This window comes from Podarcis filfolensis (genome assembly GCF_964270895.1).
Source record: "Podarcis filfolensis genome assembly, chromosome: 12".
Classification (NCBI taxonomy): Eukaryota; Metazoa; Chordata; class Lepidosauria; order Squamata; family Lacertidae; genus Podarcis; species Podarcis filfolensis.
Window position 1 is genome coordinate 13,811,597 of NC_139614.1, and position 144,179 is coordinate 13,955,775.

The 144,179-nt window shown below is 44.6% G+C and overlaps 2 protein-coding genes and 1 long non-coding RNA gene across 10 annotated transcripts in view; 2 read left to right on the forward strand and 1 right to left on the reverse strand.

Moving 5' to 3' along the window:
- The first annotated feature begins 42,427 nt into the window (after positions 1-42,427).
- Positions 42,428-98,756, forward strand: ZNRF2 (zinc and ring finger 2). 3 transcript variants are annotated; one of them, XM_083578296.1, is made up of 5 exons: positions 42,446-43,311; positions 71,331-71,426; positions 90,077-90,182; positions 90,786-90,868; positions 93,998-98,756. In XM_083578296.1, exons 1-4 carry the CDS (start codon positions 42,861-42,863, stop codon positions 90,841-90,843), a joined length of 711 nt encoding a protein of 236 aa, XP_083434422.1. In that variant the 5' UTR covers positions 42,446-42,860; the 3' UTR covers positions 90,844-90,868; positions 93,998-98,756. The 3 variants fall into 3 exon arrangements, with proteins under 3 accessions (XP_083434423.1, XP_083434422.1, XP_083434421.1); XM_083578295.1 differs by having other exon boundaries at positions 42,448-43,311; positions 90,786-90,864; XM_083578297.1 differs by lacking the exons at positions 90,077-90,182; positions 90,786-90,868; positions 93,998-98,756 and adding an exon at positions 85,324-85,942 and having other exon boundaries at positions 42,428-43,311.
- A 17,431-nt stretch (positions 98,757-116,187) lies between these two features.
- LOC310745674 overlaps positions 116,188-144,179 on the forward strand; it is a 34,706-nt gene continuing 6,714 nt past the window's right edge. The window contains exon 1 of the long non-coding RNA XR_014540303.1: positions 116,188-116,566. This is a non-coding gene — a long non-coding RNA (uncharacterized lncRNA). The remainder of the gene's footprint in view (positions 116,567-144,179) is intronic.
- The window catches only part of NOD1 (nucleotide binding oligomerization domain containing 1), a 46,271-nt gene continuing 30,238 nt past the window's right edge, over positions 128,147-144,179 (reverse strand). For all 6 annotated transcript variants that reach the window (XM_083577707.1, XM_083577708.1, XM_083577709.1 and 3 more), the window contains 3 exons: positions 133,155-133,238; positions 131,435-131,518; positions 128,147-128,389 (listed from right to left, as the gene is read on the reverse strand). In XM_083577707.1, the coding sequence (XP_083433833.1) occupies positions 128,317-128,389; positions 131,435-131,518; positions 133,155-133,238 (241 nt within the window). In that variant the 3' untranslated portion in view covers positions 128,147-128,316. The remainder of the gene's footprint in view (positions 128,390-131,434; positions 131,519-133,154; positions 133,239-144,179) is intronic.

Genomic DNA, 144,179 nt, shown 5'->3' on the forward strand with positions numbered 1-144,179 from the left:
GACATTACACATACTTCTGTAAAACAAGAAAATCTTTAATAATAATAATTTAAAAAAACACCCCACAGGGTTCCTTCTCAAACTGGGAGGGGGAAAGTGGGTTACCTGGTGTCATTGTGATGTCAGGTGACTGACAGGTGGGTGGCCCCCACTCACCTATCCAATTTGGCTAACAGGGATGCGGGGAGATAAGGATCTGGCCCGCTGGCAGGATCCAGTTCTATAAGCATGGTGTAGACAAGACTGGGCTTATAGGACCAATTGGTGTTTCCCAAATTTGGGTCTCCAGGTGTTTTTGGACTACAACTCCCATCAGCCCTGACCACTGGTCCTTCTAGCTAGGGATGATGGGAGTTGTAGTCCAAAAACAGCTGGAGACCCAAAGTTGGGAAACCTGGAATGCAATACAAATGAACTCTCTCCTGTTTCTACACTGAATATATCATACATGGAGATCTGTAATCAAGAGGCCAAAAAGCCAAAAGATTCAACAGGGTGACGTTAGATGCATTTCCAAATCTTATTTCATAATAAGGCAGCCGGTTTGTAAGGTCATTGCTGTTTCTGCAGCAACTGAACGGAGACCTCCACCAGACTGGCATTTACGGAAATGTTGTGTGCCAACATTTCTTGCCGACCTCTAGAGGTCAGTATAAGCTATGTTTTGGGTGGCTTACTCCATGGAAGTGCATTGAATTTTCGCCCCAGCTATTTGATGCCACAATATTCTTTGTTAACTGGGGTCACTGTCTGTTGCAATTCACATCAAGCTTCCTAGGACCTCCCTGTGCTTGTTTACACTCGGCATGGGCCACATTCAACCGCAGGGGAATCAATGCCAGTCGCTTAGCGATTGATCGAGCGCTGGATTTTACCTGGCCGAGGGGTAACAACTGTCCGACGCATTTTCGCCACTGGATTCAGACACTATTGTCGCTGTATTGAAGAAAGCAGGAAAGACGGAAGGTTTGCAGTGGAGGAACCAAATCACAGAATCGTGGCAGTAGAGTTGGAAGGGACCCAAAGGTCATCTAGCCCAACCCCCTGCAATGCAGGAATCTTTTGCCCAATGTGGGGCTCAAACCCACAACCCCAAGATTAAGAGTCTCATGTGCTACCAACTGATCTGTGAGGGAGCCTAAGAGCACACCGGAGGAAGCCATCGCAAGCCAAAATGAAGCAGTACAAACGAAATACCGTATTTTTTGCTCTATAAGACTCACTTTTTCCCTCCTAAAAAGTAAGGGGAAATGTGTGTGCTTCTTATGGAGCGAATGCAGGCTGTGCAGCTATCCCAGAAGCCAGAACAGCAAGAGGGATTGCTGCTTTCACTGTGCAGCGATCCCTCTTGCTGTTCTGGCTTCTGAGAGTCAGAATATTTTTTTTCTTGTTTTCCTCCTCCAAAAACTAGGTGCGTCTTGTGGTCTGGTGCATCTTATAGAGCGAAAAATACGGTATATGCCAACAGCATTGAAAATAAGTTCAATAAATTTGGGCAGGGGGCACACAAGAGCTTGTCAATCATTTATTTACTTGCCAGACAGAATCCTGGAAGGTAGGAGCAGTGAGGTGCAGTGGTTAAAGTGCTGGATTAGAATCAAGGTCTCTGGTTAGACAAGGAAAACCATCTGATCATTTAATCACAAAAAGCGGCAGCACCAGAATAATAATAAAAATAATGGGAGAGGAGGCACAGAAGGGGCAAAGTATATTTCTCTGTGGTTGAGAAAGAAAAATAACAGCATGTGTTAGTGACAGTTCAGAAAGTGGGGGGCAAGTGGGACCAGCTGCTTCTTTTGAGGGGATGCTGGCCTCTCCTCCCCACCCCTGTGATCTCAGTTTTCTGGGGAGCAGAAGCGAAGGTAAACCCGAAGGATTTCCAATTAGCGGTGCCTGAAGCTTCCAGCGCAGCCCAAATCAAGACACTGGCTCTTCTTCGCGTTTCAGAAACAATACAGGACTTGACAGTCCAATGACAGGGTATTTGAGTTCCTGTTCCCCAGGGCTGGGTCTCTGACAAGGAGGGCAAACGCAGGGTCCCTGGGAGAGCTGATCAGAATGGATGATAGGAGGCAAGGGAAGCGGAGAAATGCATGGCAGGAGGGCGAAGGGAATGACACTTGCTAAGCCCTCTCCCTGCAATATCTGTCTCTTCCTGCTGTGACTTCGCCTTAACACCTGTCAATTATACCACTCAGGAGGGCTGCAAACTCTGTTTCCCAGCAGCTCAAGATGATAGCCTTCAGGACTGCTGTTCAGTAATATATAATCCTTCCCCCAGATGCACCTACTGCTGCTGCCCTACTTTCTTTGTATAGAGAGAGGGGGAAAAAACATTTTTTTTAAAGATCACAGAATCATAGAATTGTAACCAACCAAGCTTGGGACCCCCTAATCTCTATCTATATCTATATCTACACACACACACACACACACACACACACACAGAGGACATATCCACGGGTAAAGGTAAAGGTAAAGGGACCCCTGACCATTAGGTCCAGTTGTGACTGACTCTGGGGTTGTGGCGCTCATCTCGTTTTATTGGCCGAGGGAGCCGGCGTACAGCTTCCGGGTCATGTGGCCAGCATGACTAAGCCGCTTCTGGCAAACCAGAGCAGCGCACGGAAACGCCGTTTACCTTCCTGCCGGTGCGGTACCTATTTATCTACTTGCACTTTGACGTGCTTTTGAACTGCTAGGTTGGCAGGAGTTGGGACCGAGCAACGGGAGCTCACCCCGTTGCGGGGATTCGAACCGCTGACCTTCTGATCAGCAAGTCCTAGGCTCTGTGGTTTAACCCACAGCGCCACCTGCAATAATTATTAGGCAACAGAATGAAAGAACAATACCCCCATCTCTCTCCCCCCAACTGCAAGATGTCTATGACAAAACTGTTTCTCACTAAATGTAAATAAACTGTGAAAAAGATTATGAATTGAAAGTGGAGAGGATAAATACCTTCCCTTGTTTATCTGTTTGTTTCATAACACAAAGATCTTTAACCAGAAGAGCTGGACCATAAAGAAGGCTGATCGCCGAAGAATTGATGCTTTTGAATTATGGTGCTGGAGGAGACTCTTGAGAGTCCCATGGACTGCAAGAAGATCAAACCTATCCATTCTGAAGGAAATCAGCCCTGAGTGCTCACTGGAAGGACAGATCCTGAAGCTGAGGCTCCAATACTTTGGCCACCTCATGAGAAGAGAAGACTCCCTGGAAAAGACCCTGATGTTGGGAAAGATGGAGGGCACAAGGAGAAGGGGACGACAGAGGACGAGATGGTTGGACAGTGATCTCGAAGCTACCAGCATGAGTTTGACCAAACTGTGGGAGGCAGTGAAAGACAGGCGTGCCTGGCGTGCTCTGGTCCATGGGATCACGAAGAGTCGGACACGACTAAACAACAACAACAACAAAGTATCCTCCACTGCAAGGACTGCCACACACACCTCAATTGTGGCACACACCATCATTCAAACCACAGCGGCACACGCCTTGGACAAATGTCCTGCTGCGTTGCTTTTGCTGAAGCGAGACGTCTTTGGCACAGCCTCTGCTGCTTCCTTATGCTAAGTCGTCCTGCGGGTGTAATTGAAGACACTTCAAACGCCAGATCCATTCCGCTTTGATGCTTGACCTCCGACTGGCTGAATGAGCAAAACGCTTTTAATATGATCTGATCGTAATTGGGAATTAAGAATAATGGAAGAGGGGTTGGCATGTATTCGGTAGCTAATATCAAGCAGAAGACCCTTGGGCAATTTGGACATCTGAAAAAAAAAAGAGCCAATTAAAAAAAATATCAAAAAGCCAAGATTGCTCTCAAAAGTCCCCACAGGAGGATAAAAGCTGGCAGTGGGGGGTTGGAATAACGAGGGTTTGATGGAATTACTGCTGGGTTTAATATACAACATAGTTTTTTTCCCTCCTGGTACTTTATGAAGTTATTTATCGGCGTTACGAATTTATTTCTTGAAAGGGACTTATTGCTGGCTTATGTTGCTCTTACTATTATTTTGTGCAACATCTGAGTTTACATAAAAGGAAACAGAGTATGGAAAATGTTGTTATGAGTTTGTGGGTGCCGGACACCCCTTAAACTCCCGAATCCAGCAAGTGTTGATAGCTAATCAAGTCAGGCTAGCTTTCTGAACCCCTGGATGCAGCAAGTGTTAAAATATAAGCCAGCTAGGTTCCTTTTGAGGTCTGGGGAGTGGGCCATTAAGAGAACAAAGGAAAGGGGGCTGTGTGCCAGATGTGAAATGTGTGGAGCCCCTCCTTCAGCTCCTAGATACCGTATTTTTTGCTCCATAAGACGCACTTTTTTCTTCCTAAAAATTAAGGGGAAATGTCTGTGCATCTTATGGAGCGAATGCGTGGTCCCTGGAGATGAATTGCCCAGGGGCAAAAAGCAGATCATGCTTTTTTTTTTTTAAAAAAAGAGGAAAGTGGATGTTGAAACAAAGCTGCTGGTCATTTGCTGATCAGGGAGAGAGATAAGGGACGCTAGAGATAAAGGAGACTGCCTGGGAGGGGGGGAGATAAAGACAGCAAACTTGCAAAGGGGGGAAACAGAAAGACTAAAGCAATGAGGAGAGAAATTAGAAGAAAAGGAGGAGCAAAAAACTGCTCCAGCTAAGGAAAAGACACTAAGGCAAACAAGAGGGAAGGGAGTGTTGAAAGGAAACAGCTGATCGGTGGGATCGGAAGAGAGATAAGGGACGCTAGAGATAAAGGAGGCTGTCTGGGAGGGGGGAGGTAAAAGCCCATGGATCCTCAGGATTTTTACATTAGATCACCCCAGATTCACCATCAGATCACATAGCATGTCCATGGCTACAGCCTGCACCAAAAAAATCACATATCCACTGTTTCCTGGGGCTGCAATGGTGCAAAAATGTGGTTACAAAGCATGGATCCACATGGATCCTCAGGATTTTTGCATTGGGTCACCCCAAATTCACCATCAGATCACATGTCTGTGGCCACAGAATGAACCGCAAAAATCATACATCCACTATTTCGTTCAGAATATTTTTTTTCTTGTTTTCCTCCTCTAAATACTATGGTCTTATGGTCAGGTGCGTCTTATTGAGCGAAAAATACAGTAGTTTGAAAGACAAAGACTGAGCTTTTAGAGCAGAGTTTGCAGGTATGAGACCTAGAAGGAAAGCAGAGCACAATGTTTGAATTCAAGGCTGTGGGAGAATTAAGACCCTTTGGGGTGTTAATGCTGTGAATCCCTCCATCGTAGGCTCGGGTTGTGTATATATGTGTGAATAAACCATATATCATAAGGACACTACAGTCTCCTCTGTGCCTTGTTCCCAAAAGGAAACGTGAACCCTGGGTAAGTACCTGGAACCCCAGGAATTTTGTGCTGCTCAGAGATTGGGGTGGCACGCAACAATATTTCCCCCACTTTTCCATTCTGTGATTTATCTATAAACAGTCAGTCCTATTAATCCTACATTCTAGATCTCAAGCTAGGAGCATAATTTCACTCATGAGATGGAAATGCACAGTATGCAGATATTTAAGATTCATCAGTTAAAAGATTTCTAAAGGACAAACTGGTCTAGACCATTCATTGGAGTGCATGTAACAAAAGTCAAAGCCCCCACCCCCCGGAATATATCACAGCAGTCCCTCTTAATATATCACTTGTAGTATATGCAGTTAATACGTTGTGAATATTTGACAGCTGATATGCAGTAGGAGTTAGTAACTGCTCCAACAAAATAGGCTGGATTGTAAGTATTTGTGGATATTGGTAGAGTCATGCTCCGGCCATGCCATTGCATTGTGCAGGGATGAAATCATGCAGGATTACTTTGTAATTTGCTCATAACGCGAACAGTGAGAAAGGAATAAAGGTAAAGGGACCCCTGACCATTAGGTCCAGTCATCGCCGACTCTGGGGTTGTGGCGCTCATCTCGCTTTATTGGCTGAGGGAGCCGGCCTACAGTTTCCGGGTCATGTGGCCAGCATGACTAAGCCGCTTCTGGCGAACCAGAGCAGCGCACGGAAACGCCGTTTACCTTCCTGCCGGAGCGGTACCTATTTATCTACTTGCACTTTGATGTGCTTTCGAACTGCTAGGTTGGCAGGAGCAGGGACCGAGCAATGGGAGCTCACCCTGTTGCGGGGATTCGAACCGCTGACCTTCTGATCGGCAAGTCCTAGGCTCTGTGGTTTAACCCACAGCGCCACCTGCGTCCCCAAGAAAGGAATAGATCCCCACAATTAGTCGTTGGATTCAACATGAAATTAGAAACCTTTTCAAAACTGCAGAAATGTGTTGTTGTTGTTGTTGCTGCTGCTATTTACATTTATTTTATAAATGTTAAATACTTTTAGGGTCTTAAGCATAAGCTTGTGAATGTGGGGGTATAGAAAAGAAAGCATAGCTCAGCCCCAAATAGCTGTCACAGCACACACCCTGCTAGTGAAACCCATATGTTGCAAGAGAATTAATTTCCTTCATTCCCCCCCTTGACAAACCCTTGTCATCAACACAGCGATGTGTTATGCTTGCTGACATTCATCTCCATGCCTCTTGGTTCCAATGCACCATCTTTAACTCAAGTGGAGATTGACTCAAGTTGACATCCACGCATTCGTTGACTGAAAGCAAGAGAGACACATCGGGGAATGAAATCAATCAGACAGGGAATATGACCAAAAGTGCAGAATACAACGGCAGAAACCCATTTTAAAACCCACATTCCAAAACACGCAGTTCAGCAACACCTTTATGTCATAAGGACCAACCAAAATGTCCACAAAATGTTAAGAAGGCTATTTTTGATCATTTCCTTAAATGATCATTTTCTTAAAACTGCTGACTTGTTTTCTCCTGCTCCGGATGCTCGGACCTGAAGCAATGGATTCAAGTTAGGAGAAAGGAGATTCTGACTGTTATGTACTGAGTTGAAGAGTATCCAAAACGCAGCAGTCTGATTGCTCCTGGAACAATAGGATCCAAGATGCAGCAGTCTGATTGGTCCTAGAACAATGCAGCAGTATGATTGGTCCACAGGAGCCACCCAATCCAGCTCCAGGTAGAAGTGAATCCACAACCTGATTGGCCTACAGGAGAATCCCGGAATTAGCCAATCATGTGGGGCCCATTGTGTAAATAATGTATATAAAGCAGACATCCTGGGAGAACTTGCATTCCTCCTCAACACTATGAGCTGAATAAAGAGCATGAAATCCACTCTTGACTCAGAGTATATTTCATTGACTAAACATCAAGGAAGAATTTTCTGACAGCAAGAGCTGATCAGCAGTGGAACAGACTCCCTCAGGAGGTGGTGGACGGTGGCCATCTGGTATGTATGATCTGGTTGAAGTTCCAGTACTGCAGGGAGTTAGGCTAGATAACCTTTGGTATCCCTTCCAATGCTACAATTCTACGATGTTCCATATGAAAAAGTGTCTCTCAGTTTTGAGTTATTTACAAAGCAGAATAGTCCTCCTAATGACAAAGTGGCCGGGTCTGAGTTCTCCTTTAAGATTAGCAGGCCTTCCGGTAACATAGCTAGATCTGTAACTGATGTTGCTATGTGAGTCGGTTGTCAGAACACATCTCGCCTGGGAGACATGATGTAGATGTCACAAGTTGTGAGGGCAACAGACTGACCCATCCGTGTGCAGATTAGAGCTGAAACTCATTTGCCAAAAATATTCTCCGCAAACCACTACTCCACGTACGCTGATGAATGTTGATGGGAAATGTTCTCTGGGTACCCAAAGATGAACTGATAATATTCATTGAAGATTTATTTGCTATTCAGCATCCACATTTGACTTGCAAAGATCTGGAACTTTTGACAATATCTTAACAGCTGGCATGCCGTAGCAATCACTGCCTGGAAAAATCTGACAACAGCATCCTATCTCAATAGCATATTTTGTGTTTGGACAAATTTACCCATTGACTGAAAGACATTCTTTGCTCATGTGTCAGCAGATAATCCAAAAGTGTGTGCAATTTTAGCTTCAATTTTGCAAAGGCTTCTTTCTAAATAATACACTGTTGAGCAAGTATGTTCCTGCTAACGATTATGGGACAAAGTGCCAATGGTGGTGTATTTAACAAAATCATTGCCCACCTTGAAATATTTCACAGCAAACCCTTTTGATATCTCACCGGTTGCATATAGAATCATAGGTGGAGTTGGAAGGGAACTTGAGGATCATCTAGTCCAACCCCTTGCAATGCAGGAATATGCAGCTGTCCCTTGAGTGGATTGAGCCTGCAACCTTGACCTTATCAGCACCACTCTCTAGCAAATGGTGATATGTTGTAAATATTTGACACCTGATATGCAGTAGGAGTCAGTAACTGACATCTTAAAGTGCAGCAGCCAAGACATGACAGTATCTGAGCACCACCATGTAATAAATAACAGTATCTGTTAGAGGTCTTCACATAAAACTTACAACATTGTCTATTAAATTTATTCGTGCATTTAACCAACCCCAACAGCTTAATTTCAAACTCGTACAGTCATTGTTGCTGTTTAGTCGTTTAGTCGTGTCCAACTCTTTGTGACCCCATGGACCAGAGCACGCCAGGCACTCCTGTCTTCCACTGCCTCCCGCAGTTTGGTCAGACTCATGCTGGTAGCTTCGAGAACACTGTCCAGCCATCTCGTCCTCTGTCGTCCCCTTCTCCTTGTGCCCTCCATCTTTCCCAACATCAGGGTCTTTTCCAGGGAGTCTTCTCTTCTCATGAGGTGGCCAAAGTATTGGAGCCTCAGCTTCACTATCTGTCCTTCCAGTGAGCACTCAGGGTTGATTTCCTTAAGAATGGATAGGTTTGATCTTCTTGCAGTCCATGGGACTCTCAAGAGTCTCTTCCAGCACCAGAATTCGAAAGCATAAATTCTTCGGCGATCAGCCTTCTTTATGGTCCAGCTCTCACTTCCATACATCACTACTGGGAAAACCATGGCTTTAACTATACAGACCTTTGTCGGCAAGGTGATGTCTCTGCTGTTTAAGATGCTGTCTAGGTTTGTCATTGCTTTTCTCCCAAGAAGCAGGCGTCTTTTAATTTTGTGACTGCTGTCACCATCTGCAGTGATCATGGAGCCCAAGAAAGTAAAATCTCTCACTGCCTCCATTTCTTCATACCTCGGGTTGAAGTAGCTTCAGGTTGAGTGTTTTCAGGTTACAGAACGCGTTACTTCCAGGTTTTGCCGCTCGCACATGTGCAGATGCTCAAAATGACGTCACACGCATGTGCGGAAGCGGCGAATCGCGACCCGTGCAGACGCGGGTTGCATTCACTTCAGGATGCGAACGGGGCTCCGGAATGGATCCCGTTCGTATCCGGAGGTACCACTGTATGTCAAATCCTTATTCTAAAATTTCAAATGCTGGATTAAAAGGCCAAACATTGACATCAAAATCTGAATTTTAAACTTTTAAATGTTGTTCGATGTCGAGACTTATTCCGGCTCTCAGGTAGATTTAAAATAACCAGTCACTCCACGGCAACGAGAGAGGAACAGCAGCAAACTGCTACTGGAGCAAAGAAACAAAACTATCTGCTAGTACTGACTCTACAAATACTGCCATTTGAATAACCCTTCTGTGTATTATCAATATTCAGAGCCCAGCGGCTGCTTCCAAATGTATCACTTCCTTGGTGGTTTTACAACCAATTACTACTACCCTGTAGAAATGACTCTGCCAGCCATGTATAGTTTTCACAGTATATTGTTGTCTCTCAATCTATTGGCATTTAACAGCAAAGGAAATACAGTCGGTGTGGTTAGTGACCTGTGAAAGTGAATGTCATCAGCCTGAGGAAAGCTGAGCTTTCAGACTGACAGTGATTTCCCCCAGAGATGGACAGGGAGGGTGGGGGCCAAATTGCCAGCGAAATAAACCAGAAATGTGTACGAATAAGGAAGCAGCATTCCGTCTCGGAGATTCCATCCCAGTAAATCGAAAGGAACTCCCAGCGTTTCCAGCGAAAAGTTGTTCATCCAAATAGCTGCAGGTTTCCTTCCCTCTTTGTACAGTGGTACCTCGGGTTAAGTACTTAATTCGTTCCGGAGGTCCGTACTTAAACTGAAACTGTTCTTAACCTGAAGCACCACTTTAGCTAATGGGGCCTCCTGCTGCTGCGCTGCCGGAGCACAATTTCTGTTCTCATCCTGAAGTAAAGTTCTTAACCTGAAGCACTATTTCTGGGTTAGCGGAGTCTGTAACCTGAAGCGTATGTAACCTGAAGCGTATGTAACCCGAGGCACCAGTGTACCTAGAAATTTATCTATTATAAGCTTCTGTAGCCCGATTCCGCAGATTCTATTTTCCAGAACGTTTGACTGATAGAGAACGATAGCAATGGGGGAGGAGAGGGTGGGGGAAAGAAGCTATGAAAATGTTGGGAATAAAGATGCGATTGTTACTACACACGTTTGGGGAGAGCCAGTGTGGTGTAGTGGTTAAGAGCGGTGGACTCATAATCTGTTGAACCAGGTTTGCGTCCCTGCTCCTCCACATGCAGCTGCTGGGTGATCTTGGGCCAGTCACACTTCTCTGAAGTGTCTCAGCCTCACTCACCTCACAGAGTGTTTGTTGTGGGGGAGGAAGGGAAAGGAGATTGTTAGCCGCTTTGAGACTCCTTAGGGTAGTGATAAAGCGGGATATCAAATCCAAACTCCTCCTCTTCTTCTTCTTCTTCTTTGTTCGCACATTTGTGTCCAACACACCTTTGGTTCCCCTTGGAGATGGCCAATGTGATTTGCTCATTGACTACCCTTGGGATGAAGTCTTTCAATGGTTACTCTCTGGCCGTATGCAGCCACCAGATTCAGAGCCAACGTGCCTCCCCTGATGAGGGCCAAACCTCCCATGGCATGAGACAAAATGCCATGGACTGTCAGGCTTTGGGGAATCAGCTTTCTCCTCCATGGCAGTAAACAAAGGATCAAACAAAACGAACGTCTTACCAGTTCGAATCTTTAATAATCACAGTGAGAGAACAAAGGACTTGTCTCCTAGAATGGCGAAGTTCCCAATTAAGGACCCCACACACCCCTCCGTCCCTATTAATCACCGTCACTCCTACATCTTGTAATCTGAGCTTGTACCCTCTGCACTTTCTGTTCTGAGACTTTCTGAGCTCTTCTTGACCTTGGGGAGAACGGAGGAATGCTGTCCAACGACTGTGAATCTGTTAACCCTCTCTCTTCCAGTGTTTATTCTCCTAGTTGTTCCCCATCCAGGACTTCCCAGCTTCTGCCTTCTGAACTGTGCCCCTCTGCAAACCACCATTCCAAATCTATACTGTCCTCCTGATCCTGGGAAGATTCAGGAGTAGGAGCAGGTGGATGGGCTGGCTCCCACCATTCCTCCTCAGTGCAGCCCTCCTCAGACTGGTCCCTGACACGGACTTTTGGTTTGAGCCAACAGAATGTAAAGGTAAAGGTAAAGGTAAAGGGACCCCTGACCATTAGGTCCAGTCTTGTCTGACTCTGGGGTTGCGGCGCTCATCTCACTTTATTGGCCGAGGGAGCCAGTGTACAGCTTCCGGGTCATGTGGCCAGCATGACTAAACCGCTTCTGGTGAACCAGAGCAGCGCACAGAAGAGCCGTTTACCTTCCCGCCGGAGTGGTACCTATTTATCTACTTGCACTTTGAGGTGCTTTCGAACTGCTAGGTTGGCAGGAGCAGGGACTGAGCAACGGGAGCTCATCCCGTCACGGAGATTCGAACCACTAACCTTCCGATCGGCAAGCCCTAGACTCTGTGGTTTAACCCACAGCGCCACCCACGTCCCTCAACAGAATGTAACAACCCGTTAAAAACATTAGCACCCATCTGCACACGAAAAAAGAGCTGAAGTGAAAGGGCCAAAATGTAAATGATCTGACCTCGTCACTGCTTCCCAGTCATAGCTTTGGGCTGGTGTCCAGTTAGTAAACAGCTTGGCTAAATGGGCAGGCAGACTCAAATCGCTCAGAACGCCATGCGCCATTGAGATCAATGTGGCTGATGTCATGAAGCCTGGAAATCCCTCCCCCCACCTGATCTCATTGGTTGTGTTCTCCTTTTGCCTCATTACATTATTGCAGAGACAAATCTATTAATGTGATCGTTTGCTCCATCTCGCTACATTAGCATGCCATGTATAGAATGGCTCCTGTAGCAGAACACATTCTCCTAATCAGGTTATTTCTCTTGGGGAAGGACAAAGTCTATTTATAATTGCTCTCATCGCGATAGGTATGTCTGCTTTCTTCCAAACAGGTTTTGTTTTTTGGTACAAAGTTTGCGTTCAAATGATTTGGATTTAGGAAGTACTGATCTATCATACATTGACCTTGTTTGTTGGTTTTTTAATATACCGCATTGGAATTAATTGTTCAGCATTGACAATCTGACCATGCAGCCGGGTGGAACAAGAGTACTAAATGATGACAGCTCATAATCATCAATCAACATGTTTATTATTGCCAAAAGAATTGGAGAAAGCTGGCTTTGCTGCCAGGATTAGAATAATGCACTGGAGATTTCAACAGGATGAATGGACTATGGGCAATAATTTATTGAGCAAAGCTTAAATGGTTTGATCAGTAACAATCAATACATTGAAGTCAACAAACAGTCTATGGTACGCAGACTGAAGCATTCATTAATGTAATAGTCCCTGTTATGGAAGGAAATGAGAATTATCTGCGACACTCCTGCTGATTCTAATCAAGTTTTAGACAAAGCTTTCAGAAAGGTTTATGCATGCTGCCAAAGAACACCGTGCTTCCTCCTTCACACAATGTACAAATGGAAAATTGCATGAACACACCTATAGCCAACTAACATTGTAAGTGTTTACATGAGAACAAAGTTTCTTGAAAGCTTATTAGGGCTTATTTAATCAGTAATGGAGGAGAAGCTTCCCTTTGTGTGTTTGATGGACACATTAATAGTCCATCCTTCAATAAAGGGCAACTTGCGTTAATAGATTATAAAAACAAGTTTAAAAATACAACATAGAATGAAAGCAGTAGGCATTATAGATGCACAAAAACAGCATGAAATCAATTGGCAGAGATGAAAGCTGATGTAGGCTGAAACCCTATGGACCTCCTTGGGGTTTACTTGTGACAAGGGACGCTGGTGGCGCTGTGGTCTAAACCACCGAGCCTCTTGGGCTTGCCAATCGGAAGGTCAGCAGTTCGAATCCGCGTGATGGGGTGAGTTCCTGTTGCTCTGTCCCAGCTCCTGCCAACCTAGCGGTTTGAAAGCACGCCAGTGCAAGTAGATAAATAGGTACCACTGTGGCGGGAAGGTAAACAGTGTTTCTGTGTGCTCTGGCTTCCGTCATGGTGTCCCATTGCGCCATAAACAGTTTAGTCATGCTGGCCACATGATCTGGAAAGCTGTCTGCAGACAAATGCCAGCTCCCTCAGCCTGAAAGCGAACTGAGCGTCGCACCCCAAAGTTGCCTTTGACTGGACTTAACCGTCCAGGGGTCCTTTACCTTTTTACCTTTACTTGTGAGTAGATATGTCTAGGACTTAACCATCCAGGGGTCCCAAGCCAGGCACAGGCAAACTCGGCCCTCCAGATGTTTTTGGGACTACAACTCCCATCATCCCTAGCTAACAGGACCAGTGGTCAGGGATGATGGGAGTTGTAGTCCCAAAACATCTGGAGGGCTATGTCTGCCTATGCCTGCCCAAGCCTTTGCAAGTGTGAGATGTACAGGACTTCCTTAGCATACAATTTGGAAGTGGGTCTGAAAACCATTCTTAGTTGCATTCTCTTGCCGTATCTCCGCGTGGCATGGTGATCATCCATTGAAAGACAAATAACTTTATCCATGGAATACCTTTGTGCTTGAAGCAGGAAGCCAGGTTTGCAGAGCACACAGCCTGTGAAAGTAAGAAATTGGTCCTTGCAGCAATTTGTAGGGAACGAGCCAAAGGAATGAAGATACAGTAAAAGTAATGTTTCCTAGTCTTCTTATTTGTGATTATAATGTTCCAAGGCTGTAAGATTACTTCCATAACTTCAACCTGATACTGATAGATGATTTTCCTGATGGTTCCCCTGCTGTTCCACCATAGTTCTCTGACTGTTGCTGAAACAATATTCCAGGTTTCCTGTGTTTTAGGTCTAGCTGGGTAGCCTTTTATCTGCCACCAGCTCCAACATAGTGCTGTCCGGTGCTCTGATGCTGGACTAAAACTGTTGTGTTGCTCTCTTTGCTATTTTCTGTCTGCCAAACTCAGCAACTCATTTATGGCGAGGAGCGTGCTATTCCACAGCTTCGCTGCTTCCCTGGGCACATTGCCTTCTCTGTGGATGCAGGAATTATTAACAGGAGAAATGGAGCAGCTTGCAAGGGGAGGGGACTGAAACTGTTGTTTCTCTGCATGCCTGCATGCTCCCCCATGCTTAACTTGCACATTGGAGGGGTGAGGCCCCCAAAGAACAACCACATGATGGAAATAAGCAATCTGTTCAAATGTAATACTTGCACAGTGCCAGGTAACTAAATACCACAGATCTTCTTTTTTTCTAACAGTTTCTCATCCAGCCTGGAGCAAGTGATATGCGCAAGCATGCTTGGATATCAGAGGCCTGCTTTCCACAGAGAAATTATGCCCTGTTGTCATAGAAACAGCGACGGGAGGATCCAAGAATGTGCTATGAATGTTACACAAAGAAGGCATGAACGTTAATGCATTCCCAGGGAAAGTCGCTTCGTCTCTGTCCCGCTTAACAATTGCCTGGGGAAATCACTCAAATGCTATCTGGCACCAAATAGTATGGGAAACAGCCCTATTAGAAAAAACTAACCAATAAACTGAAACGGACACAGGGACAAATAGAAGAAGACGCCTTCACCCTGGTGTGGTTCCCCTTTGTCACATATACAGCCCAACAAGACAACGACAAGAATCATCCAAACAAACACACACACACACCACTCACACCCCAAAACAAATCTCACTATGGCCAACCAAAGGCAACCAACCACACCTTAGGCCACCCCCAACCTCTCTCACCACCAAGGAAAGACAACAAGCGAATAGTAAGAGAACCCACACAAGTGGCGCTGACACAAAACCCCACACATACACTGTAATAATAATTTATTATTTATACCCCGCCCATCTGGCTGGGTTTCCCCAGCCACTCTGGGCAGCTTCCAACAAAACACTAAAATACAAGAACCTATTAAACATTAAAAGCTTCCCTAAACAGGGCTGCCTTCAGATGTCTTCTAAAAGTTTGGTGGTAGTTGTTCTCTGTGACATCTGGTGGGAGGGCGTTCCACAGGGTGGGCGCCACTACCGAGAAGGCCCTCTGACTGGTTCCCTGTAACCTCACTTCTCGCAGCGAGGGAACCGCCAGAAGGCCCTTGGGGCTGGACCTCAGTGTCCGGGCAGAACGATGGGGGTAGAGACACTCCTTCAGGTATACTGGACCGAGGCCGTTTAGGGCTTTAAAGGTCAGCACCAACACTTTGAATTGTGCTCAGGAACGTACTGGGAGCCAATGTAGGTCTTTCAAGACTAAGAAGAAGAACAGAAACACTAATGTCTCACAAGAAATGAAACCGATCTGTAGAAAATGCAACTTGAAAATTGTGTGTGTGTGTGTGTGTGTGTGTAAGAGAGAGAGAGAGAGAGAGAGAAAGAGAGAGATCTGGCACCTTTAAGTGCTGAATTCAATACAGAGGGCTCTAGGTTTTAAAACAGGGATCAGCAAACTTACCGCGCCTCGGGCTGGTGTCTCCAGCGCCGATTGCATGGCGGGCCGGAGGCCGGGGGAGCGCTCGCCCATACGCATGCGCACACTCTATTTCCGGTGCACTTCTGGGTTGGAGGAGCACCGGAATAGCTTGTGCACATGTGCACGGGCCTCCTCCGACCCGGATGTGCAACCGGAAATAACGCTTGCGCATGTGCACAAGCTATTTCCAGTGCTCCTTCAACCCAGAAGTGGGCAGCCGCGCCGCGCCGGTAAGAGCAGGTGGTGGCAGCGGGCAGCGGGGGTCACCACGGGCCAGATTAATGAGTCCCTTGGGCCTTATCCGGCCTGCGGGCCTTAGTTTGGGGATGCCTGTTTTAAAACAACCATTGTTTTAACAAAGCTGGGTGCAGAGGCACACAATGGTGGACCACAGCCTCTGCAGCCAATGAAAAGAAGAAGAAGAGTTTGGATTTGACATCCCACTTTATCACTACCCGAAGGAGTCTCAAAGCGGCTAACATTCTCCTTTCCCTTCCTCCCCCACAACAAACACTCTGTGAGGTGAGTGGGGCTGAGAGACTTCAGAGAAGTGTGACTGGCCCAAGGTCACCCAGCAGCTGCATGTGGAGGAGCAGAGACGTGAACCCGGTTCACCAGATTACGAGTCTCGCTCTTAACCACTATACCACACTGGCTCTCATGGGCAAAATTCCCCCCTCCACCGAACAATATTTATTAGGGAGATGGCCAGGGAGACCCTGGAATACAGGACACGTTTAATTTCAAAATGGGCATGTGCAAATTCAACAGATGGTTTTCCGACTAGTATGCCAGACAGTTCACAGGAGAGCTTTTCTGTCGCAAGAATTAGTAGTTGGCCTTCTTAGTCAGTCGGGATGATTGCTTTATGGCTGCAGTTCCAAAGAGTGCCAAGCGACAGCTAATGTTTAATACCATACTGAGAATTAAACGGGCAGAATAAAGGCAGGAATAAATATGCAAATAAATCGTGATGGCAGCTCTGCATGCATGAATACTTGGGTGGCGTATGAGTAACTCAACTTTCTGTCTCCGCGCTGTACTTCTTCACAATTCAGAATGTGGCCGTCATTCCGCACATGGGAGGAGAGCAGGGGCTGTGTTTCTAGCTGAGGAGAAAGATGAAATACTAGCCAGAACCAGCCACAGAGTAACTAGTTCCCTCCCTCAGCATGAAAAGGCATGTACAGGCAAGGGGACGGAATGTAATTTACAAAACAGAAACTTTTTGGCGCAGGAGAGAGCCCTTTCATTCAGCAAGCTAACCTATCCAGGGCTTTGCTTGGAAAGAACTGAATAATCAACCCCAAAGCATATATACAAGGTGCACTGTGAATTTTTAAATGGCACCAAGACTTGAAAAATACCCATCTGTGCTGCCCTTCTGCTGCCAGACCACCTCCCTAGGCAAGATAGCCATGCTTCCAAATGCAGTGTTAAAAACTGAGTTATGAAAGCTAGGAGATAAATGGTACCTTAAGCCAGGTTAGGGATGCGGGTGGCACTGTGGGTTAAACCACAGAGCCTAGGACTTGCCGATCAGAAGGTCGCGGTTCGAATCCCCGCAACGGGGTGAGCTCCCATTGCTCGGTCCCTGCTCCTGCCCACCTAGCAGTTCAAAAGTACGTCAAAGTGCAAGTAGACGGGAAGCGGGAAGGTAAACGGCGTTTCCGTGCGCTGCTCTGGTTCACCAGAAGCGGCTTAGTCATGCTGGCCATATGACCCGGAAGCTGTACGCCGGCTCACTCGGCCGATAAAGCGAGATGAGTGCCGCAACCCCAGAGTCGGCCACGACTGGACTTAATGGTCAGGGTTCCTTTTACCTTTACCTTTAAGCCTAGGTTATGGGCGCAACAACAGAATGTCTAGGCGTGCTTTTTTTAATAACAAGAATACAAAGCTGCAGCTTCAAATAAATGAATGGAAAATCAGTTATTTCCTTGTAACTAACAAACATTTCTGTATTTTCATTAGGGTATGATCCACAGGTCTGTTTGTTTGTGTAGCAATGTATTATAAGGGGGAAATGACGCACGGGTCAATTATTGTCATGTAGCTAAGTACCCCAGAGTAGGCGTGTACGCCTGCCTGCCTATTTATTTGCATGCGTGTTCCTTATCTGTTTGTACCTGTCTGGTGAATGCCCTCTGGCTCTGTATTGTTGCCATTTCCAGTTCTTACATCCCTTTACAGTGCATCAACTGTTTATGGGCTTCAAGGATTCACAAAGTGCTTTGGGGAATATGTGCTCTGTTCCCACATCCATCACTCTTTCCCTCTTCAGATTAACGACGGAGGATGAGCCTGAACAAAAAAGCACAAGCCCTGAGATGCCGCAGAACGGAGGAGATGACAGTCCCACGGTCGAGCGTTGCTTGCAGGAACGCTTCAGACATCGGGTTTCTCCATCACTGTCTATCACTCAGTGATTTTGTTGTTGTTGTTTAGTCGTTTAGTGTCCGACTCTTCGTGACCCCATGGACCAGAGCACGCCAGGCACTCCTGTCTTCCACTGCCTCCCGCAGTTTGGTCAAACTCATGCTGGTAGCTTCGAGAACACTGTCCAACCATCTCGTCCTCTGTCGTCCCCTTCTCCTTGTGCCCTCCATCTTTCCCAACATAAGGGTCTTTTCCAGGGAGTCTTCTCTTCTCATGAGGTGGCCAAAGAATTGGAGCCTCAGCTTCAGGATCCGCCCTTCCAGTGAGCACTCAGGGCTGATTTCCTTCCGAATGGAGAGGTTTGATCTTCTTGCAGTCCATGGGACTCTCAAGAGCCTCCTCCAGCACCATAATTCAAAAGCATCAATTCTTCGGCGATCAGCCTTCTTTATGGTCCAGCTCTCACTTCCATACATCAGTTAAAGTGGTACCCCAGGTTAAGAACAGTTTCAGGTTAAGAACAGACTTCCAGAACGAATTAAGTACTTAAGCCGAGGTACCACTGTATTCTAACCACACCACCACACGGGGTCTCTCGTTTTTACAGCTCCTGGCAGCAAACTAGGAAAGGATTCCTTCAGGCTTTCACAAGACTGTTGCAGAAATAGCGCTTTAGAGGGGAAATTGACTCTCAGGGGGCAAATCAGCCTTTGGGGGTCTCCTTCACCACAGCATCATCTCTCAAACTCTCTGCAGTTCATTTCCACTGAGAATTTCAGCCACAGCTGCATTTACGTCTGACCACATCTATTTGTTGACAACTAGTCAATACATAGGGTTCCTAATAATAGCATCGCTTTCCCCATCCATGTTAGCAATTAGATCTTCAAGAGGTTGGCAAGGCTCCCGGATCTCAAAAGACGAGTCAGGTGGGGAAAGAAGCTCCACGCAACTTTCTGAAAAGCTCTTCTGATTGACTTATCTTCTGGAGAACTGCCAAACGACACCTTCATGAGGAGACAAAACCCTTCTTGGGGGTATCTGTCTCACATAAACGAAGGGAGATATCATTTTAAACCATTATGTTGTAACACACTTTAAAAAAAACACAATAACTGTAACTGTGAACAAGACAAAGCCCTCAGTGCCATTTTCCCTTTTCTCTGCCATTCAGGATGCCAATTATAAGTAGGTTGGTTGTGCTCTGTTGACTTTATTGTATTATGTTTTTATACGCTGTAACCCACCCTGCCCTGCCAACCTAGCAGTTCAAAAGCACGTCAAAGTACAAGTAGATAAACAGGTACCACTCCAGCGGGAAGGTAAACGGCGTTTCCATGCGCTGCTCTGATTCGTCAGAAGCAGCTTAGTCATGCTGGCCACATGACCCGGAAGCTGTACGCCGGCTCCCTCGGCCAACAAAGCGAGATGGGCGCCGCAACTCCAGAGTCGGTCACGACTGGACCTAATGGTCGGGGGTCCCTTTACCTTTACCTTTAACCCACCCTGCAACCTTATGTAGAAAGGTGGGCAAGAAACACATCAAATAAGAATAGCAATAACAGTAACGCATCTTGTTGTTAGGCATGGCCCACTCCAGTGGCGTGTGGTCAGTGGACTAGGTCAGGGTCAGCAAGCTTTTTCAGCCATGGGCCAATCCACCGTCCCTCAAACCATGTGGTGGGCTGGACTGGACTATATTTTGAAGGGGGGAAAATGTGTATGAATTCCTATGCCCCACAAATAACCCAGAGATGCACTTTAAAGAAAAGGACACATTCTACTCAGGTAAAAACATGCTGATTCCCGGACCGTCTGAGGGCCAGATTGAGAAGGCGATTGGGCCACATCTGCCCTTGGGCCTTCGGTTGCCTACCCCTGGACTAGGGGGACTAGGCTAGTCCCCTAAACGTTCCCCTGGAGCCTCCTTCCCCAAGCCCAAGAAGCTTCTGTTTGGCTTAGGGAGGGAGGTGCGATGCTCCAAGGGGTCCCAGGACCCTCCTGCCACCCCCTCAAAGCCCGGCAGGCTTTAGGAAGGAGGAAGGAGGGCTCCAGCAGCCTGTCAGAGTGCTGGTTCCTCCTTCCCAAGGAGGAGAGAGAAATGCTTAAAGGAAAATCACCCTGGGGTGCAGACATGGGCGTAGCTAAGATTTATGTTGGGCGGGTAGGATTTATGTTTCGGGGGGTGGCGGCGACAGAACCAAGCTATCTGCGATGCCATTGGCCAGTTAGTTAAGTATCGGGCAGGAGATATAGAAGTATGATAAGCCACACCAACAGGTTAAAGAACAGTTTCTACCCGTGAGGCTGCTGAATGGAAGACAGCAACATTGCAGCTGACGTTCGGGGCTGGTGGTCGTACGACAGCACACAGAGTGTAACAAGGACTGAGAGATTGTGGGGGGGGAGGGGGGCTCGTTTAATCTCACTGTAAACAAGTGGTAAGGTAAAGGTAAAGGGACACTGACCATTAGGTCCAGTCGTGGCCGACTCTGGGGTTGCTGCGCTCATCTCGCTTTATTGGCCGAGGGAGCTGGCGTACAGCTTCTGGGTCACGTGGCCAGCATGACTAAGCTGCTTCTGGTGAACCGGAGCAGCGCACGGAAAGGCCGTTTACCTTCCCGCTGGAGCGGTACCTATTCATCTACTTGCACTTTGACGTGCTTTCGAACTGCTAGGTTGGCAGGAGAAACAAGTGGTACAGTGACAATAAAGTATTTCTACAGTGGTACCTCTGGATGCGAACGGGATCCATTCCAGAGCCCTGTTCACATCCTGAAGTAGATGCAACCTGTGTCTGCGCTTCCGCGGGTCGCGATTCGCCGCTTCCGCGCATGCGCATGATGTCATTTTGAGCGTCTGCACATGCGTGAGCGGAGAAACCCGGAAGTAACGCGCTCCGTTACTTCCGGGTCGCCGGGGAGTGCAACCTGAAAATGCTCAACTCGAAGCTACTTCAACCTGAGGTATGACTGTATTTCTATTTGTATTCTATTCTATTTCTATATTTCCAATCATGAATAACCCGTGGCTACGCCCATGGGTGCAGACTCTTTCCCCAGCAGGGTGGCTAGTTGGAAAAGAGGGCAGGGCTCTTTTAACAGTTGTGTAGAAAAGGGGGTTTCTGTTGGCGTATCTGTAAACGAAGCAGATATTATACAGGCATTCTAAGTCCCTAGTGCTCTTTCATCCAAAGAAACTATACAACTTCTCGTTGCTCAGGGAAACTAGGAGCAAACTCAGGGCATGTAAACTTTGCGGGAATTATTCGTTGACTTGTTGTCTCACTGGGCCCTACCTCATGCGGAATGGACAAAATAAGAAAGGACAGAGTTGCTTCTGGTTGGAAAGTGAAAGCGAATTCTAAGAAGTTGGATTGTCCCACTATCAGCTCGCATTATTCTCAGACAACCTGCTGGAGTGGGAGAACATTAAGTCTTCAAGGGATGGGGAAGCGGTCCTTCATCTAGGCCCAAGGAGGTAGACAACTTCAGTTTCAGATCAAGAATAACTCCCGGCTTGTCAGCTCTCTGATTTCCCTGTAATATGAGCTTCGAGTTGATTTGGTAAAAGATAGCAGCTAATGATTTATAGTGTGTTTTGATGGCATTACTGATTTGCAGAAAAACTGGAGCAACTAATCCCTGTTCTAATTACGTTTGCCAGTTTACACCTGGGGGAGAGCTTTGTGGTTCAACACCACTGAAGCATGGAATGCGATTTTAACGATGACGGGACAAGATACTACATGTACGCACCCCAGCTGAACCAGTTTCACACTGTCAAGTCGTGAAAACAGGCTTAAATTCTTGTGCTATGGTAGGGTATGGTTGAGATACAGCGAAAGCATAGGCTGTAAGTTACTTTTAAAGAATGCTACAATATACAATCTTGCTTTACTGCACAGGCAGGCAAGCAAGTTAGCAAATGTGACCCGACTAATCCGCACAGGTGCCAATTCCCTGGGGCCCTGGGTGCCCCAGCACACACAAAACTCCCCATGAAGGGACCAGGCACCCACAAATTTTGGTGCCAGGGCCATGCACGCTGTATGGCACCCACAGCCCCGGGCGTCCATGGTCGTGGGACCAAGCTGGTACTCCAGCTCATCCATAATAGTTCTGGCTCCATGTACAGATCCAGGAAAGCAGTAATGACATTACAGCGCCAGGCTACACTCGTTTACAGACTTGCTGCTTCTAGGACTTTTAAAAATAAATAAATACAAAGAGGAATTACAAGCTATCCTTATACAGTGGTACCTCGGGTTACATATGCTTCAGGTTACAGACTCCACTAACCCAGAAATAGTGCTTCAGGTTAAGAACTTTGCTTCAGAATGAGAACAGAAATCGGGCTCTGGCGGCGTGGCAGCAGCAGGAGGCCCCATTAGCTAAAGTGGTGCTTCAGGTTAAGAACAGTTTCAGGTTAAGAACAGACCTCCGGAACGAATTAAGTACTTAACCTGAGGTACCACTGTACTGTACAGACAATTTGAATCTGTGTAAAATACGTGTGTATGGAGAAAGGGGATTGTTGTGTACTAAGCTTGGATCCTAGAATAATAGGCAAGTAGGATCCTAGAACATAGCTGTCGACCTTCCCTTTTTGGGGGGGAAATTCCCTTATTCCAGCGCCATTTCCTGCTGCTTCCCACTGCTATCGCGTAGACACACTGCTATCCCGTAGACTGTTCCTGGGACAGGTGAGGCTGCTGATCCCTTATTTTCGAGGCTGCGGATCCCTTATTTTCAAATCTGAAAGTTGACAGCTATGTCCTAGAATGCAGCAACAGATTGGCTTGCAGGAAAAGACCAATCAGGCTCCAGGAGGAAGTTAATCAGCCTATTAGGCTGGTAGGATTGTAGAATGCAACAACTGATTGGCCTTCAGGAAAAGACCAATCAGGCTCCAGGAGGGAAGCAGAATCAGCCAATCAGACGCAACTCAACTACAGGACTCCGAGTATATTTCAGGGATTTCGCCTGCTGGTCCTCTCTCCAGCTGCCACACACGTGTTTGTGCATCTGCATAGAGGAGAAAATCACAGGGAAAGAGCCTTTGCATATATTTGCAATTCGTGCTCATGGAGACTTTAGCCTATGTAGAAGAACTAATCAATGTACAGAGGTCTGAGACCACCGCAATCCCAGTTCTCCTTTCATGCATGAATTGCACATGGATTTCAGTCATCTGCACGAGGCATTTGCAGGGCTGCAAACAAAGGAAATGCGACTTGGCTTTCATTCAGAGGCTTCCAAACTGTCTGCTCTCTTGGAGCCTGTCAAGTGGTGTCGTTCTAAAATCCTAGAAGATCTCAGCTTGTGAAGCAAAGCCTATACATAGCACCAGGGCTTCTGTTCTGCAAACGCGTTATTTCACAGACTTTGAAAAAGGGCAAGGGGGATACTCTACTTTTAGAAACATACACCCACCATTTTAACCTCTGGGGCTACAGTCAATTGCGAACTCTTAGATGGAATCTGTTAAGTTGTGGGTGAACATATCAGACGACACAGCGACTCTTCAAACAGCTCTTGGTTATTCACAGGCCAGAACAAAACTGAACTGAAGGGTTCAGCCAGCCTGCTTATATAGAGCTCCACTACAACGCAACAGTACCCACTTTCTGTAACTATCCAATCACTGGACGTCACTTTCAATCCCTTATTTGCATATGTGAACCTGAGTGAAAACTATCTACAGTATCCCCCTGCTGGCCCAGGGTGAAAACTTCAGTACATAACAGAATCCGCACTGGAATTAATGGAACTGAACCCATTCACACAACTGAGTGTGAGGTGACTAATTTTCCACTTGGACTCACAGCCTGTCTGAAAGCTAGACCAGAGGAGCATTAGGTTTATGTGCTTCTTCACTTCTCTTTTCTTCTTGTGAAGCTCCAAGGAGATCGCTTTGCCTAGCATTGTCCGCAGCAGGACAAATGGTGGCTAATTTAAACTATGGTTTGTTCAAACAAGGGACGCGGGTGGTGCTGTGGGTTAAACCACAGAGCCTAGGGCTTGCTGATCAAAAGGTCGGCGGTTCAAATCCCCGCGATGGGGTGAGCTCCCATTGCTCAGTCCCTGCTCCTGCCAACCTAGCAGTTCAAAAGCATGTCAAAGTGCAAGTAGATAAATAGGTACCGCTCTGGCGGGAAGGTAAACAGCGTTTCTGTGCGATGCTGATAGGTCAGAAGCGGCTTAGTCATTGTTAAGTTGTGGGTGAACATATCAAACGACACAGCGATTCTTCAAACAGCTCTTGTTTATACCGAGGACAGAACCGAACCGAACAGCAGAGCTCAGTCAGCCTGCTTATATAAAGCTCCAGAACAACATAACTGTAGCAACTTTCTAAAACTATCCAATCACTGAACGTCACTTTCGATCCTTCATTTGCATAACTATCTACAGTATCCCCCTGCTGGCCCAGGGTGAGAACTTCAGTACATAACAGTCATGCTGGCCACATGACACGGAAGCTGTATGCCGGCTTCCTCGGCCAATAAAGAGAGATAAGCGCCGCAACCCCAGAGTCGTCAGCCACTGGACCTAATGGTCAGGGGTCTCTTTACCTTTACCTTGTTTAAACAAGCCAAGAACAAGCCACGGTTTAGAATCCTAGCTTGTTTGAACAAACCGTGCTTTAACATCTAAACAAACCACTGTTCCCTGTGCAGAAAATGAAGAAGAAACTGGAGTTAGTTGAAAATGGAAGCAGGTGCTTCTGCTCTCCCCCTCACAACTGCACCAGGGAAGAGGGTATGGAGGAGTAGGCTCATGGCTGTAAAATCCCTGCATGGAGGGCTGGCCCATCCCAGTTTGCTGCCTGAGGTGAGACAGGAAGGTGCTGTATTCCCCCGCTGGGGTTAAGTTGCAGCGGCTTCTGTCGAGACCTTGCTGGAAGCCACTGCTACCCCACAGCCCCAGTGTATAGAATGGGACAAATCAGTCCCAATTAAGTTACATCTAATTGCGTTCAATGAGACAGCTAAAGCATGACTAACTTTCTCGAGATCCACATCCCCTCCGACATTACTCCAATGAAAATAGGGACATATTATTATTATTATTATTATTATTATTATTATTATACGCCACCCATCTGACTGGGTGGCCCAACCACTCTGGGCAAAAACATCATAAAACATTTAACATTCCCTATAAAGGACCACCTTCAGATGGCTCAGGGGTCACATAATATCCAGCCACTTTTGATTGATGGGGTCTGTGTGGAGAGGGTAACAACGTTCAGATTTTTGGGCATTGAATTACAAGAGGATCTGTCCTGGAGTGTCAACGCAAGGGGGCTTGTGAAGAAGGCGCAGCAGAGACTGTACTTTTTGAGAATTCTAAGGAAAAACCATCTTCCGCAGAAACTGCTGCTTGCCTTCTATCACTGTGCCATTGAGAGCGTGCTCACTTATGGCTTATGTGTGTGGTACGGAAGCTGTACTACCCAGGACAGGATGGGGATGTGCAGAGTTGTTAAGGCAGCAGAGAGCATTGTTGGCTGCCCACTCTCCACCTTAGAGCAGATTTATGCCACAAGGTGCCATAGGAAGGCACTGGACATAGTAAAAGATCCATCGCATCCTGGTCACTGTCTCTTCGAGCTCCTGCCGTCGGGACGGAGATACAGGACGATGAAGACAAGAACGAGCCGTCTTAAGAACAGCTTCTTCTCCAGAGCAATCTCGGCCCTGAATGGGAAGCCTGGACTTTGAAAGTCATCTAATCTTCCTTGCTGTACTATACTGTATTGTTTTAATTAGTGTTTTTATGGAGCAGTCAAGTAATTTCGTTGTCCCTGAGAGGGGGCAATGACAATAAAGATATTATTATTATAACTCCATACCCTCCAACATTTCTCTGATGAAAATAGGGACGTCCTAAGGAAAAGCGGGACATTCTGGGATCAAATCAGAAACCGGGATGGCTTCTGTAAATCCAGGACTGTCCCTGGAAAATAGAGGCACTTGGAGGGTCTGGATCTAGCCCAGTGTATTATCCTCCCCAAGCTACATTTTTATTCACTTTACCTGTGAGTGACTCTTAGTGAGCTTAACCTATGTTATATGAAACTGGGACTAAAATAGCAGGTTGACTTTCTCATGTGGTTGAGCTTGAGCTCAAGCTCACTGAATTCTGGTTGTATTTCTGAACAGCATAGCATACAGTTAAACAGAAAGACGCTGCTGTAGCATTCGCTTCCTGTTTTGCTTCCACAAAATATATGTAGAATATATGGTTATTGTGGCCAGAAAAACATATTCAAAGAATCGTCTCATAAACAAGGTTCCTACCATAAAATAATGGGAAACAAACTATTGGATTATGCTATTATGTCTAAACTGAAAAGCTATGTGAGACAGAAAGGAGGAACAAAGAGGAGGCAAATGTAGAAAACTGGTTACCTCTTAATTAATTGTTAGAGGACCAGAGGACAAATTTCAGTGGATGTTACACAGTAAGTCAATGTACTATGATTTATTTTGTAATTCTGCATACGGTCACAAATATTGTAATATTAAATCTTGTATATACGAGTACAGTACTATATATAATAAAAATCCAATTTTAAAAAGAAGGGATACAGGGACAATAACTCAGTGGCTCTGCTTTCGCCACCTTCCCTCTATGTCAATGAGTAAATGAGAACACAGATGAATTAACCCAGCTATTGCCTTTCTCGCCCATGGTGGCTGGGGAGGCAATTTACCAGCTATTCTTTCTCAAATCCGAATGTCTAAGTTGCCAAAACTATTATCACTAGGTGTCAGTGTGGAGTAATTTATTGCTCCCCTTTCTCAAGGGGGAAAAAACCATTTTCTGTATTTGCTAGAACACTAGACTGGTCTAGGTGGTCTGCAGAAATCTCTCTCTCTCTCTCTCTCCCTTCCTAATACCTAATCCATTCTGAAATATACTCGGAGTCGAGTGTGGATTTCATGCTCTTTATTCAGCTCATAGTGGTGAGGAGGAATGAAAGTTCACCCAAAGTATCTGCTTTATATACATTATTTACACAATGGGCTGCATGTAATTGGCTAATTCCGGGATTCTCCTGTAGGCCAATCAGGTCGCGGATTCACTTCCACCTGGAGCTGGATTGGGTGGCTCCTGCGGACCAATCGTACTGCTGCATTGTTATAGGACCAATCTGACTGCTGCATTTGGATCCTATTCAACTCGGTACATAACACATTCTAAACACTTTTCTCTCCTAGGACATCACAACCCATGTTGGAGAGAATAATATGCATGTTGTCAGAGCTGCCCAAGGTCCCAGCTCACAAAGGACCAACGCTGCTTCGTTGTTAAGTACAAAAGTCTTTATTGAAGTTCAGTTTCACTTCCAGAGCCGCAGCGCTCAGCTCTACGTCTCAACTGTCAGACCGCTGATGATCCCTCTGAATCTCCTCCCCCCGTACACCAGTTTAAGACCCTCGCCTTGCTCCACCTTTTCCGTTGCTCTTTCCTCCTCTGGGTCCGCCTGCCCGCCGGGGTCTCTCCCTTTCTAGCCTCTTCTGACGCTGATTCCCCTGAGCCTTCTCCCTCCCTCCAGCGGGCTTTAGGAGCTGGTTCCCCATCCGGGTCTCCTGCTGTCCCCCGCGCCTGCACATTTGAACTTGGCGCGCGCGCCCAGCCAGCAGCTTTCCTCCTGACCGTTTCACTGCTGCTGTCACTGCTTCCCCCTTCGGGGGGGCTAGCTGCAACTGACCTCCCCTCCATTCCCCCACTCTCCGATGGAGGCGTGGTCAGCCCTGACTCACCTCCTCTTCCCGCTGGAGGGGACGCTGGCCCTGACACATGTGACTCTTCCCCCCCACTACGCTCTGGTGGGGAAACTGGTCCCGATCCTCCACTGCTGCTTTGGGGTTCCCCTCTGGCTCCTTGTTTCTGGTGCGTCCCCCCTGGGACCCTCCTTGCTCTGACCATCGGCGCCCCCTTCTGGGAATCTTCTGATTCGCTGGAGAAGCTCATGGAATCTCTCGGGCCACTGTCATACTCCCCTACGCTTCCCTCGGATTCTTCCCCTTCGCTCTCCAATTCCTCTCTCCCCAGTGCTCCTGCTCCTGATTCCCTGACACATGTATTAATGAAAGTTTCCTCAAACACACATTACAGACGTTCACAATTGGAAATAAAAATAATATAAATCCTAAATGGATCCCCTTTTCATATACCTTGGGGGTGGATTAGATTTCTGCTGACCCCCCACTTCATCTGCAGCCCTCTGCAATATACCGAATTTTTTGCTCTATAAGACTTACTTTTTCCCTTCTAAAAAGTAAGGAGAAATGTGTGTGCGTCTTATGGAGCGAATGCAGGATGTGCAGCTATCCCAGAAGCCAGAACAGCAAGAGGGATTGCTGCTTTCACTGTGCAGTGATCCCTCTTGCTGTTCTGGCTTCTGAGATTCAGAATATTTTTTTTCTTGTTTTCCTCCTCCCAAAACTAGGTGCGTCTTGTGGTCTGGTGCGTCTTATAGAGCGAAAAATACGGTACCTCACACCATTCCCAAGGGACCCCCAACCTCTAGGAAGAGATTGGGAGGGAGGGACTTTAGTGGGAAAGGGGACCTGGAAAGCCCCATTCTGTGAACCTCCATAGTCCCTAAAATGACTGGTGTCTGCATAAAGACGTTATGGGAAAGAATGTTCCATTGATTTAAAATGAATTAATGTTCAGACAAGTGCGCTTACTGGCATAGCCACTGCCAGATACACAGCTCTGGCCAGGATGAAAGGCAAGCAAACCCCAGTCTGTGCCACACCGGTTTTGAGCTGGTGCAGTGATCAGGCCTGATCCTGTCAAGTAACAGCACTGGGGCTGGCTCTGGTTCCAGTGGATACTGTAATAAAAAATTTAAGGTCATATAAAATAAATGTTCATAAATGTACCAACCAAGCAGAAACATAGATATGTGGACCACACATCTGGAGCAACACAGGATCCTGTCAGGGGATCAGGAGCAGGAGCAATGGGGAGAGAGGAATTGGAGAGCGAAGGGGAAGAATCCGAGGGCAGCGTAGGGGAGTATGACAGTGGCCCGAGAGATTCCATGAGCTTCTCCAGCGAATCAGAAGATTCCCAGAAGGGGCGCCTATGGTCAGGCAAGGGGGGTCCCAGGGGGGACGCACCAGAAACAAGGAGCCAGAGGGGAACCCCAAAGGAGCAGTGGGGGATCGGGACCAGTTTCCCCACCAGAGCGTAGTGGGGGGGAAGAGTCACATGTGTCAGGGCCAGCGTCTCCTCCAGAGAGGGAGTCAGGGCTGACCACGCCTCCAACGGAGGGGAGGTCAGTTGCAGGTAGCCCCCCCGAAGGGGGAAGCAGTGACAGCAGCAGTGAAACGGTCAGGAGGAAAGCTGCTGGCTGGGCGCGCGCGCCAAGTTCAAATGTGCAGGCGCGCGGAACAGCAGGAGACCCGGATGGGGAACCAGCTCCTAAAGCCCGCCGGAGGGAGGGAGAAGGCTCAGGGGAATCCGCGTCAGAGGAGGCTAGAAAGGGCGAGACCCCGGCGGGCAGGCGGACCCAGAGGAGGAAAGAGCAGCGGAAAAGGTGGAGCAAGGCTAGAATCTTAAATTGGTGTCAAGGGGGAGGAGACTCAGACGGAGCATCAGCGGTCTAACGTTTGAGACGTAGAGCTGCGCGCTGCGGCTTTGGAAGTGAAACTGAACTTCAATAAAGACTTTTGTACTTAACAACGAAGCAGCGTTGGTCCTTTGTGAGCTGGGACCTAGGGTAGCTCTGACAACCGTCTTGAAACCATTTTGACTCCCAAACTGACCAAATGTTTTCTCTGCAAGGAGTGAGGGCAGGAATTGGGTAATAACCATTTCAAAGGAATGGCCAGACTACCAGGAAAGGCGATCAGATAAGGCATTATCAAATAACCTGGCAGACAGGAAAAACAACAACACTCAAATTTCTGTTGTAGACCACCTTTTCTGTGATGCAGGGGTGATGTCTGTGGGGGCTGGTCTTGAGCTCCAGGGCAGGGAATTTAAAATGTCTATATAAGGGCAGGCACACCTTTCTTCTGCGTCCTCCTCCTTTCCCGCATGTGAGGGGAGCACCCTGTTGCAACAGTTCAATAAAGATCAGGCTTGCGAGCTGCTTTGCTTATCAACACAGTGGTACCTCAGGTTACAGACACTTCAGGTTACGGACTCCGCTAACCCAGAAATATTACCTCGGGTTAAGAACTTTGCTTCAGGATGAGAACAGAAATTGTGCAGCAGCGGCACAGCGGCAGCAGGAGGCCCCATTAGCTAAAGTGGTGCTTCAGGTTAAGAACAGTTTCAGGTTAAGAACGGACCTTCAGAACGAATTAAGTTCTAAACCCGAGGTACCACTGTATTCTCTGGCTGGCCTCTGTTATTTTCTCCAACCAATGGAGAACCTACAAAGGACTCTATAAGGGCTCTTGTGTTCCCCATAAGAGAATAAGGGCAGATTTTTGCTTATTACAATACCAGGCAGGTTTCACCCCTCCTTGCGCCATTTTGGAGCTTTCCATGGGCAAAAGATTCCTGCACTGGAGGGGGCTGGACTAGGCGACCCTTGTGGTCCTTTTCAACTCTACGACTCTATGATTCATTGACTCTCACTGGCAATACTTCTGCCTCTGTGGGGCAGATCAGGGGTCTGCACTGAGCCTTAAAGGTTCTGCTATAACAAGTCAATATGCTCAGATTGTGAATGAACTATCCTTAGATGCTGCTTTGCAGAGAATTCTGTTTAACCATAAAGCTCATCTACTGGTTCAGTTTGTCTGTTGCTTGGGTGTTGATTTGAGTTTCATATTTTGAAAAAAGTGACTAAGAAGTGTAATATTGTATAATACATAAGTACAGTGGTACCTCGGGTTACAGATGCTTCAGGTTACAGACGCTTCAGGTTACAGACTCTACTAACCCACAAATAGTACAGTGGTACCTCGGGTTAAGTACTTAATTCGTTCCGGAGGTCCGTTCTTAACCTGAAACTGTTCTTAACCTGAAGCACCACTTTAGCTAATGGGGCCTCCTGCTGCTGCCGCACTGCGGGAGCACGATTTCTGTTCTCATCCTGAAGCAAAGTGCTTAACCTGAAGCACTATTTCTGGGTTAGCGGAGTCTGTAACCTGAAGCGTATGTTACCCGAGGTACCACTGTACCTCGGGTTAAGAACTTTGCTTCAGGATGAGAACAGAAATCGTGCTCCGGTGGCGCCGCGACAGTAGGAGGCCCCATTAGCTAAAGTGGTACCTCAGGTTAAGAACAGTTTCAGATTAAGAACGGACCTCCGGAACGAATTAAGTACTTAACCTGAGGTACCACTGTAAATAGCAAAAAGCGGTGCAGTCAAATATCTCATTTCCCTTACTTTTTGTCTCTCAAGCAGTGTCTTAAGCATAGCTGTCAACTTTTCCCTTTTCTTGCAAGGAATCCTGTTCAGAATAAGGGAATTTCCCTTTAAAAAAGGGGAAAGTTGACAGCTATGGTCTTAAGAGTGATATTTGGTCTCATAGCTTGCCTGAAAGTTTTGTCTATGTCAGTGCTGACAACTAGAAAGCTCACCAGATGGCCTGGGGCAAATTATTAACATAACCCACCTCACCGGATTGCTGTAAAAACAAATAAGATAAGCTTGCATTGTAAACCCACCTTGATCCCTTGGGCATGGGAGCAGGGAAGGGAGGGTACATGTTTTGATCACATTCCTTTCTTGCTCTTACTCTTTCGTTCTCCGTATTTAGAGGGGGGGGGGTGTTGTTGCAGGAAGAGAATAGAAAAGGCACAACTGTTTTGTCCCCGGATACTGGTAATAGCGCTCAATGTTCCTTTTATCAAACAACACATTTCTAAAACCTTACTCAGCAGTGGTGAAAGTTAGGCATTTTACCAAAGCTGAGATTCTCAGGAAGGCAAATTGCTGTGCCCTGTGCTGAATTAATTGTCATAGTCCCCCCATCCCTTTATTTCTCTTTTCCTGGAACCTGCCCTGAAAAGGTCTGTCTGAGGCCACTGCACTTTTTATAGAAGGGGAACTAATCTAGAATGTGCCAGTTAGACTGGTGACTGGGAGTGGCCGCCGGGACCATATAACACCGGTCCTAAAGGATCTACACTGGCACCCAGGACGTTTCTGAGCGCACTTCAAAGTGTTGGCGCCGACCTTTAAAGCCTTGAACGGCTTCGGCCCAGTATACCTGAAGGAGCGTCTCCACGTCCATCAATCAGCCCAGACACTGAGGTCCACCTCTGAGGGCCTTCTGGCGGTTCCCTCAATGCGAGAAGCCAAGTTACAGGGAACCAGGCAGAGGGTCTTCTTGGTAGTGGCGCCCGCCCTGTGGAACGCCCACCCATCAGGTGTCAAGGACTATACAACTTTCAGAAGACATCTGAAGGCAGTTTTTAATATTTGATGTTATATGATGTTTTTATATGTTGGGCGGGGTATAAATAATAACATTACAGTGGTACCTCAGGTTACATACGCTTCAGGTTACATACGCTTCAGGTTACAGACTCTGCTAACCCAGAAATAGTGCTTCAGGTTAAGAACTTTGCTTCAGGATGAGAACAGAAATCGTGTTCCGGCAGGGCGGGAGCAGCAGTAGGCTCCATTAGCTAAAGTGGTGCTTCTGGTTAAGAACAGTTTCAGGTTAAGAACGGACCTCCGGAACGAATTAAGTACTTAACCCAAGGAGCACGATTTCTGTTCTCATCCTGAAGCAAAGTTCTTAACCCAAGGTACTATTTCTGGGTTAGCGGAGTCTGTAACCTGAAGCGTATGTAACCTGAAGAGTATGTAAGAAGAGAAGAAGAAGAAGAGTTTGGATTTGATATCCCGCCTTTCACTCCCCTTCAGGAGTCTCAAAGCGGCTAACAATCTCCTTTCCCTTCCTCCCCCACAACAAACACTCTGTGAGGTGAGTGGGGCTGAGAGACTTCAGAGAAGTGGGACTGGCCCAAGGTCACCCAGCAGCTGCATGTGGAGGAGCGGAGACGCGAACCCGGTTCCCCAGATTACGAGACTACCGCTCTTAACCACTACACCACGCTGGCTCTCTGTAACCTGAGGTACCACTGTATTATTATTACAGTGGTACCTCAGGTTAAGTATTTAATTCGTTCCGGAGGTCCGTTCTTAACCTGAAACTGTTCTTAACCTGAAGCACCACTTTAGCTAATGGGGTCTCCTGCTGCCGCTGTGCCGCCAGAGCACGATTTCTGTTCTCATCCTGAAGCAAAGTTCTTAACCTGAAGCACTATTTCTGTGTATGTAACCCGAGGTACCACTGTACTATTATTATTATTAACAACAATATTTTGGCCCATGCTGCAAAGTAGCCCTTTGATATACTGCAGTGAGGAGCTACCTGCATTGGTTTATGTGCATTTGACAACTCCCAACCACATTCATTTTCTGCACTGAATCAAAGAGCATTTATCAATTGCATCTCCTTCTCTATGAAATGGGTATAGCACTTTGCACTTGGTCTCAAGTGGGACCTTAGTAGTTGTTGGAGAGCCATCGAAGTTGCAGCAGTTGTAATGCAGAACAAAGACCTGAGAGACCAGGGTTCAAAACCCCACTCAGTCATGGGTTACTTTGGTCCAGTCACTGTCTCTCAGATGAACCTACCTCAAAGGATGGTTGTGAATATAAAATGGAGAGTGCGAGAATCGTGAACACCACCTTGATCTCTTTGGAGAAAAAGATGGGGTATAAATGTAATCAAACAACAACAGATGGAGTAGGAAAAGTCGGGAGTGTGGCCTTGTCAGTTTTCAGGGCACAGCACTTAATGCTGAATGTATTAAGAGCCCTTCTTGCAGTTTTGATCTATTATTTTACTTGTCAGGCTGCTATTACCCAATAATTGCATTGCTGTTTTTTACAGAAAAATGTAATATTCCACAAGCTGCTATGCTCAAAGAGCTACATGGACAGCATTCTACAGCTCTTAATGATATGGTTGCAGAAAAGCTTGTCAATGGCAAGGACATGAACAAATTGGCTAAACATACGTTCAAAACTCATGGAACAAGGACCATTCGTTTGGATTTTGAATAACATTTGACAATAATGCTTTGTATTTTTCAATAAGCAACTAGTTATATTTCTTATATAACAAATTATATATGTATGGTTCCTCTAAATTATTTCATTTAATTTTAGAACTTTTAAAACAGCCTACTATGCACTCATATTGCCAATAGCAGATAGTGCACAACCTCCAAGTGTCCCTGTTTTCCAGGGACAGTCCCAGGCTGGTCTTTCTGCAGAGTTTACCATATATACTGATGGTTGTGTGCTGTGCTGTGCTGCTGAGTTACACCATAGACCGTATTGGCTCAAATATAAGCCGCACCCGAATATAAGCCGCACCTTTCAAATTCGGGGGGGGGGGGAGAAAAAGACAATACCCAAATATAATCTGCTCCCTTAAAATTCTGCAGGCACTCACACCCGTTCCGTTTTACTGTATGTCTGTTTCAGCAGCGATATGGTAAAAGCCCATTTTTGTAAGGTCGCGAATTTAAGCTGCACTTTAATTTTTTGGTGAGAATTTGGGGGGGGTGAGTGAGGCTTATATTCAGGCCAATACGGTACTTCGTTCTGTTGTGATGACATGGGTGGGGTGGTCACTGATGAGGGGTGGTAGTTATTTTTGAGTTTGTTTGCATCTCATTAAAGTGCATGGGAGCAGTGGCGTAGCGTGGGGGGTGCAGGGGGGGCCGGCCGCACCGGGCGCAACATCTGGGGTTAGGGCAAATCCATGGGTTAGGGGGCGCAAATCCATGGGTTAGGGGGCGCAAATCCACGGGTTAGGGGGCGCAAATTACTTGCCTTGCCCCGGGTGCTGACAACCCACGCTACGCCACTGCATGGGAGGAACCTTTTCTAATGCCAGATCTGAGTCTGGTGTAAGGTAAAGGTAAAGGGTAAAGGGACCCCTGACTATTAGGTCCACTCGTGGCCGACTCTGGGGTTGCAGCGCTCATCTCGCTTTATTGGCCGAGGGAGCCGGCGTACAGCTTCCGGGTCATGTGGCCAGCCTGACTAAACCGCTTCTGGCGAACCAGAGCAGTGCACGGAAACGCCGTTTACCTTCCCGCCGGAGCGGTACCTATTTATCTACTTGCACTTTGATGTGCTTTCAAACTGCTAGGTTGGCAGGAGCAGGGACCGAGCGACAGGAGCTCACCCCGTCACGGGGATTTGAACCGCCGACCTTCTGATCAGCAAGTCCCAGGCTCTGTGGTTTAACCCACAGCGCCACCCGCGCTGTGAAAGGGAATTGGATCTGTCATGTGTGTCTCTGCTCTTTGCCACCCATGTCCTGCCCATGACTCCACCCTTTCCATCACAGTATCTTCGCCAGTTAAACCACTCTGCCCGCGGACTAATTCTGCAGTCATATCTGGTGTGGTGAGGCTTCCATGGCACCCCAGCTGGTGGATCTTTAGTATAGGATTGGGGCTTAATTATCAAGTAAATGTCTTCTTTTCTAGCATGTGATAAATTCAATTGGAGTTAAAGCAGCCTAGTCCTACCCATTTTATTGAGAATGAAGCGCTTTAAGAACACAGAGAATGTCTTGGGTGGATTTGTGGGTTATCCTGATGATTCAAGATGAAGCATCATGTTCTGTTGCCTTTCGTTTTGACAGAATATAATTGCCTCCTTCCCCAGGAAATTAGGAGAGTCAAAGAATAAAAAAAAGATTTTCCAAAGAACTGTTAATTTTACAAGTAAATCATGAACACATGCTCAAGGAAGAAGAAAGAAGTAGTGAGTGGAAAATGGCTTACACCTACATTTTAGAAGAATTTGTGACTTTAGCTTAATAAAAAATAGTTCTAATTGTGACAAAGCAGTAACCTGGCTCACAGCTTGGGCCTTCTACTTTGTACCAGAAGATACTAAAGGGCACGGCAAGTAAATTATTTATTTATTTATTAATAATTTATTTACAACATAGTCCACAACACTCATACACACAAAGAAACCCACCACCATTGACAATACAATCATCAAAATTAAACTCCTATCCCCTCACACAAAGAGAACACAACACAAAAATAAAAGCCTTTATCCTGTAAATGGCCTCCTTATTTACTTCTTGTATAAAGGTAAAGGTAAAGGTACCCCTGACCAACAGGTCCAGTTGTGACCGACTCTGGGGTTGCGCGCTCATCTCGCTCAAGAGGCCAGGAGCCGGTGCTTGTCCGAAGACAGTTTCCGGGTCACGTGGCCAGCATGACTAAGCCGCAGCTGGCGAGCCAGCACCAGCGCAGCACACGGAAACGCCGTTTACCTTCCCGCTAGAGAGCGGTCCCTATTTATCTACTTGCACTTTGGGGTGCTTTCGAACTGCTAGGTAGGCAGGAGCGGGGACCGAACGACAGGAGCTCACCCCGTCGCGGGGATTTGAACCGCCGACCTTTCGATCAGCAAGTCCTAGGCACTGTGATTTAACCCACAGCGCCACCCGCGGTCCCAGTATACTTCTTGTATACTGTTTCTTTTATATGTGATTATTACAATTTTTCCTAGTTATGATTTAAAAAACCGCAAAGTCTCCTGTAGAAGTTAATCGAAACAAGTCCGGGTATATATTTGGGGGGACTGTTTGGTAAAGAATTCTCTGCATTTCCCCCATTCTTTTTGAAATTCTTGTCTGGATTGTCCCCTAACTGCCTCTGTTAATCTGGCCAGTTCAGTATAATCTAATAATTTATCCTGCCATTCCTTTTTTGTTGGCACAAATTCTTTTTTCCAATTTCTGGCAATTAAGGTCCTTGGGGCGTGGCAAGTAATTGATTTAGTGTTGCAGATGGCAAACTCAAAGGAACATTGCAGGCAAGCTGGTACCTCTTTCATGAAATGGAAACCAAAATCAGGGATATTACCATAACCAAGGACCATATACACAGAATGCAATGGCTGTTCTTTCTTTTGCGATGGGACATATTTTCGGAAATACAGTTTGTTCACATTGCCATAGGAACATAGATAATAACTTACTCAATTACTGTGTCTCAGAGGTCTCCGATAAAGTTTTTATATTCGTCTAAACGCTGCAGGATAAAGCATGAAAGATGCTCAATTTATTTGAAAACCAGACTTGTGTAAAAAGGCAGCTCTACTCTCCTTCATCTTGCTGAAGTTTCCATTTCAGGGGATGTAATTTGGGTTTTGCTATACAGCTAGCTAATATGAAAGTGCAGCCTTTAATTTTTAATTAACTTATGCAATAACTTCCACCATGACTCAAACACCCATTATCAAGCTTTAAAACTGAAATGTCATTCTCCCAATAGGATAACTTTGCAGATCATTTCTTTGCCATGCTTTTGAGACGTCTCACTCGAAGACAAATTTTGTGCAGTGCCGTTCAGCATATACACAGTACTGTACAAAAATGTAAGCAAAAGAAACTACAAAAGAGTTGCAACAGCTGAAGCTAGGATTTCCTAGTAAATGAACAAACTCTGAACCCACAAACAGTGCAATCCTATAGATATTAGCTTAGGTTCATTGAGTTTCCTGTTCCCAGGTAAGCATGCATAGGATGGGAGTCTTGCTAGCGCAAAACTTCTTGCTTATATCACAGGGATAGATCCTAGATTGGTTTTTGGGATTCAGTACACTGGAAAGTCTTTCAGTTTCTCTTAAATTAATTCTCTTAAATTAACACTACCACCCCATTGCAAGTAAGGCCAGTTTGTGCTAATGGTGCACAGTTTTTGCTGCATGCTGTACAGATATTCAGTGTGCTTGGTCTTTTACAGCCACAAGCAGACCTGGTGAGGCTGTTGGGATGCGACCATGCCCAGTGAGTTTAGAGAGACATGGCCAAGTTGTTATGGTTTCCTCCTCATCCTCTTCCCTTGCAAAGGCATTGTGGACACTTAAGCATGACAGTTGCACAGATACTTAAAGGTAAAGGTAAAGGGAACCCTGACTGTTAGGTCCAGTCGCAGACGACTCTGGGGTTGTGGCGCTGATCTCGCTTTACTGGCCAAGGGAGCCGGCGTACAGCTTCCGGGTCATGTGGCCAGCATGACTAAGCCGCTTCTGGTGAACCAGAGCAGCGCACGGAAACGCCGTTTACCTTCCCGCCGGAGCGGTACCTATTTATCTACTTGCACTTTGATGTGCTTTCAAACTGCTAGGTTGGCAGGAGCAGGGACCGAGCAACGGGCGCTCACCCCGTTGTGGGGATTCGAACCGCCAACCTTCTGATTGGCAAGTCCTAGGCTCTGTGGTTTAACCCACAGCGCCACCCGCGTCCCCGCACAGATACTTAGCACCCATCAAAACTGAGAGGCATCTTAGTTCAGAATTGCTTATACGTTGGGAGAAAAGTTGTGTGGCCTTCAACCGTTCAAACGTTGTGTGGCTATCTCTCTAGCCTCCTCCTTTGCAAAGAACGAGTGAACATTTGAACAGTTTTATTAATACTTAATAATTATCCTGTTATTGGTGCGTCTTAGCTTGGTTCACACTGGGTCCCTGTTGTCACAGTTTCCAGTGTAGTTTCATGCCACAACCATATATTAATCAGAGGAAAGAACCATTGAATTCCCTGGGGATCACTCTCAGGTTCAGGCGTACCTTGGTTGTCGAACGCCTTGGTACTCAGACATTTTGGCTCCCGAACGCCGCAAACCCAGAAGTGAGTGTTCCAGTTTGCAAATGTTTTTTGGAAGCCGAACGTCCGACGCGGCTTCTTATTGAGTGCAGGAGGCTCCTGCAGCCAATCAGAAGCTGCGCCTTAGTTTTTGAACCGTTCCTGGAGTCGAATGGACTCCCGGAATGGATTAAGTTTGACAACCAAGGTTCGACTGTATGTCATGATTAGGAATTAGGAGCATCAGAGATAAATGGCACGAGCATGCACAGAGTGCACTTGTCTGACCAAATATGTTTGACGATTCCAGAACATCCATTGCTGGCCAAAAAGAAATGGGTGTCCCAGGATGCCTTTGAGGAAGCGGCTGGGAATCGTGCGAGGGGTACTGCTATTGTACTCATGCCCTGCTTGTGGACTTCCTCATAGGCACCTGGTTGTCCACTGTGAGACGAGACATAGACCTGATAGACATAGACCTGATAGACACAGTCTGATCCAACAGGGCTCTTCCTATGTTTCTGTGTTCAGAAACGTAATTAGGGCATAGCTGTCAACTGTCCCTTATTTGGCGGGAAAGTCCCTTATCCCAGCGCCGTGTCCCGCTACTGTCCCTTATTGATGATGTCCCTTAAATTTCCCGGGTTTCAAAGGAAGCAGCTCCTCTCCCTCCCTTCCTGCTGGCAAGCGAGGAGGGAGGCTCCAACTGTGTTGCTTGGCTGCCCGGTCTGCCCCCCCCTCCAGCCTCCTCTCACCAGCCTCGGCCCCCGGGAGCCCCTCCCTGCCGGGACTGGCGGGAGCCTCAGGCCCTTCCACTGCCATCCTCCTCGCGGCCACCGAACTGAGCATCTCTGCCAGGGGCCTCCCCTCTGCCCGTCACCGCCGCTCCCACTCTTGCTAGGCCGTACTGCGGCTGCGCCGCCGAAGGACCTGGATGAGATGGGCAGCCTGGCATGGTCTATGAATTGATGAGGAGCCTTGAGAGGAGAGTGAGGGTAACCATAGAGAAAGCAGTTCAGAGAGAGGAGGAGGAGGCGCGGGCAAGTGTTCCAAGGGCTACAAGGGAAGGACCGCAAGCACTTCTCCCATAGATTTGTAGTGGTAGACTAGCATAGATGGTCTGATCTGTGGGTTTACTTCAGGTGCTATTCCCCCCCCCCCCGCCTGATGGAACTGAGAGCTGCAGATGGAGCATGAGATACAGAACTGCAGCAGCATCTTCGTAGCTTGGACTTCGTTTTGCGTGAAAAGTGGTTGCTGCTTGTAGTTATTTAATTGCAGTGTTTCATCGGCTGGTGTCTTGAGCAGCAACCTCTGGAAACGAAGGGCTAAAAACCGGCACTGCTGTCCAAAATTATCTGGTCCCTTTTAACTGGTTGACTAAAATCCCTTATTTTGGCTGCTGATCCCTTATTTTCAAGGCTGCTGGTCCCTTATTTTCAAATCTGTAAGTTGACAGCTATGAGTCAGGGTTTCCAGAGCGAGACTCCAAGCAGGCTTGAACTGCAGCCCTCTTCACTTTGAGAAATGCAGCAGCGGTGTGTACCTATCACACCCGGCAACGGTTTGTCACATGCTCAGCCCACCCTTCACCCAACAGCTCAAACCTGTTCGGTGGTTTTGGCGAAGATACAGCAAACCAGCCCAAGGTCACCCTGCGGGCCAACCCAAGCTCTGCAATGCAACCACAACCCCTCCCCTCCCTCATACCAGTAAATACTTAATTACCACTACGTAAACCTGCTGTTTAAGAGTTGTCGCCTTCTTCCCCCCCCACCCCACTTTCTCTACCTTTAACAGTTGCCTGAAAGACAGATACTTTGGCTGTGAGCCCTGGAAGATCTGCTCTCTGCCTTACGGGCTTTTTTCCTTCCTGGCCTGGGAGGGCAGAGCCCTGACTGACTCCAGCCACAAAAAAGAAGGCTACTGAACAGACTCTTGGCCTGTCGTTATGGCTGCTATTGATCTTTTGTAACTTTATTTCAGCTCTTCTTATAAATGATGTGGAAATTGTTCAGTTTGGCTGTGCTCTTTTTGATGTATGTTTCAGTTTGGTTGTGTGCTTTTTGATGTTTCCTTTATTGCTGTGAGATGAGCATAGCTGTCAACCTTCCCTTTTTTTGCGGGAAATTCCCTTATTCCAGCGCCGTTTCCCGCTGCTATCCCAGATTGTTAGATAGACTGTCTCCGGGACAGGTGAGGCTGCTGATCCCTTATTTTCAAATCTGAAAGTTGACAGCTATGGAGATGAGCGCCACAACCCCAGAGTCGTCCGTGATTGGACCTAATGGCCAGGGGTCCCTTTACCTTTACTTTACCTTTGCTTATGTTTGTATTTATGTGATTTCCCCCCCCCCCCCTGCAAGTCTCCTTGAGCATGGGTTGAATTACGGAAAGGCGGCATACAAATAAAATGATGTATGTATGTATGCCAGGGGTGCCAACTTTAATCAGATATTAGGGGAGGGGGACGACAAATAAGCCCTGCCCATAATTGATCACATGACAGGGAACACACCCACAATTTGAATGACAATGTCCATCAACCTGGGGGAGGGCCCTCACATATTTTATTGGGAGGGGAGCAAAGGGACCTCAGCCTCCTAGGAGCTGGCTTTTATGTATACAGTGGTACCTCAGGTTAAGTACTTAATTCATTCCGGAAGTCTGTTCTTAACCTGCAACTGTTCTTAACCTGAAGCACCACTTTAGCTAATGGGGCCTCCGGCTGCCGCCGCGCCCGATTTCTGTTCTCATCCTGAAGCAAAGTTCTTAACCTGAAGCACTATTTCTGGGTTAGCGGAGTCTGTAACCTGAAGCGTATGTAACCTGAAGCGTCTGTAACCTGAGGTACCACCAGTGGCGTAGCGTGGAGGGTGCAGGGGGGGCCGGCCGCACCGGGCGCAACATCTGGGGGTTAGGGTTAGGGGGCGCAAATCCACGGGTTAGGCGGCGCAAATCCACGGGTTAGGGGGTGCAAATTACTTGCCTTGCCCCGGGTGCTGACAACCCACGCTACGCCACTGGGTACCACTATATATTCCAGGGGTGCCAACTTGAACCAAATATTGGGGGGGGGGCAGGTAAGCCCCGCCCTGCATAATTGATCACATGACAGGGAACACACCCACAATTTAAATGACAATGTCCATCAACTTGGTGGGGCAGCCCCCTCAAATTGGGAGCGGAGAGCAAAGGGCCCCTAGGAATTGGCTCCTAGGTAGATATGCTAAGCATCTCCCCCCCCCCCATTTTATTGGGAGTTACTGAGTGGTTTTTGTTTTTATTTCGATTGTGTGTTTTGTGCGTTTGTGTCCAGATTTTATCCTGTGAATCAGCGGGTGTAGGGCGGTATAATAATAATAATAGGGATGATGATGGTGATGAATTCGAGCACACGTCTGTGGCGGGAAAAGGTACGTCGGGAAGAGGACGTCCTCCTCGGCTCCTACAGGCCAACCAGCGGGCCCAGCCGCCCTGGCGGCCCCTCAGAAGCGGGCGGCGCCTGTCACCTCCCGGCGCTGAAGGGAGGCAGGAGGCGGAGAGGGAGGCGGCGCCCCTCGAGCCTCCCTCCCGCACCCTTCCCATGATGGCGGCGCGGCGGCGGCGGCGGCGGCCGGGCCAGCGAGCAAGGGAGGCGCGGCTGCGCAGAGGTGCCGCCCCCCTCGCCTCACACTTGAGCGAGCGCGCGAGCGGCCTCTGAGGCGGGCGACGGGCAGCCGCTGCTTCTGCCTCCGCCGCCTCTTTCCTCACGCGACGACCATGGCGGGAGCGGCGGGGCCGAGGGCTTGGGCAGCGGCTGCGTTCCCCGGCAGAGCGGTACTGGCTTCCCCGTCGTCCTCTCCCTCGCCCGTCGTTCTTCTGAGGGACTCGCCGCGGCGGAGGCAGCGCCGCCTCAGCGCCGGGCCCGCCCGCTGAAAGCCGCGGCGGCTCTTCTCCCTCAGCTGCCGGGTCCGGGGAAAGGAGCGAGGGCGGCGCGCTTTCGCCTACCCCGCCCCGCGCAGGGAAGCAGCCGAGCCTGAGAGGAACCCAAGCCAGACGGCGACGGCGAGGGAAGGCGGGCCATGGGCGCCAAGCAGAGCGGCCCGGCCGCCGCCAATGGCCGGACCCGGGCTTACTCCGGGGGGGACTTGCCTTCCAGTAGCGGCGGCGGCGGCGCGAACGGGCGGCCGGCAGGCGGCGCGGCGAGGTACTCGCACCTGGCCCCGGGAGGGCAGCACCACGCGGGGCCCGGCGCCTCGGGCAGCGGAGCGGCGGCGGCGGCGCCCCGGAGCAGGTCTCTAGGCGGGCCGGGCGCGTCCGGGGCTCGCGCGGCTCATTCTGCCTTCAACATCCCCAACAGCAGCGGCCTCTACGGCTCGCAGGACTCGGTCAGCAGCACCCCCGAGGAAGGGGGCAGGGAACGGGCCGCGGCCGGAGGAGGAGGCGGCGGTGCTGGAGGAGGACACGGCAGCGGCGGGCCCCGGCTCGTCATCGGCTCGCTGCCCGCCCACCTCTCGCCTCACCTGTTCGGAGGTAAGGAGAACGCGGAGGATGGGTGCACACGTGTGGATGGGTGGATGCGTGAAAGAGAGGAGCGAAAAGGGGAGCCGCGGCGGCGGCCGGGGGTCGGTGCAGCGCGAGGCTCTGAAGGAGATCAGCGTCGTGGGTTCGAGCACATAGATGTTTGCATTGCAAAGGGGGTTGGGCTGGATGACCCCCGAGGGCCCTTCCGACTCCTACGATTCTTACAAAATGAGAGTTGACAGGATCGTAGAGTTGGACTGGACCCTGAGGATCAACTAGTCCAGTGCAGGAATATGCAGCTGCTCCTTACCGGGATCGAACCTGCAACCATGGATGTAGCCAGGATTTTTTTTGGGGGGGGCAGACCTTTGTCAGGAGTGCCAGATCCTCAGTTAGTTAAGCATTTTTTTCTTTATTTGGGGGAGCAGCTGCCCCCCCCCCCATGTTTGCAACCTTGGCTTCTCAGCACCATGCTCTAACCAACTGAGCTAGTGCTTAGTCTAGACCAGTGGTTCCCAACCTTTTTTTGGCCATGCCCCACCTAAGCATCTCTAAAATCCTGATGCCCCCCATATAATTCTTATTATTCTAAAAGTGAACTTCTATTCACGTGGAGGAAGCCTAAAAGACCATTCACTGTTAATAACTCATTCTCAAATTGCCCCCCCCCCCAAAATCAAATTGCCATCCCGTAGGGCGTGTGCCCCATGTTGGGAACCAAGATTCTAGAGCGACATTTCTCACCCTCCCATGCCCAAATGTGCTTGATTTTTGAGAGTGGGGGACTGCTAGTTTGGTGACTATTAGTTAGGGCTTCCTGTGACTTTGTGCTTGCTGTTTTGACTGTACATCTTCTCTCTAAACGCCACTGGTGGTAGAGCCACCCTACCCACATGTGTGTTGTAGTGGATAAAGTGCTGAACCATGGACACCCAGGTTGAAATCCTTTATCAGCCATGAAGCTCACTGGCTGACTCACCACCTGACCTACCACGCAGGGTTGTTGTGAGGAGGAAATGGAGAGGGTGAGAACCCCCTTGAGCTCTTGGGAGGAAAGGTGGGGTATAAATGTAGCTGTCATAGGATTGTAGAGTTAGAAGGATCATCTAGTCCAACCACCTGCAATGCAGGAATCTCAACCGAAGCATCCATGGCAGATGGTCACCCAGCCTCTGCTTGGAAACTTCCAAGGAAGGAGAGTTCACCACCTCCTGAGGGAGTCTGTCCCACTGTTGAACAGCTCTTACTGTCAGAAAGGTCTTCCTCGCGTAATCTCCTTTCTTCTAAAGTGAATCCTTGGTTGGAGTTCCCAGCCTCCTAAGCAGAATAAAACAAGCTTACTCCCATCTTCCATGTGACAGCCCTTTAGATACTGGAAGGTGGTCTCCTCCGTCTCCTCCTTACCATGTAAATGTATACAGAGGAGTTGTAAGTCCACTTGACAAACAGTAGCAAGGTTTCTATTGTGGGGGATAAGGCTGCTGCTGGTTCCATATATGATTTGGAATAAAACCCACAGAAGTCAGTAGGGCTTGCTTCCTGTTAAGATTGGCCAGGTTTGCAGACTTAACAGCAGCACAGCTCTATGCATGTCTGCTTTGAAGTTTCACTGAGTTGAGAGAGACTCGCCCCCCAAGTAGGTGTGCCTAGGATTGCAGTTTAAGACAGTAATCCTACGCATACATAGTAGGGAGCAAGGTCCATGGAATTTACTTCTCAGCAGATGTGTGGAGGGTTGTTTGTGTTCTCACCTAATGGCAAGGTGCTTTGCATGGATTTTGCTTGCTAACTTCATCTGAAGAATGCTGCAAAGTTTCACTGTTTCATCGACTGATGTTCTCCTTTTTGTGCTTCACATATAACACAACGTTACAAGGTGGGCAGGGGTGTATCTCACAGATTTTTGCTCCTTCCTGCTTCTTTGAAGTAACTACTGAGAAGTTTTCTCTTAAATTCAGCAGATTAGGAAAATTCTTTTGCTCTCTGATCAGTGTGTTCTTCTGCTTTGTTGGTTTGGATTTTAAAATGCCCTTGAAACAGGAACTGGAAAAACTAACTTTCAGCACTATACAATACCGCAAGTATTTATTTGGCCCACAACTTCAATAGCTGTTAGTAGTTCTATAAATTTTCCTGCCAACCATTTATATAATTAGGACTTAATTGGATAATGTATTTGCACATCCATGCAGTGTATTTAAATCTGACCAAAGTCTCTATTTAGATGCTGATGCAAGAATAGAAGCAGTTTGTTTCTAATTTTATGTTAATGAATTCGGGGGGTGTTTACAATTTTTTATTTTAAAAGGTTTTATTGGAGTTGCAGCAGATTTGAAACAAAGTTTCTGTTCATAGGCAAAAACATTCAGATGGGGCAAGAGCAGTTCTAGTAACAAAAGTTGTACACAGATCTAATTCTGCAGTGTAATTATATAGAAGTGTAAACTATTGAAAAGAGGGTAAAATTGAAGATAGTGAAAGATAAAAACTAATTGTGCCATTTTACAACAAAATCTTATGTGCATATATACGGTACTTGGAATGTAATCCAATTGAGTTCAATAGGAATTCAGCTTAAAAAGAATATTGGTTTTTAAAATCTACAAGGTAGCTTGTTATAATTAATATGACATTAATAAGAATAGGGCAAATTTTGGTTCCGAATTCATGCAGAAAGACTACATTTTCTTGCAGTCCTATCTTTATAACAGTTCACCTAGCCTGGGGATGGGTAACATGTTGAACCAGTGAATCTATTTGGTTGTGTCTCTGGCTTTTAATGGTGCTGACCTGTGTGAGGTCTCTAAAACCATGATTGTGTGTTGAGGAGTCTGTGAGAAGCCTGTATGATAGCAGTCTTGTGTAGGCTTGCATAGGAGAAGCAGCAAGGTGCTTGTTTCATCTTGTGAGCAAATAGGATGATGCAAAATTCATGAGACACCCTTTTCAAAACTGTGGGGTTCCTAGGATGGTAGGTGCAACTGGCCGGGTCAGTGTTGCAGCTATGTTTTAGGAGATACCCCTGATCAACATCCTAATGTCCAGAATGCTTTTTCTTTTTTTAGAAAGAGAAAATATATAACCAGAAAATTAATAATATAATATAATACTTAACCCACCAAAATTGGGCAATCTGTATAGGTAGGCAGTCTTGCTCTGTGCAGTGAGCTGCTTCGTATTGTAGTGCTTTGAGTTTCAAGGTTTCCCTTCTAATAAAACTTTGGAATGTAATTCTGTACATGTATATGCAGAAGTACCATTTAATTCAATAGGACTTACTCTCAGGTAAGAGGTATAGGACTGCAGACCGAGGGTTGCTTATTTTAATGTAGTATATCCTGTGCTTTCCCTGTATGCATAAAATAAACGATCAAAATGTAAGAGTTTCAGACAGCAGCTTTTATGCTTCTTAGCTATAACATAACTGTTTTCTTGTAGTTTTCGGGTGAATTGAACTGCTTCAATGATGTGTAAATAACTGCTTCTTAGGATATCTTGTTACTGGAGATATCCTTATTTTAAAGCTTTTGATAAGTGGAATAGGATTGTTCAAAAGTAGATCGGATGAAAAGCCTTTTCAACATCTGCTGACCACATACATGTGACATAGTTATTCAATAGATAGATTCTAACGTTGGCTGCCTGGCTGTATGAAGACAAGCAATTTAGAATTCCACTTGCGACTGTGGTAGTACATGAAGGCTCCAATCTGATACTTAGGAATAGAATTCAAAGTAGAAGTCTCATTGAACTCGATGGGGCTTCTGAAACAACGTGTTTAGGATCTTACTGTAAGCCTATGTTCGAAGGAGCAGTTTTATACAAACCCTTCTATAATAAAGTGATACGTGTGTAACTCGTATTAGAGTGTTTCTGTCAGATTATTATTTTCTGCATTGAATAAAAGTTCTATAATTTTCCTCAATGTGTGTGGAGCAGCTTTGCCATGGAGGATTCCCCATTTCGAGGGACGAGTGTAAGGGTGTTTGTTTTTAAATTTGAGCTGGGAATGGAAAGGGCAGGGGGCACTACTTCTTACTACTTAGAATCAGCAGTATCCTGTATCAAGGGAAGTTGTAGTGCTTTCCTACATATTCACAGATACAGTATTGTGATTACTGTATGAGTATAATTGTGCAAGTACCACAAGCATATGCTCATGCTTTTTATGGAACTTCACATCTTGCAATTTAGATGTTACTGCACCCATGTGAGCCCTCTGAAAAGCACTTCCTTTTTGTGGAAACAGTCGCATTTTAATGAAACTGGTGCCCTAGTACTAACATTTATACAATAGCATAGCAGTGCCTATTCCCTGCAAGGGAGTAAGAATGAAATAGGCCTTTAGGCCTTCCTTAAAGAGAGCAAATAATTGAAGTTATGCAGGGCTTTTAGAAGAAATAGAATTGGAAAATTTTCTAACGCCCCAAAGAATGATCTAATTTAGCATGCTTATTTTACTTGTATTTTATCAACAAAAGCTACAAAGTTTGAAACTGCTAAGCTTTCCTAAAATTTATTTGCAGTTGGCATCTATTCATTGTTGCTATTGAATATAAGAATCAGAAAATTTTCCACAGAAAAGTAAAGGACTGGAAAAAGATTTCACTCCACGTCACAGAAAAAATGTATTCAGACAAGATAAAACTGCAAGTTTTCCCCCAAATTTTTTAAATTAAGCTCTTCTCAGTCTAAATAATAGTAGGGTTTCAACTTTTTATTCTAATTAAACAGTGCCTTTATTAAACTTTTGTACCCTTGTGTAAAGGAGATGTGAAAGAATCCTAATGGGAATAATGCATTTTACACTTCTCTGAATGGGAGTATTAACCTATGTAATAATTTTCATCAATGTGTAAAATAAATCAGCACCTGTCAGGGAATCAGGAGCAGGAGCACTGGGGAGAGAGGAATTGGAGAGCGAAGGGGAAGAATCCGAGGGCAGCGTAGGGGAGTATGACAGTGGCCCGAGAGATTCCATGAGCTTCTCCAGCGAATCAGAAGATTCCCAGAAGGGGGCTCCGATGGTCAGGGCAAGGGGGGTCCCAGGGGGGACGCACCAGAAACAAGGAGCCAGAGGGGAACCCCAAAGCAGCAGTGGAGGATCGGGACCAGTTTCCCCACCAGAGCGTAGTGGGGGGGAAGAGTCACATGTGTCAGGGCCAGCGTCTCCTCCGGAGGGGAGGGAGAGTGAGTCAGGGCTGACCACGCCTCCATCGGGGAGTGGGGGAATGGAGGGGAGGTCAGTTGCAGCTAGCCCACCCGAAAGGGGAAGCAGTGACAGCAGCAGTGAAACGGTTAGGAGGAAAACTGCTGGCTGGGCGCGCGCGCCAAGTTCAAATGTACAGGCGCGCGGGACAGCAGGAGACCCGGATGGGGAACCAACTCCTAAAGCCCGCCGGAGGGAGGGAGAAGGCTCAGGGGAATCAGCGTCAGAAGAGGCTAGGAAGGGCGAGATCCCGGACCCAGAGGAGGAAGGAGCAGCGGAAAAGGTGGAGCAAGGCGAGGGTTTTAAATTGGTGTACAGGGGGAGGAGATTCAGAAGGGTCATCAGCGGTCTAAAGCTTGAGACGTGGGGCTGCGCGCTGCGGCTCTGGAAGTGAAACTGAACTTCAATAAAGACTTTTGTATTTAACAACAAAGCAGCGTTGGTCCTTTGTGAGCTGGGACCTTGGGCAGCTCTGACAGCACCTTATATCTCTTATTCTTTGGGACCAATATGATAAAAACAGTTTGTACTTTCAGTAAGTCAGAGGGCACAAGAGTGCTCTTTTAGTTAAGGTTCTGTCATCATAAACCTCAAAATTCTATTGCTCATAAAAATGACATCTTGATGTAATAACTTGAAACTTGACATATAGGGAATACCTGGTGAAGTGTACAAATGTGCCAAGGTTAAAACAGACCCAATAAAAATTTCCAGAGGTACAGCAAGTTTAAAGGTGCTGCAAACTGACAACTTACTGTTTACTCCAATTTTCAAACAGGCATATCATTTCTTTCCAATTTTGGTGAAAACTGCTGACATTCAGAGCACTGAGGGAAGCACACTATTTCATTGGTTTGGTCAGGTTATTAAGCTTTTCCTGCTCCATTAAACCTATGGCAGCAACTGCTGGCCAAGTTACAGTGCATGCTGAGATTAATTCTGAAGTGATTCCCCCCACCAGACTTCAGTGTTTGCAAACGGAGTCGTCTAGTGGATGCTATGTGCAATGCCTTTTATTTGTGGAGTGTGGTATGGTGGTGCAGTGGTTAGACTGTAGTACACAAGGGAGAGACCTCCTGACTTGCTGGAGCTGCTGGACATGTTCATGATTCTCTCCCGGTTTTTAGCATATAACTGCAGGGATGGTGACTCTGGCACTGTATCTCTCTGAGATGCATGCCATGCCATTCATTGTGGGTTAAACCACAGAGCCTAGGGCTTGCCAATCAGAAGGTGGGCAGTTCAAATCCCCACGACGGGGTGAGCTCCTGTTGCTCGGTCCCTGCTCCTGCCCACCTAGTAGTTTGAAAGCACGTCAAAGTGCAAGTAGATAAATAGGTACCGCTCCGGCGGGAAGGTAAGCGGCATTTCCGTGCGCTGCTCTGGTTTGCCAGAAGCGGCTTAGTCATGCTGGCCACATGACCCGGAAGCTGTACTCTGGCTCCCTCGGCCAGTAAAGCGAGATGAGCGCCGCAACCTGAGTCATCTGCGACTGGACCTAACGGTCAGGGGTCTCTTTACCTTTAGAGCAGAATGAAGGCAGAAAGGGCAGCACAAAGTTTCAGGTCTCCAGGTTTGCTTTCCAGGTGGTGGGAGAAGGAAGTGGAGGGATCATTGCCTTACACCGTCTTTCTGCAATGTAAGGGCTCTCATTCCCACCCTATGTTTATGTTGGGGTAGGACAAGAAAGTGTGGATTGGGGCCCTCATGCTGCCTTTCTGAAGGCATAAATGCAGTAAGTGCGCCCTGCCCACTGTGGTGGGGAAAACACGTGAAGGTCTTACACTTGGGCCTTACACTGTCAAGCTCTGATGCTCCATAAGGTGATACAGGACGAGGACAATGTGGAGCATCTTTGCTGGTCTCAGGCACTGGATTTCGGCCAGAAACACCAAGAAGTGGTTTGTGCATGGAGACTAAGTTGTAAGCAAGCAAGCACAGTTCCTGACATTGCCCATCATCATTGATGATGAGGGAGCAAGTCTGTTAAAGCATTGGCTTTAGCTTCTGGTTTACCAGCTTTTGGGGGCTTGGCCAGTGTCAGATACACTTAACTCTGGGTTTAAACTGACATATTTTTGAATGACATTAGGGCCTGTATCCTATGCTGTTCAGAAGAGCTTCACCTTTCTCTCGACTTGGCTATACCGCTCTGTGTGCCCCCCAGATTTTTGTGGGGGAGAAGTCTTGCTGAGCAAGCAGATGTCACAACATTGTACATTGGATTCTACCCTGCATCTTTTGCTTTAATAATTGCTTTGGGTTTGTGCTACAGGCTACCGAACAGTAATGTGCTATTCAGCAGAGGACTGCAGCTTTAGAAATTTCATTTTCTTTAAAATGGAAATGCCACTTGACAATTCAGACTTGAGTTTTTCTTATTTTTGTGTCATTCCCTACATTACCTTTGCACTACAATGTAAATAAGCAGTGTTGTAATTTTAATCACAGGATTTTATTGTACTGCTTGTTTTTTACACATGAGCTTGCAGTAATTCATATGGTAATAAAATTTGTCTTGGTGGTGAGTGAGTTGGAGGGCTGCTTGACCCAAGCTTGACTAGGTGGGGCTTCCAGCAGTTGCCTTGCGTACTGTGAACATACTTCTGGTACATACTGTTTTTGCAAGCTGGAGTCTTAAATTAAGTGTTCTTCTTATTTTTTTAAAAAAGGCGTTATGCGACTTGGACTTTGATTCGCATTGCAGCATTAAGTAAAAGGTTCGCTAATTAGACAGTTAACTTAAGTTGCTTACAGGGGTTGGTGCTGAATTAATTGTTTCTGCAGTTAATGTTGAGTTTGACTGCAGTTAATTTGTGGCTTACTTTCTGTAATTACTGTATAAGAAAAAGATTTAAAAACCAATATTTAAGCCTATATGTAACTGAAACTATGATATGAGTAGCTACTTCTGTCATGAGAGTTAATCTGCAATTATTTTCATGATATATATATAGGGTTTTTTAAAAAAATATATAAACTGTACAATTATTCTTTTAACTTTATTTTATTTCTGCCTAAGAAATATTTTATTTCTAAGACTTTAGGAGGATATTTTATTTATTTATTTATTTATTTATTTATTTATTTTATTTCTAAGACTTTAGGAGGATAACTACAGCACTATTTTAAAATGTGACTATTTCAAGTCTCCAAATGATTTGAGTTTTAAGTTTATAAGAAGATATGGATGGAAGACCTGGAGGAATCAAGCAAGATAGTATTCAAATTATAGCAGTGATCCAAAGCATTGCGGGAAGTGTGGTGTGCGCCCCCCCCCCCACTTTTTAAATTGATAGACATGCATGCACTAAGGGAGGAATTATTCTTGTTGACTTGGGGGAAAGTGTGATGTCTTCTTCATCTCCTCCTTGTTCATATAAAGGGCAGCATGGCAACAGTGGCTAGATTCCTACTCAGTCCTAAAACTTGCTGAATGACCCTGGATAATGCTGAACTAGTCCACTATCTTTCAGCTTAATATACCTTTCAGAGCTGTTGGATAAAATAGGGGGCAATATATATGCTGCCTAGAGCTCCTTGGAGGAAAGGAAGGATATAAATTTAATAAGTTTTTTTAAAACAAAATGAGTTAATGTTTTTCTTTTATTAAAATAGTCTTGATTTCATACATTGAGAGTGCTACTGTAGAAAGAGCTCCAGATGGATTTTGTCATATTGACTATCCTGGCTCTCATTCTAAGTGGGTTTGGCAGACTATTATGTGTTAAAAGATCTGTTAAGGTAACACTTTTCTCCTTTCACCAAATTTCCTGTTCTTCTCTTCCCCCTTAAAAAAATATCCATGGATGCTAAAACTGCTTATTTCAAAAACTAAAAATCCTAGGAGGTGGAGACAGAAGCACTCCTAAAATATTTTTAAATTTTATCTAATGGGATTTGAGTTACTTGGCAGTGCAGATATTTCGAGAAGTTAGAAGTGAACTACTTTCATCCCAATCAGATGAAATACAGGTGCCTATCTATGAGTGTGGGAAAAGTCATGGAGATGTTAGATTCTTCCCCAGTGGTTGCTATACAGGTGGTTGGGTTCATGTATGTGTAGGTATTACCTTCTGTGTTGGCCTAGAGTCTAAATTAGAGAAGAGTTCTAACAGAGTGGCAGCTTTGGGGAAATGCAAAAACCTCATAAGCTTGCCCTAGAGCATAAAAAGCACATTTTCAGTTCTGGTGTCCTCTCTGTGGAATCAACCCTGCTCCGCCCTTGTATTAAGGCAAGCAATAACACTGAAATCGCTTCTGTCCTTACCAAAAACTCACTTATTTTTTCAAGCCTTTGCTGGTCATTTAATACTAGTTTGTTAATGTCATGTCTGCCCTGGCCAATTGGCTGCTTTTTTGGTATTGTTTTTTTTTAAACTGTTCACTGCCTTGTGATTTCAAATGAAATGTTGTATATAGAATACACGAACACAAATGGATGTTGACACTATGTGTTTGTCTCTATTCCTGCCTTTTATTATATGAAATGAAAATAATAGAATATATAAATGCTGTTTCAGACAGTAAAATCACAATTTAAGATGGCAGCAAATGCTATCATACATACCTTGATCTAAAGAATGGAAGAATCCCTACCTACTCTCAAAAGCCTACAGAAGTTAGTGTAACAATTTTGCCAGCAGGACTCACACTAATTTAAGAAATAGAGATGCAGGGAGAAAGCATATACCTGTCTTTATGTGTGCCTGTTTGTTCACTGTGAGCGATGAATGAAGGTCCTTGTTGGAGCTAGGAGTGCCACTTCCTTTATACTCAAATTTTAGGCTTCCTTTCTACTCGTTTGGTCAAGTCATGCCAATGGAGAGGGGAAGTGGAGACCTTGTGATAAGCAGCTAGTTGATCTCAGAATTCCCTGCCTGCTTTTCACCTCACCCATCTTGCAAATTAAGTGTTTGAATGAAAGTCATCCTAGTGGGCTGTGGCTGGAGTGGCTATCTTGTGTCTTCTCTCTGCCTGACCATTACCTAGATGGGCCTCCATTTGCAAAACAAGAAATATCATTCAACAAATAAGAACTTTCCATGTGCATACAAAGACTTAAGTTTCGAAATAAGTTGTGTGAGGAAGAGGTTTTGTGCGCCTCCTTGCGAGTTTTCACACCAGTGTACTTGCCTATGTAGGAGACACTAATTCTCAGTTAGACGTTCAAGAAAAATCCTGCAATCTTTTAAAGTTGAAATGTTCCAGGATATTGTTCTGAGAACTCAGGATAGACCAATGAAGAAAAGGAGTGGAGCTGAAATTAAATTATTTAAATAGATAAGCAGATGTGTTAGGAATTCAAATAGATAAGACTATGTGTGCTAGAAAGGAAAGAGACAGGAGCTTAGTTTTTAACTATGTAAGAATGTTATTTTTGCAATTGGCCTGGCTGTTTAAAGGCACAATTACATAAATCCTAATAAGTGAATTTATATTTTGTGAATATGTTATGTTTTAAAAAACATTGTGTATAGGGTGGAGTGGGACTGGAAACATGAAGGCCATGAAACCATTGTTCATTTTTGACATCTGGAATTCCTGATAAATTCTTTAAAATTAGGTTTTTTCCCTATTTAATGTTACTCCTTAAGACATGGTTGAAGACCCAAGCTAAATTCCTTTTAAATACATTTTTTATCTCACTTGACATAAATTAGAATAATTCCCACAAAATTGTAGTTCATGAAAGAGCATTTAGCCTAATTTATGTCCAAAGTGCTTCATATTTTGCCTGTCGCTGCTTTCAGCATATGCTCAATATGCTGTGCAGTTCTGAGTCACTATTTTTACAATACTGTATTTAAAGTTATTTTTTTCCTTCTATGGAAGCTTCTGTTGGAGACAATTAATTGAGTTGCTTTGGGGAACTGTACTCCCAAACCATCAAATAGTAGATTATTGTCTCTGCACAAGAAAAATCTGTTTCTAGTAAAAAATGATGTAATGAAAATATTAATATGGGCATGCTTAGGTTTCTGTGGGCTCCTAAAACCTGTAAGACCTCACACTGGTTTGTCAGAAGCTTTCCTTAAATTAGTAAACGTTTGTGCCATTTACTTAAGCACATCTTTGTATGTTTGAGAAAAGCTAAAGTAAACCTGATTTGTAACCTAAATTGAAACACTGCTGCTGAAACCAGTATTTCTGGAAAAGACAGGAAATGTACTGGAAAATACTCTGGGGTGTGGGAGCTTTGATCCTGGGTTCCTCTTGTGTCAGATAGAAACTATTGCACCATATTTGAGTGCTTCATCTCTCCTGTCATCTTAGAAATGGACTTGCTTGGGAGTGGTTCTCTTCTTTCTTCCATATGCAGCCCAGATACCTATTAAGTCTTGAATAAAGGTAAAGGTACCCCTGCCCGTACGGGCCAGTCGTGTCCGACTCTCACTTAAGAAGCCGGGGGCCAGCGCTGTCCGGAGACACTTCCGGGTCACATGGCCAGCGTGACGAAGCTGCTCTGGCGAGCCAGCACCAGCGCAGCACACGGAAACGCCGTTTACCTTCCCGCTATAAAGCGGTACCTATTTATCTACTTGCACTTAGGGGTGCTTTCGAACTGCTAGGTGGGCAGGAGCTGGGGCCGAAAGACGGGAGCTCACCCCGCCGCAGGGATTCGAACCGCTGACCATACGATCGGCAAGTCCTAGGCACTGAGGTTTTACCCACAGCGCCACCCGCGTCCCTTAGAAGTCTTGAATAGTTCAGTGTAAATAGGCTTTGGAGGGGTAGGAGCTGAACTTCCTTAAGGCCTTATGCGCATGTTGTTTTATAGGGTCCTCAAAACAGTAGTTATTATGATTATAACTGTCGTTAACATCAGTCTCTCTGAAGTTTCCATCAATTTCTCTAAGCTTTAAGATGCTTTTGCAGGGACCACTTTTATCCTTCACTGAGTTGTTAAACTTGTGTTTTAATATTGATCCTTCTGGGCTTTTGTTCTCACACCGGTAAAGAAGTATCAATTAAAAGTACTGTTCTCATACAACTTTCTGCCCTGGTGTGCACTCTTCTTAGACTAGTAAGAAAGAAGGATAGGTGTAGTTTAGGAGCCAAGAACTAATGTACCCATCTTTCTTTGTCCGCTGCTGTGGCTGATGGACTGCCAATGCCCATTTTGTGTTTCTGCTTCTTTCATATCTACTTTCTCCATACATACTGATCCCCATGCTGGAAAAGGGCAATAAAGCAGACTATCTATCCTACTGGGTTGTAGCAAAACTCCATGGATGTTGGAGACAGGGTAAGAGAGTTGGCTTTGGTCTCTTACTATCAGCAATGTTGCTTCCTGTCACTCTGTAGTAAGAAGGAAAAGTTTCTAATTTCAGAACCCAACATTTTTGCTATGTCCTGGCCGAAGGGAATCCTGCACACAGATCCTCCTCTCCCATTCTGGTATCTGCCTTCATCGGGAACTGAAGTAAATATCATAAATAGTGTGTTATAGTGCTATATTTCAAACTGTTTGAATTCCTCCATGTGGATAAGGCAGAACATCACGTGCATACTTTCCGGTTACAACCTCTTTAACTGGTTCTTCACAGTACAGTAGGTCCACATCTTACGCTTCTTTTTCTTACATAATCACAGTTTTAGATGAATCACAAATAAATACATAGTAAAGAGGAGGGAGACCTTAGCTTATCGGGCTCTGGAGGCTCTCGCAAGATATTGCGGGGCCATCTGAAGGGTTTTCATTCACAGAAACAGCTTTTTAAGCCATGCGCCTTGCCTACGGGGCTCTCAAGTGGTAGTACAAGGCCCTCGTGGGGCTGTCCCAAGACGTTGTGAGATCTCAAATGGCCGGGACGGTTCCTGGGTTCATTCTGACTTTGCATGCTTTTGCCTTTGTGGACTCCCGGATATAACCCCAGTGCTCTCCAGGTGTTGTTGGACTGAAGCTCCTGTTAGCTCCACCCAGCATGGTCCAGTGGTTAAGGATGGTGGGAGAAACATAGTCCAACAACATCTGGGGGCCCCCACGATGGGGTGGCTGGTCTGCAGATTGAACTTGCAAGTCTTCTAAGCACCCTTGCAGCTGTATTATGAGGAAGTCACTGTGGGCACTTCCTGGCTGTATGTTTATGCATGGAATGTGGCAGAGGATAAGGATTGTGGAACGCATTCTGCATCTTGGGTTACCAGAGACCTAATGGTAATGAAACAAACTGGATGACAAGTAGAGTGCAGGATGTAGAAGATGTGCTGCAAAACTGACTGAACATGAGTGAGAACACAGAGCTGTGCCTACTGCATAACAGTGAAGATGGTGAAGAATACCCACTTTTCTGCCTTCTTTGCATCCTCAGTGGAATTTTGTTTTTTGTTTTTTTTGTACTCTTTGGGGTCTGCTTATTTCCGATCCAGGCAGTGGAATTCTAGATCCTGTGGGATCCTGCTGTTATTTGTTTGCAAGACAATTTGAGGACTGCCCTTGAGGCTGACCCAGAAACTGCAGTTATTGCAAAATGTGATGGCTCGACTGCTCACTGGAGTGGAATATCACCATCATATTACGCTACTGCTGAAAGAATTGCACTGGCTGTCATTTAGCTACCAGGCTATTCAAGGTGGCAACATTGGTGTACGAAGCCCTATGCAGCCTGGTACCAGAATATCTAAAAGATTATTTCATCCCCTACATACTCAAGCTATCACTGTGTTCTGCAGGAGAGGGCATCCTTCAGATATCATCCTTATCAAGCGGTCCATTCTGCACAATGTCTGAATCAGGCTTTTAGTGTGGGCACACCTACCTTCCCATTGTATATCAGACAGGTGATATGTCTCTTTGGTGCCTGCTAAATACATTCCTCTTTCAAGAAAGCTTAAAAAACACCCCAGTTGGCATCTCTCTTGGATTTGAATTGATTTTATGTATGTGCTATTTCTAGTTCAATCTGTTTTGAATATGTTATACTGCCCTGCAAATTGCTGCTGAATGCCTCATGGGAAATGAGTAAAAAAATGAAATAATAAGGATTTGGCTCTATGACATTGTCAGTGTGGTTTCTGATTAGTTCCCTTTATGCCTGGATAATGTGTAAAATGATCCATTATAAGACAACTTTTTTAAAAAAGCCAAACACAACAAAATAAGAATGTGACATGTGCAAGAGAGTAAAGGATTAAGATGTGTCCTCTGATACAAGGGTTTGTCAGCATTAAGAGAACAACTGCTTATTAAAATCTGCTGAAGGGCAGTACCACAGAAGTATTGAAGTAATTGCTTCTGCTAATGACTAAACGTGAAAAGGAGAATAAATTTCTTCCTTTAGGATGTTTCATTTTGGGGGAGAGTTAAATATTTTTCCTACTGTGAACAAGAGCAGACATAACGTCTTTGCAACCTTCAGCCCACCCTTCCCTCCAGTTCCACAAAGCATTTCATTCCTCTACCATTTGCTTTGGTTGTGTCAGTCAAGGTACTGAACACCCAAGATTTGTGTTAGGGCTTCTGTGCTATCTATTTCATGACAACCACAATACCAGCTAGATTATTAAAAGTTCTGATTACAAATATCATTAGCCTTTTCTTTTGAATTGTGCACCTAGTTCTGTGTTCTCATCACATCGAAACTAAGGGAGCTGTATAACAGAACTGCCTTACTTCAAGAGAATGCCGTGAAACGTCTGAGTCCAGTTCCAGTCAACAGTAGAAGGGTGCATTGTCATTTTCCAGAATACTTAAGTCCATAGAGCCAAATCAAAAGAAAACTGAAAGTTTTAATTTGTGCAACTAGGAAAGTAAGGGAGGAAGCTGAAGCACTGGAAGTGGTGCATGGAAGCTATCGACATATATTTCTGTCTGTCATGGCAGGAAGAATGAAAACTGTCAAATAGAGTGGTATCACATACAACAGTGGTGTCCAAACTTTTTTCAAAGAGGGCCAGATTTGATGAAGTGAAGGGCCGTGAGGGCCGACCAAGGGGCCAACCTTTTTTTAGGATTGAAGTTGTTGAGGGTTTTTTAAGGATTTTACCCCAGGAGAAAAACCGCCACAGGGGCTGGATTAAACCGACCGGCAGGCCAGATTAGGCCTCCAAAACGGACTTTGGACATGCCTGACATACAGGGACTGTATCTCCAGATGGCATAGAATCCCAGCCATGAAACAATGGTGCTGGACTGCTGTTTACATCTTATCGAAGCTAGGAGTGAATCGCTTATTCGGATTGCCCTAGAAAGCATCCTAAATGCATTTGAAAGCATGGCAATTGGCGCAGATGGTCAGATGCAATCTAAAAAAAGTCACCACTTTTTTTGGCATAAGACGGAATAGCAAAGCAGAATAGTTGACTACAGTACATGGAAGTTCCTTGTGTTTACACCTACAGAGACTACAATAAAGCTGAAGCGTAAATAATGCTAACCTCTGTTTGCTTCTGTTTATGGAGGAAGCTGTGTAACCTTGCTGAGTTTCTTACTGTACACTTTAAAAACCCGGAGATGATCTCCATTCATATTCTGTTTTCCAAGCTTCATGAGTAAAATCCTCCCTAATTAAAATTACTGCTTTTGAAGGCTGACTTGGCATGATTCAGAATGGTGAGGTTTGTCCCTGTGCAATCCCTGCCTATTTAAAGCACTCTCAATCTTATCTATACAAAACCTTACAGGGAAAAATGCAGACATAATTTAAAAAATAAAATTATTATACTGCATTTATATAGCTGTCCCTTAACAGTTTTGCTCTTCATTATTTTGTTCATTTTTGTAGGTCTTGTACTGATACATTTTCTTATTGTGTACTCTGGGGGGCGGGGGGGGGGGGAAATCATCTTGTTGTTAAAACATATATACCCGAATGGTATGGAAAAATTGCACGTATGCAACGTTCTGGCCTGTCATTTTTTTGATTGAGGGGCATTGTTTTTCAAAATCTTTTTCCTGCAGAAGCCCTCTTCTAATCCTACAAGTGCCCTACCCTTTTCATTTCATGCCTCCGCACGTTGACAAGGGAGTAACAAATAGTTTATACCACTCAAATTATATTTGACTAAGATTTCTTTTAGGCAAATGTTTTGCAGCACAAAATATTTCTCATGCAAAATGCAGCACTGGAAGAAAAAGTGAGCCCTGACACAACTCAAGGGACAAGTGCTGACTCACTCATTCTCTTCTCTCTCTCTCTCTCTCTCTCTCACCACTGAAGTTCATGTGTTCAAAGTCCAGTGGGGTTTACTGATCCGTAGAGCATAAACAGAAGGTGGAAAGCAGTCAGTAAAGCACATCCTTAACCTGTAACTCTTTAACTTTGTTTCGCAAGGAGTGCATCAGTTTTTTATACTACTGGCCTCAGTACGTATTTGCATTGGTGCTTTTCCAATAATACTGCTGTGCAGGTTCCACCTATGTTTATAAATAGTTACTGTAGGGAATGACTAGATAAAGCAGGTGCTCTGTTCCTGCATTTCAGATACTTGTGGTTGATTGAAATATGTATGTTAGTTATTGGCCAGAAAGCCTGTAGCTGCAGGCACTGATGGAGACTGGCATGGGATGTGTGTTCCAGAAGCTGATTGTTTCATTGTATGTGATGAGAGGTGGTTTTGAGACTTCATGACCAAATCGTACCTTGGAAGTCAAACAGAATCCATTCCGGAAGTCCGTTTGGCTTCCAAAACATTTGGAAACCAAAGCTTCTGATTGGCTGCAAGATGCTTTTAGCTGCTTGGAAGCAGGTGAACTAGCAAGGTGTGTGGGGTTTTTCTGGCAGTGTTATTCTTAGAATTAATATACCACCCTATACCCGGAGGTCTTAGGGCCAGTTCACAGAACAGAGATAATTTTCCATTTGGAAGACTCCAAAGGACTCTGGTTATTTCATGGTCGGATTGCTAGCTCCTGAAAGCACAAAATCTTGCTAATTCTATGTTCCACTTGCTTGCATTAGTTAAACTGGTCACTTTACCAGGCAGACAGAACATTCAGCAATATCAAGTGGAATACTTTAAGAGGTGGAGAGGTGCCCCACTTAATGTCCCTTCTCCCCCCTAAAAAGTTGTGACATGGAGCTTTTCTGGTTGTCTTACACTTTAATAGGAAAATACTGGAATATATATGCAGAATACACACACACACACACACACACACACACACACACACACAGGGAATATATCAATATATATTTTGAGATGAATTTTTAAAATCTGCACTTTGAGTCTACATTGGCTTACAAGGTGATTTTTTTTGTGTTTGTTCTGCTGCCCCACCCCCCATATAGCCTACTTGGCACTGAAATCAAAGCCAAGAAAACGTATTGTCACTGCACCTAGAGCAATTGCTGTACTATATGCTTCACCAACACAGATTTCCTCTTTTCAGTTTCAGTGAAATATGTTCGCTGCTTTTTGCAACCAGGTACCAGGGAACAAAATGCAGGCATATAGGGTCTGTTATGGATGGGACATTTATATGATTTGTAGCTTTTTCTCTTCAAAACATTTGCAGGTAGGAGCTGGAATATCTCAGTTGTCACTCTATTTTGAACAGAATAGTTTCATGTATAGGATCTCTGACCCAGGTTTCCTCTGACTTCTATTTAAGATCTTTTAGTTGGTAATGTTAAGGACTGATTCTGAAACCCCTTGGATGCCAAGCATAAGATTTTATCACTGAGGATTACGTGTGCTTGTCCTTCATAACAAGCTGCAGTAAGTTTGTGTGTCAACAAGGTACAAAATGTATTGTTCAAAATGGGCCTTTGGTGAAAGCCAGACTCGGTGTTTTCCTCAGAGGTCTGCCCTTTGCTTCTCTATAGTGAGCTTCCAAGCACTAGAAAGTATTCTGAAATGCATTTAATGGGTTCTGAACCAAGTTATTTCCAAGTATACTGTTCAGCTGATTGGGATAACTACTGATGTTACTTTTTCTCATGGCTAATTCTTCTGTGCTTGGGGAAAGCACATTATTAATGAGGTGTTGGTAAGATAGACCTCTTGAAAACCCAGTCAGATGCATTTGATGCTAAAGTCAGTTTAATGTATACATACTTTTTAATGAAGAGTTAACTCCTTTCAATACAAAGAAGTCCAATAGAATCTGCAGTGACCACAGCATAAAAATAAAATAAAAATCCTAGCAAACACCAGAGGTCATCCTATGGGCCATGTATATTCCAAAAATGCAGAAACTGTATAAGGACAGCTATAATATTGCAAAAGCAGTGTTAAACTTTTATCTGTTAATTTTTTTCTCATGCTTCTTTGAGTTATGAAATCAAATTCATAAATTAGTTAAATAAGCAAATAAGAAACGGTCACATTGTAAATTAAGCGGGAAAACACTCACAAATGGTTGAGGAGTTGAGCAGGTTAAAATACCACAAAATAATTTATGTTATCTATTTCTTCTTTTGACCTGAAATGGATTAAAATTCTGATTTCCCCCAGGAGCCAGTTCTTCAACATTTTTAAAGTAGTTGTGTTGACACTCCTTAAGCACTTGTATGAGAAAATAAATTGATCCTTATATAGTACACGTTGTCTGCTTCCTCCTCCCCCCCCCAATAAATTTAGTCTCAAACGATTGTTATTGAAGGTTGCATTTGCATCGGGTACCTGATGCTGTTTTCCTGCTTAGCATTTGCCTTTAGCTCAGCGACAACCACAATATGAAGTTGGCCTTATTTGCATTTTGGCCCTGCTTCATTCAAAACTCCTTTACTCTGTGTTGTGCTTTACATATTCTGCACCAACGCACGTAACGAAATAGTGAATGTAAAGCGGTCAAGTGCTGCATTTTGTAGCTACTTCGTACCTTTGCTGATATAAAATGAAACATGCTAGCCTAAGGGCCAGCCTTACCATTAGTCATAGTGAGGCAATTACCAGTGTGCACAAAAATACAGGGCCGATCACCTGAACTCCTTGGCTATTCGCTTCTGTTAAAGATCAGAACTATGTGTGCCACGAGCTTGTCATGCACTCTCTAAGCTAGCCTGCTTCCCTTGGGTACACTGAAGGATGCTGTCCCATTGCCAGTGTTGAATCAAGATTCAGCTGCCAGCCCAGTTAGCTTCTGTCCATGGAATGGAAGGGGCAGCTTCGTTCTTTGCCTCAGGCAACCAAATGTTTTAGGCCAGCCCTGTGCAGCCAGACTGTTCTACTGCATGTAGTAATGAAGTTAAGTGGGATAACATTTCTTAAGAAATAAAGGTATAATGCTAAATACATTTTCAAGTGACCTTGGTTCTCTTTTATTTCTGAATAACTTTCAACAGAGTTTTGTGGTACCTTAAAACTAACAATTCCCCCCCCCCCCCCCCGGTGTAAGCATTCATGGATTAGGGTCAATTTCATCAGACAAATATTTTGTTTGCTGCTGCAGACAAATAGAGCAGCCCCTCTGGTAAATAAATACAGTACTTTACCAACTTTCACTAGCGTCTGTTTTTTCTTTGTTGTGTTAGCTAAAACTTGCTGCGGGCTCTGACAGTTCCGTTTCCTCTTTCCCTTTAGCGATCAAAGTTGGTACAAAAACAACTGCTATCAGTGGAGATGCTTGATTCTTAACTGTCAGTTTTACTGTTGTTTGTTACAAATTACTTAAAAATAATCTATGTAGTGCTTGGTTGTAAGGGAACCTTAAAGTGGTTTACACAAAATACAAAATGAAACATTAAAATTATCAATAGACATTCAAAAGATGATTAAAATCAATAGTAACTGAAAAGAAATAAAACACATGAAACTTATAAATGTCTTCGATTTAAGCAAGGGCCAAAAAAAGAAAAGGAAAATACTGCAAAGGGGCTGCTTTCTGGGTGGAATGGGAGGAAACTGGTGGAAAAGCACTGTTAGGCCGATTTGTTCATTAGTTAGGGAGCTGTTTCCTAATAGGCTCGAGTAATGTGAGATCTGATTATCTGTCAGAGGAGCCATTTGGTGTGGGACCAGACAGTGGAGAAGAAGCTTCCATGCCATCCTGGTAATGCATGATACAGCTGTTCTTCCTTTACTCACCAGATAGAGAATTCACACACTGTTGACTGTGCAGTTCAAATGGATGGGTGTGCATCTTCCCTTGTGTAGATGGCTTTTTCTCAGGTAACCCCATCTCCCCCCCCCCTTTGTCTTCCTTTTTCTTCCTCAAGGTTCTTTCTTTAGACACATCAGCATTGCCCTGATCCTCTGTTTCTGCTCTTCTTGTTTCTAGGCAGCATGCTGATGGACCATCTGTTTTTTGTTTGGGAACTATTCTCCCCCCCCCCCCTTGCATGACAGCTGTGGCTTTATGGTTAGACTGGCTTTTAGATACCTCACACTAAAGTAGATAACATATTTATTTTAGATACCAATATGGACCTTTGGGTAATTAAAGAATATTGGATTGATTTACAAATAATTGCCAAGAAGGAGCGGGAAAGAAATGCATTATCACCTGTCTCACCTACATGATCAGCTATGAAATATTGTGTTTTGATTTGACTTTAAGATTAAGGTTAATTAAAGTTCTTGTTTAACCTACCCTATAGTTGTTGTTGGCATCTGTCTCGAGAGACTATGAATCACACCTCCGGGGTGGGAAGTCAAAACTCTGGAGAATCACAGCAGCTGCTGTGACTGCAGAGACTCATAACTTGTAACTGGAGTGTCTCACATTATTTTTGCTGTATTAGCAGCACCAAAGTGACCCCTTTGGGCCACAAGCCTTGACAATGTGTATGGAGGTCTGGGGCTGCCCAGACGACAAGACGCCCCCTAGCCTTGCTAATGTCCAAAAGAAAGCAGAGCAATACATTTGGCACCAGCTTGGCAACTATTGAAAAGGCCAACCCTGGAACAAGTGGATTGTAACAACTATCACCCAGTTGCAAATACTACCTTCCTGAGGAAGGGATTGAAAGAGTTGTGGCAGAACAACTGCAGACATACCTGCATGAGACTGCCTATCTGGATCCATGCCAGTCTGGGTTCAGGCCTGGGTTTGGGATCAAATCTGCTTTGGTCACTCTGATGGGTGACCTTTATAGAGATAAGGACAGTGGGAGTGCAATCCTGCTCCTTCTGCTCAATCCCTCAACTGTCTTTGATACCATGGTTGAAAACGGTATCCTTTTGGACTGACTCTGTGGGATGGATATTGGTCTCACGGTGCTATGTTGGTTCCATTGCTAGCTGAAGGGTCATGAACAAAGTGTAGCATTGGGATACTGCTCTTCGGCCCCTTGATGTTTGCGCTCTGAGGTGTCGCAGGGCACTATTTTGTCCCCAGTGCTATTCAACATCTGTATGAAGTCATTGGGAGTAGTCATGAGGAGCTTTGGGGCCAGGTATCAGCAGTATGCTGATGATACTCAACTCTACTTATCCATTTCATCTGAGTCAGGAGAGGCTGGATTACTGTAACACACTTGTTGTGGGATTTCCCTTGTATCTGGTCCATAGACTGCAACTAATACAGAATGCATTAGCCAGGCTCCCCTCAGGAGCAAATTACAGACAACATGTTACTCTACTGCGGAGAGAACTGCACTGGTTGCCAATTTGCTATCAAACCAATTCCAAGGCTCCTTTGTGAATTCGCAAAGCCCTGAACAACTTAGGCATAAAGTACCACCTGATCTCTTGTACTCCACCTCAGTCACGGAGATCTTCTGGGGCTTTTCCATGACCTGGAAGTTTAGTTGGCCTTCATTAGGAACCAATCCTAATGTGGCAGATCCTTTTTCGACAGGTTTTCACAATATGATTTTTTTCTTTTTAACCAACAGTATCTGTTGCATTTTCATTGATGTTTTTAATATGTTCATTGATTGTTATTTTTTGTATTTTATGTTGTAAGCTGCCTTCATATATTTTATGAGTAGTCATAGTCAAAATTCAGCACGTTCCCTTCTAAACCAGAATTTGCAAACCCACTAAACAGTAGTTTCACATTTTTGTTAAGAAGTGAGTCTGGATGCTATTAATCATTTTTAGCATTGGTGCAGGTGTAAGATTAAACTATGGTTGAATTGGACAAGGGGAGGAATTGCATGTTCCTGAGCATGATTTCTAACTCACAAACCCAAGTCTGCAGGAGCTAGCACTATTTCTGCACTAGGCCTGAAGCAAAAAGTTGCATCAGAACCTGACCTTCACATTTATCTAAAGGAAATTTCCATCACATATGTATGTATTACATTCTGACTTTTTTTGTCATTGATAAGGTTTTCCTTTCTTTCTTTATTGCTGCTGTGTTCCTCCAGGAACCATTAGCTACTGGTAAGTATTTCAATTAAATCAGATTTTACAAAGTTTTGCCTAGTGAGGACATTAGACCCTCGCTGACTTCAGTGAAAGCTTTGTATTCGATGGACACGTCTGTTACCTTCAGTGCTTTCTCAGGTAGTTGCTATTACCCAGTTGAAGAAATTGTTGGAAGTAAGAATAATCAGGACACTGAAGTCTGTGTTTGGACTTCATGGTAGACCATGGTTTATTGTGAAGGGAACAAGCGGCACTGAGCTTTGGGCTTGCATGCTCCCCCATCCCCTCTCCTCCTTCAGTTCATCTTGGTGTCTATTAGGAGAAGAGATTGGAAGCTTTTCCTTCCATTTTTGATTAACTTCAGTTTAGTATGTATGTGTGTGTGTGTGTGTGTGTGTGTATATATATATATATATATATATATATATATATATATATATATATATGGAAACAGTACAAACAGTATTGTGAGCAGCTTAAATTATGCAAACTGTAGCTGAAGCTGTGGCAGAAATGGAAGGCTGTGCTATTTGTGTCAAGCTTTTCATAGTGAAAGGGGATGTCCTGCTTGATTCTCAGTAACAGTTTTCAAAGTACTTTTTAAACTATTTGTAGGGTGCTGAGAGTTCCCAAGCAGTGTTCACAACCAGCGTATTGTCCCTGTAGGATAGCAAAGCCAGTAACAGTGCATCCTAACTGATCTTTCTTTACCCCATATGCAGTGCAAAAGAAGCCAGTCTAGGCTATTGATAGAAAATTCTTGGCAAACAAAGAGAGATAAAAATAGTAATTAATCCCTGAAGTCTCAAGCATCTCCATGTGTATAGTGTGTTTGTATGCTTTTCTCCTTTAGCATCTGACTGAAGGAAGTGATTTATTGTGCATTTTTAATCCCTGTGGCACTTTGGTGAATACCGGGGGCATGTTATGTGGCGAAGGCTGCAGTTACTTGTGTTTGAAATTGCACAAATGGCTTTACTTTCTCAATTAAACTCAACATCTTGTATTTTATTCTGTGAACCACCCTGAGATCTTGTGACGAAGGGTGGTATACAAATTTAATAAATAAGATTGAAATAAGAATACTAACATAAACATACTGAATGCCTGAACATATCCATTAAACTTATTACATTCTTTTTTGTATTGCCACTTAATAAGCTTCTGGGTGAAGAGAGCAAATGGAGGTTATTAGGACGATCTGGAAACAAGATGTAGCCCATCTGTTGAGAAGGCCTGCACTTATATAATGCAAAACCATGGTTTGTTCAAGCCATAGTTTAACAAACCACAAGTTAACCATGAGTCAAACAATGACTTTTCCCTCCATTTGCTTTATAGCTGCTCTTGCCAGATGCCGTTATGGCTTGATGAACATTTGGGCTGGGATAGGCAACTGTCAGATGGCTGTTGCGGTTGCTCGAGAGTAATCAGCCAGGACTCCAACCTGTCTTTTACAGGCTTTATTTTGGTGCAAACTATTTACAGTGAAGAGCCCCAAAGCTCATGTCTGGCTCAATCGCTAGCAGAATCCGGGAGTGGTCATCTTTTGGACCTCCCCCAACATAAGAGTTTTGTTACCGCCAGCCTTCTCCTTCCCTCTTTGCGACTTAGACTACTGCGCAGGATGGGCGATGGCAAGGGCGTGTTTCCCTCCTGTCCGGCTTGCCCAGGAGTGGTGTTAAGGCTCCCACCAGCATCCTCTGGTCCTTGCACCTCTTCCCCACCGGAGGTGGGGCTTTCCTCCTCCCTGGAAGAGGAACTGCTTCGCAAGATTTTCGGAGGCTCCCTGTAACACAACTGCCCTTCTATTTCTTGCCTCTGAGCCGATGGCAGTTCCCTGACAGCAATTAACAGTGGTTAAGGAAGAATGCTGTGTTAACTTGGCTTGTAAAACAGCAAACGGTGGCTCCAGAAAATGGTTTGTTGGCAATAAGCAAACTTTAGTTAAGCTGCTGTGCTCGGCTTGCATATAATGCTAAGCCACAGTATGGTTTAGTGGCTTAGTGTTTTTGTGAAAACCAGGCCATTCTTGCAAGTTTTTAGTTGTGTAAGTAGGAAGAACCACCTTTATAAACCACTTGGAGGTTTTATTCACAGTTAAGCAGTATACAGATTTTGTTAAAATAAAATGCTGCAATACATTCCTCAAAACTAGCTGTGACACTCTGCTCTCATCAGGTGTGTTCTGAACCAAATGAACCTTTGAAAACCAAGGGGTGAAATTTGAAGCTGAGTTTTTGAAGCAGCTAATGGGTCTGTTTGTGTGTGCGCGCACATGCCTGATCTCACTTTAACCATCTTCTGGTTTTTGGGTGAGCAGGATACACTGCTCTATATACCCCTCTTCTTCTTCTTTTCTCTATAAGAGTTTAAACCTTCTCTTTTTAAATGAAAACTAAATTATCTAAATCGCCTGTGTAACTTTATCTAGAAGGCTTTTGTTTTCTTGAAGGTACAGGATGGCCATATTCACACGTAATGCTAAGCCATACTACTGGCTCCAGGAGGAAGAATGTGCCCACTTTCCTCCTCCCGGGCCCCTTTAGCTCAGTGTGGTGTGGCAGGTTTGGCTCAGTGTGTTATCCAAACCCAGGGTTGTGCTTGAACTCTCTCCCTAACCACAATCTGTACTCAGGGTTTGTTTTTGGCTTCACTGCCAAGATGCACTGCCTCTCCCCAAATGAACTGACTCAGACCCTGCAATCATCACCTGAGGCCCTTCTTCGTACACCTCCTCTGAGAGAGGTCCGGATGGTGGCAGCACAAGCATGGGCCTTTTTGGTGGTGGCTCCCTGTTTTGGAATGCTCCCTCCAGTGAGGCTCGCCTGGCACCTTCATTATATATCTTTAGGTGCCAGGCAAAAACATTCCTCTTCTCTCAGGCCTTTGACTATCTATGGCCTTTTAAACTGTGTCTGCTCAAGTTATTGTTTTTGTTTATTATTATGAAGTGTATTTTTGTGGTTTTATATTGTAAGCTACCATGTGATCCTTGTATGATGGGTTGTATAGAAATTTAACTGATGATGTTGATGATGATAGGACCAGGGAGTAGCAAGTTCCTCTCTGGGTTTAGCACATTTTCAGTAAGCCTGCAGTTGTCAGCATGTAATAAATACTACTTCCCACTTTGAGTTTTGTTTGTATATTGCTTTGTTCTCATTCTGGTTCTGTTCCTGTTACTAGTATAGAATAAGTATACTGGTCAAGTGATGTTCCTCTTTTGACAAGAAGGCTTTCTGGATTTGTTGGTTAGGCAAGGGGGCTGTTCACTTAAAGGAAATGTTGCCTTATTCTACCAGTTTTCAGATTAGGCATTCAGAAGACTTTGCCAATGTACACCTTCCTGCCCTATGTATCTTATGTGCCTGCTTGGTTTTTTCAAATGAAAAAGACACTTCCCTCTTTATTACATTGGACAAAATTGTGGGAGTTACTTTCATAAGCTAAACTAGAACAAAACTAGACATCAATTCAAAACATCAAGGAGCTGGGTTCAGGAGATACTCAGGGGTCATTCTCTGCCATTTTTCACACATCATATCCCCCCCGCCCCACAATACAGAACTTATATCATTGTATCATCATATCTGAACTACAACACAAGTAGATCAAAAAGCTATTGCAAGAACGTCCATGAATGTTCCCTTCAGCCAGGGATGGGGGAACATGTGGCCCTTCAGAGGTTGTCAAACCCCAATGAGCCCCAGCCAGCAGGACCAAAGGTCAGAGATGATGGGAGTTGTAGTCCGGCAACATCTAAAGGGCCCCAGGTTGCCCCAGCATCTTGCACTTTTTGTGTAAAATAAAATGCTCGTTTCTTCTTTTTCCTTCATGAAAAGTGGATTTGTTTAGAGTTCAGTAGCATGTTGCCTGAAACAAAATTAATTCCGGAGTAGTATTTTACTGTCTCTCATCCTGGTTTGTACTTTGTAGTTTCCTTGACCTCATGCAGCGACTAAAAACGGAGGTTTTGCCCTGATTGCCGGATTTATCTCAAACTGTAGCTTACCATGACCATGCAAACATGCTGACTTCCAGCAGAAGCTTGTACTCATCTAAAATATTCCCTGGTCCTTTTAATGCTAACAAGATGTAAGTGTAAAATCACAATTGTTGGTTGGTTGGTTGGTTTTTTAAATACGGTTTATTCCATTATTTTGTTTGATAATGGGGTTTGCCATGGTATCTAGTAACATTGCCATATCTAGTACTGTAACATGGTTACAGTAACATTGCCGTATCAATAATGCAGGATCATAGTATTTAACTTCTTTTCTATTTCTATGGCAAACGTGTTTTCTGTGGATCTCCAAGTTAGTATTTCTGATTTAACAGGAGAGGGGGAGCAATGGTGAATTTCATCTATTCCAATATTGGGGTTGTCAGACTTTTCTTGAACTTTTGTGTAACATTCAAAACAGCCTAATCTGGTGGACAGAAAGTCTTAAGCATATAGAAATATTTACATCTTCATAAAAATAGTTAGCATTTATTGGACATCTGACAAGTTTTAATTTGTGCATTTTTAATGTAAAAGTGGAGCTGTCTGTCTCATATTCATTTTATAAAGCCAGAAGAGCTTATTACTTGCTGATATTGTTCTTAAACAAAGCGAAGATTCTCAGAAGTGAAATATACAACAGATGCTGTACTGGAAATCAGACACCACAATTCACTGTGCGATTGTGGTCATGTAGATGTCTAGCCTCTCTGACCTAGTTTCATGCAAAACTGATTTAATCCTTCCTAGTCCTAATTATGGGGATGCTAGTATGTGACAGGGATAGAGAGATTCCTACATATGTAGGGTAAGGTCACAACAAGGATTTTCAGAGACTACGTTGTGATGAACTGGTTCCTTGGGCAGAGTCGTAGCTATGGGGCATCTAGCTGGGTTTTTTACCCTGGGTGAAGCCCCCAGAGGAGGGCCATTGATGCTCCCAACCTGTGTGTGTGTGTGTGCGCGCAAATGTGCATGGGGGGGTACCAAACTGGGTTTTTGACCCATGTAAAATAAAGCCTAATTTTGTCCCTGCCTTGGGCAATGTGAATCTGCAGTTATATAGTCCAGCTTTACATGAATCTTGACTCATTCTCTCTCACATTGGAAGTGAATATTGGCTAGGTTGCCATCTCTTGTCGTAGGCCACTACCAGATTTCACAAGGTGAATTTTTTAATTAATTCTCCCTATTGAGTTAAAAAATATCAGTGTCGTATACAGTTCTCTCTCTTGTCCATATTTATGGCATTTCCTCTGAACTGAGAATGTCCTTGTTGACTCTCAGTGTTTCTCACTGTTAGTGCAGTGCAATTTATTTTGAACTGACAGCCAACTTAGTCTAGCCCAGAACTGAACTGCTTCCACACACTCTCTTTTCCCAGTTTGTATCAAAATGAATTTGCAAAGAATAAAGTATGCCTGCATCATTAACTTGTGTTAAGCGCAAAGCACCTGTACTCTAAAGCAGTGTTGTCCTTTAATACCTGTGTATAATGACACTTCCATAAACCAAATAAATATTTGATTTACATATAATGAAAAGATGGAGCTATACAAAAGTTGTCACACTTCTCAATATTTTTCTCCCCTTTTTTCTTTTTTGCTTTAGGATTCAAGTGCCCTGTTTGTTCCAAGTTTGTCTCTTCAGATGAAATGGATTTACATCTTGTGATGTGTTTGACAAAACCAAGGATAACCTACAATGGTAAGAAAGTAAGCTAATTACTGCTTGTAGTACGTAACTAAATTAAGATCAGCTGTGAACTAAGTTGATACAATTATTTAAACCAGCAAATACAAAGAACTATTTACTAATGCTTACTTGACACTGATAAAAACCTCACATTTCTGCTGACCCATTCTGTTAATTATTTCATCCATTTCATTTCTAGTCTGCCCTTGATGCCTCTCTTAAATGTTTTTGTTTTCATTTCATTCTTCAAGAGCCATAATCATTCTAGTTGGGAAACTAGTTGGGATACAATTATTGTTTGGACATAAAATCTTGGTATTTCAGTCGTGCATGTGAGTCTTTTCTAGTTTCCTGACTTTTTGGTATTGTCTGAATGGGGCACTAAAATATCTCCTTCCTCTGGAGTAGAGTACTAAAAATGAAAATTGGTTATATCAGAAATCCTGGCAATAATTGACCATCAAGGCTAAAACAAAAAGTTGTGTCAATATAGCAGGTCCTGGAAGAGAGATACATTTGCGGGTCACAAACAGCAGATTTAAGCTAGTAAACCAGGAGTTGGTGGTTCTGTCTGTTTTGTTCCCAGATTCTTTTATCCAGATGCACACTTACTTAACTTCTCGTAAGAGTACAGAAGTAATATAATTAACAAATCATATTTTAGCACTGAGCAATCCTGAGCAAAACATTGGGTTCACATACACCCCTCTCCTTTTGCCCTCTTTCTCCTGTGTGGCCAGAAGAACAACTTCTACTGAGATTACTTTCAATTTAAAAGGATCTCTTCCTAATGTTATTTGCAAACCAGGAGTCCTGGTTTAATACAAATAGTAGTTGCCAAACAATATAACCTGCATCACCCATGGTTTGAATTTGATTTGTTTAGGAATTAACCATTGCTTTAAACTGGGATTCCTTGTTCACATAACACCAAGTCGAGAATATTTGGAAATAAAAGTAAACACTACAGAAGTCTTTCTTGTGGCTGCGTGGAAGGAGGGGGGGGCTATGTGAACCCAGTGCTTGCTTGGGTTCAGTGTGTCTCATCCATATAATGTCAAACTATGGTTTAGCATTTTGTGTGATCCAGTGAGTCCTATTGTATGTACTTTTTACTTTCTGTGGTCAGACATTGGGTCCCTATCTTTTCCTTAAAACTACAATGTGGAGAAGTGTGTAGGCTTGAGGGGTATACTATAGATACAGGAATATTTCTGTTGCATAGAACATGGGTTAGAACATGTGACAAGTGGTTCCTTTTTATAACATCTGAAGTTCTCAGACCACACAAAATGTTGTGTTTTAGTTAAGTATTATATGTTTGTTTATTTTATTTGGATCTCTTGAAAGATTACAAAGTATAAATCTGCAACAACTTATTGCAGCATAATTTTGGGATACTTTCTGTTGTAACGTATATAAAGGTTTCTACTTATATTTGATAGTTTTCTAACATGCTGGTCAATCGGTGCAATTCAGTCTCTCCCACAACTATTAAATTTCCACGTTTTCCACTATACTCAATGGTGTTTGCAGCCTTTTACAACTATGCTAAGATAATGTTTCAGGTCTCTTGCTGTCTTGCCCAGTATGTAAATCATGCTATTTTACAGGGTTTTAAAATTGTTATTCCATTGCTGAAGGCATTTAGTCTAGAGAGAGCCTTGTCCTATTTGACTCTTTGAGAACTGTTGTGATCTTTTTAGATGGTTAGATATTAAATAAGCCATTGTGTAACGTGGATTTTAAAACAGATTAGAAATGTAAAGCTATTACAGTAAGGAAGTTTGTAAAGCTACTGTACAACCACAATAGTGTTTAGTATGATATTCTTAGAAGACAGATCAAACCTGTTGGTGCTAGCAGTTCATGCAGAACACTAGCCGTATCTACCGTATTTTTTGCTCTATAAGACTCACTTTTTCCCTCCTAAAAAGTAAGGGGAAATGTGTGTGCGTCTTATGGAGCGAATGCAGGCTGCGCAGCTATCACAGAAGCCAGAACAGCAAGAGGGATTGCTGCTTTCACTGTGCAGCGATCCCTCTTGCTGTTCTGGCTTCTGAGATTCAGAATATTTTTTTTCTTGTTTTCCTCCTCCAAAAACTAGGTGCGTCTTGTGGTCAGGTGCGTCTTACAGAGTGAAAAATACGGTATTTAGCCTCATTGTTGCCCCATGTGAAGTATAAAGCCACACTGGAAAGAAGTCATCCACCTCTGCTGCTGTTGGTTGCAAGGAAAGATGGACAAAGCAGCCTTTTCCAAGGAAGATTGTGACTTAGCTTTTTGTGCATATAGCCAGGCATCCACAAATACATGTGTGGATTCATAATACATCTTTCCAATGTCGAATGCTTCAAGCAGGGAAGCAGTGCTATCAAATCTCATTAGCACTGAGAGTTGGAGAAGGTTAAAAAATGGCACAAATCCATAAGGCTCTTTTATTTCCTTTCTTTGTGCCACACTGCAAATGAGAGGAATCCTGTCTCTTCCCCAAGCTCTCTGCGCATCCTGGAGGAGCTGGGATGGGGAAAGATTTGTGGGCAACCACACACCCAGGCTGGCTCGTAAGCCAAGACTATCTTGGTCAATTGTTGCATGTAACCACCTCATTATTGCACTAACGTACCTGATAAGAAATCTGAGAAAGTAGGAGGGTGCTTCATGTATCTTCACCACCCTGGAGGATGATTTGAACAACTGGGTTACTGAGTAGCTGCACATCATGGAAAGTTTCTACCTGGTCCTCCATATCCCCCAGTCTCAGAGCCTGAAGCATGATACTTGCTGCAAGGTATATTGTGCTGAAACTTTGGTTTCAGACTGCTTCTCTTCTTTCTTTACCTTGCTCCTCACAAAAAATATGACCCTGAAAATGACCTTTACTTAGCAATACGGAAAGACTGTAGCCCAGCTTCCACTCAACATCAAAAACAATGGCTTCATGATCCACTGTGTTCTATGAACAGGTAGCTGATCACTGCCCCTAAAGTGGCGATTCAGATGTCAAGTATGATACCAATAACAAGGTTCCCTATTTGGAGAATGCGCCCCCCTTGCTTGCTTATTATACTGTGTGTAGCTATAATCTGTATAGCTTGTGCAATTCTCAAGAGTTTTCTACTTGCATATTACCCTTCTGATATGCCTACCTTGTGCTATTTCTGGCTTCTGAGGTAATGGCCTTTTAACTACAGCCTGGTGCTGAGGAGTTAAAACTATTAGTGATACACTCGGTACTGAAGAGATGGAATAGAGGGCAGGAATAGCTTTTCATTTCTACTCTGTTCGAGACACTGGTGTATAGTTGTGCTGAATTTCATTTTCTTTAAATGACATGGTGGTTATACTCTCTGCAGTTTTTTTTTTTAAAGTCAGTACTCAGAAATGCTGAGCTCCATGACCCTCATAAATAATAGAAATTGAGCATGTGTGCATAGTTTTTCTTGATTTACATAATTGTTTCTACTGTTGCAAATCAAAGGAGGGGCTAACAACACTGCAGCCCAGCACACTGAGTCCTTCTCAGTCAGTTGTCTTCATTCTGAGATTTTAGCTGGCACACTTTGCAACATTTTCTAAATTTCTAGAAACTTTTATTTTTTTTAAAAAAAGAAAAAGCTGTGATTTGCAGAAAGCTGCTTTCTGCACACTCTACCACATTGTAGAATTGCACCATATGGAGTCCTGAGGAGGGTGCGACACGCATGTTGTAGTAATTCAATCGGAGGCATTCCTTCCTTCTTCAGGCCTATATTTAATTTTATTTCCTGATAGTGGGGAGTGCCCAGTGCTGCCCAGGAATTTTTGGAAGGCAAAAAATATTGGGGACCAGCATCCAAGTATCTTTAAAAGCTGCTGTCCCCACCTTGGGAACCCTTGTACTTAGTTGGTGATGCCATCTAAAGATGTGTCCGAATTGACAAGAGAATGAACAGACAGACAAACCACTTTCCAAAATCCATAGTAGATGACATGCTAATGTTGTACCGTGCAGTGATGACCCACAAAGGGTTAGAGCCCCCAGAAGACTACATAGGCTCCTGGGAAGGTTTGCATAATGCACATCATATTGTGCTGGTTTGGATGATGTTTTCCACATAGAACCTAGGTCCTACTAACTAATGATTGCCCTAAAAAGTAGAGAATTGGCCGGATGATTGCCATTATCTAGGATTTTGAAATGGATTATTCAGAGGAGAAACTGCCTTCTGAACTCTGGAGCGGATAGTTACCTTTTTGTGCCTTACTGAAAGCTGTTCAGTCTCTGTCTAAGCGATATCTCAAGCAGCTCTGTCGTGTGGTCTCTTGCCTTAGTGTAGTAAATGTTCTTGAGCATGATATGCTATACAGCATGACAGAAAACAGCACAAAACTCAAAAGAGAAAGCTCTAGGGCAGCTTGCTGTCTTGTTCAATTTGGAATGTTAATTCACTCACAGGCAAGGATTCAAGGTTATAAAAACCTGAGCACTGTGCTTTGTACCCCTACAAGTGAAGGTCCAACGTGCCTACACCAAATGTTGGCAGTCCAGGAATCACAAAATGTTGTACTTTATCCTTTGACTCTTGGAATAATAATAACAACTACTTCTTCTTCTTCTTCTTCTTCTTCTTCTTCTTCTTCTTCTTCTTCTTCTTCTTCTTCTTCTTCTTCATACCCTGCCCATCTGGCTGGGTTTCCCCAACCACTCTGGGCTGCTTCCAACAAAATATTAAAATACAGTGATCTGTTAAGCATTAAAAGCTTCCCTAAACAGGGCAGCCTTCAGATGTCTTCTAAAAGTCTGGTAGTTATTCTTTTTGACATCTGGTGGGAGGGCATTCTACAGGGTGGGTGCCACTACTGAGAAGGCACTCTGCCTGGTTCCCTGTAACTTGGCTTCTCGCAGCGAGGGAACCGCCAGAAGGCCCTTGGCTCTGGACCTCAGTGTCCGGGCAGAATGATGGGGGTGGAGACGCTCCTTCAGGTATACTGGGCCGAGCCGTTTAGGGCTTTAAAGGTCAGCACCAACACTTTGAATTGTGCTCGGAAATGTACTGGAAGCCAATGTAGATCTTTCAAGAGCGGTGTTATGTAGTCTTGGCGGCCACTCCCAGTTACCAGTCCAGCTGCTGCATTCTGGATCAGTTGTAGTTTCCTGGGCACCTTCAAAGGTAGCCCCACATAGAGCGCATTGCAGTAATCCAAGCGAGAGATAACTAGAGCATGCACCACTCTGGCGAGACAGTCCATGGGCAGATAGGGTCTCAGCCTGCATACCAGATGGAGCTGGTAAACAGCTGCCCTGGACACAGAATTGACCTGTGCCTCCATGGAGAGCTGTGAGTCCAAAATGACTCCCAGGCTACACACCTGGTCTTACAGGGGCACAGTTACCCCATTCAGGACCCGGGAGTCCTCCACACCTGCCCGCCTCCTGTCCCTCAAAAACAGTACTTCAGTCTTGTCAGGATTCAACCTCAATCTGTTAGCCACCATCCATCCTCCAACCACCTCCAGACACTCACACAGGGACTTCACCGCCTTCACTGGTTCTGATTTGAAAGAGGTAGAGCTGGGTATCATCCACATATTGATGAACACCCAGCCCAAACCCCCTGATGATCTCTCCCAACGGCTGCATGTAGATGTTGAAAAGCATGGGGGAGAGGACAGAACCCTGAGGCACCCCACAAGTGAGAGCCCAGGGGTCTGAACACTCACCCCCCCACACACTTTCTGAACATGGCCCAGGAGGAAGGAGCGGAACCAATGTATAACAGTGCCCCCAGCTCCCAGCCCCTCTAGACGGTCCAGAAGGATGTTATGGTCGATGGTATCAAAAGCCTCTAAGAGATCCAGCAGAACTAGAAAACAGCTCTCACCTTTGTCCCTAGCCCACTGGAGATCATCGACCAATGCGACCAAGGCAGTTTCAGTCCCATGATGAGGCCTGAATCCAGACTGGAAGGAATCCAAATGGTCTGCTTCTTCCAGGCGTGCCTGGAGTTGTTCAGCAACCACTCGCTCAATCACCTTGCCCAAGAATGGAAGATCTGAGACTGGGTGTGGCCATATTGGCAGCATCTAAAGATGGTTTTTTAAGAAGCGGTTTGATAACCGCCTCTTTCAGCAGGTCTGGGAAGGCTCCCTCACAGAGAGAAGCATTCACCACCCCGTGAAGCCCATCGCCCAGCTAGCTTTTATAAGCCAGGATGGGCAAGGATCAAGGAGACAGCTGGTTGGTTTCACTCGTCCAAGCAGCCTGTCCACATCCTCAGAGGTAACAGATTGGAATTGATCCCACGCAACTTGACTAGACAGGACTCTAGCACTCTCCCGCCCCGGCCCTGCTCCCATGGTGGAGTCTACCTCTTCCCGAATCTGAGCGACTTTATCAGCAAAAAACTTTGCAAAATCATTGCAGGAGATCATGTGGCCTGTACTGGGCCTCGATGTAGCAGGTGGTTCCGCTAAATTGAGAGCCACTTGAAAGAGTCTCCTGCTGCTGTTTTCTGGAGTAGATAGAGGCGGTGCAATAGAGGCGGTGAAGAAAGTCTTCTTCGCTGTCGCTATCGCCGCTTGGTAGGCTCGACATTGAGCTCTAACCCGTGTCTGGTCAGCTTCAAAATGAGTTATCCGCCACCGGCACTCTAGCCATCTCAGCGATTGTTTCATTGCCCTCAGATCCATGGAAAACCACGGGGCTGTCTGGGCTCCATGCAATCGGAGAGGGCGCTTCGGAGCCAAACAGTCAGTAGCCCTGGTTAACTCCACATTCCAGCGGGCCACCAGGGAATCAGCTGAAAGGCCATCAACATGGGATAAAGCATCCCCTACCACTCTTTGGAAACCATTTGGATCCATTAAGTGGCGGGGGCGGACCATCCAAATCGGTCCCACCTCCCTGCAGAGGGAAAGGGTCGCGGAGAAGTCCAGCTGCACCAGGAAGTGATCAGGCCATGGCACTTCTTTAGTTTCACTTTTACTTAGTGTCAGATCACTAACATCCATAGAGGTGAACACCAGGTCTAAGGCATGTCCGTGACTATGAGTTGGGCCAGACTTATTCAGGGATAGCCCCATGGAGGCCATGCTTTCCACAAAATCCCAAGCAGCCCCTTGTAAGGTTGTGTCAGCGTGGATGTTAAAATCCCCTAGGATAACCAAACTAGGTGTCTCCAGGAGAACATCCGCCATGACCTGAAGCAGCTTGGATTCCTCCTTGGTGCAGCAGGGAGGTTGGTACACCAAAAGGAATCCTGTACTTCCCCTGTTGCCCAACTTCAGAACATGCACTCAGAGAACTAGGTCTTCCTAATAGGACGCCTGGTGCAAACTAATGACTTCCTAAAAATCTCTGCAAACCCCTCCCCCCAAGGCACGGGTTGCTATGCGTAAGAGAAACCTGGTAGACAAGCAGCGGCAAGGACAGGCCCATCTGCTTCATCCAACCTAGTCTCTGTTACACATGCCAGGTCACGTCCTCCATCCATGATCAAGTCATGGATGGCAGTAGCCTTATGAATCATTGACCTGGCATTGCACAGCAGCACCTTCAGGTCATGTGGGTATCCCTTGCTGATTCCAGTATCCGTCCGGACAAGACCAGACCCGGAGTAAGGGATAGTCCTCAAATAACGACTAAACCTGCCTCCTCGGTAATGACATGGTCTCGTCTTAGCGTAACTCCTCCTCCAACCCATGATCACTGAGATCAGTTGTCCCAGTTGGAACCTATTTTGATGGGCATTGTGAACAACAGGGCCCATTATGAGCAGCAGCTCATGCACACACAAATCAAGCAAAATAACAGTTGCAATTCTGGATCATTGGTGCTGGAGAAATGTTTTATATACTTAGGCAGCAGCATCCATATTTTGGGGCCAATATCATACATTTAGAGGCAAGCTCTCTGAAGACAGAACAAACGTTCTGAACTTACTGGCACTAGCACAACATTTCTAGGAATCTGAGCAACTAGGCGCCTAGGAGTTTTCTTCGGGTGCTGCATCTGCTGTCTTGCAATTAGTTGAGTCCTTGGAAAGGCATTATACATTCTATAAACAACCTGAATGAAATTCTGCATTTTGCATTTTATAAATTTATATTTTGTAAGATGGAGCATGGTTGGGTTCTGCTGCAATTGGGAGCTTTGGGGTGCTTTGTTTTCATGCCAGATGCAAACCTTAGGTTAGGGTGGTCTAAAATGTACACATGCAGTCGTGCATTCCACATGCTCTTAAAATATGCTGAGAGAAAGAAGTGGACCCAAATACAAGATTAATTTAACAAGGTTTGAATGTCGCTACTTCTATTTCTTTTAAAGCTGTCACATGGGTAAATGCAACTGATTTAAGTTAGCTGCAGACTCTGACCCATTATTTTCTGCTTTGACTGTTCTTGAGGTTTAGTTTGGCTTTCCTTTCTCCTCATTCTCCAGTTGATTGTCTTGTTGTAGTTCTTGCCCCTCACAAGATCCATTCTTTGAAATTTTCCTGCTTCTGTTTTCATATAACAGTATCTAATCTCTAGACTCTAAGGCAGACTTCAGCCATCATGCAGACTAAAGTACAGTATTACAAATATGTAATTGGGCGATACTGCATATTCATTAGTTGGGTGAGTCACCCCTGACCTTGCTGCCCTGCTTTCCAATGACACTTGCTTCTTCCACTGTTTGCTAACCCTAGTTTCTTGTCTTGCAGTGTCTTCTATAATAACTCTTAGATTTGATTTCACCATAATCATGTAACCAGTTTTTAAAATTGCACCTTTATAGGGTGATATTCAACTATGTTTTATTCGGAGATGTTTCTACATCTACACAACAAAAGCCAGAGTAGCTGGTCTGGTCTGTTAAGACTATTCCACACAGGAATAGTAAAACAGTTGTATTAGAATTAACTGAAAAACCACAAGCTTGCACAAGTACATTGTGGTTTTGGTTGGTACCAGTAAAGCTTTTGATTTACTAACCCTAGGTAGAACCCCACACATTAAGCAAATAATAAGCCCTTGAGCAAATGTTTTACTTTTGCCATTAACTGAAATGCTTCTGCCATTGGAATTGATAATCTCATAAATACGAATGAGTTGCTAAGAAAGGTATGCAAAAAGTCACTAAAAACAGTTCAGAGAAAAAAGGGTGTGGAGCTTTTGCACGTGTAGATTTACAATACAGTATGCGTACATTTTCTTATGAGAAATGCACAGGGATTGTTTTCTGTACCTCGTGATTCTGCTGGATAAGAACTACCTGGAATGTCCTACACTTAATCAGTTTCTAACTTTAAAGGTCATTCCGAGGATGTCATAAATTGTGTCTGCAACTGCTGCAGTCTTATGACTGCTAGGAACTGTACCTGAGGGCAAACCCTGAGCCTTATCTTTCACTATGTTTATGGAGCGATTTTATTTGATTGACCATATAAGCATCTCACAAGAGACCACAATTATTTTGTTGATGTAGCTCTTTGAATCAATAAAAGCAGTTTTCTTTTTCAGGGTTTCTCTGTCCTTATGACTGTATTTTGTAGGTTTGCAGCCCTATGTATGTCTGCTCAGAAATCTGCTTAATGGGGCTTACTCCCAGTTAAGTGTGTATCAGATTGCAGCTTTAATCAACATTAGTCATAATTGGAGCAGACCTATTGAAAGCAATAGGTTTAAGTTTAAGTTTAGGTCTGTTGCTTTCAAAGGGTCTAAGCTGAGTGTGAGTTTTTGGTATACTGTTAGCTAAAGTGTTTTGGTGTTTTTTAAAAAATAAATAAATCCTAAAGCTGTAATTGATCTCTCACAATGTGGATTTTGTTTGAAATGTGATGTGGTATGAGTCAGTAGCAAAGGAAATTCTTGACTTCAGCATTTTCTGCAACAGCTTAGACACCAGATAGGGTTGCAATTTATGCCTGCCTCAGTCTTTTCCAGGGTTGCGACTCTGTGACAGAGTTACGCATACTGGAATGATCTTTTCTATTTCAGATGAAAATATAGTACTGGTAATTATACCTGTTTTTGTTTTTGTTTTTTAAATCCATTTTTTTTGCAGGAAGTGGTGTGTATGTGCTGCTGGTTTGTTTATGTTAAAATCTAAGTAGGAATTTCTGAACTATTGAGAAGGATTCTTGATTGAAAAATGCTTGCTGCGCCAAGACGGAGAATTGTGACATTGTTTAACATTGTAGCTTATTTCATACAGTGTTGACTGTTTACATTTTGAACACTGGAAACACTCAGTGTTTCCATAATTTGTATAACAGTGTCATCTTACTTACAGGGGTTTAAGCTAATGTGTTAATCTTACCTTTGAAAATGTTTATTTAAGGGCCCTGGTTGCATCCTGTTGAGGAATTATGTACAAAATGTCAGGCTGAGAGATATGGTGGAATACAGAACCTAACATCCACAATAACAATGGAAGAGGTGCCTGAACAGTTGGGTACACATGCAACTCAACTGGAGTGGTCTCCTAATGGATGTGGCTATGCAGGTTTTTACCATACCAAGTCTACATTCAAATACTTCAGAACTTGCAGGGTTACATCTATTCCTATTGGTCCCCATTTTCAACAAAACAACTTCAAAGCGAGGCTCCATTGTGAAATTTTTAAACTACAGTGGTACCTCTAGTTACGAACTAAATTCATTCCGGAGGTCCATTATTAACCTGAAACGGTTCTTAAATAGAGGCGTGCTTTCGCTAATGGGGCCTCTTGCTGTTGCGCCGCCGACACACAATTTCCATTCTCATCCTGGGGCAAAGTTCTCAACTCGAGGTAACTCTTCCAGGTTAGCAGAGTTTGTAACCTGAAGCGTTTGTAACCTGAGGTGTTTGTAACTCGAGGTACCACCGTATAATGCATTAACAACTTTTTTGAGGCACCTTACATTTTACTTGGGTGACAAGTAGCATTCATTTTCCTCTTCTAGGTCTGCCCTATAGTAGATTTCTTTCTGGCTACAACTCTGTGGAACTTTTATTTCACTGGATGGATATTGTAGACTGAAACACCTGCTGTAAATCATTTAGTTGTGAGTCAGAACAGAGGCAGTTCTACACAAAAACATGTAGATATATATAGTTGTCAGTAGGTTTCCAACAGAGGGTGCTTATGTCCATAATGTTTTTCCACCGTAGTGTCTAGAAAATTGCTTGTTGATAAACTGGTCCAGGCTCACAACGATGGTTAGTTGAATTCCTAGTTGAGTTTCCCAAGTGTTTCCTTTCCATTAGTCAATCTGAGCCTGGACTAGTTCATTCAATGGGACACTCTGGTGCTACTGCTTTCATTTTGTTTAATCACCTTCCGCAGACATACCTTAAGGTGATATACAAAATACAATAAAAACAACACAAGCAAATCCTAAGCAGGCAGAGAGCTATCCATCCAGCTGCAAAGCTTCCTTGAACAAAAATATATTCAATAGCTTCTAGAAAGTACAGTGTGCGTTTGTCATATAACGTGACAGGAATACCGCTCTACAAAACTGGTGTAGCCTGCTCCAAGTTACTGTGGAGGGAGCTTCTGATATCTTTGTAACTTGAAGGAGAAGCTCTTCTGAAATCAGCAGCGACCCTACCCACTTAGTATATATGGCATGAGGTTGTCTCTCAAGTAACCTGGTCCTGAGTTGTAAAGGATCTTACAGTGGCAATGCCTTGAATTTGATCCAGTAGCGGAGTGGCAGTCGGTGAAAATCCTACAAGCCAGGTTTTATGTCCTGGCAGCAGTTTGCCCCCACAAGCCACCATATTCTGCAACAGATGAAGCAGAGTCCAGACCAGGGGGAGCCCCCCATGTATCCCCATTTGTTGGAAACCTCCTGATTACTACACACACACACACACACACACACACACACACACACACACACACCACTATCGCAATTACTCAGTATTCCCCCTTATATTGAGGAGCCCCAAACCTGGCTGTGATGGACATGACTGTCATGGACATTGTGGGTGGGACTGGACTAGCTAGCATGGATCCCTTGTGCATGTTTTCACTGCTTTTGGTTTCCTGTAAACACCCCCAAAAGTCTTCTCTCTAGGAGGTTCAGATCACCCCGGTGTCAGTATCTTAGTGGTTAGGACTCTGAACGTGGGTGCTGCCTTAGCTTCTGCCTTCGTAGCTACCTCCCCTCACAGATGTATATTGACTCGGTTTCCGTGCAACGCTAAATCAACCATGACTTGGTCAGGCTCCCAGAGAGGAGATTGTGGCTCGCAACTGCTTTGCTCTTCCTCCGGTCTCGCTTCTCTGAACCAAGCCACGATTTGGTTTAGTGCATTGTCTGAACCCAGGCACGTGATTTGTCTTGCTCCAGGCAAGCCACAAGTTGTAAACCAAGAACAAATCTTGGCTACAGCTCATGACAAACCACTAGCCTGGGCTCAGATGACATGCTAAGCCAAACTTCGGTGTAACTCTCACAGTGAAGACAGCTATGACACCTGAGGGCTTAACAGTGCCTACCAAGTGACAGTGAAGAGGGGTTATTTCAAACTCCAAAAACTTGTTCTGCAAGTACACTGGTTTGCCTATAAGGTGCTAGAACTGTTTTGCCCTGAGTCAGCCCAGTGATGTATGTAGCTCAGTACTGTCTAACCTGGCTGGCCCTCCAAGGTCTAAGGTAGAGACATTATTCAGACCTGCTTGGACCCTTAATTGGAGATGCTAAGGTTTGAATTTTGGCCTTCATGTACGCAAACCATTTTTCTTTTGTGAAGTGCTTTAGTGCTTTATTTGTTGAGGTCTAAAACTTTCAGGGCAGTCATATGTCTTTTATATTGGTATTCCCGTCTTCATTGTGTCTCTATGTAAGCACTCAGAATGGGTAAACATCCTCAGAACAATGATTACATGCAGCATTGGCCACCTCCTGGAGTCCTCCCTACTCTACTCTCCATGTGTTTGCTGTAAATGTCTACTTTGGATGTGTGCTTATAGAGCCCCTCAAATGAAAACGCAAGATCCTAACTTAGGGTCATTTGATTGAAAGGCAAGAATAAATAACACCCTATTTTGGGAGGTACGGTTCTACAGGTACACATGCCAACAAAGAGAGGTTGAGGCAAGCATGACCGTATTAACTCATCACAATCCCTTGACTTACCAGGAAGAAAATGCATTGTTAACAGCCATATTGAAGTCTTGCTAAATGTGTAAAAATAAAGCTACAGACAGGTTTGAAGCTTGTCCTTCGTTAAGAGTAAAATCAAAACATCCAGAGCTTCTTGCCATAGCTTGGTTGGGGACAGAATGCTGCTGCATCCCAGTTGTTGGAAATTTCAGGAGGAGAGAGTGTTCTTTTGCTTGGGTCTTGCTTGTGGGCTTCCGATAGGTATCACTTTGGCACTCTGAGAACAGGCTACCGGACTGGAAGTGCCATTTGCCTGTTGCAGCAGGCTCTTCTTAGATTCTTCCGTATGTTGTAACTTTCATTAGGCTATGCCACTTGCCTTGTTTTACATTTTACTAATGTATCAGATTTTAAGATTGGTTTGATCATTGTCAAATTATATTTGTATGAAATCAACTTGGCATACAAGATGTTTGCTTAATTTACCAGTATCAGTGGCTGCAGTACATAATTTTAAAACAACAACAAGCTTTCTCACTAATTTTACACACACTTTATTAAGTGTCTCTCTTTTCTTTGCATGCAATAGCATTCTGCTTTGAGGACTTAAGCACTTGAGTCCATTGTTGCTTGCCCTGGCATGTAAAATAAGCACAAAGGAGATGAAGTTGGGGGGGGGGGAGGTCAAAATGTCAGACACTTTAAAAAAATCTACATGTTATGGAAATTAGAAGTATCTCTGCAACTTAGGGCAACTGTCACTGGCCAAGGAATAGCATTTTATTCTCGGCGGCTTCTGTACTATTACTAAAATAAAATCTATTATCACTCTTGATTTTTCTAGGGGAGTGCACATTGTGTGCTGCTTTTGTGATGGTCTGCTATCATTGAGGGTTCAAGAACAAAAAGTATTCAGGTAACATGCCTGATCTTTCATCAGTCAAGTTGTAGTGCTTGTCTGTCTCTCTCCTTCCCTCCCCCTTTCCGCCCCCATTTCCACTGAAACAGATGAATTGTTTTGGATGCTTCGTCTGAATGGCAAATATTTCTGTTATGAAGCAGAGCATGGAATCCTGTTGGATGCTTTCATTAAAACCAATATATATTGCAGATAACAGGCTTTTGTTTTGCTGTCTGCTTTACTCATGCTGCCTTGACCTACATTAGCATAGATGTTTACTAAGAAGAGCTTTTTATTTTGCATTTTGGGTGCATGAGAGCTACTGATTCCAGACTTGATATAAATGTCTACAGAAGCACCTAGTATATTGAGTTCACTGACGCACAAGCAGCATTTAATTGATTGGCCTTTAAATAGCTATCTCCTTTTCTCCAGTGGTAAAATCTTTACATACCCAGCTACTAAATATCAAAGCATATAATAAGTTATGCCTAACTAGCCTCCACCGTAAGCAGCTGAACCTGAAGTTGGTTTGAGGAAGGCCAGGTCAGATGTAGGAGAGAACTCTGGGGTTTCTATTTCTTTATCATAGATCTTGCTAAGCAAGGGTGTTGACTAAGTGCTGTCTGTACAGTCTGGGTTGCCTTGTGGCAGCAGGTAGTGATATCATGGCAGTTATGGAAACCTCCACAGCAGTACAAATTGGTTTGCTCCAAGGTTCATGTACGACTTTGTTTTCTCTGTGTGTCATGTTCTCTTTGCATTTATCATGCCACACTGGTGATAAACCAGGGATGATTGGGTTTGTGCTCAGAATCTGGCATTGATTCACTCCAAGCAGTTGCTTAGGGTATAGTTTCTCTGTACGTCAATGTTACGGTGACAGCATTTGCTATGCAGAAGAGGAGACTGAGGAGAGCCTTGTGGTATGTGAGTCTTAGTTTATCTGGCCGCCGTGGAGACGGTAGAGTAGACTTGTGGAAATGGCTCTTTGTGGGAAAGTCTGTAAATGCATTAGGTGCTTACATCAATTTGATCTGAAACGAGACTTGAATTTTAAAGTTGCTTCTAAAAATTATGCCTTCATAACAGTGGATTGTGCAAGCTCAAAGCCTGCCAGGATGAGGCTCAGAGGTGATTGGGGATTGGACAGAAAATTCAGCATCTTTTATCTTGTGAACAGCCCTGGGATCTTGTGGTGTAGGGCGACATGTACCGTATTTTTTGCTCTATAAGACTCACTTTTTCCCTCCTAAAAAGTAAGGGGAAATGTGTGTGCGTCTTATGGAGCGAATGCAGGCTGCGCAGCTATCCCAGAAGCCAGAACAGCAAGAGGGATTGCTGCTTTCACTGCGCAGTGATCCCTCTTGCTGTTCTGGCTTCTGAGATTCAGAATATTTTTTTTCTTGTTTTCCTCCTCCAAAAACCAGGTCCGTCTTGTGGTCTGGTGCCTCTTATAGAGCGACAAATACGGTAAATCAGATAAATAAATATTTAGAGAAGATGCCTTTAAAGTGCCATGTGAATCAATCGTTAAAACAAAGTGAGCTTCTTCATAGTGTAGGCATAAGACACTTAGGCCTCGCTTGCCAAGCCAATCAGGTTTCCCTTGGTTTTTAAGTATCCCACAAAAGCTTGGAGTTCATACCCTCCCAACTGGCTGGATTGCCATAATTTTAGGTCATGGCTGAGTGCAAGGGGGTGGGGAACCTTTTTGACCTGGTGGACCAGATTTTTATCTGTCTCCATCACCACAGTCCAACTTTGCCAGGCCAATAGCCAAACAACTGGCTGTTGGGTGCTGGGAAATGCTGTGCAAAGCACATTGCAAGCTCTGTGTTTCCCAAGAGTTGAGCAAAGGGCCAGAAAAGCTGCTTTCTGCAGGGATCGGCTGCACAATCAAGTTTCCCTATGGGAAGTTAGATTGCACAGCCATTCCAGCCACATCTGTACCCATGAGCATGATGGGCATGGTTTTAGGAAAACAGCTTAGTTGGCCAATTTGGGATGTAGGCCAAATTTGGCCTGCGGTCTGGAGGTTCCTTACCCCTTCTTTAGTGTTAGATGAGTTCGGGCAAGCACAAGTGAACTGCCAGGGTTGTGTGTTCCTTCTCCTACAGGGCCAGGGTTACTTTGGCAGAGTTTAGTTATGTTTTAATTAACCCCAGCCTTACTGTGTATTCAAACAAAGAATCTAATTACAGTTGTACCTTGAAAGTTGATTGGAATCCGTTCCGGAAGTCCATTCGACTTCCAAAACATTCGGAAACCAAAGCACAGCTTCTGATTGGCTGCAGGAAACTCCTGCAGCCAATCGGAAGCCCCGTTGGACGTTTGGCTTCCAAAAATAGTTCGCAAACCGGAACAGTCACTTCAGTGTTTGCGATGTTCGGGAGCCAAAACGTTCGAGTACTCAGCTTTTCGAAAACCAAGATACGACTGTATTCTAATAAGCTAACTTGGTTTCAAGTTGGCATAGTATGAAACTTACCAACGTGTATGTTTAAACCAGGATCCTACCAACTAAAACGAAACACTACCAAAATCATTATCTTAGCCATTTGGGAAGAGATGTACAGAATGAAGCATGTAAGCCCAGTGCTTGGCTCGGGCCCATTCAGACATGTTGACATAGTGCTAAATTGTGGTTTAGTGTTACATGTGAATGCAATCCATGTTTTAATTATTGACTAGAAACAGAAGGTTCATAAAACCATGCCAGTATAGGTAGAAATTGCTTCTTATAAACTGCGGACATTTTAATTTGACCAGCTTCTGCGAATTCTTCATACTGTGGAAATAGGAAGGTCTGTTACCTTTCATGTAGCATACTGAAATTGCCTGAAAAGTATTTCATAAAGATTTCACAGGAACAAATAAGAATTTGTTTCAAGCCCTAGTTCTGTGGAGAGAATTAGCAATTCTGATTTTTCCTTACTGATTTGTATCTCAACACAGAGAGATCAGTTTATAGTAAATCTTGACATTAATTCAAAGGATTTATCACAGAATTGTTGTCGCATTGGTATTACAGCTTTGTCACCTACAAAAATATCCCCATTGTATCCACTAGTAGTAGTAAATTACTAAGAAAATGCTCAGTTTGGGTGGGAGGAACCCCTTCTTGGCTGTTTTTGTCTGGTCAAATAGAGAGCATGCTTGAAAAGTTATTCAGTTGTATGAATAACTTACAAACTTTTTACTCTTTCATTAGTTAAGAAGTTGTAAACTTCCAGTTTCTGCTTCTTCAGTGGAAGAAAACCATTTAAGGTATCTATGCGCCATCATTCATAGCCTACTTTGAAATTAAATTATGGCGTATTGTCACATGCCTTTGTTTTTATACCATCAGAACTCATTTTCACTCCACAAAAAGAGATGCCTCCAAATTCTGGAGCTGATTTTGAACTTCTAATCAAGTGGAAATGGACATGGATTGCAAGGGAAAAGGGAGGGTCACACTGGTTCCGGGATATCCTTGTTATTTAGATATGGCAGGCATAGATTTAGCCATCCCTAGCTTGCAAAGGCAGAAGGCAAGGCCAATCCACTTCTTGTGAGAGACAGTTTCTAGATGCAGCATACATGGATAGGCACTCAGCACAATTTAATCCAAAATTGGCAGTGCTGTGCAGAATTTAAACCTCTTTCACATTCATCAGCTGCTTCGAAAGCCTGGCAGGTGGTGCCTGTGGAACACTGCCTTCCAGGTTCAGTGCCGGAACAGTGGTTGGCTCTGGCAAACCTCTGCCAGATTGAGCAAAATCTGGTGAGGTAAAGCTACAGAAATCAAGCGCATGGGCTTATTTTGCAGGAATTCTGCCTCAGGTTTTGTCCAACCCTATGCCATCTGGAAACCATATTGCACAACTTGCAGTCTGGAAGCGAATGGGTGTATCTAGTGTTGATGTTTAATTACTTTTTATGATCACCACTTCAGCAGCAGGGATGTACAGAATCTAGTATGTCAGAGGTGCTTCTTTTCCATGTTCAGGCTTCAGGTGATAAAGGTCTCTGTTCCGTAAGGAGGTATATACCATAAATATTGATCTTTGAATTATGGGGAAGGCTGAGAGAGCATTTATATTATTTTCTGTCTATATCTGAGTTGAAATATATTTTATACCATCATAAATAACTCATTTTCCAAGTGTGGATCCTTAGTAGCCAAGTGGGTACCATCAATTTAGAACACGAAGGTTGGTAGGCTTGGGGAGAAACCCCCAAGCAACACCCCCCCCACACACAAAAAGGCTTTGGAAGATATCCCTAAGAGGTGGAAAACCCCAGAAGAGCCTGTGAGGACCAAGCAAGCTTAGTGGTCACAGAATGCTGTCTAACTGTTCAAGGGTGGAAAACTGGGAGAGCGTGGGATGCATTGGAGTTTACTGGAAGAGGGCATGGCTGGCTGACTGGCTGGAAAGCTTTGATGCAGGTCTTCCTTGTTGTTTTCTATCTGCACAAGCATGTGAGGTATTGTAATCTTTAGCCCTACATTCCAGTAGCTTGTTTCACAACAGTATTCCATTAGACTAAATCAAACCACAGTATGATTTGATTTTGTGATTGTTAACTTCATTGAATGTTAAACGTGATAGATCTCATCTTCCTTGCCATTTCTTTAAAGGATATTGTCAATACTGGGAATGAAATATATATATTTTTTGTCTCTGTTGTGTTTTGCCTGTGTCTGTAGAGGATGTGCTGAGTAAAGATGCTGGGGAGTGTGCAATATGCCTGGAAGAGCTGCAGCAAGGGGATACAATAGCACGATTGCCTTGTCTATGCATATATCATAAAGGGTAAGTACACGCGAAACAGAATTCAGCAGCTGGGACTTGGAATCATAGAACTGTGGAGTTGGCAGGGACCCAAAGTGTCATCTAGTTCAACCCCCTGCAAGGCAGGAAGCTCAACTAAAGTATCCATGACAGGTGGCTATCCAGCCTCTGCTTAGAAACCTCACAGGAAGGCGAGTTCACAACCTCCTGGGGGAATCGGTTCCGCTTAACCATTCTAATAATTCACTGAAATAATTTTAATAGATTTGCATTTAAAAATGAGATTTGACAAGGTGGAATTTCTAGAGCTTATCCCCTCAGCATATTTACTTTTCCTCTTAATTGTTTTTCTTTGGAAATCTTACTTCATAGTATGCAAGGACCCTCAAAAAGACGCCTTTACTGAGGTTTTCCAATATATAGCTTTTTGATTGATTAATCAATTACAAGTCTGTTAACCATTTCTGAATGATTGCCCTAGTTAACATGATACTTTCATTATAAAGAAAGCATTTACTTGAAAAAAAAAAATTCTGTTTCCGTGGAGCTGACTGATAAGCAAACTTCTCTTTGTGTTTCAGCTGCAGTAAAGAAATAATTCTTCTCTCTGTCTCTCTCTCGTAGATGCATAGACGAATGGTTTGAAGTAAACAGATCTTGTCCTGAACATCCCTCAGATTAACGTCAGAGTTTCCTGTTTTGTGTAGGTAACTATTGTCATATAGGTTGCTGTCCCTAAAGACCAATCTATAAAGCTGAGTAGCTTTCAACATCTGGCTGTAGCACAACATGAGTTCTAGTGCTCCAATAACCTTTTGCTCCAGCTACTTTTCTTAATGGTACATTGGCACAATAACTTCTGGGATTGGACGCAGTTGTTAAATGTATTTGATTCTTGCACATGCTAGAGACTTCAAACCATCGATCCTGTCACTGATGATGGGGATGAATGCTGAATCTTTGCAAACTGAGCCATCTGCTCCTTACTCTTGCCATGGGGATTTTTGTGTCAAGAAATTCCTGCCTTAACCGATAAACCACCTTTGTTACTACTTTAGGTTTAAGGCCCTTGTATTTACAGGACCGCATCTCCTGGTATGCCCCGCAGAGGACCCTAAGGTCCATGAATAACCATAGTTTAGAGGTCCCAGGCCCTAAGGAAGTCTATCCTCTACCAGGGCCAGGGCCTTTTCAGTGATGGCTCCGACCTGGTGAAATGCTCTGTCCCATGAGACCAGGGCCCTACAGGATTTAACCTCCTTTCGCTGGGCCTGTAAGGCAGAGCTATTCCGCCTGGCCGTTAATTTGAATTCAGCCTGATCTTTTCCTTCTCTTCCCTCCCCCTCCTCTTTTATGAAGATTACCCACTCTGGGACCCCACAGCTAATTCTCCCCTGGCCTCCTCGCTGGCCCAAGTAGGACTAATTCAGCCAGCTAGCCCTGGTGACTATCTAATGTTTATTGGATGGATTTCCCCCAAATTGATTTTTGAACTTTGAATTTTATTGTCATTCATGCTTTTATACTGTATTTTATGCTGCTTCTATGTTGTATTATAATTAAGTGTTTTAAATTTGTTGTTAGCCGCTCTGAGCCCGGTTTTCTGAACCGGGAAGGGTGGGGTATAAATAAAAATATATTATTATTATTATTATTATTATTATTATTATTATTATTATTATTATTTATCCAATTCTACCGCAGCCATCTTACCATTCTGGGCAGCAGTGCAGGCCCAAGACATTTTGCTGCCTGAAGTGGCATGTAAATAAATAGCGGCCCTGCTATGGCAAACACTTTATAAAGGCATTATCTGCACCATTCAGACACCAGTTCTTACCCTGTGTGTTCCCAGATGTAGCACTTAGATTCTTAGTGCCTAATGCTTAGTAATGGCAGTGGTAGGCTGTTTTCACCAGGCATTCATAAATGTGGAACAAGACAGTCTGGCTTGCCCTTTGTAGACCAGCAATCGGTGCCATTTGAGATGCTCTTTAAAGAGTTGTCTCTTAGCATATTCAGTTCTGACTTGCTGGAACTAGACATGTTACTGTTCAGTAACATCTTTTTCATGACTTTTATCCCCACAAGGAAAAAATACTGTGTGTCATATTTCAGGCATATTTTTTAAAAACTTGAAAACCACAACTGTGTTAGAGCAGGGTGGAGGGGGCAGCAATACTTTCTAAACTTCCTATTTTTAAATGCCTGTTGGCATTTGTGTCAAGTTATTTGAGTTGGCGCACAATACAAATAACTCCTTTAGGCTCCCAGGTACCAGGAAGGCTTTCCTCTCTACACACACCCTGAACAACAGCCCTCACATGCTGTATCAAAAATTGCTCTTGAAGCATGATTAATTTTTCAGAAATCGTTTTTTGTGTCCCACAATGAATGTCTGTTTGATGGAAATGTATAGTGAAAAGTCTCACTGTGCCCATAGTGTTACTCATGTGGTCTCTTGATTGTTAATCATCATAGCCTTGATCAAAGAAGGCCCTTTCTTTTTCCTTTCTCTCCCCCCCCCCCTTTTTACAATTTACCAGGTTTCATCTATTTCTGCATTCTTCGCTCATCTTAGAAACCACAGTACAGATGTGGTGGGAGTGGGGAGGAGTTATGGCGCTAAATGATGGGTACCACCATTTAAAAATACTCCCTGCACCTCCAGTATTGAAATACTAGCATTGTAGCAAAAGGTGGCTCAATTCACACATAATGCTAAGCCAAACTATGGCTTGGGATGAACAAGCAAGCATGCAGGTGCATGTTTAGAAAATCACAGCCTCTTTGCTCTTCAGCCAGTCCTGCTGTTGCTGTACTTCCAGAAGCTGAACCATGGTTTGGCTTAGCTATACAAGCCCAGGTTTGTAGCTGGTCTTGCTCCAAACAAACCATGAACAGTAAGCCGAGAGCTAACTCTGATTACAGCTTGTGGTTTTCTTGGACCAAGACAAACCACAAGCCTGGGCTCACATATAGCACTAAGATGGCAACTGCAGGACCAGCAGGAGGGACAAATTTTCTAAATTTGCAACAACTCACTTGGGCATAGTTTGGCTTGGCATTGCTTGCAGAGCAGGTTTCTCTCCTGCTTAGGTAGTCCAAGAATAAAAGAAGAAGTTTTCACGCCCAAATGAGTTATGGAGCTCACTACCTTTTGGCCAAGCCCAGAGACATCATATGGGCTCTGAGAAAATGGTGGGCAATAGTGGGGAGAATTTGTGTGGCTGCTTCCCTCTTATTTCTCCTTCCTCCTGCCATCATGTGAAACGCAGAAGGGTTTGGCTTCCTGCTGCTCTGTATGGTGGTACCTCAGGTTACATACGCTTCAGGTTACATACACTTCAGGCTTCAGACTCCGCTAACCCAGAAATAGTCCCTCCTGAACTTTGCTTCAGGATCAGAACAGAAAACGTGCTCCGGCGGCGCGGCGGCAGCAGGAGGCCCCCTTAGCTAAAGTGGTGCTTCAGGTTAAGAACAGTTTCAGGTTAAGAACGGACCTCCGGAACAAATTAAGTACTTAACCTGAGGTGCCACTGTATGTGGGACGGGGTAGCACATCTTGGTGGTAAATTATGGGAAATGCCAAGGAGAAAAGTATTCCTTCTCAAAATCCCCAATACACCACTATTACAGGATAAATACAAGTGAATCGTTTTCTCAGTATCAGCTGGTTCTTATGGCTGTTTATACACACACGGGCAATTTATTTTTAAGTGGTGTCCAGAGAGACTCATACTCCCCCCCCCCCAGAAAAAAACCAAAACTGCTGTTTATAGAACACACTGCATTTCCAAGAAAGTTAACTTCCTTCTCTGTGAATTTCTTTCTAGTCTCTCACACTGATCATCACGTGCAAAGGATTTGGCATTCCGTCTTCAGATGCCGACGTGAGACTGGACTTCTGTTCACTTTGTACTGGAAAATTAAGAGGGAGATGGAACACGACACGGGACAAGTGATGCAAAGCTGGAAGCTCCGTGTACAGACACTCAGCTTAAAGGAGACACAGGGATTCTTGAAAATGCTGCACATCCTGGAAAAGTCCTCTTCCCACAGACTTTACGGACAACATTTTGTATCTACAGGCCAAAGTTACTAACTTTCATTTTAATTATTTTTTTTTTAAAAAAAGAAAACTGTCTACAGAAGCAGTTTGTTCTCATGTTCTTTCTTGAATGGAAGCTGTGTGCTCCGGATCAAGATTCTGGGACATTGTACAAGGAAAATGCCATTTTGGAGTTGGAATCCGCCCCACTCCCACTGTGTACCAGGAGCTTGGGATTGGGGGTAAAGGCAATCTATGAAGTACATGCAGTTAAGCGGTGTGAACTTCCCCATGAAATTTTGCACCCTTTATGCTGTTCACATTTTTTCTGTGAAAGAATGCAACATTCCTTGACTTAGGATTTTTATTTTTATTTTTTAAGTAAAGCTTTGCCAGAGTGCAGCCCAAAGAGCAAAATGTAATCAAGGCAGATCGTTAATTGACGTCGTTGATCAGGCTATAGAGTTAATTGAAATCCGCATACTGTGTTCATTTACTAAAATTCACCTTTACTGCTTGTGGATATCAATGCAGCAGCAAAACTGAAAAAAAGAAAAGAGAGAGAGAGCATAATTTAGCAGCTATGCAATATTTTTTAAAATAAATTATAGGGAAATAAGAATTACCATCTCAAGTGCTGCCAGTTAAGGTAATTTAACGGGTATTTTTTAAACATGTTTCAGGTAGTTATTTTCATGTACTACTTTAATCTCCAGGCTGTTTCTCTCTAGCTGAGTAGTCACAAAGGTGGGCAAAGTGATACATTTCATGGGGATGGGACCTGGATTGACTTTTGTGTGGTTTTTTTAATTATTATTATTCAAGGTTGTCTCAGTGGCAGATCATAGTAGTTCATGTTAGTCAGGCTTTTGACAGTAGCTATAATTCTGTACCCAACTGCTCATCCTTCATCCCATTGATATAAATGGGTTTAAACATACATAACTGTGAGCATAAATTTGAAGGAACCACCTATGTTTCTTGAACCAATAAAACTTTACACTACCGTGGCTTACCATAAATTGAAAAATGAGGGGTATGGGATAGGGTAGGGAAGAAGCTCATTAAGAAAAATTGTGAGCTGTTAATAATATATCTGTTTCCACCAAAAAAGGGACCCGTTTTGGAAGCTGTTAAAAGTACCTTGTAAAGTTTGTAACAAAAGCGTTGAATAAAGGTGATTGAAACTTTTCACATGTTTATATAGCAAAAAATAAGATGTATTTCACATTATTTTGTTCTTAAGAATTAAATTATGCTTCTGTTAAGGACCCCCCCCCCAAAAAAAGTGGCAGATGGAGAAGGGTTAAGTAGCCCACTTCTATGTCTGCCCTGCAAATGTCTCCCTAACCCCACCTTGCAAGGCAACCTGTCTTTGCAACCCAATACCTACTTCTGTCAAATGAAAGGAAGCAATATGGTGGTTTCTTGTAGCTTTAGGATATTGGATAGAGAGAAAAGAGTTTTATTAGCCTGTAGGCAGCCTGTTACTCCTTCCTGGTATCTCAAGTTCTTTTTACCTTCTGACAGTAAAGACTTGCATTCATTGGCTTTAAATTATGTCTCCATCTCATGTAACAGCACTGTGTCGTACCGTTCAGGGACTTTTCCCTCCCTTAAACTTAAATCAGATCTTCTGCTGCAGCTGCTGGGATTCAATGATTTTTTTTTTCAGGGATCATTACTGCTGGTACCAGACACTGAGGTTGGGACAATATAAGCAAGGCAGTAATTTAAATGTAAATGTACTTGTGATTTTCTGCACTAACTTATCATTCTCCACCTTTCGCAGTGTCCTGTTGGTACTTTACATTTTTAGATGTACATGTAACACTGGTATACAGGAGCTCTTAGGAGGAAGAGTTAATCAATATACCTGTACATATATCAGGGAGCCAGGATTGGCTGTGACTCTTGAGCAACCTGGAGTTTGATTCCATGTAATTTGTAAATGGCCCTGGAATGTGAATATTTCAGACTGGGCACTTTTCAGTCGGGTTTCTTCACGTGTCTATTAATTGAAGTACCTTTTTCCTTTGAGGCCTCAAAAGCTTTTATTCTATTCAGTCTCCTTACACACACAAAAGCAGGTGAGTCCAGAAATATATGTTTATATTGCTTGCTACTCCAGTACACTTAAAAAAAGAAAAGAAAAGAAAAGAAAGAAACCTGTCTTTTACTGTCATTTATTCCCTTGGCTGGTTTTGAGCCAGAGTGGGATTTTCCAGATGATTTTGCTTTGTCAAGCAGACATGCTGGTATGGAAAGTCCCCATTCTGCATTGCCAATGAGCTAATCTCAGTGCTGATCTTCTTGATAGCATAACTTGCTATTTATACTTCCTTGTCTTAGACTTTAAGCTTCAAATCTCTTTCCTCCTTACTTCCTCCTTCTAAGCCATTGCACACTGCAGGCTTGAGCCTTATTCTGCCCTGCTTCTTTTATTTGAGCAAACTCTTTTGTTGACCTCAATTAGCACTCCATTATACAGATCTCGCCAGAGGAGGAGCTTTTCCCATCATTTTGGCCCAACCACTTCCTTGTGTCCAGTAGGAGTAGCTTTCTTTAGATGGCTCTGGCTTCTGATCCAGCCCTGTGCAATGAAACTGAAAAGCTCCAAAGTGCAGCCAGCCAGGTTCAGTTCTTAAGTACGGTGTCTGCTCTGTGTTCTGCTGGATATATTGAAAAGACAGAAGTGCATTGTTCTAAATTAACTCAGTCAGGAGGCCAAATTTGTGGTTGCAGTTCAGAAGCAGAACAATGTAAGTTGCTGCTGTTGGAAAATTCTCAGGCTGCTGGAAGGCACTCTCTAGAGTACATTGGTATGTTTCGTGCCACAGTGGTGGAAACTGCAAAAGTAATGCAAAGCAGTGCTGAAGACTCAAAGCTGCCCGTGTGTCCAGCATTTATTTGGAAAATTGACTTGCTTTTGGTACTACTTTTTTGTGTCTCTGAGTTGCAAATAGGCAAGAACCCCTATCTGTTTGAAAGAAATGGCATCAATGATGTGCAGACTTTGCTTGCTGTCAGTCTAGTTCTTTATATATGTGGCATCTGTTTAAGTGTTTCAGAAGTTGCTTCAGCAAAGATTTTGCTTTGCATTCCAGCCTGCAAACATGAATTGCCAGATTAGTTGGCTACAATATTAGTTGACTGATTGATGGAGGTAAATGTTAGATCTACTGGAACAAACGTTAAACAAAGATGCAGAGGGTTAAGGGTACTGTTGCTCATTTTTGAGGCTATTTTTCATTCTGGAGTGTGATAGGGGGAAAAGGGAAATATTTTAAAGATGGCCTTCTAATAAGTCGAGGCTTTTTAAATGAAGTAGTTGCTTACTTTGCACTTCCCTTAAACATCTCAAAAGATACCCAATACTGAATTTTTCATGTTTCCAGATTCTGTGGATTTATCATTCAGAAGGCATCAAACAACTAGCAAACTGCTTGCCCTTGTTCCTACACACGGCGACATACAGAGTGAATCCTCATTGAATCCCTAAACCCCTTTTTGTTAGGCAAAACATTTGCACTTTTTCTCTTTTAAGTGTTGTCAGTGGCAAACTATTGTTCATGCAAGCTGCAAAAAGTGGCTCCTTCACAAATTGTATGGTCTGCGGTTTCAAACTAAAAACCTTCAGGGAATCCTTTTTCTGTTGTCTTTTTTCCCCCTTTTCTTTGCCACCAAGGAGCCACTGTGCCTTGGAAAGAATTCTGAAAGAGTGTACTAAGACAGTTCACATGAGGTACTGGCCAGTCTCGTCGGGCCTCACCACACCTTCTGACGAACTGAGGGAATGTCCTCTAACACACCCAGAACTTCGTGGTAGGGCGGGATTTATAGTGGGTGGTAACAGTGTCTGAACAGAACTTCTCTGCCCATATCTTCTCATTGTAGAACATCTAACAGACTTCCCAGTATTTTCTGAAGCATAGCATGCAAACCACTGGGATAAGGGATGCACTCATTAAACAGGGACTGAAATATTTTATTTTGATGTATGAAGCAAGATTGCATCTCCCCAGCTTTGAGAAGATAGAAGAATAATTTGAAGAATGGCAAGGGGGGGACTAAGCAGTTAGAAGGCGCGTTTGAGCATAGTTAAGTTGGAAGGCTATCTTTTTACCAAGCAACGATTCAGGACTATCTGTACTGACCAAGAGTGTGTGCTCTTCAAACCATTAGATTCACGCTATGAATCAGCTGTTTGGACTAACTCGTTTCCACAACACGTTAGATGGAACTGTGAGCAGGACGCAGCTTAACGTTTGGTAGTGGCAGTGGGCAAGAAGTCTTCCTTCCTTACCCTGCTAATAAACCAGAATGCAATTAGCGACGTCTAATGTAACACGTTTGTAACTTTTTTAATTGAGCTGTATGGTTGGGGAAATGAGGATTTTTTAAAAGGTTCATCATGTACTTGGTCTGCCGGTAAACGATCATTGATTCCACCCCCCTTTTTTAAACTGATCTAGGTTGTATGTTTTAACATTCCATTTGTGTAAAATAATGTACAAGAAGTTAATAAAAAAAATTGAAGCACACTTTCCATTATGACTGGGTGTCTTCTGGGCTTTTTAAAACAGGAAACTGAACTCTCTGATTTTCTGTTGTGTTTCTGGATTTTCACTGTTAGAAAAACATGTACGGGGTGTATCTTCAACTGCACCCTAATTCATTCTGGTCCCTATTCACCAGCTGCTATGGGGCAATGGCTTAGTTGTAATTACTATTACTATTTATAACATTTGTATACCTCACTATACCGACAGGTCTCAGGGCAGCTCACAACATAAAAGCACAATATAAAAACACAAAATGCTTAATAAAAATAATCCCTCCCCTCCCCAAAGCATTTTTAAAGGGCATTGGATGTCAGTCAGCCAAAGCCAAGGTTAAAGAGGAACATTTTTGCCTGGCACCTAGAGATGTATAATGAAGGCGGCAGACAAACCTCCTGGGGGGAGAGCATTTCAGAAATGGGGAGCCACTGTAGAAAAGGCCTGTTCTCGTGTTGCCACCCTCGGGATCTCTTGTGGAGGAGGAACATGCAGCAGGACCTCAGAAGATGATCTCAGGGTCCAGGTAGGTTCATATGGAGAGATTCGGTCCCTGTATTTCTGCCGTCGGTTCCAGGTGTTCAAATCCTGCCTTCACCCTATGCCAAGAGCCCACACTGTCTAGTACTGGGGTTGGCAAGGCTTACCAGGCATGGGCCGGATCACTCCCACAGAGATCCTTCGTGGGGCGGGCCATGCAGTACAATGCTGGAAATCATGTCTGCGCATGCCCAGACGCCAGAAATTGCACCTGCGCAGAAGCAATTTCTGGCGACGTGGACATGCGCAGAGGCGATTTCTGGTGTCTCTGCTTGCGCAGAAGCGATTTCCGGAGCCGCGGAAGAGAGTCGCCACACTGCGCCGGTTTAGTGCAGTGCATGGGGACTTGCTGAGCGGGCGGCTTGGTTCAGGGGTGGCTCGTGGGCCAGTTAAACGGTCTCTGTGGGCCGGTTCTGGCCCATGGGCCTGGTCTATAGACCCCTGGTCTAGTACCTTTGGGGGACAGCCCTGTATAGGAAAGTTTTTAATGGCTGATGTTTTATTGTGTTTTTAATATTCTGTTGAGAGCTGCTCAGAGTGGCTGTGGAAACCCAGCCAGATGGGCAGGGTATAAATAAAAAAATATTATTATTATTATTATTATTATTATTATCATCATCATCATCATCATCATCATCATAGCTCAGTAGTAGAGCACATGTTTTAGCAGTGTAATCCCATGCATTAAGGCCCCAGATTCACTTCCTAGTGTCTGATTTAAATATATGAGAGAGAGAGAGAGAGAGAGCTGGGAAAGAACATGAAGAGGAGTTAGAACAGGTGCTGAGCAACCTGGTCCAACTTGGTAGAAGGCAGTTTGGAACAGAAGAACTTTGTGGTCCCTTCCAACTCTCAATTCTATGTTCTATAATTTTGAATCTGTTCTAATAAAGGCTCTGCAAACCTTGCTCAGCAGTTTTGCTAGACACCTTCCAAGTTTGCTGACCATAACTTGCTGCACTAGGCTCTGTTGTCAAGGAGGCAATGTGATCACACAAGAACCGAATCCGATTGGAGCTGGATGGGTGGAGCTAGGCGCTGGCTGGGGATTAGTGAGGAATGTTACACAATCTCCAGTTCATCTGCCTCATCTGTGCCTCTGATCTCTCCCCTGTTGTCTGTCCAAACAGAGTCCTAGCAGAAAATAATTCGTTGAAGAGTGTTCTGTGTGAACGGGGCCAACTCGTTAAGATTCACTCCTTGTCCGTTTGTTAAATGCAAGCCTGCAAATGTTCAGTCTCTGCACCGCTTGAAGAAAGGTAATATGAAAACTGTCGCAAGGCAACTTAGCATAATTAGAAATTAATTTTTTTAATTGCATTTGGATAAAACAAACCCTTTCGTTTCCTCGACGGACTGACTTCTGATCTTTAAATTCCCCTCCTTGCTGAAAATGCCACAACCCCACCACAGTTTTTGAGACAATGCAGAAGCAGGGAGGAATCTATTGCAACAACATAGAACCATAAAATTGTAGAGTTGGAAGGGATGCATTTGTCCCACACAAAGATGGAACATGCATTGTTGGCACCACACTCTTAACTCCCACAGTTCTAATGCTGCATGCATTGAATTCACCCTTATATCCTCAAAAGAAAACTTACCTCTTAGCTACTGTGAAACCTTTTGAAACTACTAGCTTCCGCTGGCAGCCAACATTATTATTTATTTATGTATGTATCGAATTTGTATAGGGCATAAGTGGGTGTCTTCTATTGCCACTGGCTATGGTTCCCCGCGAAAATCAACTGTGGGTACCCTCGGTAGTCGGGAGTAGCCACGTTCCGACTTTGGAAAAGGAAATTATTCCGGTCTAGTAGGTGCAGAAGTTCATGTGTGGAATTTAAATGAGCCCCTGTGGTCTCCTCACCATCTCTCTCTCCTCTATGTATTGGCTCTGCCTTCAAATTACGAGGGTTGCGCTTCATTGGTCTAATGTAGTGTACGTGCCTGTAGACTTGCTTAGATATTACATTCCTTATCCCAGGGATGGAACGTGGCCTGTTGGCTGGGCTTAATCTGCATATAACGGGAAACCAGGGACAGATGAATAATATCGCTCGGGGTGCAGTCAGCCGGAGAGTTTCCTGCCTTCTCTATCAAGCACTGGGAGGGGAAGATCAACAAGCTGTCCTTCTAGGCCTGATGGAGTATGGGAGAATCTTGTGTCAACATCATACCTTTCTTTGGTACAACTTGCCCACCCCTCCTGCCTGCCCTCAAGCAAACTGTGGCATGCAAAACCAAAGAACTTCAAACGGCTTGCAAATTGCTGTTCTGCAAAAGCGCTCCTGAACAAGCACAGATGTGTCAAAGCCACAAAGGTTTTCTACCCTTTGCTGTCTGTGTGCAGCACTTTGGAGCGGCAACCAACCCGGGTTGCACCCTCCGAATTGCGCTGCCCGCTTTTTGTGAATTGAGTGGGACCTGGAGAGGTGGTCAGGTGCTTTACACATCACCTGGGAAGACAGGCAAACTAATGCCAGTGTGCGCAGGTGGCGCTGTGGGTTAAACCACAGAGCCTAGGACTTGCCGATCAGAAGGTCGGAGGTTTGAATCCCCGCGATGGGGTGAGCTCCCGTTGCTCGGTCCCAGCTCCTGCCCACCTAGCAGTTCTGCCCACCTAGCAGTTCAAAAGCACGTCAAAGTGCAAGTAGATAAATAGGTACCGCTCCGGCGGGAAGGTAAACGGCATTTCCGTGCGCTGCTCTGGTTCGCCAGAAGCGGCTTAGTCATGCTGGCCACATGACCCGGAAGCTGTATGCCGGCTCCCTTGGCAATAAAGCGAGATGAGCGCCGCAACCCCAGAGTCGGCCACGACTGGACCTAATGGTCAGGGGTCCCTTTACCTTTTTTTACTGGAAGAAGCAAAGATCACCAGTGTCGAAGCAATGATTCTTCAACATCAACTTTGTTGGACTCATCATGTTGTGCAGATGCCTGATGATCGTCTTCCAAAGCAACTACTCTATTCCGAACTTAAAAATGGAAAGCGTAATGCTGGTAGTCAACAAAAGAGGTTTGAAGGCTCTCTCAAGGCAAATCTAAAAAAAAAGTAGTATAAACACCAACAGCTGGGAAACATTGGCCTGCGAGCACTCCAGTTGGAGAGCAGCCTTTACCACACGTGTCCTGGACTTTGAAGACACTCGAACTCAGGACGAAAGAGAGAAACGTGCTAAGAGGAAGGCACGCTTGGCAAACCTTCACCATGATCAACTCCCACCCAGAAACCTATGTCTCCACTGTGGAAGAACCTGTGAATCTAGAACTGGCCTCCACAGTCACTTCCGGAATCACTTTTAAAACCGTGTTTATAGAAGACTGTTACTTGGCTACGAGTGCTCGCCAAAGAAGAACCATGTGAATTGTTTGAAGGATATCATATCAGCTTTGCCTGTGCAGCTTAACTATCCTGACCAACCTGTTGTGCGGTTTAACTACACGCAAAATCAACACTTTATCTCCAGGAACAAACTCCCTCAAGGTAGAATTTCTACCGTGAAGAAGTCATGGTATTCTCACCAGACTTTGCCAAGGAAATTTCTGCAAATTTCATCAAACTGATTTACATTTCCAATGACAGGAACACATTTCCTCAACACATTGGCTAGACATTCACCAAAAAGTTAACCCTTTAGGGTCAGGCGACAGCTCTTTGCTGCTGAGCTAAATGCTGTCTAAAAGCGAGATCATTGCCTATAAGGCAAGATGCAAACATATCATTTTCATGTACTAAAACTGGTAAGGACCCTTTAAAATCTTTGTTTTCACAATCCACCTGGGCTAGACTGGTTTTTACTCCTTGGCTCCCATAGGGAGATTAGACCCAACCCACAGTTCTGCTACTCCTTAATTGCCCAGCTACTTACAACGGTTGGGTGGTGAGGGGCATGTTGAAGAATGATTAGCTTTGAGCAAGTGGTTTTGAATCTGTCCTAATCCCTCTGTTGGTTACTAAGTAATGGGTAAAAGTGCAGCTGTGTTTCAGTTTTGAGTGTGGAGCAATGTGGCTTGATGCTTTTTCTCCACAAGGCTACACAAGGCATTTGGGGTGGAGGTGGGGGATAGGGGTGCCCTCTCATTTGTCTTGGCCACACCACTTCCTGTGCCTCTCTAGGAGACTGGAACTTTAAACTAGCTAGAACTGTTGATTTGCAGGAGATGCAGGAGATGTAGTACAGTGGTACCTCGGGTTATATACGCTTCAGGCTACAGACTCCACTAACCCAGAAATAGTACCCCAGGTTAAGAACTTTGCTTCAGGATGAGAACAGAAATTGTGCTCCGGCAGCGCGGCGGCAGTGGGAGGCCCCATTAGCTAAAGTGGTGCTTCAAGTTAAGAACAGTTTCAGGTTAAGAACGGACCTTCGGAATGAATTAAGTACTTAACCCGAGGTACCACTGTACATGTGTCAGGGGACTGCCATCGGAACAGGGGAGGGAGGCAGGGGGGCCGTTGGGATACAGAGTGCCTCCAAAACTCCTGAGGAGCAGTTTCTCCAGCGGTGGGCAAAGCCACACCTCCAGTGAAGGAGAGAGGGAAGGGGCCAGCCAAGTGGGAAAAGGGCTTGAGGTTGCAGCTGAGAGCCCCAGCGCCTCACCTCGCCAGGCTGGCCAGAAGGGATGCCTTCCATCGCCCAGCTTGCGCAGAGAGGTGAAACGTAAGGAGGGGAGGAGGAGGCTTGGGGTGCCGAAGTTCTTAGGTTGGGGGAGAAACCGGAAGGGGCCATTCCCGGATTCTGCAAGTGACTAAGACGGACATGAACTTTGTGGTTCTGCCCTGTAAATAGTTTGCACAATAAAACCTGCAAAAGACAGGTCGGAGTCCTGCCTGGTTACTCACGAGCAACCACCACCCGCATCTGACAACATGTTTTGTTCCATTTCAGACTTTGGATCAAAGCACAGTGTCTTTCTTCCCGTGACCTGTGTGTGTGTACAGTGGTACCTTGGTTCTCAAACGTCTTGGTACTCAAAACAACTTGGAACCCAAACACTGCAAACCCGGAAGTAAGTTTTCCGGTTTGCGAACTTTTTTTGGAAGCTGAACGTGCTCCATTTTGAGTGTTATGCTTCCAATTTGAGTGCCACACTTGTTTTTGCTATTTATTTTGCGTTTTTGCTTTTGCAGCTCTTTTGTTTTGTTTGTGTGAATGTGTGGAACCCAGTTCAGCTACTGATTGATTGATTGTGCTTTCATTTTATGGAACAATGGTCTCGTTAGATAGTAAAATTCATGTTAAATTGCTGTTTTAGGGGTTGTCTTTAAAAGTCTGGAACGGATTAATCCATTTTGCGTTACTTTCTATGGGAAAGTGTGCCTTGGTTTTTGAATGCTTTGGTTTTGGAACGGACTTCCGAAACGGATTAAGTTTGAGAACCAAGGTACCACTGTATGTGACTGGTTCTTTTTGAAACCCTTTTCTCCCTCCCCTAGCCGGTCCCAATGACAGTTGTATCACTTTGCCTTCCTGCCCACCCCAGAGCAAAATGCTCCCGTTTTAGGCTATGCTAGCTGAATTTCTTTTAACACAATGTTTCAGAATGACTCCTCTCCCTCCCTCCATCACCCGGGTGAAACACAAACGCATCACGCCTGTCGTCATTGCTCCGTTTCCCAGCAAGAGCACGCAATTTACAAGTGTGATAAATGGATGTTATGTGGGTCTTGACATTTCCTGCCAAGGCAGAATTTCAGAAGCCACATCGCCTCCCTGCCTGTGTGATAGGAGTTCTATCACACAGTTATCAGCACTTTGAGGATCTGTAGCAGGCAATGATCTGCGGTTTGATGGTGAGGTTTGCAGAAGGCTCTCCTCATCAGCAAACAGAATATGGAATCTGCATTAACTTGGTAGCTTTATTTTGTTCTTGAATGCTTTCTTCAGAAAACTGCTTTATGGATTTGTGCGGCATACTGGATTGGGGTGAAGGAGGAGCTAGTAGTGCAAGTTCTTAAAAGGATTGTTGTTGTTTAGTCGTTTAGTCATGTCCTACTCTTCGTGACCATGGGACTCTCAAGAGTCTCCTCCAGCACCATAATTCAAAAGCATCAATTCTTCAGCGAAGGGCATCAAATCAGAGGAAATGTGGGGAATTTATTGTACTTCTGCTCCAAGGAACTCAAGGTGTCATGCATTATTTTGACCTATAACGTCTTAAACGACTCAGGACCGCAATACCTCAAGGACTGCCTCTTTCCATATGAACCTACCCGGACTCTGAGATCATCTTCTAAGGCCCTCTTTCGTGTGCCTCCTCCTTGAGAGGTCCGGAGGGAGGCAACACAATAACAGGGCCTTCTCTGCAGTGGCTCCCCGACTGTGGAATGCTCTCCCGAAGGAAGTTTGCCTTCATTATACACCTTTAGACGCCAGGCAAAAAGTTCCTTTTTAACCAGGCCTTTGGTTGGTCTGTTTGACATCCTATACCCTTTAAAATTGTGGCTCTGTTCGGGGGGGAGGGCATGTTATTGGGTGGTTATTTTTATTCTGGTTATATATGATGTGATCTTTTCTGTGAACTACGCTGAGACCTCTGGGTATAGAGCGGTATATAAACTTAATAATAATAATAATAATAATAGCCTTTCCGTTCCCTGGTTCCACACAACAAGGTTCCACACAACAACCCTCTGTGATACAATAGGCTGAGAAAGTATGAACTTTGATCTCCTGGTCCTAGTCTAACATTAACTACTGTTACATGCTGACTGTGTACTATGTTTGGAGACCATGTCCAGGGAATCTAGCCAAATGCAAAACTTGACCCTGAGAAACTCCCTGTATTTTACTGCTTGCCAACTTTGGGTCTTCAAATGTTGTTGGACTCCAACTCCAATCATCCCCATCCGGCTTAACCCAAAGGTCAGGGATGATGGGAGTTGTAGTTCAGCAACACCCGGGAACCCAAGGTTGAAGAACATTTGTTTTGACAGCTTGTTTCAGTTCCCAGTTTTAGCCATCACTAAAGACCAAGATAAGGTTAGAACAACAACGCATACATTTGCATGTCTGTAATACAGTCAAGATGGGACGCGGGTGGCACTGTGGGTTAAACCACAGAGCCTAGGGCTTGCCAATCAGAAGGTCGGCGGTTCGAATCCCCACAACGGGGTGAGCTCCCGTTGCTCAGTCCCTGCTCCTGCCCACCTAGCAGTTTGAAAGCACGTCAAGTGCAATTAGATAAATAGGTACCGCTCCTGCAGGAAGGTAAACGGCATTTCCGTACATTGATCTGGTTCACCAGAAGCGGCTTAGTCATGCTGGCCACATGACCTGGAAGCTGTCCGATTTATGTCCAACTTCGCTGCCACATACACCCGGACAACACCATTACTGGCCCCAACAACATCACACATACCATCTCGGGACTATTTGATTGCTCATCGTCTAACATTGTATATGCCATCAAATGCCAACAGTGTCCTTCAGCTCTCTATATTGGACAAACAGGCCAAACCTTACACCAAAGAATAAACGGACATAAATCGGACATCAAGAATCACAAGACAGAGAAACCAGTAGGAGAACACTTCAATTTCCCAGGACATTCTATACAAGATCTCAAAGTAGCTGTATTACTACAAAGGAATTTCAGAAATAGACTGGAAAGAGAAGCTGCTGAATTGCAACTCATTACCAAACTTAAAACCATGGAGAGACCTGGTCTGAACAAAGACATTGGATTCTTATCTCATTATACATGACAAAGCCATTTTTCACCTTCTCACCCCTTGCTTTTTTCTGTAAGACCTATTGCAGTCGTTAAGAGTCGTCAACAGGCTCATCACAGCTATCTGCCAATCACCCATTCCCACCACCCTTCTGAGTAATACCCCTCCCCACCTTCTCACTATATAGAAGGATCTGGCAACTTCTGTTTCAGTGTATCTGAAGAAGTGTGCATGCACACGAAAGCTCATACCAAGAACTAACTTAGTTGGTCTTTAAGGTGCTACTGGAAGGAAAACAATTTTTTTGTTTTGACTATGGCAGACCAACATGGCTACCTATCTGTTGTTTAATACATTCACTTGAAACAACAAACGCTAGTACAAATGTGGCAACTTCTCTCACCCAAACAGTATGAAAAAAGCAAGCAGACCAAAAATGGCGCATGCCATTTCAGTTGATAGAAAACCCTTTAAAAAGCCAGCAAAATGTTTTTCTTCTACAACCTGCAGCAGTAGATAAATAGATATAACAGAAGTGTAAACTTTAACGGGATTTTGGACGACCTATGCTCTTAATATGGAAGACTGACAAGAGTACGTTCCCTTCTTCAGTTATACTATTGATCTTCCAAGCCTGGCTTACACCTGAGTAAACTGTATCTAGGAGTTACCGGACATTTTACAGATATTTACTTGCTTGCTTTAAAAAAAAAAATAGCACATTTTTAGACATTTATTTATTTCAGGTCCAGGATAGTTTACAAGCTCAGTATCAAATCTCTCTGGATAAATATGTCATAAATTCTGGTTTAAACCCCTCCTTAAGCCCTTGGCAGGAGTTACAATTAGATTAAAGCAAGCACGTGGGTGGGGATGGGTATGTTAGCCGCCCCCACTTGCCTGTCACTTTATGAATGGCAGAGATCTGAAGAGGGGAGCATTGGTGGAGGTTCCCTGCATGCTTTATTGCACTGATTTTTTTTACCCAGTTCTAAAATGAGTGCATAGATGGGGGGAAGTGGAGAATCTCCATAGTTTTTGCTGGCTTCCCAGTTCAGACCTTTCACAGGAATGGTGATAGGTGAGCTGATGCACTCCATTTCACTGCCCTCGCCTCTTATGTGTTTGCTTTAACCCAGTTTAATGCTTTAAAAGGACTTTAGCCTAATCACGGTCACTCTGAAGGGGACACATTTGGCAGTATCTAGATTTCTGGAGCTTTTGAATTATAGTGCTGGAGGAGACTCTTGAGAGTCTCATGGACTGCAAGAAGATCAAACCTCTCCATTCTGAAGGAAATCAGCCCTGAATGCTCACTGGAAGGACAGATCCTGAAGCTGAGGCTCCAATACTTTGGCCACCTCATGAGAAGAGAAGAGTCCCTGGAAAAGACCCTGATGTTGGGAAAGATGGAGGCCACAAGGAGAAGGGGACGACAGAGGATGAGATGGTTGGATAGTATTCTCGAAGCTACCAGCATGAGTTTGACCAAACTGCGGGAGGCAGGGGAAGACAGGAGTGCCTGGCGTGCTCTGGTCCATGGGGTCACGAAGAGTCGGACACGACTGAACGACTAAACAACAACAACAACAGATTTCTGGAGCAGGCTGATTATGTGTCATTGCCGAAGCGTAAAGGGTCCTTTGCAAACTTAGTACGGCTTGTTCCAAGTAACACATTTTTAAGAAACAAAAATAATTCAGATGCTTTTGCTTTTACAGTTGTACCTTGGATCTCGAGCGTCTTGGCTCCCGAACAAATTGACTCCCAAACGATCGAAACCCGGAAGTGTGTGTTCCGGTTTTTGAACGTTCTTTTGGAAGCTGAAAGTCCGACGGGGCTTGTGCGGCTTCCAATTGGCTGCAGGAAGCTCCAATCAGAAGCCACACTTTGGTTTTGGAACGTTTTGGAGGTCGAACAGACTTCCAGAACAGATTCCATTCGATTTCCAAGGTACGACTGTACAATCAACGTAAAAAATGTACATAGCCATAGGACACAATGGGGTTCGTCTGTAATTCCATTTCTGTGGACAGATAGTGGGCATTCTCTGATAGATGCAGAACAAAGAGACATTTGGTCTTTCAATATGGAATTGCTCTCTGTGTCTCTTATTAAAACAAATATTCTGATGTCTGAAATAAGCATGCTTCTCCATTCCTGTTTTCTTTATGCTGCAGATTTAATTGATTACATACTGACTGACTATCCCTGGGGTTTGAAATAATAAAAGCAGCTTCACTTTAACTTTTTTTTAAAGATCTTGCCGGGCCCAGCATCAATGCCTGGCTCAAGATAAAGGTTTGTATATTCACGTGCCAATGAAAAGACAACCCAGTTCCAGCAGGAGACTATTGCATGATTGCATTCTTTGCTCGGTTCTCTTTGAGATCATATTCCCTTGGCTCAGGATATTCTGGCCTTTTTGTTTTTAGAGGCTTTCCTATATAGAAGGGGCTCGCTCTTTAAAAAATAAAATAAAATAGAAAGGTCATCATAATGTGTTCCACTGCAGTGCAGTTTGAGAATAGCCTTGCTGGGCAGATTAGGTATTCTCTCTCAAGGATGATATGTTATCTCCCTGTCTGCTCTTCTGCTTTGTGCCGAAGTCAAAATCCATTTGCAAAGTACAACATCCTCTTCTTGGATTGCAGCCCAACACTCATCTGCACACGGATCAATGTCTGGATCTTGGCCTGTTTCTTCTGAGGGAGCTAGGGTGGTTGTTTTTTTGGCCTGGCATATTATGGATCCATGTGTGACAGCACAGATTTATGAATCTGAATCAACGCAGAGTAGCCCGAGTGATTGTAGATGCCAAGGAAAAGTGGCAGCAAGAGGGAAGAAGGTCCTTAAACGCTTCATATTGAACTTTCAAATCCATCCATACCTGGTAAATCAGATTTTTGCAGAATCCTACAGTGTGCTAGGAGACCTCTGTTGTAAACAAAAATCTGCCCTTATGGGGTATCCAAGAGCCCATATAGAGTCCTTACGTAGGTTCCCTATTGGTAGGAGAAAATAACAGAGGCCAACCAGAGAATACTGAGAAGCAAAGCAGCTAGTAAGCTTGATCTTTATTGATCTGTTGCAACAGGGTCCTCACTCACCACACACAAGAGGGAGGAGGAACCCAGAACAATGGCACGCAAGGCCTTATATAGACATTTTAAATTCCCTGCCCTGGAGCTCAAGACCACCCCTCCATACATCATACATACATCACAGAAGGGGTGTAACCTAAGACCACCCCCCAGATACATCACACCTACATCACAGAAAAGGCGGTCTACAACAGAAATTTGAATGCTGTTTTTCTCCTGTCAGACACGTGATGGAATCAGTGCAGAGGCCAAATACTAATGCTTAGTTATTATACTGTTTGGGAGTAGGAGTTCAAAGGACACTTTATTAAATTGCTCTTCACACTTGTTTTGAAATGAGGTTGCTGCGTAATGCAGGGTCTTCTCACATGGATGGACTCTTATATTTGTTGGGGAAGATACTGGGAGTGTTTGTGAGAGACTATCATCGAACCTGCCTGCCTGATTGCGGAAAGTGTTTTGAACCCAGTGTGTTCCAGCCTGAGAATAATGTTGCTTTACTGCGGACTAGGCTGACAAATAGAAGGGGAAGACTTTCTTGGGCTCCATGATGACTGCAGAAGGTGACAGCAGCCACGAAATTAAAAGACACCTGCTTCTTGGGAGGAAAGCAATGAAAAACCTAGACAGCATCTTAAAAAGCAGAGACATCACCTTGCCAACAAAGGTCCGTATAGTTAAAACTATGGTTTTCCCAGTAGTGATGTATGGAAGTGAGAGCTGGACCATAAAGAAGGCTGATCACCGAAGAATTGATGCTTTTGAATTATAGTGCTGGAGGAGACTCTTGAGAGTCCCATGGACTGCAAGAAGATCAACCTATCCATTCTGAAGGAAATCAGCCCTGAGTGCTCACTGGAAGGACAGATCCTGAAGCTGAGGCTCCAATACTTTGGCCACCTCATGAGAAGAGAAGACTCCCTGGAAAAGACCCTGATGTTGGGAAAGATGGGGGGCACAAGGAGAAGGGGACGACAGAGGATGCAATGGTTGGACAGTGTTCTTGAAGCTACCAGTATGAGTTTGACCAAACTGTGGGAGGCAGTGGAAGACAGGAGTGCCTGACGTGCTCTGGTCCAGGGGGTCACGAAGAGTCGGACATGACTAAACGACTAAACAACAACATATACTGTTTGGGCGTCGGAGTTCAAAGGGCACTTTATTAAATTGCTCTTCACATTTGTTTTGAAATGAGGCTGCTGCGTAATTCAGGGTCTTCTCATATGGAAGGACTTTTATGTTTGTTGGGGAAGATATTGGGAGGGTTTGTGAGAGACTATCATCGAACCTGCCTGCCTGATTGCGGAAAGTGTTTTGAACCCGGTGTATTCTAACCTGAGAAGAATGATGCTTTACTGCGGACTAGGCTGACAAATAGTTTAAAAGGCACATCCCACCGGGCAGGATTCCTTAACCTTTCACCACACAGCTTTCTTGCTTAGTCTGTGCTCCAGACATGCTTCGAATGACTCATCCACCAATTTGGACTTCTGCGCCGCACCTTATCGCTTCTTTGTGTTTCTTTCTGTTCGGGGTTGGACCTTCAAACAGCAATGGTTCAATAGATCTTGCTGTCTGTGTCTAAGGACCTTGCGCCACGCTATCAGCGAGGTGCGGAACTTGTCACCTAGCCTGCAGCTTCGGCTGCCAGGTTCAAGGCTGGAAGAAGCTAAAGTGTAAATATTGCCAGGGCAAAGCACAGAAATCTCCCTGGGCAGGCAGCTATCCTCTGACAGCTAGTAGATGGAGCCCTCTAGCAATAGGTTCTCAAAGTAGTACTTCATCACTGCCTCTTAAATGAGTAATGCAGGAGAAGATGGACTTTTTTTTCCTCTACAGGGATACTGCAAGATGAGTTCCTGGTACGCTTGAGGAATCTGGCACACAGCAGAATGTTGCATTTAATTAATAGACCTTGGATGTGCAGAGTCCAGGCATTAATACGTTTTTTGCCTGTGAAGATACAGATCGTATTAGGCTGTTCCTTTGCCCTGGTACAAATGAGGGCACAAACTGCACTACCAGCACTTTAACGGGCAAGGAAAATGAAATAACCAGCTCTCTTCTCATTGGAAAAAAGCTTCCCTTGCTTACAAGCAATTCTCACTTGCCCTAAGCTATAAAGCATGTAGCTCTTTGCTGGCTTAAATTATTTACTGTGTGTAAATTGCATTCAGGTAGCCAAACGCATTCGGGTATATGAGAAAGAAGGCAGGATAAAGCTTTCCTTTGTAACAGGGATGCGCCTTTGTATCCCCAGAGGATGCCCTGTTTCTGTCCTCCACCTGTAATGTTTGATGCCATTTGCGACGTGGATCTTCCCAAGTTGCACGGAAAGCTTCCTCTCTAGTGCAGATGCTGCTGTTGGTGTTGAAGCTCCACACATGGGGGAAGGTGTCAGTGGCAAGCTGTACTAGACATCACTGCCAGGACATCATGTAGGGGGCGAAAAGCAGGGAGATGAGTGACTTTCGTTCTCTGGGAGCTCTGCAAACAAGGCTTTCAAGACTTCCCTAAGGTAACCCAGATCTTTGCCAGGCACCAGAAAGAAGCAAACCTTCCTGGAGAAAAGGTTCCGTGGGTAGGGAGGGTGCCATCACCAAGAAGGCCCTGTCCCCAGTCACCATCTTTCTTACTTCAGAAGGTAAAGGGTAAAGGAGCTCTGGATGGTTAAGTCCAGTCAAAGGCGACTCTGGGGTTGCTGCGCTCATCTCACTTTCAGGCTGAGGGAGCCGGTGTACAGCTTCCGGGTCATGTGGCCAGCATGACTAAGCCGCTTCTGGCGAACCAGAGCAGCGCACAAAAACGCCGTTTACCTTCCCACCAGAGCGGTACCTATTTATCTACTTGCACCTTGACGTGCTAGTCGGTCACGACTGGACCTAATGGTCAGGGGTCCCTTTACCTTTACGTCAGAAAAGCTTCAGGTTCCCCACCGTTGCTTTAAAGGGATGCCCCGCCAGTGCTTATTTTTATTTGCCCAGGCCTTTGGAAGTTATTGTTTCGGTGAGGCTTCTTTTGGGTCTTTTGTATTTTGAACGTGGTAATCTAGCATCAACATTTCCATCAGCAGAAGGTTGGGGAGAGAGGGAGAGAAAGAGAGAGAGGAATATGGCTGAGTCTTCTCCTCAGCTCAGCAACTTTGAGCTCTTCCTCCCTTTGCACTCTTTCCATTCCAGCCAATCTTTACAAGAATCCTGTAATTAAGAACCAGTGCCTGAGTTCACGTCTTTCCTCCTCCCCCCACAATCCTCTTTCCTTTTGAGCTGCTTTTTTACACTGTACCGCTGACTATAAGCAGGGACTTGTTTTGTAAGTTGCTCTGGAAATTCTCCCCCCCCCCACCCCCCGTTAAGAAGCAGGGTTATTTTTTTTAAAAAATGCTTCCAATGAATAAATATTTCATGCTGGGTTGTTTCGGTGTCTTGTTTAGATTTAATGCTCTGCTGTACTAATGGTTTTTCTTTAATGGTGTCGCGGTCCACTGGTGGGTTGGTATTTAGATCTGAGCTGCAATTCAACTAAAGAAATTTCTTGATGGGACTGGGAACAAGCATTAACTTCGCATGACAATAGTACAGATAGTTCTTTGGTTACGACCTGATTACAGAATTATCCGCCTTGTTTAAAACCCCAACCGCAGTGTTTATTTGCAGAGAACACGGCTGCATTGCAGCATGTGATAGTTTTTCTTCAAATGCCCTGCATGCCTCTTTCAGAGTATTCATCTCACGTGTCTTTGTTTCTAAGGAAGGAGGCTACTTGCAGTCGTGGGGGGTGGGGGTGGGTCTTGCTTGGGGAATCTCTCCAAACAGCCCCTCCTCCTCCTCAGCTTTTACTGACTATCGGAGAGACTAACTGAGTAGCAGTCTGTTATGTACTGAGTTGAATAGGATCCAAAATGCAGCAGTCTGAGTGGTCCTAGAACAATAGGATTCAGAATACAGCAGTCTGATTGGTCCTAGAACAATGCAGCAATATGATTGGTCTGCAGGAGCCACCCAATCCGGCTCCAGATGGAAGTGAATCCACAACCTGATTGGCCTACAGGAGAATTCCGGAATTAGCCAATCACGCGCAGCCCATTGTGTAAATAATGTATATAAAGCAGATACTTTGGGGCGACTATCATTCCTCCTCACCACTATGAGCTGAATAAAGAGAATGAAATCCACTCTCGACTCTGAGTATATTTCAAAGTCCTTGGGTCATCTTCCATTTGTCTTAAGCCCTGCTGCCTTCGTGCTCCGTTCTATTTTTTCATCTCTGATTCAGCAAATAGTTGCTGGCGAGCCAATTAACTTTTATCAAAACACAGCCCTCTGGGTTTCAACCCCGTTAAAGGTTCAGGAAAACCCTTGCTCAAAATATATGCACGGGCAGGGTCTACAAACAAGCCATAGGGGGCAAACATCATCTTTAAAATGTGCCAGGGCGTAACAAAGCCCCTTCTCCCTTGCAAAATGTTCCTAGGAGGCTGTGATCTGTGTTATAAGAATTTTGAGGTTTCAAATATAGAATAAATATTCATAAATGCACACATATCTAAATATATGAACCATGTGTGAAATATACAGCGGTAGCTCGGGTTAAGTACTTAATTCGTTCCGGAGGTCTGTTCTTAACCTGAAACTGTTCTTAACCTGAAGCACTACTTTAGCTAATGGGGCCTCCTGCTGCTGCCGCGCCGCCCGAGCACGATTTCTGTTCTCATCCTGAAGCAAAGTTCTTAACCCGAGGTATTATTTCTGGGTTAGCGGAGTCTGTAACCTGAAGCGTATGTAACCCGAGGTACCACTGTACTCGGAGTCGAGAGTGGATTTCATACTCTTTATTCAGCTCATAGTGGTGAGGAGGAATGGAAGTTCCCCCAGAATGTCTGCTTTATATACATTATTTACACAATGGGCCCCACGTGATTGGCTAATTCCGGGATTCTCACTTCCACCTGGAGCTGGATTGGGTGGCTCCTGTGGACCAATCAGACTGCTGCATTCTGGACCCTATTGTTCTAGGACCAATCAGACTGCTGCATTCTGAATCCTATTGTTCTAGGACCAATCAGACTGCTGCCTTTTGGATCCTATTCAACTCAGTACATAACACCGTGCCTGGCATGGTATGGGAGAGCAATCCTGAAGCCATTTTGACTCTCCCAATGGCCTCAAATATTCCTCTGCAGTAAGGGAGACAAATGGGGAAAGCCATCCCATTGTCTTTTTGCTTGCAAATCCTGTCTGAAGGGCGTATTTGTGAGTGAATAGGGTGAGCCTGTGACCAGGATTCAGGAACCATCACAAAAGAACGGTCCAGACTGCCCAGGTAATGCAATCAGTGACCATTATCAGGTATGCTAGCAAACAGGATTTCTGCTGTAGACCTCCTCCTTCTGTGATGTATGTGTTAAAAGAATTTAGGGTCTCAAATATATAAATTAAATGTTCATAAATTTACAAGGCAAACACATACGTGTATAAACCACGTGTCTGAAATAGTACAGGAGAGCAATCCTGAAACCATTTTGACTCTCCCAAATTGACCTCAAATGTTTCTCTGCAAGGAGGAAGGAAATGGGAAAGCCTTTCCCTTATCTTTTGCTTACCTGTCTTTGGAGCATCTTTGTGTATGAATAGGGTGAGCCTGTGACCTGGATTCAGGAATTGAAGTATTTACCACCACAAAAGAATGGCCAGGCTGGCCAGGTGAAGCAATCAAGTGACCATTATCACTATCCTGCCAGACAGGATTTGTGCTGTGGCCTGCCCTTTGTGATGTATTTCTGCTGTAGCCCACCTCCTTCTGTGATGTATGTATGATGTTTTGGGGGGTGGTCTCTGGCTACAGAGGGACGCGGGTGGCGCTGTGGGTTAAACCACAGAGCCTAGGACTTGCTGATCAGAAGGTCGGCGATTCGAATCCCCACGACGGGGTGAGCTCCTGTTGCTCGCTCCCTGCTCCTGCCAACCTAGCAGTTCGAAAGCACATCAAAGTGCAAGTAGATAAATAGGTACCATTCCAGCGGGAAGGTAAACACCGTTTCTGTGCGCTGCTCTGGTTCTCCAGAAGTGGCTTAGTCATGCTGGCCATATGACCTGGAAGCTGTACGCCGGCTCCCTCGGCCAGTAAAGCGAGATGAGCCCCGCAACCCCAGAGTCGGCCATGGCTGGACCTAATGGTCAGGGGTCCCTTTACCTTTACCTCTGGCTACAGGGTGGACAACTTCAAGAGTCTATATAAGGGCTTGCGCACCATTGTTCTGGGTTCCTCCTCCCTCCTGCATGTGATGAGTGAGGACCCTGTTGCAACAGTTTAATAAGGATCAGACTTACTAGCTGCCTTGCTTCTCAATATTCTCTGGTTGGCCTCTGTTATTTTCTCCTACCAATAGGGAACCCACTTGAGGACTCTATACGGGCTCTAGAATACCCCATAAGGAAAAGGGAGCAGTTTTTCTTATAACATCTGTATTTATGGTAAGAAAGGACTGTTTACCCTTTCCCCTGCTGGTTTGACTTTTGTGGGATGTTAGCATCCCAAATGCCTGTGTAAATGGTCCATTGCAAGAGCTGTAGAACTCTGTGATATCATACACTATGTGAAAGTTATGGCAGTTAGTCTTAACAGAGCAGCAGATATGCTGTGTTGTACTGCTGTCTGCCTCAGAGTTAGCTAGTTTGATCTATGTCAGACGTATTAGCAATTTAAGAAACATCCACCCACATTGCGTATTTAATCTGGAACTGCAAGCACACTCAGCAAAAGTTATTTGTTCCTTAAACTTTAAAAGAGAGTGCCTTGTGAAATTTTTATAGGAGGGGAAAGAGAACTAATTAAAGGGTCAAATGACCCAGGGCTGTCTTCCTTATATGCTGCAAATGGGAACTAGAGTCTGTCATTCCCACAACTTTCCCCCTCTCCACACCCACCGTATTCCAGGTCAGTTTAGGAACAAAGCTTCCATGCTCTAGTTATCTCCCACTTGGACTACTGCAATGCGCTCTACGTGGGGCTAATTTTGAAGGTGACCTGGAAACTACAATGAATCCAGAATGCGGCAGCTAGACTGGTGACTGGGAGCGGCCGCCGGGACCACATAACACTGGTCCTGAGAGATCTGCATTGGCTTCCAGTATGTTTCCGAGCACAATTCAAAGTGTTGGTGCTGACCTTTAAAGCCCTAAACGGCCTCGGTCCTGTATACCTGAAGGAGCGTCTCCACCCCCATTGTTCTGTCTGGACACTGAGGTCCAGCGCTGAGGGCCTTCTGGCGGTTCCCTCATTGCAAGAAGTGAGTTTACAGGGAACCAGACAGAGGGCCTTCTCGGTAGTGGCGCCCACCCTGTGGAACGCCCTCCCCTCAGATGTGAAGGATATAAGCAGCTATCCTATCTTTAAAAGACATCTGAAGGCAGCCCTGTTTACGGAAGTTTTTAATATTTAATGCTGTACTGTTTTTAACATTTGATTTGGAGCCGCCCAGAGTGGCTGGGGAAACTCAGCCAGATGGCTGAGGTATAAATAATAAATTATTATTATTATTATTATTATTATTATTCCTTTGGGAATACTTGGCAGAGGTAAAATTGGATTGGCAGACAGGTCCCAGGGGAAAGAAAACATCTCTGGCAGGGAAAGGGTTAAACATGCTCTTCTTGTCTTCCTCCCCACCCCCCAGCTAAGGTGTGTACACACTGTACCTTTAAAGATCATTCTTCCCCTCAAAGAATTCTGGGTACTGTAGTTCAGAGGAGCACTTCAAAGCAACCCTTAATAAACAATAGTGCCCATAATTCATTGAGGGAAACAGTATGCTCTGAATGCCATTTAAAGGTCTAGCGCAAATCACCCCCAACTTGTTTTGCAGTGAATAAGAAGCTACTGTGGATTTGGATATGTACACTGAGTTTAATGTGTGTCATTTGAGTCCTTTGTTTCACATAAGCGCACATGGAAAAGTATTCATTGTTCTAGTTGCCATGAGGAACTCAGTCGTCATGCAGGCAACCCAGCAGCCTTTATGTTACTGCCTGTCAGCGCAGCCTGTCCAGGTTTGTCTTGATAAGGAAAAATCCTGAGGTGTGGATTAACTCCGCTGCCCAGCTCGACGCCCCGCAAGTCTCTCCGGTCAGCAAAAGAAAGAGACTCCAGCCAAGTTAAAGAAGCAAACAGCAGTCTGCAGACCTGATCTTTATTTGTTGTGTCGTAAACAAAAATTGCCCTTTTCCCTTATGGAGTATCCAAGAGCCCATATAGAGTCATTACATAGGTTCCCTATTGGTAGGAGAGAATAACAGAGGCCAACCAGAGAATATTGAGAAGCAAAGCAGCTAGTAAGCTTGATCTTTATTGATCTGCTGCAACAGGGTGCTCCCCTCATCCGCAGGAGAGGAGGAGGAACCCAGAAAAATGGCGTGCAAGGCCTTGTAAAGACTTTTGAAATTGCCACCCTGTCATTGTCATTGTTTATCTCCTGTCTCGCAGGTTACTTGACTGGATACCCTGGGGAGCCTGGCCAGTCTTTTGTAATGATAAATACTTAATTCCTGGAACATTACCATATATCTAAGACCATAAAATCCCTATCACAGTTGCAACAAGGTTCAAACACACAAAGAGTGGGAACATGGGGAGCATGGGGTTGCGTGAACCTTTAAGAGCTCTCCCCATTTCCCATAATACATTTTTCAACAGCATCATCAATACATCACAAATATGTCAAAAAGCAGGAGTGCTTGCCATGTAGAAACATGAGCCCATCACCCACCCCTGTCAATAACCCTACTGACACCTTTTAACACATTCCCCTAGCTGCAAGGCTTTCCTGCGCTTCTCCTCTGAAAGTATCAGGATTCAATCCACCATCCAGATGGATTTTTGCCTGAGGTATGTGCTGCCCTTGATCGCCTCCTGCCTCCTATTGTGAGGCTAAGTTCACACCTTGTGGAGGGGCAAGGAGTATGTGACCTTATCCTTAAGGGATTATGGAGGCAGGGGGAGCCCTTCCAGAGGAGTCATTAGCCCTTGAAACCAAGGAAATCAGTCAAACCGTTGAATTTTGGTGATTATTTGATTCTATATTGGATAGTCAGAGGAAACAGTACGATGTAGGATATCCACTTATTGCTACAATTTTATAGACTGCTTTTCTGAGCCTCTTTGCTGTTGTGTATGTATGGTGCCTGGCCTTAGTTAGAGGCTGTGGTGGGGACTTGGGATTTTTGGGGAGTCATTTAAGTGCCCCCCATTCCTGGTTTTAACAGTCTCCACCTGCCTGACACCTGACACCAGACATCAGAAACAGCATCAGGTGTGGGGGGAAAACAGCTGCTTGGGCCAAACTGGGACCTTGTTGTTGTTGTTTAGTCGTTTAGTCGTTTAGTCGTGTCCGACTCTTCGTGACCCCATGGACCAGAGCACGCCAGGCACTCCTGTCTTCCACTGCCTCCCGCAGTTTGGTCAAACTCATGCTGGTAGCTTTGAGAACACTATCCAACCATCTCGTCCTCTGTCGTCCCCTTCTCCTTGTGGCCTCCATCTTTCCCAACATCAGGGTCTTTTCCAGGGAGTCTTTTCTTCTCATGAGGTGGCCAAAGTATTGGAGTCTCAGCTTCAGGATTTGTCCTTCCAGTGAGCACTCAGGGCTGATTTCCTTCAGAATGGAAAGGTTTGATCTTCTTGCAGTCCATGGGACTCTCAAGAGTCTCCTCCAGCACCATAATTCAAAAGCATCAATTCTTCGGCGACCAGCCTTCTTTATGGCCCAGCTCTCACTTCCATACATCACTACTGGGATACCATAGCTTTAACTATACGGACCTTTGTTGGCAAGGTGATGTCACTGCCCGTGAGCCAGAGCTTCCCCAGCCCTGTTCTAGTAATATGGATATTTCTGACTCTTCAATGTAGGATTCATTGTATGTGGTGAACAGGGCCACCCCATCCATGAGGCAAGATGAGGTAACTGCCTCAGGCTGCAAGGTCCACTGTGGCAGCAGATCCCAATGTAGATCCTCCTTCCCCTGCTTGTTCCCAACGTAGATTTTCTTTCACCCCTTCTTACCTGGCAGGGAGGGGAAAGCCATTTAGGGATCTGCCTCAGGTGGCAAAATGTCTTGGGCGGGCCCTGGCGGTGAATGCTTTTACAGTCGTACCTTGTGAGTCGAACGTTTTGGCTCCCGAACGCCGCAAACCCGGAAGTGACTGTTTGCGAACATTCCTTCGAAGCCAAACGTCTGACGTGGCTTCTGATTGACTGCAGGAAGCTCCTGCAGCCAATCGGAAGCCTCGCCTTGGTTGCCGAACGTTTTGGAAGTCAAACGGACTTCTGGAACGGATTCCGTTCAGCTTCCAAGGTACGACTGTATTTTTAATTGTAGCGCTTTGCTTCTTTGTTGCTTGCCTCCCTGGGCTATTTGGGGACTGTGGCGTTTGCCTCTCCTAGGTGGGTCATAAGGAAAGGGTTAAACGAGTGTGAAGTGATTGGCCAGTGGGAACCTAAAGGGAGGAGTTAGAGTTGGTGATTTTGGAAGTCAGTTGGGAGTTGGAGAAGGAAGAGGGAGGATAAGTCTGTGGGTTGGTCGAGTTGTGTTGTGAGAGAGTGAGAGGAACTGTTAGGTGGAGTCAGATAGATAGTTGGGATAATCAGTTTGAAGTTGTTAGGAACATTGGGTCAGTAAGGAAACTAAGATTAAGAAACTGCCCAGAAAATTAACTGAAACCATAAACTTGTTCATGCCTATAAAATAAACTTGATTATTTGTTAATGTTAAGAACTGTCTGGACTCCGTCTGTACCCGAGAGAAACGGGTTGGTGGCAGTGGGAAAGCAATCACAGTGGTGGCACAGGGATCAATAGACCGTCAAACGTCCGGGGACCCTGTGTGATCGCCACAGGGACGAAGAGTGAGATAGAAACATAACTGCTAGTAGTGATATTTGTGTCTAGACTCCTTACTCGCCATCCCTAGTTTAGTAGTAAACTCCAAAGACGTCTCCCATTTTGACGATGTTGCTTCAAAGGCCCGCCGCTTTGGGCAAGCATTTTGAGAGCTGGCTTATGCTGTTGCGCATTTGCTGCCCACACAATCTGGAACCAAACAGCAGCAGCTAAACCCGCCAGCAAGTTCCTTTGAACGACGCCATCAACCTTGGGTTCGATCCGACGCATTGTCTGGCACGGCTAGAAACCGAAGCCAAACCGGTCAGCTTTCCCTTAAAGTCCTTAAAGGTGAATTTTATGAACAGAGTCGCTTACCTCCGTGGAAAGTGCTTTTCAGCAAATTACCGATCCCTGTGACGTACCGGTCTATTTTAACTTGGAACGTAAACCTATTTTTATTTCCAGAGACCTGAATTCTGGCGAACAAGGTTCCATTGTAGGCTGCCAAGCTCCATTCATTGGGAAAGGTCTATTCCCCCCGTGTTGTTGTGCCAAGATGCCAGGCTCTTTGAGACGATTAAAGGGGTCCAGCTGTATTTTCCAAGAAGCACAGTTTAGACGGAGCTGGTGAAATGACCACAGAATTTTTAAATAGATCGCTCAAGCTCTCCACTCCCTAATGACCTGGGAGAGCTTAGTGTTCCTCTTTAAAAAGTTAAAGCGTTATTTTAACTCCAAATCGATTTAGCTCTTATCTAGACCAGGTTTTGACATAGTTGGGCTCTGGCTGAAATCATCAAGCACACAGAACATGTGGTGGACATGCAAGATAACAAAAGCATCCTGGGAAATGATATATAATGAGTTGAAAAAAATGTTTAAAATAACTTTTGTGAAAAAATCAGCTTTTAAAGGAATTTTAGACGCAGAGATACCAAAAGAGCAGAAACGATTGTCTATGTATGTGACGACAGCAGCACGGATACTAATGGCCCAGAGACAAATGACTCATGAAGATGATGGACTACGCCGAAATGGCGAAAACGACTGGGAAAATCAGAAACCAGGAAGATAGGAACTTTAATAAGGAATGGGGAAAATTTACAATTTACTTAAGAGAACACTGTAAACAACTAAAAACTTTGGCAGGATTTGAGTAACACTTTTAATGCATTAAAAACTAAGGAGGAAATTATTTTAAGAAAATAGAGAAAATATATGATGCAGTAGTACAAATTTGAAATGGAAACCATAGAGGGAAGTCCAAGGATTCGGAGAATCCTGAATGTTGATGATTATGATCAATGTCTGAATTTAAATGTATAGAGTAAAACTGAATAAAAAGATTAAACACACACACACACACACACATTATAAAGCAAACAACATCCCATACATAAACTCAGCCATATAGGACTTCTCCTATGTAGAAGTGGAGAACCTGTGGAATGCCAGATGTTGTTGGAGTCCATCTCCCACCAGGCTCAGTCTCCATGGCCAAAGTTTGGGGTGATGGCAGGAGTAACCCAGCAATAGCTGGGGGGGGGTGTCAAATGACTCCCCCCCTACCTTTAACCTCTCAGATCTGCTGACACTGAATTGAAAAGGACTGCTTTCTTCTGTAACCAGGACGACTGTGGCGTTTGCCCTCCTAGGTGTGTGACATCATACTGGGTTCATAAGGAAAGGGTTAACTAAGTGTAAAATGATTAACCAATAGGAACCCAAGGGGAGGAGTTAAGAAGTCAGTCTGGAGTTAGAGAAGAGACATAGAGGATAAGTCTGTGGGTTGGGCTAGTCTGATGTGAGAGAGTGACAGAATCTCTTAGGAGGAGTCAGTCAAACAGCTGAGATAATCAGTCTGAAGGTATTAGGAAGGTATAGGCCGGTAAAGAAACTAAGGTTAAGAAACTGACAAGAAAATGATCTGAGAAACCATAAACTTGTTAATGCTTATAAAATAAACTTGTTTATTTGGTTTAATTTTAACAACTGTCTGGACTCCGTGTGTACCCGAGAGAAACGGGTTGGTGGCAGCGGGGAAGCGAGCAGAGTGGTGGCACAGGGATCAATAGACCGCCAAACATCTGGGGACCCTGTGTGATTGCCACAGACTATACATCTATAAATGTATAGAGTAAAACTGAATAAAAATTTTTTTATATCTATCTACCGTATCTTATCTATCAAGCAAACAACATCCCATACGTAAACTCAGCCATATAGGATGTGTTGCCATGCGACTTCTCCTACGTAGAAGTGGAGAACCTGTGGAATGCCAGATGTTGTTGGAGTCCATCTCCCACCAGGCTCAGTCTCCATGGCCAAAGTTTGGGGTGATGGCAGGAGCAACCCAGCAAGAATGTGAGTCTTGTATATACATAAAATAAGGGTTAGAGGTAGAACCTCCTTCGTGTTCTTGCAGATATACGTATTTTTCCATGTATACGACACCCCCCATGTATAAGACACCCCCTATTTTTGGGGACTCCAAATTAAGAAAACACCCCTCAGCACTATCCGTGTATAAGACAAGCCCCAATTTTAAACCTAATTTTTTGGTTAAAAAACCCCTAGTCTTATACACGGAAAAATACAGTAATCAAATCTGAATCCTGTGGCAGCAGCTATTTACCCCCTATTCCCCCCCTTTCTAGTGAATTAGCTCTTATCTACACAGTTACCCAGAAGTCAGTACTGCTGTTGTGTACAAGGCCCCTTTAATTACAGAACAAAGTCACAGATTGTGACCTAAGGCTATGTTCACACCATAAAGCACTACGATGCCACGCTAAACCATCATGGCTCCCCCCAAAGAATTCTGGGAGCTGTAGTTTGAGGGTGCTGGAAGGTGTTAGGAGACCTCACAGAGCTACAGTGGCCAGAGTCCTTTAACCATCTATCCCTCTTCACAAGGGACTCTGGGAGGGGAATCGGGGTCTCCTAAGACTCTCGGCACCCTTAACAAACTCCAGTTCCCAGAATTCTTTGGGGGAAGCCATGACGGTTTAAAGCGGCACCGTAGTGCTTTGAACGCAGAGTGTGACTGTGACCCAAGATTGGTGCAGGCCGATAGGTGTTGCTTGGCATTGTGGTCATGAATAGGGGTGAGGCAAGAAATGCAGCTGTGAGAGAAAGTGAAGAGACAGAGGAAACTTGGGGGAACGGACTGTTAGAATTCCTGCTCCATGATTGCAGTCATGGGATTTTTGTCACATGACGATATATGTTTTGACTCCACAGAGTGGGAAGTGACGGAGGCAGGATGTTTCTGTTACTGTGTTCCGTGAAGTGGGACTATTGTCCTTTGTTCTTTTTCTGTTTGAGGTCTGATGCTGGAGAGAGAGGGAGCCATGTTGCAGTGCTCTGTGTGTGTTTATATGTAAATAAAGTAGATTAGCCAAAATGCTGAGCTGCTGAGGTCTGTTACGCAAGCTGCGAAGACTCTGCGGAACCCTAAGTGTGCCGGTGTCTGTTGGCATCGGTCGCTGTGATGTTTGGGCAGAAGAAAGCTTTTGAAGCTCCCGATCGACCAGGAGGGAGGGAACATGCTAGTCGGGCGTGTGTCTCTGCCAGGGTCCTACTCGAGTGTAGGCCGGAGTTTGGCAGAAGATGTTTGTGCCTAGCATTCCAGGTCAGTGGATTCCCCACCCATTGCCCACTTGGTCACATTTGAGCCCCTGGTTGATGGTTACTTGCCTGGGTTAAGCTGGTTTGTAGCTGGTCTGGCTGTAACCACGAGGATGGCACCTGAGTGACATCACAGTGCAAAACTGTTGGCATCATAGTACAAAAAAATGGGGGGCAAGGGAAGAGGCTACAGAAAGGCAGTGCTGCATTCATTTTTCCACACCTAAATTTTGCCATTTGAAAGAGAGTAAGCCAATGGCACTGGCTTATTCTGTGGACTGCAAGCTGAATACTATAGGATGCCTATTATGTAGAATGTGAATTTTAAAGGCACCCATTCATCCTCTTGTCAGGATGCTGTTAGCGGCTCCGGGCTGGTTGTGCAGGAAAGTACCGTATTTTTCGCTCCATAAGCCGCACTTTTCCCCTCCTAAAAAGTAAGGGGAAATGTGTGTGCGTCTCATGGAGCGAATGCAGGTGGGAGGCTCTGCTCAGCGCTCCCTTTAAAGAGCCGCGTGGAGCGTGTGTGCGGCTCTTGGGGGCTTTTCTAGGCTGCTCTTCTACCACCTCGTGGAAAAGCCTGCAAGCACCGCACACACGCTCTGTGCGGCTCGTGAAAGGAAGCGCTGAGCAGAGCCTGGGATGCATACAGGCTCTGCTCAGCGCTCCCTTTAAGTAATTTTTTTTCTTGCATTCCCCCTCTAAAAACTAGGTGTGTCTTATGGTCAGGTGCGTATTATGGAACGAAAAATACGGTATAAAGACAAGGGAAAGTTTCTTAGTGTCCTTTTTTATTTCAATCTCTACAGAGGGAGGCTATAAAAGCCAGCCTCTCGGATAAGGGGGGACTCTCCACCCCCCATTTCCTCATTCATCATCCTCATCACCTCCTCTACAGGTGATCTATGTGCCCTCTGTCTTTGCTCTCCTACTTTTAAGGCTCTCTGGGTTCTGGGAGAAGGAGGGTCTGGAACGCTTTCTAATGACGTTGGGCGTGGTTCTGGCTCTTCAATGATTTTCCAGCATTCCCCTTCATCTGCCTCTGAGCTGTGACCTCCCTCAAACCCCTGTTGTAAATCTATATTGTCTTCCTCTTTCTTCTCCCTGGAAGGTCAGGATGAGGAGGCGGTCTCCACCATTTCCCCTCTGCCCAGTCCCCAACGCCTCTGCACAAACTCTGTTGTGCTCTTTTGCTTGGCCCCCAAAGGGATGGCTGCACTACTTTTAATATGACCAAGGACCCGGGTTGCTTCTAAACCGACCTGTTTGCTGAGCATTCGCCCCAATTTGTTTGCACAAAGTCTGCAAGGAGGTGATATGACTGTCACTGTTTGTGGAGCCTTGATCCTGATTTGCTGGCACCATGTTTGCAGGACATCATCTGTTTCGTTCTGATCTGTTTGCAAGTGGAACACAGACGAAGGCAAACGCCACCCCCCATCCCCCAAGCTGCCTTCCAGGTATTTTGGACTACAGTTCCCACCAGCCCCAGCGAGCTCACCTGGAGAGCCCTGTGGCGTTTGCCTCCTAGGATGGGTCATAAGGAAAGGGTTAAGATAGGTGTGATGTGATTGGCCAGTGAGAATGCAAGGGGGGAATAAAAGTTGGAGTGGGAGGTTTTGAAAGTCAGTTCGGTTGAGGTTTGAGAGTCGGGAGTTGAGGTTTGGGAGTTGAAGAAGAAAGAGGGAGGTTTAGGTGTGGGTTGGTAGAGTTGTATTGTGAGAGGAACTGTTAGGTGGAGTCAGATAGATAGTTGGAATAATCAGTTTGGAGTTGTTAGGAACTAAGAATAAGAAACTGCCAAGTAAAATTAACTGTAAGCATAAGCTTGTTTCTGCATTTAAAAATAAACTTGATTATTTGTTTATGTTAACAACTGACTGGACTCCGTGTGTCCCCTTGAGATACGGGGTGGTGGCAGCGGAAAAAGCAATCGCAGTGGCGGCACAGGGTCAATAGACCGTCAAACGTCCAGGGGCCCTGTGTGATCGCCACAAGCACCAACTTGGAAAAAGCTGGGACTAAGGCACTAATGCAAAGCCTTTATCTCCTGTTTCCTGCTGAACGAGACTATGGAGGTGGTAAGGTAAAAAGGTAAAGGTAAAGGACCCCTGGATGGTTAAGTCCAGTCAAAGGCGACTATGGGGTTGTGGCGCTCATCTTGCTTTCAGGCCGAGGGAGCTGGCGTTTGTCCCCAGACAGCTTTCCGGGTCATGTGGCCAGCAGGACTAATCTGCTTCTGGTGCAATGGAACACTGTGACGGAAACCAGAGTGCACGGAAACACTTTTACCTTCCCGTCATTGTGGTACCTATTTATCTACTTGCACTGGCGTGCTTTTGAACTGCTAGGTTGGCAGGAGCTGGGACAGAGCAACGGGAGCTCAGACCATTGAGGGGATTCGAACCATCGACCCTTCCGATCAGCAAGCCCAAGAGGCTCCGTGGTTTAGACCACAGCGCCACCTGCACCCCAGGAGGTGACAAGCAATGACAGGCACACACAGCCCTTGCTCGCTAGAGGTTTGTTGGCATGGTGTGAGGGGTTTCTGCCAGCCAAAGTGGAGCTTCCGCTTAGCCCTATAGCCTGGTGTTTGTCTCCTTTTTCTGCCCCTCCCACTTCCCTGTCCCTCTGCCGTTTGGACTCTCAACCCCTTCGGCCAAAGATCACGAACAGATCACATGCGAGTCAAGGCTGATGAAGCCTCAAGTCAAGAAAATCCTGTCACTGCAGATAGAGCAGAAATGAACTGAAAATTGAATAATCGAAAGTAGAACCAAAGAACTGTAGAGTTGGAAGGGGCCAAGAGGGTCATCAGGTCCAACCCCCAGCGATGAACATGGGGCTCAAACACATGACCTTGAGGTTAAGAGTCTCATCCTTTACTGAGTGAGCTATCCCAGACTTGGATGAATGATATTCACTTGCTCAACTGCCAGGTGAGATTGCTCTTAGCTTGTGAATGTCCTACATACTTTGTTTTTAATCACATCGGTTCATAAATCTCTCTCTTTCTCTTTCTCTCTTTCTCTCTTTCTCTCTCTCTCTCTCTCTCTCTCACACACACACAGAATTTTTAGCATCTAGGTAAAGGTAAAGCGACCCCTGACCATTACTCTGGGGTTGCGGCGCTCATCTCGCTTTATTGGCCAAGGGAGCCGGCGTACAGCTTCCGGGTCATGTGGCCAGCATGACTAAGCCGCTTCTGGTGAACCAGAGCAGCGCACGGAAACATCGTTTACCTTCCTGCCAGAGAGGTACCTATTTATCTACTTGCGCTGGTGTGCTTTCGAACTGCTAGGTTGGCAGGAGCTGGGACTGAGCAACGGGAGCTCACCCTGTTGCGGGGATTCGAACCGCCGACCTTCTGATCGGCAAGTCCTAGGCTCTGTGGTTTAACCCACAGCGCCACCCGCGTCCCTTTTTTTAGTTACGTACATAATAAAGTAACAACAAATGGTCGTGTCAGTTGATGCACGATTCCCCCTGTGAAGTAGGGTGCAAATGGTTAGTTTTTAAGGCAACAACTACCATCAAGCCTCTGTTACAAGATGTAAAAACAGCACCAAGGAGATATTTTATTTTTTTAAAGCACAATGTAAGGCACACGTCTTCCACCCTCGAGTCAACTGGGCATCACATTCGGGCTTCAGCCACCACTGTTCCAAAGGCCTGGCATCTTGACAGCTGTGCAACCCAATCTCTCCCCCCATCTCAAAAGAAAACAAGCCTCCTTTCATCTTCAAACGTTTTTGCATCCTCTTGGCTTATTAGGTTTCCATTTAAGCTGTTGGAGGTGGAAAGAGGGAGGGAAAGAGAAATTAAAATAAAGCAGCTGTTTCTGCAGGTTCTCTTGCTCTCTTTCCTTTGGCGCTCTTCCTCTTGCCTGTTTGTTTTGGGACGAATGGCACAAGGTAGTCCTGGTTTCTGATGAGGACGTGAAATTTCCACCTAGAGAAATCCAAGAGCTTTTCATCTCTTGGGAATGCTTAGCCCATAGTAAGGTAAAGGTAAAGGTAAAGGGGCCCCTGACCCTTAGGTGCAGTCGTGACCAACTCTGGGGTTGCAGCGCTCATCTCGCTTTATTGGCCGAAGGAGCCGGCGTACAGCTTCTGGGTCATGTGGCCAGCATGACTAAGCCGCTTCTGGCGAACCAGAGCAGCGAACGGAAACGCCGTTTACCTTCCCGCCGGAGCGCTACCTATTTATCTACTTGCACTTTGACGTGCTTTCGAACTGCTAGGTTGGCAGGAGCAAGGACCGAGCAACGGGAGCTCACCCCATCGTGGGGATTCGAACCGCCGACCTTCTGATCGGCAAGTCCTAGGCTCTGTGGTTTAACCCACAGCGCCACCCGCATCCCCTTAGCCCATAGTAGGCAATACTAAAGCATATTGAAAGTCACACACAGCCCTTTAGATCACAAGATATAAGCTAAGGCTCTCTTCTTTCTGCTGCAAGAAGTTCACCTAGTTGATGTGTTCTGGGCTCAACAGAACAGGGCAGATATTGAAGCACAACTATCTGCAAGAATGCCTTCTTCCACATCTATCAGGGCTTGTGCTCTGAGGTCAGAAGGTGAGACCCTCCTGGTGGTCCTTTCTCAGGATGAGGCCTGGGAAATGGCCTCTTCAGTGGTGGCTCCTTTAAGACGTAGAACTCCCTTTCTACTAAAATGCCCCAGGCCCCACCTCTGTACAGTTTTAGGTGGCTAGTTAAGACCAGTGTTTGAAACTCCCATTGTCCTAGGCATATTTTGTGACAGGGAATTTCATTAGCGCGAGGAGCTTCTTGTCTCTGGGTGCAATACTACGCCTAAGATTTCGGGTTAAAACTGAAAGAGCGGAAGGAAAGGAGGACCTTTTTCTGCCTCCCCACTTCCAGCTACTCTCTGGAGACTGGAGAAGAGACCCTCTTAAGAATATTAGGGGAGTGGGCAGGGACTAGAACATGTGAAAAACAAACATAATGTTTTAGCTGCAGTTCATTCATTTTCATATTCTTGTTATAAAATAGCGTGCCTAGACATTCTGTTGTTGCGCCCATAACCTCGGTTTAAGGTACCATTTATCTCCCAGCTTTCATATCTCGGTTTCTAACACTGGTTAAGGCGCATCTGGAGAGACTTGACTGATGCAGCAATTAGTAGTTGCTCTTTAGTGATCTGCCACCTGCCTTCAAATATTGTGTGATTTTTATGGATTTACCTGTTTTAGATGGCCCTGGGGCTTGTGTAAAGGCAGTACAGTCATATCTCAGAAGCCGAATGGAATCCGTTCTGGACGTCCGTTTGACTTCCAAAACTTTCAGAAACCAAGGCACGGCTTTCGATTGGCTGCAAGAAGCTCCTGCAGCCAATCGGAAGCTGCGGAACCCGCGTCGGACGTTTGGGTTCCAAAGAACATTCGCAAACCGGAACACTCACTTCCGGGTTTGCGGTGTTCGGGAGCCAAAACATTCGACTCGCAAGGCGTTCGACTTCCGAGGTACGACTGTATATTAAACTAACGAAATGTACTTTATTTCTGAAATGGCTACGGAGACAATCACAGAATTGTACAGTTGAAAAGGACCGTGAGGACCATCAAGTCCAACCCCTGCAAGTGCAGGCATCTTTTTGCCCAGTGTGGGGTTCGAACCCAGAACCCTGAGGTTAAGAGAGGAGCATCTCCTGCACTGAAACGAACGGGGGCTGTGTAAGTCCTACGGCACCGGCTCATAAACCAAGAGGCAAAATTGACAAACGCTGATTATGAGCCAGCTAAAATGTTAAGTGTCACTGGGCGTTGGGCCTGAATAACCTGGTCCACAGGTTTCTATGGGACTTGGTTACAACTACTGCTAGCCACATTGAGAGACTCATGATTTAAATGCTAATTAAAGATGTGGCTAGGCAATTAAGGTCTAGCCAGCTGGTGGCCCACGACTGCATGCAGGGCTCCCAACACGATTCTTCCTGATCTCTGCTATTCCTCCCTTAGTTAGACTGCGCACACAGGGCAGGATTAAAGGTAAAGGGACCCCTGACCATTAGGTCCAGTCGTGGCCGACTCTGGGGTTGCGGCGCTCATCTTGCTTTACTGGCCAAGGGAGCCGGCGTACAGCTTCCAGGTCATGTGGCCAGCATGACTAAGCTGCTTCTGGTGAACCAGAGCAGCGCACTGAAATGCCATTTACCTTGCTGCCGGAGCGGTACCTATTTATCTACTTTGACGTGCTTTTGAACTGCTAGGTTGGCAGGAGCAGGGACTGAGCAATGGGAGCTCACCCCGTCACGGGGATTTGAACCGCCGACCTTCTGATCGGCAAGTCCTAGGCTCTGTGGTTTAACCCAGTGCCACCCGCGTCCCCCACAGGGCAGGATTACTTGCTCCCAACTACCCAAACGATACAGACTCCTGATTTGCGTTTGAAGGATCTACGTGTTCAGAAGTCAAGGTGATTGTGGCGGGAACAGCGGCCCAACTCAGCTCCACAATCTCTCTTGGCACATTTGCCCTCTTGGCACCAGAAACAGGTGAAATGGATTTGGGCGTGCAATCCATCGCCAAAGCACGAAAATGGCCAAGACGCAAGGCGTTTGCCACTGTGTCGTGTGCGAGAACATCCTACGCACGTTTCGTTGTACATCAGCAAATGGACAGCATGTGGCTCTCTGGATGTTAGGCCCCAGCTCTCATTGCCGTTGGCCTCGCTGATGAGACTTGAAGCCCCAATGGCATCTCAGGGGCCACAGGCACCCCTAACTAGGTGAGATCCTGCACATGAGTCTAAGCAGATAGTTGAAGTGTGACTGCCACACTTTGGAAAGCCGCACAGCCGTCATTCTTACCAGATCTCTTTAATGGCCGTATTGTGCTTGAGAGCATCCGCCAGGCACTTGGCACCTCTGCTGGTAATCTGATTCTGGATAAGCCTAGAAGAGAAAGAGAAAAAGAAAGGAGAACACTCAGCACCAGAGAAAATACTCTCTGTTTGCGCCCGGTCCACAGCGTCCTGCCTGTCACGCACTTGGCTTGGGCACGGTGGGTCTGAAGCGGAAAATCAACACTCCTTTTTGCTGAACAAGGCTGGGGTCTTGCCAGGAACTGGTGGTTTCTGATTTCCATCTGCATGGCTGGCCTGCCTGGCATCAGACAATCCCCCCATAGAAGCGCAGCCAAGAGGCTCCAAGCCTCTTCAGTCTAAAGTGCACGGGCGTCTTTCAGGGTTACTGAGCTTAATTGTATAATTGACCACACAGCTGCTCTCTGATCACAGGAGAGCATCTGTCTGGGGGATTATTCATGACAGATCCAAAGCGACGGCCGGGGAAGGCAATTCACTGGCCACTTGGGGCTGGCACCGCAAGAGAGGAGGCAGGAAGAGACCGGCTCAGAGGGGCCAACCATCAAAAATATGTAAAGTCACCTTGGAGTTCGATCTCTCCCGTTTTCCTTTGCCCAGAACACTGCAATTTATTTTTTAATTTTTTTATAAAAAAGCTTCAAGTCATTTATTTCTTTAGCATTAGTCACTCAAGGGTAATTTGTTATGGAAAAACACAACACACGGACAAAAGGAACTGTCAGCGTTACTGACAATGGGGTAGATCCCTAAACAAATGAAAACCAAGCCTTACATTTTGCTGGTGCTTTGATGGTGGTGATTAAACTAAACACTGTGTACGTGGGACATCTGTGTCCAGGGCAGCTGTCTATCAGCTCCATCTGCTACACCGGCTGAGACCCTATCTGCCCGCGGACTGTCTCGCCAGAGTGGTGCATGCTTTAGTTATTTCCCGCTTGGACTACTGTAATGCGCTCTACGTGGGGCTACCTTTGAAGGTCACCCGGAAACTGCAACTAATCCAGAATGCAGCAGCTAGACTGGTGACTGGGAGTGGCCGCCGAGACCACATAACACTGGACCTGAAAGACCTACATTGGCTCCCAGTACATTTCCGAGCACAATTCAAAGTGTTGGTGCTGACCTTTAAAGCCCTAAATGGCCTCGGCCCAGTATACCTGAAGGAGCGTCTCCATCCCCATTGTTCAGCCCAGACACTGAGGTCCAGGACCAAGGGCTTTCTGGCGGTTCCCTTGCTGCAAGAAGTGAGGTTACAGGGAACCAGGCAAAGGGCCTTCTCAGTGGTGGCGGCCACCCAGTGGAACGCCCTCCCATCAGATGTCAAGGAGATAAAGAACCACACAACTTTTAGAAGACATCTGAAGGCAGCCCTCTATTGGGAAGTTTTTGACGTTTTGACGGTTTGCCACATTTTTATACGTGTCATCTGCATAGGAATCCTTCAAAAGTTCAACTGATTCCTCTCCTAGTCACTGGTTCAGCAACTCCTTCCGGGAATTGTGACGAATGAGGCACTCAAACTTTAGATCAGCATGAATCTGATGCCTCAATGCAAATTAAGGGCTTCCGGTGACCTTTCTGTCAAAAGGAGCCCAAAGCTCAGGGTTGGGTCCTTGTGTAGAAAATGTACAGTGACTGAAATGTGACTCGTAGCCTGAGGCAGTGACTCAAGAGCGCCTTCTCCGCAAGCCAAGACAACTCACCATAGATGACCCAATCGCTTGTTGACCTTTACCATTTCGGCAAAGCATTCGGCTGCTTCGTCATCCAGCTCGTTCTTTGTTAGCCTGGTGAAAGAAGCAAACAGGATTTTTCTTTTCTTCTTATCTTTTAATTTTTTATTTATTTATACTTTTCAAGTGTATACATTTCACTGTTTTTACAATCATTTTGACATTTCAAAACTTGACTCCCCCCCCTTTCTGCGGTTCCTTAAATTTATTTTTAATATCTTCTGCATATCCAAATTAACTTAATGTGCTCATTTATTCATCTTCTTTAAATATATACTCTTATGAAACTGCAAGTTATTAGAATTATCTTTTTTTTTTTTTTTAAGATATTTTTATTAAACAATTTTTTATATAACAGAAACAAGACATACATAAACAAACATTCAACAATAATAAAACAAAAAACACGTACCACTTCATAACCCAATTTCTAAACCTTTCTTCCTCGACCTCCTCTTACTTCCCGTTTCTGTATTCCAAATTCTTACAGTTTTTCAGCGAAATCTTACCTTATTTTATTGTAAATTTATGCTAATCACCCTTATTCTCTTTGTCATAATCATTACTAATAGTAACCATTTATTTTAGTCCAACATCATTCTAACTGTCTCCAATTTTATAATATTTCTTTAAATAGTCCTTAAACTTTTTCCATTCTTCTTCCGCCGCTTCTCTTCCCTGGTCTCGGATTCTGCTCGTCATCTCTGCCAGGCTCATATAGTCCATCACCTTCATCTGCCATTCTTCCAGTGTGGGTAGATCCTGTGTCTTCCAGTACTTTGCGATGAGTATTCTAGCTGCTGTTGTAGCATACATAAAGAAGGTTGTATCTGTCTTTAGCACCCCCTGGCCGACAATACCCAAGAGAAAGGCCTCTGGTTTCTTGGGGAAAGTATATTTAAATACCTTTTTCAGTTCATTATAAATCATTTCCCAGAATGCCTTAATCTTCGGGCATGTCCATCAGAGGTGAAAGAATGTGCCCTCCTTTTCCTTACATTTCCAACATTTATTATCAGGCAAATGGTAGATCTTTGCAAGTTTGACTGGGGTTATGTACCACCTATAAATCATTTTCATTATGTTTTCTCTTAAGGCGTTACACGCCGTAAACTTCAACCCAGTGGTCCACAACTTTTCCCAGTCAACAAACATGATGTTATGACCAATGTCCTGAGCCCATGTAATCATAGTTGATTTAACCGTTTCATCTTGTGTGTTCCATTTCAGCAGCAGATTATACATTTTTGACAAGTTCTTAGTGCTGGATTCTAACAGTTCAGTCTCTAGTTTTGACTTTTCCACCTGGAAACCTATTTTTCTGTCTAATTTAAACACTTCATTTATTTGATGGTAATGTAACCAATCTCTCACCTTCTCTTTTAGTTTTTCGAAACTCTGCAATCTCAGTTTATCCCCTTCCTTTTCCAAGATTTCCCAATATCTTGGCCATTTCGGCTCCATATTTAGCTTTTTCACTGCCTTAGCTTCCATTGGTGATAACCATCTTGGAGTCTTATTTTCCAACAAGTCCTTATATCTAACCCAGACATTCAGCAGTGCTTTTCTGACAATATGGTTTTTGAAACTTTTATGCGCTTTAACCTTGTCATACCACAAATATGCATGCCACCCAAAAATGTTATTAAATCCTTCCAAATCCAAAATGTCTGTGTTTTCAAGAAGCAGCCATTCTTTAAGCCAGCAGAAAGCTGCCGCTTCATAGTACAATTTAAAGTCTGGCAGGGCAAACCCCCCTCTTTCCTTTGAATCCGTTAATATCTTAAATTTTATTCTGGGCTTCTTGCCCTGCCAGACAAATTTAGATATATCTTTCTGCCACTTCTTGAAACAGTCCATTTTATCCATTATCTGCAATGCTTGAAACAAAAACAACATTCTTGGCAATACATTCATTTTTATAACTGCAATTCGACCTAACAAGGAAAGCTTCAAGTTTGACCATGTCTCTAGATCTTTTTTCACTTCTGTCCAAGTTTTTTCATAATTGTCTTTAAATAAATTCACATTCTTGGCTGTCATATTCACACCCAAATATTTCACTTTTTTAACCACAGTCAACCCCGTCTCAATCTGAAACCTTTCTTTTTCAGTCTGTGTTAAATTTTTCTCCAATACCTTAGTCTTTAACTTATTCAATTTAAATCCTGCCAATTGACCAAACTCTTGGATTATTTCCAAAACTCTTTTCGTACTAGCTTCTGGCTCCTGTAATGTAAGTACCAGGTCATCTGCAAATGCTCTCAATTTGTATTGTTTAACTCCGACCTGAATCCCTTTAACCAACTGGTCCCTCCTGATCATATTAAGCAAAACCTCCAGGACCGATATAAAAAGTAAGGGGGAAATAGGGCACCCCTGTCGTGTCCCTTTTTCAATCTTGAACTCTTCTGTTACCACATTATTTACAATTAATTTTGCTTTCTGTTCAGAGTATATTGCACCTATACCATTTTCAAACCCTTGGCCTACCCCCATCCCCCGGAGGTTCTTCAACATAAAACTCCAAGAAATGTTGTCAAAGGCTTTCTCGGCATCCACAAATATCAAAACAGCCTTAGTGTTTATATTCACTTCCAACTTCTCCAAAATGTCAATTATATTCCTTACATTATCCGACAAATGCCTTTTCGGGAGAAAGCCCGCTTGGTCCCCATGAATCTCCTCCATCAAAACTCTTTTCAGTCTCTTTGCTAAAACATCAGCAAAGATTTTGTAATCCACATTTAGTAAGGAGATGGGTCGGTAGTTCTTAAGTTGGGTCTTTTCAGTCTCTGTCTTTGGTATAAGTGTAATGTAAGCCTCTCTCCACGTATCGGGTGCCCTTTTCCCCTTCATAATCTCGTTGCAGACTTCCTTCAAAGGTTGTATAAGCCCTTCCTTCAAGACTTTGTAATATTTGGAAGTCAATCCATCTGGTCCAGGTGATTTGCCCAACGTCATGTTTTGAATGGCATCTTCTATTTCCTGTGTTGATATCTCCTGATTCAAAATTGTCTTGCTTTCCTGCGAAATCTTTTTCAGCCCATTTTTCTCGAGGAATTGTTGTATATCTGTTTCATTCTGCGGCCCTTGTGTATACAATTGTCTAAAGTAGCTCTGGAAACAATTCCTAATTTCCACTGGGTTACATATGTTCTTTCCATCCACTTCTAAGTTTATTACCGTGTTGAGTTTTTGTCTCTTCTTTATTTGCCAAGCCAATAACTTGCCACATTTATCTGCAGATTCAAAAGTCTTTTGTCTCATTTGTTTAATTTTCCATTCTATTTCTTGATTCATCAGTTCCGTATATTGTGTTTGGTACAATTTGATTTCTCTTAGAATCTCTTGCGACTTTGGCTTCAATCTTAATTTCCTTTCCCCTTCTTTTATCTTATCCAAGATTTTCTCTTTCCTCTCATTTTGCTTTCTTCTTTTTAATGTATTTTGTTGTATCAAAAACCCTCTCATCACGGCTTTGCTTGCGTCCCATACTATTCTTTTTTCTACTTTAGACCTTAGGTTAATTTCAAAATAATCTTTCAAAGTTCTTTGGGCCTTTTTACAGATCTCCTCGTCTCTAAATAGAGTGTCATTCATTCTCCATCTAAAAGAGCCAGTTGTTGTTTGCTTCATCACCATCTTTACTGCATTATGGTCGGAGAGAGTTTTTGGGCAGATTTCCACTTTCTTTATATTCGACGCCACACCGCTAGTCACCCAAATTTGGTCAATCCTAGTCCATGTCATTTTGGCTTCAGAAAAGAAGGTTCCCTCTCTCTCTAATGGGTGTTTTGTTCTCCAAATGTCAATCAAATCCATATTGTCAGTCATTTCAAAAAAGGTTTTTGGTAGTCTTCCATCTTTTGTGACTACCTGTCTTTGTGCTTTGTCCATATTTGTTGAAACTACTCCATTCATGTCTCCCATCATAATCAATTTATAGTCCATATAGTCCGTTAAAGTCTCATGCAACTTCTTAAAAAATTCTGTTTTCCCTTCATTTGGTGCATATATCCCAACTATCAAAAATTTTTCTCCTTGAAATTGAATTTCAATTGCCAAATATCTTCCTTGGTCATCTTTAAAGATTTGTTTCGGCTGCAAATTTTCCTTTACGTAGATCACCACTCCTCTCTTTTTTACTTTGTCTGAAGATATAAATTCTTGTCCCAGTCTCTTGTTTATTAGCAATTTTCTATGTGCTCTTGTCACATGGGTCTCTTGTAAACAAATCAAGTCCAAATTATCTTTCTTTAAAGCATGAAATATATTTTTTCTTTTTCGAGGGTTATTTAAACCATTACAATTCCAAGTTAGAAGTTGCAAAGCCATGATGGGGTTATTTAATTCCTCCTACAGCTCCCAATTGTTGTTCGTCCTTTGTCGATGGTTCTGTGTCTTTATCTAATCTTGAAGGATGTCCTTCTCCTGGATGGGTCTCTTTCTGTAGGTCTTCCTCGTGTTCTCCCAAGAACTTGTCTTTATCACTCACTGTTTTTATTCTTCTTTTCTTTCCTTTGTACTTAAAAGACAAGCCTTGGGGAAACTCCCACCTGAATAGTATGTAGTTCCTCTTCAGTAGTGTCACCAAATCCTTGTAAGGGCCTCTTGCATCCAAGATGCTTTTAGGGATGTCTTTAAAAATCTCAATATAAAAATCCTCAATCCGAAGGGTTGTTTGATAATGCAGGTTCAATATTTTATCCCTCTCTTCTTTGGATCTTAGAGTTATCAAGCAATCTCTGGGTCTATTCTTCTTCTGCCTTGTTCCCAACCTGAATGCGCTCTCTATTTCTTCCGGGTTAGCGCAATCGCTGAATGGCGGATCTCTCCCGGAGCTCCGGGAGAGATCTGCTTCGCGGGTTCGGGTCTTGTTGCTCACGGCGGAGCAAGGACCCTTAAAAGTCACAGGCGCGTAGCCTGTGAACCGGAGACTCGGCGGGCACCTTTGCCCCCCTCCCGACGTCGTGAAATAGCCTTTTTAAAGGCTACAGATCAGCCGAGGGTGCGGGGAGCGGTGCTGAGAGTCGCTCACACCCAGCCTGCGAAGCGAAGCCGCGTCGCCAACAGCGGAGAGCGCTGACTTCTTCCGAAGATTTTGGATTAAAAAAGAGCAACTTTCCGTGAGTAGGATTGAGTTTGCATCATAAATTGGACGTTAAAATTTACGAATTCGGGCACCGAGACGGATAAGTACTAAAAAGGAAGTCTGCTTACCGTCCTGCAGCAAGATTAAAGCGGAAGACAGTGAAGCTGTAACTTTTGACAGGAGCTTTTTACGAGCTAAGAAACCCAACACCAAGTAAAGAACTCCCCCCCAAAAGGCAGGGGAGGGGGGGAAGAAGACTTTAAAGGGATTTCCTGCCTAAATTAAAGGAGATTGAACTGATTACCGCTGTTTATCTACCTGGGGGTCGGACTGCCAAAAAGAGGAAAGACACCGACTAAGGACGGCTGTTACAAATAAGGTTAAAAAGTAACTGATATATAAACTTTGGTTACTCTCAACTTGAAACATCGTATTTGGTTACATAGTAAGTCATTTGCAGGACATTTTCAATTTGGATCTTTTATAAAGTAAGGGACTTGGAGGGCTTTGGCTTTTTGGAAGTGTGGGAACAATTTAAAGTTCAGAAACTGATTTTGCGCCCTCTAGAGGATTTGGTTGTTTCAGCAACTAAGTGGAAGTTAAAACCTGAGAACTCTTTATTGTTGACAGCTTAAGAGTGTGGGAATGACCTTGAATGAAAGACTTTGTTATGGCAGATGGTAAACAGAGAGAAGATTCACAAGAAACAACTCTGAGATCTGGTAGACAATACAAAGTGGACTCTTCTTTGCAAAGAAGGGCCTCTGTATCAGGGGCCTTAGGAACTGCAGCTGCGACAAAGGCAAGAGTGAAAACAATGTCTTCAGAAGATGCGTTTACAAAGGCCTTGGGAAAAATAAGTGACTCTTTAGAGGAATTAAAGAAGCAAGGTGCGGAAACAAATAAGAAAATTGAAGAAATCTCTGGGAAAATTGATCTGAATACAAAAAGTATAACTGACCTTGGAAATAAAGTGAACTCTAATGCAGAAGCAATTGGGAAACTATTGGAAGACTCATCTACAACGCGAAAGATAGCTGAAGAAGCGAAGGAAATTGCTACGGCTGTGGAAGGGAAACTTCCACCGGTGTACAGGAAACTGGATGAGTATGAACTGACACTCTCGATGCAGGATATGCAACGTAAGGAGAAAAACCTAAGGATTAGACTTGTGCCGGAAAAAGAAGGAGACAACTTGGTGGATTATTTGACAAAAGAGTTTTCTGACTTTTGGAAGCAAGATTTGAAAGTTATTAGAATTATCCTGCCAGTGTTTTTATCTCTTTGAAATTTATCTGTAAATTTTCCATAAACCATTACCATTCTTTTATAAAAAGTTTGTTATCTTGATTTCTTATTCTTCCGGTAGGTTTTGCCATTTCTGCATATTCCATAAGTTTTTGTATCAAGTCTTTCTTTGATAGGACTTCTGCTTCTTTCCATTTTGGGGCAAGTAACATTCTTGCCGCTGTAGTCGCATAGAGGACTATGTTTCTATATACAGTGGTACCTTGGGATACATAGGCTTCAGGTTACATACACTTCAGGTGACAGACTCCGCTAACCCAGAAATAGTGCTTCAGGTTAAGAACTTTGCTTCAGGATGAGAACAGAAATCATGCTCCAGCAGCGCAGCGGCAGCTGGAGGCCCCATTAGCTAAAGTGGTGCTTCAGGTTAAGAACAGTTTCAGGTTAAGACCGGACCTCTGGAACGAATTAAGTACTTAACCTGAGGTACCACTGTAGTTTAGGTAGTTCTGTCCCTATAATTCCCAAAAGAAAAGCTTCTGGGGTATTTTTTTTTTACAAATGTTATTTTAAACATCCTTTTCATTTCATTATATATCATTTCCCAGTAAGCTTTAACCTTACTACAAGACCACTACATATGATAAAAAGAACCTCCTTTTTTCAGTCCTGAGACTGTATGGCTGTCCCATGGTTTGGGGAAAAAAATTGAATTTCTTCTCTGCAGGCATAGGTGCAATTTTATTTAAGATCCTGGCTAGCCAGGAATGAAATGGAAACTCTTGTATGCGCATGTCTAAAAGGTCTGCCAAGTGATTGACAGTACAGCCATTGTGGCCATCATTGCATTCAAGCAAACTTACATTTTGCTAAGATTTCAGCATTCATTTGAAAAAGGGGTGTTTTTTTAATGCAAGTGAGATGGAGACCCACTCACCCCCCACATACCTAAGGCATTTCCACATGATCAAGGAAGGGTTTCTGGTTTTGCTTTTTTAAAATAAAAATAAAAATGCTGCCATGGAAAGCATTCATGGGAATGGCTGGTGGAGAGGAGGGCAGCTTAGAAAACTCCTAGCGAGGACAGGAAAATAGGTTTAGCCATTAGGACCACACCAAAACTGGTCTTCCACCTTCTCCCCATAGAGATTAAAGGCACTTATAGCTCAACGCTTGACCAAGCATCCCCAGGCTGGGTTAATGGAGAATTATTGCCCTTTTCAAGTTAGTCTTTTCTTTTCTTTTGTAAGCTTGCTATGTACGGCTCTCCCCTTCTTTTGGGGTTAGGAAGGGGAAAGTGGAGCATATATACAGAAGCTACAAATACTCAAGATGTCCACAAAGCATTTTAACAACCTCAGGAGGCTTGTTGCTAGCTGCAAATTATTAGTTAGTTAATCAATCAATTAACTAAAATTTTATACCGCCCTTATATAACGAATTGAAAAAAATGTTTAAAATAATTTTGTTAAAAAACCCCCAAAAATCTGGAAACTTTTCCATTAGGAATTGTAGGTACCGATATTCCAAAGGAGCAGAAAAGACTTTTTATGTATGCGATGACAGCTGCACAGATGCTACTAGGCCAGAGATGGACAGAAGACAAAGTCCCTCCCAGAGAGGAATGGCAAACCAAGCTGTTGGACTATGCCGAAATGGCAAAACTGACCGGAAAGCTCAGGAACCAAGAAAACCAAAACTTTTAATAAAGAATGGGAAACATTTATAACTTATCTGGGAGACCACTGTAAGCAGATGAAAACATTAGCAGGACTGCAAGAGCACTTGTAATGTAGCAAGTACTAAGGAGACAATGGAGTGACATAAAATACGGATTACTGAATAATATGCAGTTGAAAACATTGACAATAGGACCCATGGAGGAGGAGGTGAGAAGTCCAGCGATTCAGAGGAATGTCTAAATATGGATATGTACTTTGTATTGTTGGGACGCGGGTGGCGCTGTGGGTTAAACCACAGAGCCTAGGACTTGCTGATCAGAAGGTTGGCAGTTCGAATCCCCGCAACGGGGTGAGCTCCCGTTGCTCAGTCCCAGCTCCTGCCAACCTAGCAGTTCGAAAGCACGTCAAAGTGCAAGTAGATAAATAGGCACCGCTCCAGCGGGAAGGTAAACGGTGGTTCTGTGCACTGCTCTGGTTCGCCAGAAGCGGCTTAGTCATGCTGGCCACATGACCCGGAAGCTGTACGACGGCTCCCTCAGCCAATAAAGCGAGATGAGCGCCACAACCCCAGAGTCGGTCATGACTGGACCTAATGGTCAGGAGTCCTTTTACCTTTACCTTACTTTGTATTGTTATAATCTTATACTTGTAAAGCCAAATAAAAATTATTTAAATAAAAATAATTTATCCACATGTCTCAGGGCAGTTCATAGATAAAAATCACAATATTAAAAATGCAAAATACATAATAAAAATAAAAACAAGAACAACCCCAAAATCCCCTCCCCGACACATTTTAAAAGGGCATCGTATGTCAATCACCCAAAGGCCTGGTTAAAGAGAAACGTTTTTTGCCTGGCGCCTAAAGGCGTATAATGAAGGCACCAATCGAATCTCCCTGGGAAATGAAGAAATGAGCTCTCTAACAATAGGCAGTGAGTGCTGACAGAAATGAAGACGGAGGAGCCGCTGAGAAACAAGGAGCGGTTGTGATGTATGATGTGGTTCAGGGGTGGATGAAGCACTTGATTTGCATGCAAAAGGTCCTGGGTTCAAATCCCAGCATCTCCAGTTGGGCTGGGAGAAGTCCCTGCCTGAAACCCTGCACAGATGCTGTCAGTTAGTGTAGACAATACTGAACTGGATGGACCAATGGCTTTGATTCATGGTTCAAGCCATTGACAGTGTTGCGGCCTGCCGTCTTGCATCAGATCCCGGGCACCACTTGGGACACGATCCAAAGTTGCCTCCCCTTTACCGTCAACGCCGGGACTGCTGTTCCAAAAGCACAATAATTTATTGTCTCCAGAAACGCGGTGGTTGTGATCAGCCAGGCATTGTGAGAACGATGGTGGAACAAAACAGGGCTTGGCTTTCCAGTGCGTCAGGTGGAGTGTTTAATGTCCCTGCTTCAAAACCGGTTCAAAGGCGCAGGAGGGAGAATGTCTGGGGCACAAATGAGTCGCAAGATATTCCTTACAATAATTACGGGGTGTCTTACAGGTGTGCCACAAAAGGCCGTGCAAACGCACCTGGCTAATGCTAGATTGTTCGCTGCTTGCTGATGTTTGTTGTCATCTGTGCTGGGATTTCTTTTAAATGAAGAGTTGAATAACAAATAAAAAACAAGTGCTACAAAAGCTCCATTGGTCTGCCCTGTACGTTAAGGCAATGGGATAAAGACATCTACCTGGATAACTCAGTTTGGGAGGAGGAAATGTCTCTTGCACTCCACTGAAGATCCCTCTTTCCTCCAGGGATCTGTAATTTAGGGTTCAAAAATCTAGCTATACTCCCCTCCAGCACTGTTTCTCTCTAGCCTTCCACCCCTTTCCACATTTACCGTATTTTTCACTCTATAGAGGGCCTTCTCCGTAGTGGCACCCACCCTGTGGAGCGCCCTCCCTTCAGATGTGAAGGAAATAAGCAGCTATCTTATTTTAAAAAGACATCTGAAGGCAGCCCTGTTTAGGGAAGTTTTTAATATTTAATGTTGTATTGTTTTTAACACTTGATTGGAAGCCACCCAGAGTGGCTGGGGAAACTCAGACAGATGGGCGGGGTATAAATAATAAATTATTATTATTATTATTATTATTATTATTATTATTATTAGACGCACCCGACCACAGGACGCAACTAGTTTTAGAAGGGGAAGAACAAGAAAAAAATATTCTCTCCCTCTCTGTGCAGCACCCCTTCAGCGAAGCGGCAGGGGAAATGGAGCCCCTTCCATTTCTCCTCCCGCTTCGCTGAAGGGGCGCTGTGCAAAGAGGGAAAGCTGCGCAGCGCCTCTCCAGTGAAGTGAAGCCAGGAGAGCAAGAGGGATCAGTGCGCACCAACCCCTCTCCCTCTCCAGGCTTCAGGGATAGCAACTTGAAGCCTCCGGAGTGCGGAGGGAGACCCCCCTCTGCGCTTCGGAGGCTTCGTGTTGCTATCGCTGAAGCCATGGAGCCTGCATTCGCTCCATAAGACGCACACACACCCCCCCTTAATTTTTGGAGGGGAAAAAGTGCGTCTTATAGAGCGAAAAATACGGTAAATCTCTCACCGCCCGCTTCCGAGTTCATTTTGGATTCATTTAATCATCAGATTTAGTCGACTTAATCAGCTGCTTTTAATACCGGGGATACTTAAAACTGTTTACTTTTTCAAAACTCGCTGCTGCTCCCTGGGGTTGGATGTGGTCTCAGCTCTGATGCTGGTTCTTGCTAGCTCAGACATTCTTGGGCTGCTAGAACAAGCCCGCAGGGCCTTATCAGCAGAAGGCAGAAGCGACAGCAAAAGACGTTCAGAAGCCAATGGCTGCCACTGCGGAAGTGCTCTTAAGGAGGACGTGGAACCAAGAATTGAAACCATATGAATGTGGAGGTTGGGGTGCTGAATTACTCTCCCAAAACTACTCGGAACACGATGAAATGCTAGGGAAGCCATGGTGGGTTAAAAACCACACACACACACCACGGCTCA

Coding starts and splice junctions, on each gene's coding strand:
- ZNRF2 (XM_083578296.1), top strand. CDS start 42,861: ATGGGCGCCAAGCAGAGCGGCCCGGCCGCCGCCAATGGCCGGACCCGG. Junction 43,312..71,330: donor CTCGCCTCACCTGTTCGGAG/GTAAGGAGAACG, acceptor TTTTTGCTTTAG/GATTCAAGTGCCCTGTTTGT. Junction 90,183..90,785: donor CTATGCATATATCATAAAGG/GTAAGTACACGC, acceptor TCTCTCTCGTAG/ATGCATAGACGAATGGTTTG.